The sequence below is a fragment of the Nematostella vectensis genome, chromosome 1 (assembly GCF_932526225.1).
Source record: "Nematostella vectensis chromosome 1, jaNemVect1.1, whole genome shotgun sequence".
In the NCBI taxonomy this organism is placed as follows: domain Eukaryota; kingdom Metazoa; phylum Cnidaria; class Anthozoa; order Actiniaria; family Edwardsiidae; genus Nematostella; species Nematostella vectensis.
In genome coordinates this window covers 15,524,567-15,668,745 of record NC_064034.1, presented here as the reverse complement: position 1 = coordinate 15,668,745, position 144,179 = coordinate 15,524,567, and the positions used below count along the sequence as shown (strand labels likewise).

The 144,179-nt window shown below is 42.4% G+C and overlaps 9 protein-coding genes and 2 long non-coding RNA genes across 14 annotated transcripts in view; 7 read left to right on the top strand and 4 right to left on the bottom strand.

The window, feature by feature from the left end:
• LOC125568394 overlaps positions 1-23,436 on the top strand; it is a 26,707-nt gene extending 3,271 nt beyond the window's left edge. The window contains exons 4-13 of the mRNA XM_048730632.1: positions 1-192; positions 475-602; positions 17,878-18,024; positions 18,551-18,695; positions 19,430-19,599; positions 20,671-20,829; positions 21,583-21,721; positions 22,142-22,293; positions 22,785-22,928; positions 23,251-23,436. The exon at positions 1-192 is cut by the window's left edge and continues 192 nt beyond it. Coding sequence (XP_048586589.1) covers positions 1-192; positions 475-602; positions 17,878-18,024; positions 18,551-18,695; positions 19,430-19,599; positions 20,671-20,829; positions 21,583-21,721; positions 22,142-22,293; positions 22,785-22,928; positions 23,251-23,421 — 1,547 coding nt within the window. The 3' untranslated portion in view covers positions 23,422-23,436. The remainder of the gene's footprint in view (positions 193-474; positions 603-17,877; positions 18,025-18,550; positions 18,696-19,429; positions 19,600-20,670; positions 20,830-21,582; positions 21,722-22,141; positions 22,294-22,784; positions 22,929-23,250) is intronic.
• A 650-nt stretch (positions 23,437-24,086) lies between these two features.
• Positions 24,087-45,750, top strand: LOC5521005. The gene is made up of 21 exons (XM_048730602.1): positions 24,087-24,195; positions 24,521-25,453; positions 26,004-26,183; positions 26,420-26,599; positions 27,158-27,337; positions 27,588-27,767; positions 27,921-28,091; positions 28,816-28,925; positions 28,999-29,057; positions 29,621-29,763; positions 30,493-30,795; positions 31,646-31,942; positions 32,953-33,255; positions 38,352-38,641; positions 39,598-39,777; positions 40,744-40,838; positions 41,179-41,335; positions 41,504-41,561; positions 41,866-42,137; positions 43,284-43,458; positions 44,190-45,750. The coding sequence occupies exons 2-21, from the start codon at positions 24,589-24,591 to the stop codon at positions 44,453-44,455; spliced, it is 4,464 nt and encodes a 1,487-aa protein (XP_048586559.1). The 5' UTR covers positions 24,087-24,195; positions 24,521-24,588; the 3' UTR covers positions 44,456-45,750.
• LOC5521086 (S-methylmethionine--homocysteine S-methyltransferase BHMT2) lies at positions 44,985-58,957 on the top strand. The gene is made up of 9 exons (XM_001640843.3): positions 44,985-45,209; positions 48,473-48,608; positions 51,047-51,153; positions 52,848-53,048; positions 53,860-54,007; positions 55,422-55,604; positions 56,253-56,383; positions 57,936-58,033; positions 58,274-58,957. Exons 1-9 carry the CDS (start codon positions 44,985-44,987, stop codon positions 58,377-58,379), a joined length of 1,335 nt encoding a protein of 444 aa, XP_001640893.3. The 3' UTR covers positions 58,380-58,957.
• Positions 58,958-72,547: 13,590 nt separating this feature from the next.
• Positions 72,548-84,659, top strand: LOC5521004 (S-methylmethionine--homocysteine S-methyltransferase BHMT2). Of its 2 annotated transcripts, XM_048730617.1 has the most exons (8): positions 72,548-72,667; positions 74,603-74,738; positions 75,733-75,839; positions 77,471-77,671; positions 78,056-78,203; positions 82,123-82,305; positions 84,254-84,351; positions 84,531-84,659. In XM_048730617.1, exons 1-7 carry the CDS (start codon positions 72,656-72,658, stop codon positions 84,262-84,264), a joined length of 798 nt encoding a protein of 265 aa, XP_048586574.1. In that variant the 5' UTR covers positions 72,548-72,655; the 3' UTR covers positions 84,265-84,351; positions 84,531-84,659. The 2 variants fall into 2 exon arrangements, with proteins under 2 accessions (XP_048586574.1, XP_048586579.1); XM_048730622.1 differs by lacking the exon at positions 72,548-72,667 and having other exon boundaries at positions 75,619-75,839.
• Positions 84,660-86,303: 1,644 nt separating this feature from the next.
• On the top strand, positions 86,304-87,408 carry LOC116604189. Its single transcript, XR_004290948.2, has 2 exons — positions 86,304-87,036; positions 87,156-87,408. It is a non-coding gene; the product is annotated as an uncharacterized LOC116604189 (long non-coding RNA).
• Positions 87,409-96,548: 9,140 nt separating this feature from the next.
• Positions 96,549-98,927, top strand: LOC116604190. The gene is made up of 2 exons (XR_004290949.2): positions 96,549-97,892; positions 98,442-98,927. It is a non-coding gene; the product is annotated as an uncharacterized LOC116604190 (long non-coding RNA).
• A 4,821-nt stretch (positions 98,928-103,748) lies between these two features.
• Positions 103,749-114,253, top strand: LOC5521003 (S-methylmethionine--homocysteine S-methyltransferase BHMT2). Of its 3 annotated transcripts, none has more exons than XM_001640841.3 (9): positions 103,749-103,868; positions 107,886-108,021; positions 108,741-108,847; positions 110,546-110,746; positions 111,170-111,317; positions 111,881-112,063; positions 112,282-112,412; positions 113,766-113,863; positions 114,087-114,253. In XM_001640841.3, exons 1-9 carry the CDS (start codon positions 103,857-103,859, stop codon positions 114,193-114,195), a joined length of 1,125 nt encoding a protein of 374 aa, XP_001640891.2. In that variant the 5' UTR covers positions 103,749-103,856; the 3' UTR covers positions 114,196-114,253. The 3 variants fall into 3 exon arrangements, with proteins under 3 accessions (XP_001640891.2, XP_032222114.2, XP_032222115.2); XM_032366223.2 differs by lacking the exon at positions 103,749-103,868 and adding an exon at positions 106,309-106,327; XM_032366224.2 differs by lacking the exon at positions 103,749-103,868 and having other exon boundaries at positions 108,627-108,847.
• A 3,147-nt stretch (positions 114,254-117,400) lies between these two features.
• On the bottom strand, positions 117,401-119,863 carry LOC5521002 (Krueppel-like factor 3). Its single transcript, XM_032366225.2, has 2 exons — positions 119,528-119,863; positions 117,401-118,980 (listed from the first exon to the last, which is right to left on the bottom strand). Exon 2 carries the CDS (start codon positions 118,711-118,713, stop codon positions 117,889-117,891), a length of 825 nt encoding a protein of 274 aa, XP_032222116.1. The 5' UTR covers positions 118,714-118,980; positions 119,528-119,863; the 3' UTR covers positions 117,401-117,888.
• A 2,008-nt stretch (positions 119,864-121,871) lies between these two features.
• Positions 121,872-125,340, bottom strand: LOC5521001 (E3 ubiquitin-protein ligase TRIM71). The gene has a single exon (XM_032366221.2). It carries the CDS (start codon positions 124,587-124,589, stop codon positions 122,979-122,981), a length of 1,611 nt encoding a protein of 536 aa, XP_032222112.1. The 5' UTR covers positions 124,590-125,340; the 3' UTR covers positions 121,872-122,978.
• Positions 125,341-125,608: 268 nt separating this feature from the next.
• LOC5521000 (ubiquitin-conjugating enzyme E2 H) lies at positions 125,609-131,075 on the bottom strand. Its single transcript, XM_001640760.3, has 7 exons — positions 130,916-131,075; positions 130,669-130,745; positions 129,425-129,499; positions 129,310-129,349; positions 128,684-128,736; positions 127,892-128,020; positions 125,609-127,164 (listed from the first exon to the last, which is right to left on the bottom strand). Exons 1-7 carry the CDS (start codon positions 130,966-130,968, stop codon positions 127,046-127,048), a joined length of 546 nt encoding a protein of 181 aa, XP_001640810.1. The 5' UTR covers positions 130,969-131,075; the 3' UTR covers positions 125,609-127,045.
• A 4,553-nt stretch (positions 131,076-135,628) lies between these two features.
• On the bottom strand, positions 135,629-136,432 carry LOC125563007. Its single transcript, XM_048727542.1, has one exon. The coding sequence runs from the start codon at positions 136,430-136,432 to the stop codon at positions 135,629-135,631; it is 804 nt and encodes a 267-aa protein (XP_048583499.1).
• Positions 136,433-144,179: the final 7,747 nt, after the last annotated feature.

The following is a 144,179-nucleotide window of genomic DNA, read 5'->3' as shown; positions in this document are numbered from 1 at the left end:
AGTATCTGCTACTAGGCATGGACAAAAACAGCACTGGTGACTACGTCTGGCGGGACGGTTCACCTCTGATTCACACAAATTGGAAATCAGGGCATCCAACCAAACAGGGACGCCCGAAACTGGAGGAGAATGGGGAATGGTCCGACGGCATCGTGCCAGAGTATTACTTTGTTTTTGTTTGCAAAAAGAAATGTAAGTGGTACTGCATATAAACCCCTTAGATAACGCCACGCAAACCAAGGAATTCAAACAAACAAAAGCACCACTGATAATCATGATGTACTTAGGTGATTCCCATGATTCACTATAAGTCCCAGCGTTCGTAGATACCATATCTCACCCCTAGCAGCAGTTGAAAATGGAGACAGAAATCACAGAGGTTACTTAACCTCTTGAATGAAAAAGAAAAACAGCATTATTGGTTATACCCCTGACTCGAGGATCTATCCTGACTCGTGGATCTTATTTTTCCAGTGAGTGGGCCGTCATTACCATGTAACGTCACTCAATTATCACGTGGCATCTTAAAGCTTGAAGCGTCACACGTAACTGGACATTCTCAATGGTCGGTCACGGTCAAAAATAACGAACATTGGCTGCAGGTAAGTTGACCGAGGGTACGATGAACTGATAACATGGGTTAGTATCATGACCGAGGGTGAGATGCCCTAATAACATGGGGATAGTATAATGACCGAGGGTGAGATGCCCTGATAACATGGGGTAGTATCATGACTGAGGGTAAGATGTCCTGATAACATGGGGTAGTATCATGACTAAGGGTAAGATGCCCTGATAACATGGGATAGTATCATGACCGAGGGTAAGATACCCTGATAACATGGGGTAGTACCATTACCGAGGGTAAGATGCCCTGATAACATGGGGTAGTATCATTACCGAGGGTAAGATGCCCTGATAACATGGGGTAGTATCATGACTGAGGGTAAGATGCCCTGATAACATGGGGGTAGTATCATGACCGAGGGTAAGATGCCCTGATAACATAGGGGAGTACTGTTACCGAGGGTAAGATACTCTGATAACATGGGATAGTACCATGACCGCGGGTAAGATGCCCTGATAACATGGGGATAGTCTTATGACCGAAGGTAATATACCCTGATAACATGGGGGTAGTATCATGACCGAGAGTAAGATGCCCTGATAACGTGGGGTAGTATTATGACCGAGGGTGAGATGCCCTGATAACATGGGGGTAGTATCATGACCGAGGGTAAGATGCCCTGATAACATGGGGGTAGTATCTTGACCGAGGGTAAGATGCCCTGATAACATGGGGTAGTACCATTACCGAGGGTGAGATGCCCTGATAACATGGGGTAGTATCATGACTGAGGGTAAGATGCCCTGATAACATGGGGGTAGTATCATGACCGAGGGTAAGATGCCCTGATAACATAGGGGAGTACTGTTACCGAGGGTAAGATACTCTGATAACATGGGATAGTACCATGACCGAGGGAAAGATGCCCTGATAACATGGGGATAGTCTTATGACCGAAGGTAATATACCCTGATAACATGGGGGTAGTATCATGACCGAGAGTAAGATGCCCTGATAACGTGGGGTAGTATTATGACCGAGGGTGAGATGCCCTGATAACATAGGGTAGTATCATGACCGAGGGTAAGATGCCCTGATAACATGGGGGTAGTATCATGACCGAGGGTAAGATGCCCTGATAACATGGGGTAGTACCATTACCGAGGGTAAGATGCCCTGATAACATGGGGTAGTATCATTACCGAGGGTGAGATGCCCTGATAACATGGGGTAGTATCATGACTGAGGGTAAGATGCCCTGATAACATGGGGGTAGTATCATGACCGAGGGTAAGATGCCCTGATAACATAGGGGAGTACTGTTACCGAGGGTAAGATACTCTGATAACATGGGATAGTACCATGACCGCGGGTAAGATGCCCTGATAACATGGGGATAGTCTTATGACCGAAGGTAATATACCCTGATAACATGGGGGTAGTATCATGACCGAGAGTAAGATGCCCTGATAACGTGGGGTAGTATTATGACCGAGGGTGAGATGCCCTGATAACATAGGGTAGTATCATGACCGAGGGTAAGATGCCCTGATAACATGGGGGTAGTATCATGACCGAGGGTAAGATGCCCTGATAACATGGGGTAGTACCATTACCGAGGGTGAGATGCCCTGATAACATGGGGTAGTATCATGACTGAGGGTAAGATGCCCTGATAACATGGGGGTAGTATCATGACCGAGGGTAAGATGCCCTGATAACATAGGGGAGTACTGTTACCGAGGGTAAGATACTCTGATAACATGGGATAGTACCATGACCGAGGGAAAGATGCCCTGATAACATGGGGATAGTCTTATGACCGAAGGTAATATACCCTGATAACATGGGGGTAGTATCATGACCGAGAGTAAGATGCCCTGATAACGTGGGGTAGTATTATGACCGAGGGTGAGATGCCCTGATAACATAGGGTAGTATCATGACCGAGGGTAAGATGCCCTGATAACATGGGGGTAGTATCATGACCGTGGGTAAGATGCCCTGATAACGTGGGGTAGTATTATGACCGAGGGTGAGATGCCCTGATAACATAGGGTAGTATCATGACCGAGGGTAAGATGCCCTGATAACATGGGGGTAGTATCATGACCGTGGGTAAGATGCCCTGATAACGTGGTTTAGTATCATGACCGAGGGAAAGATGCCCTGATAACGTGGGGTAGTATCATAACCGAGGGTGAGATGCCCTGATAACATGGTTTAGTATCATGACCGAGGGTAAGATGCCCTGATAACGTGGGTTAGTATCATGACCGAGGGTAAGATGCCCTGATAACGTGGGGTAGTATCATGACTGAGGGTGAGATGCACTGATAACATGGTTTAGTATCATGACCGAGGGTAAGATACCCTGAAAACGTGGTTTAGTATCATGACCGAGGGTAAGATGCCCTGATAACATGGGGGTAGTATCATGACAGAGGATAAGATATCCTGAGTTTTTTTTTTAGAGACGCAGCGTTTAAGAACTTTTGACAGGATACACAGAAGAGAGATAGGCCTGTAGTTTTCTGCCAAGATATCTCTAAAAAAAACAAAGACCAAACGCGTTGTGTTCAACTTCAAGCGTGCAGACTGGACGGGACTTAATGAGTCACTTAAGAACATCCCGTGGGACCTGTGTTTCTCTCAAAGCGATAACATCGATTCATCACTCGCTAATTGGACTGATCTATTTCTCGCCGCTGTTAACGAGCATATTCCGAAATCCAAACCAAGGAATGTGAGCGATTACCCGTGGATAGATCACCAACTGCGTTCTTTTCTCAAAAAGAAGGATGCGCAGCGTAAAAAAGCAAACAAAACCGGATCGCTGGCTGCTGAAAGAAAATACAATGAGCTTCGACGCGCTGCGAAACAAATGCTTTCCAAAAAGAAAAAAGAGCACGCCGAAAAACTAAAATCTGTTATGTCCGACAACCCAAAGCGTTTCTGGACATACGTAAAATCATGCACTTCCAACAAGCCTTCGCCGAATTTTTTTCGCGATGGCCACGCCTTTGTTACAGATACCAAGAACATGGCTAACCTGTTAAACATATATTTTCCCTACATATTCAGTCCATCCGCCAGCGAGGAATTTGTTGATAACATGGGGTAGTATCATAACTGAGGGTAAGATGCCCTGATAACATGGGTTAGAATCATGACCGTGGGTAAGATGCCCTGATAACATGGGGGTAGTATCATGACCGAGGGTAAGATGCCCTGATAACATGGGGGTAGTAACATGACCGAGGGTAAGATGCCCTGATAACATAGGGTAGTATCATGACCGAGGGTAAGATACCCTGATAACATGGGTTAGTATCATGACTGAGGGTAAGATGCCCTGATAACATGGGTTAGTATCATGACCGTGGGTAAGATGCCCTATTAAAATGGGGGTAGTATCATGACCGTTGGTAAGATGCCCTGATAACATGGGGTTAGTATCATGACTGAGGGTAAGATGCCCTGATAACATGGGTTAGTATCATGACTGAGGGTAAGATGCACCGATAACATTGGTTAGTATCATGAATGAGGGTAAGATGCACCGATAACATGGTTTAGTATCATGACCGAGGGTAAGATGCCCTGATAACATGGTTTAGTATCATGACCGAGGGTAAGATGCACCGATAACATGGTTTAGTATCATGACTGAGGGTAAGATGCCCTTTTAACATGGGGTAGTATCATGACCGAGGATAAGATGCCATGATAACATGGGTTAGTATCATGACTGAGGGTAAGATACCCTGATAACATGGGTTAGTATCATGACCGAGGGAAAGATACCCTGATAACGTGGTTTAGTATCATGACTGAGGGTAAGATGCCCTGATAACATGGGGTAGTATCATGACCGAGGGAAAGATGCCCTGATAACATGGGGATAGTATCATGACCGTGGGTAAGATGCCCTATTAAAATGGTGGTAGTATCATGACCGTTGGTAAGATGCCCTGATAACATGGGGTTAGTATCATGACTGAGGGTAAGATGCACCGATAACATGGGTTAGTATCATGACTGAGGGTAAGATGCCCTGATAACATGGGTTAATATCATGACCGTGGGTAAGATGCCCTATTAAAATGGGGGTAGTATCATGACCGTGGATAAGATGCCCTGATAACATGGGTTAGTATCATGACCGAGGGTAAGATGCCCTTTTAACATGGGGTAGTATCATGACCGAGGGTGAGATGCCCTGATAACATGGGGGTAGTATCATGACTGAGGGTAAGATGCCCTGATAACATGGGGGTAGTATCATGACTGAGGGTAAGATACCCTGATAACATGGGGGTAGTATCATGACTGAGGGTAAGATACCCTGATAACATGGGGGTAGTATCATGACTGCGGGTAAGATGCCCTGATAACATGGGGGTAGTATCATGACTGAGGGTAAGATACCCTGATAACGTGGGTTAGAATCATGACCGTGGGTAAAATACCCTGATAACATGGGGTAGTATCATGACCATTGGCAAGATACCCTGATAACATGGGGGTAGTATCATGACTGAGGGTAAGATGCTTTGATAACATGGGGTAGTATCATGACCGAGGGTAAGATGCCCTGATAACATGGGGGTAGTATCATGACCGAGGGTGAGATACACTGATAACATGGGGGTGGTATCATGACCATTGGTAAGATGCCCTGATAACATGGGGGTAGCATCATGACCGAGGGTGAGATGCCCTGATAACATGGGGGTAGTATCATGACTGAGGGTAAGATACCCTGATAACATGGGGGTAGTATCATGACTGAGGGTAAGATACCCTGATAACATGGGGTAGTATCATGACCATTGGCAAGATACCCTGATAACATGGGGGTAGTACCATTACCGAGGGTAAGATGCCCTGATAACATGGGGTAGTATCATGACTGAGGGTAAGATGCCCTGATAACATGGGGGTAGTATCATGACCGTGGGTAAGATGCCCTGATAACGTGGGATAGTATCATGACCGAGGGTAAGATGCCCTGATAACGTGGGTTAGTATCATGACCGAGGGTGAGATGCCCTGATAACATGGGGGTAGTATCATGACCGAGGGTAAGATGCCCTGATAACATGGGGTAGTATCATGACCGAGGGTAAGATACCCTGATAACATGGGGGTAGTATCATGACCTAGGGTAAGATGCCCTGATAACATGGGGGTAGTATCATGACCGAGGGTGAGATACACAGATAACATGGGGTAGCACCATGACCGAGGGTAAGATGCCCTGATAACATGGGGGTAGTATCATGACCGAGGGTAAGATACCCTGATAACATGGGGGTAGTATCATGACCGAGGGTAAGATGCCCTGATAACATGGGGTAGTATCATGACCGAGGATAAGATGCCCTGATAACATGGGGGTAGTATCATGACTGAGGGTAAGATGCCCTGATAACATGGGGTAGTATCATGACTGAGGGTAAGATGCCCTGATAACATGGGGGTAGTATCATGACCGAGGGTAAGATGCCCTGATAACATAGGGGAGTACTGTTACCGAGGGTAAGATACTCTGATAACATGGGATAGTACCATGACCGAGGGAAAGATGCCCTGATAACATGGGGATAGTCTTATGACCGAAGGTAATATACCCTGATAACATGGGGGTAGTATCATGACCGAGAGTAAGATGCCCTGATAACGTGGGGTAGTATCATGACTGAGGGTAAGATACCCTGATAACATGGGGTAGTATCATGACCATTGGTAAGATGCCCTGATAACATGGGGGTAGTACCATGACCGAGGGTGAGATGCCCTGATAACATGGGGGTAGCATCATGACCGAGGGTGAGATGCCCTGATAACATGGGGGTAGTATCATGACTGAGGGTAAGATGCCCTGATAACATGGGGGTAGTATCATGACTGAGGGTAAGATACCCTGATAACATGGGGGTAGTATCATGACTGAGGGTAAGATACCCTGATAACATGGGGGTAGTATCATGACTGCGGGTAAGATGCCCTGATAACATGGGGGTAGTATCATGACTGAGGGTAAGATACCCTGATAACGTGGGTTAGAATCATGACCGTGGGTAAGATACCCTGATAACATGGGGTAGTATCATGACCATTGGCAAGATACCCTGATAACATGGGGGTAGTATCATGACTGAGGGTAAGATGCTTTGATAACATGGGGTAGTATCATGACCGAGGGTAAGATGCCCTGATAACATGGGGGTAGTATCATGACCGAGGGTGAGATACACTGATAACATGGGGGTGGTATCATGACCATTGGTAAGATGCCCTGATAACATGGGGGTAGCATCATGACCGAGGGTGAGATGCCCTGATAACATGGGGGTAGTATCATGACTGAGGGTAAGATACCCTGATAACATGGGGGTAGTATCATGACTGAGGGTAAGATACCCTGATAACATGGGGTAGTATCATGACCATTGGCAAGATACCCTGATAACATGGGGGTAGTACCATTACCGAGGGTAAGATGCCCTGATAACATGGGGTAGTATCATGACTGAGGGTAAGATGCCCTGATAACATGGGGGTAGTATCATGACCGTGGGTAAGATGCCCTGATAACGTGGGATAGTATCATGACCGAGGGTAAGATGCCCTGATAACGTGGGTTAGTATCATGACCGAGGGTGAGATGCCCTGATAACATGGGGGTAGTATCATGACCGAGGGTAAGATGCCCTGATAACATGGGGTAGTATCATGACCGAGGGTAAGATACCCTGATAACATGGGGGTAGTATCATGACCTAGGGTAAGATGCCCTGATAACATGGGGGTAGTATCATGACCGAGGGTGAGATACACAGATAACATGGGGTAGCACCATGACCGAGGGTAAGATGCCCTGATAACATGGGGGTAGTATCATGACCGAGGGTAAGATACCCTGATAACATGGGGGTAGTATCATGACCGAGGGTAAGATGCCCTGATAACATGGGGTAGTATCATGACCGAGGATAAGATGCCCTGATAACATGGGGGTAGTATCATGACTGAGGGTAAGATGCCCTGATAACATGGGGTAGTATCATGACTGAGGGTAAGATGCCCTGATAACATGGGGGTAGTATCATGACCGAGGGTAAGATGCCCTGATAACATAGGGGAGTACTGTTACCGAGGGTAAGATACTCTGATAACATGGGATAGTACCATGACCGAGGGAAAGATGCCCTGATAACATGGGGATAGTCTTATGACCGAAGGTAATATACCCTGATAACATGGGGGTAGTATCATGACCGAGAGTAAGATGCCCTGATAACGTGGGGTAGTATCATGACTGAGGGTAAGATACCCTGATAACATGGGGTAGTATCATGACCATTGGTAAGATGCCCTGATAACATGGGGGTAGTACCATGACCGAGGGTGAGATGCCCTGATAACATGGGGGTAGCATCATGACCGAGGGTGAGATGCCCTGATAACAAGGGGGTAGTATCATGACTGAGGGTAAGATACCCTGATAACATGGGGTAGTATCATGACCGAGGATAAGATGCCCTGATAACATGGGGGTAGTATCATGACTAAGGGTAAGATACCCTGATAACATGGGGGTAGTATCATGACTGAGGGTAAGATACCCTGATAACATGGGGGTGGTATCATGACCGAGGGTAAGATACCCTGATAACATGGGGTAGTATCATGACCGAGGGTAAGATGCCCTGATAACATGGGGGTAGTATCATGACTGAGGGTAAGATGCCCTGATAACATGGGGTAGTATCATGACCATTGGTAAGATACCCTGATAACATGGGGGTAGTACCATTACCGAGGGTAAGATGCCCTGATAACATGGGGTAGTATCATGACTGAGGGTAAGATGCCCTGATAACATGGGGGTAGTATCATGACCGTGGGTAAGATGCCCTGATAACGTGGGATAGTATCATGACCGAGGGTAAGATGCCCTGATAACGTGGGTTAGTATCATGACCGAGGGTGAGATGCCCTGATAACATGGGGGTAGTATCATGACTGAGGGTAAGATACCCTGATAACATGGGTTAGTATCATGACCGTGGGTAAGATGCCCTGATAACATGGGGGTAGTATCATGACTGAGGGTAAGATGCCCTGATAACATGGGGTAGTATCATGACCGAGGGTAAGATGCCCTGATAACATGGGGGTAGTATCATGACCGTGGGTAAGATGCCCTGATAACATGGGATAGTATCATGACCGAGGGTAAGATGCCCTGATAACATGGGGTAGAATCATGACCGAGGGTAAGATACCCTGATAACATGGGGGTAGTATCATGACCGAGGGTAAGATGCCCTGATAACATGGGGGTAGTATCATGACCGAGGGTGAGATACACTGATAACATGGGGTAGCATCATGACCGAGGGTAAGATGCCCTGATACCATGGTTTAGTATCATGACAGAGGGTAAGATACCCTGATAACATGGGGGTAGTATCATGACCGAGGATAAGATGCCCTGATAACATGGGGGTAGTATCATGACTGAGGGTAAGATACCCTGATAACATGGGTTAGTATCATGACCGTGGGTAAGATGCCCTGATAACATGGGTGTAGTATCATGACTGAGGGTAAGATGCCCTGATAACATGGGGTAGTATCATGACCGAGGGTAAGATGCCCTGATAACATGGGGGTAGTATCATGACCGTGGGTAAGATGCCCTGATAACATGGGATAGTATCATGACCGAGGGTAAGATGCCCTGATAACATGGGGTAGTATCATGACCAAGGGTAAGATGCCCTGATAACATGGGGTAGTATCATGACCGAGGGTAAGATGCCCTGATAACATGGGCTAGTATCATGACCGAGGGTAAGATGCCCTGATAACATGGGGGTAGTATCATGACCGAGGGTAAGATGCCCTGATAACATGGGGGTAGTATCATGACCGAGGGTAAGATGCCCTGATAACATAGGGTAGTATCATGACTGAGGGTAAGATGCCCTGATAACATGGGGTAGTATCATGACTGAGGGTAAGATGCCCTGATAACATGGGGGTAGTATCATGACCGTGGGTAAGATGCCCTGATAACGTGGGATAGTATCATGACCGAGGGTAAGATGCCCTGATAACGTGGGTTAGTATCATGACCGAGGGTGAGATGCCCTGATAACATGGGGGTAGTATCATGACTGAGGGTAAGATACCCTGATAACATGGGTTAGTATCATGACCGTGGGTAAGATGCCCTGATAACATGGGGGTAGTATCATGACTGAGGGTAAGATGCCCTGATAACATGGGGTAGTATCATGACCGAGGGTAAGATGCCCTGATAACATGGGGGTAGTATCATGACCGTGGGTAAGATGCCCTGATAACATGGGATAGTATCATGACCGAGGGTAAGATGCCCTGATAACATGGGGTAGAATCATGACCGAGGGTAAGATACCCTGATAACATGGGGGTAGTATCATGACCGAGGGTAAGATGCCCTGATAACATGGGGGTAGTATCATGACCGAGGGTGAGATACACTGATAACATGGGGTAGCATCATGACCGAGGGTAAGATGCCCTGATACCATGGTTTAGTATCATGACAGAGGGTAAGATACCCTGATAACATGGGGGTAGTATCATGACCGAGGGTAAGATGCCCTGATAACATGGGGTAGTATCATGACCGAGGATAAGATGCCCTGATAACATGGGGGTAGTATCATGACTGAGGGTAAGATACCCTGATAACATGGGTTAGTATCATGACCGTGGGTAAGATGCCCTGATAACATGGGTGTAGTATCATGACTGAGGGTAAGATGCCCTGATAACATGGGGTAGTATCATGACCGAGGGTAAGATGCCCTGATAACATGGGGGTAGTATCATGACCGTGGGTAAGATGCCCTGATAACATGGGATAGTATCATGACCGAGGGTAAGATGCCCTGATAACATGGGGTAGTATCATGACCAAGGGTAAGATGCCCTGATAACATGGGGTAGTATCATGACCGAGGGTAAGATGCCCTGATAACATGGGCTAGTATCATGACCGAGGGTAAGATGCCCTGATAACATGGGGGTAGTATCATGACCGAGGGTAAGATGCCCTGATAACATGGGGGTAGTATCATGACCGAGGGTAAGATGCCCTGATAACATAGGGTAGTATCATGACTGAGGGTAAGATGCCCTGATAACATGGGGTAGTATCATGACCGAGGGTAAGATGCCCTGATAACATGGTATAGTATCATGACCGAGGGTAAGATGCACCGATAACATGGTTTAGTATCATGACCGAGGGTTAGATGCCCTGATAACGTGGGGTAGTATCATGACCGAGGGTAATATACCCTGATAACATGGTTTAGTATCATGACTGAGGGTAAGATGCACTGATAACGTGGGTTAGTATCATGACTGAGGGTAAGATGCCCTTTTAACATGGGGTAGTATCATGACCGTGGGTAAGATACCCTGATAACATGGGGTAGTATCATGACTGAGGGTAAGATGCCCTGATAACATGGGATAGTATCGTGACCGAGAGTAAGATGCCCTGATAACGTGGGGTAGTATCATGACCGAGGGTAAGATGCCCTGATAGCATGGGTTAGTATCATGACCGAGGGTAAGATGCCCTGATAGCATGGGGGTGGTATCATGACCGAGGATAAGATGCCCTATTAAAATGTGGGTAGTATCATGACCAAGGGTAAGATGCCCTGATAACATGGGGGTAGTATCATGACCGAGGGTAAGATGCCCTGATAACATAGGGTAGTATCATGACTGAGGGTAAGATGCCCTGATAACATGGGGTAGTATCATGACCGAGGGTAAGATGCACCGATAACATGGTTTAGTATCATGACCGAGGGTTAGATGCCCTGATAACGTGGGGTAGTATCATGACCGAGGGTAATATACCCTGATAACATGGTTTAGTATCATGACCGAGGGTAAGATGCACTGATAACGTTGGTTAGTATCATGACTGAGGGTAAGATGCCCTTTTAACATGGGGTAGTATCATGACCGTGGGTAAGATACCCTGATAACATGGGGTAGTATCATGACTGAGGGTAAGATGCCCTGATAACATGGGGTAGTATCATGACTGAGGGTAAGATGCCCTGATAACATGGGGGTAGTATCATGACCGTGGGTAAGATGCCCTGATAACGTGGGATAGTATCATGACCGAGGGTAAGATGCCCTGATAACGTGGGTTAGTATCATGACCGAGGGTGAGATGCCCTGATAACATGGGGGTAGTATCATGACCGAGGGTAAGATGCCCTGATAACATGGGGTAGAATCATGACCGAGGGTAAGATACCCTGATAACATGGGGGTAGTATCATGACCGAGGGTAAGATGCCCTGATAACATGGGGGTAGTATCATGACCGAGGGTGAGATACACTGATAACATGGGGTAGCATCATGACCGAGGGTAAGATGCCCTGATACCATGGTTTAGTATCATGACAGAGGGTAAGATACCCTGATAACATGGGGGTAGTATCATGACCGAGGGTAAGATGCCCTGATAACATGGGGTAGTATCATGACCGAGGATAAGATGCCCTGATAACATGGGGGTAGTATCATGACTGAGGGTAAGATACCCTGATAACATGGGTTAGTATCATGACCGTGGGTAAGATGCCCTGATAACATGGGGGTAGTATCATGACTGAGGGTAAGATGCCCTGATAACATGGGGTAGTATCATGACCGAGGGTAAGATGCCCTGATAACATGGGGGTAGTATCATGACCGTGGGTAAGATGCCCTGATAACATGGGATAGTATCATGACCGAGGGTAAGATGCCCTGATAACATGGGGTAGTATCATGACCAAGGGTAAGATGCCCTGATAACATGGGGTAGTATCATGACCGAGGGTAAGATGCCCTGATAACATGGGCTAGTATCATGACCGAGGGTAAGATGCCCTGATAACATGGGGGTAGTATCATGACCGAGGGTAAGATGCCCTGATAACATGGGGGTAGTATCATGACCGAGGGTAAGATGCCCTGATAACATAGGGTAGTATCATGACTGAGGGTAAGATGCCCTGATAACATGGGGTAGTATCATGACCGAGGGTAAGATGCCCTGATAACATGGTATAGTATCATGACCGAGGGTAAGATGCACCGATAACATGGTTTAGTATCATGACCGAGGGTTAGATGCCCTGATAACGTGGGGTAGTATCATGACCGAGGGTAATATACCCTGATAACATGGTTTAGTATCATGACTGAGGGTAAGATGCACTGATAACGTGGGTTAGTATCATGACTGAGGGTAAGATGCCCTTTTAACATGGGGTAGTATCATGACCGTGGGTAAGATACCCTGATAACATGGGGTAGTATCATGACTGAGGGTAAGATGCCCTGATAACATGGGATAGTATCGTGACCGAGAGTAAGATGCCCTGATAACGTGGGGTAGTATCATGACCGAGGGTAAGATGCCCTGATAGCATGGGTTAGTATCATGACCGAGGGTAAGATGCCCTGATAGCATGGGGGTGGTATCATGACCGAGGATAAGATGCCCTATTAAAATGGGGGTAGTATCATGACCAAGGGTAAGATGCCCTGATAACATGGGGGTAGTATCATGACCGAGGGTAAGATGCCCTGATAACATAGGGTAGTATCATGACTGAGGGTAAGATGCCCTGATAACATGGGGTAGTATCATGACCGAGGGTAAGATGCACCGATAACATGGTTTAGTATCATGACCGAGGGTTAGATGCCCTGATAACGTGGGGTAGTATCATGACCGAGGGTAATATACCCTGATAACATGGTTTAGTATCATGACCGAGGGTAAGATGCACTGATAACGTTGGTTAGTATCATGACTGAGGGTAAGATGCCCTTTTAACATGGGGTAGTATCATGACCGTGGGTAAGATACCCTGATAACATGGGGTAGTATCATGACTGAGGGTAAGATGCCCTGATAACATGGGATAGTATCATGACCGAGAGTAAGATGCCCTGATAACGTGGGGTAGTATCATGACTGAGGGTAAGATGCCCTGATAACGTGGGGTAGTATCATGACTGAGGGTAAGATGCCCTGATAACATGGGATAGTATCATGACCGAGAGTAAGATGCCCTGATAACATGGGGGTAGTATCATGACCGAGAGTAAGATGCCCTGATAACATGGGGTAGTATCATGACTGAGGGTAAGATACCCTGATAACATGGGGGTAGTATCATGACCGAGGGTAAGATGCCCTGATAGCATGGGGGTGGTATCATGACCGAGGATAAGATGCCATGATAACATGGGGTAGTATCATGATTAAGGGTAAGATGCCCTGATACCATGGTTTAGTATCATGACCGAGGATAAGATGCCCTGATAACATGGGGTAGTATCATGACCGAGGATAAGATGACCTGATAACATGGGGGTAGTATCATGACTGAGGGTAAGATGCCCTGATAACATGGGTTAGTATCATGACCGAGGGTAAGATGCCCTGATAACATGGGGGTAGTATCATGACCGAGGATAAGATGCCCTGATAACATGGGGTTAGTATCATGACCGTGGGTAAGATGCCCTGATAACATGGGGTAGTATCATGACCGAGGGTAAGATGCCCTGATAACATGGGATAGTATCATGACCGAAGGTAATATACCCTGATAACATGGGGGTAGTATCATGACCGAGGGTAATATGCCCTGATAACATGGGGTAGTATCATGACCGAAGGTAATATACCCTGATAACATGGGTTAGTATTATGACCGTGGGTAAGATGCCCTGATAACATGGGGGTAGTACCATTACCGAGGGTAAGATGCCCTGATAACATGGGGTAGTATCATGACCGAGGGTAAGATGCCCTGATAACATGGGGTAGTAGCATGACCGAGGGTAAGATGCCCTGATAACATGGTTGTAGTATCATGACCAAGGGTAAGATGCCCTGATAACATAGGGGTAGTACCATTACCGAGGGTAAGATGCCCTGATAACATGGGGTAGTATCATGACCGGGGGTAAGATGCCCTGATAACATGGGGTAGTATCATGACCGAGGGTTAGATGCCCTGATAACATAGGGTAGTATCATGACTGAGGGTAAGATGCCCATATAACATGGGGGTAGTATCATGACCGAGGGTAAGATACCCTGATAACATGGGGTAGTATCATGACTGAGGGTAAGATGCCCTGATAACATGGTTTAGTATCATGACCGAGGGTTAGATGCCCTGATAACATGAGGAGTACTGTTACCGAGGGTAAGATACTCTGATAACATGGTTAAGTATCATGACTGAGGGTAAGATACCCTGATAACATGGGGTAGTACCATTACCGAGGGTAACATGCCCTGATAACATGGGATAGTATCATGACCGAGGGTATGATGCCCTGATAACATGGGGTAGTATCATGACTGAGAGTAAGATGCCCTGATAACATGGGGGTAGTATCATGACCGAGGGTAAGATGCCCTGATAACATTGGGGTAGTACCATTACCGAGGCTAAGATGCCCTGATAACATGGGGGTACTACCATTACCGAGGGTAAGATGCCCTGATAACATGGGGGTAGTATCATGACCGTGGGTAAGATGCCCTGATAACGTGGGATAGTATCATGACCGAGGGTAAGATGCCCTGATAATATAGGGTAGTATCATGACTGAGGGTAAGATGCCCATATAACATGGGGGTAGTATCATGACCGAGGGTAAGATACCCTGATAACATGGGGTAGTATCATGACTGAGGGTAAGATGCCCTGATAACATGGTTTAGTATCATGACCGAGGGTTAGATGCCCTGATAACATGGGGTAGTATCATGACCGAGAGTAAGATGCCCTGATAACATGGGATAGTATCATGGCCGAGGGTAAGATACCTTGATAACATGGGGGTAGTATCATGACCGAGGGTAAGATGCCCTGATAACATGGGGGTAGTATCATGAATGAGGGTAAGATGCCCTGATAACATAGGGTAGTATCATGACTGAGGGTAAGATGCCCTGATAACATGGGGTAGTATCATGACCGAGAGTAAGATGCCCTGATAACATGGGAAAGTATCATGACCGAGGATAAGATGCCCTGATAACATGGGTTAGTATCATGACCGAGGGTAAGATGCCCTGATAACATGGGGTAGTATCATGACCGAGAGTAAGATGCCCTGATAACATGGGAAAGTATCATGACCGAGGGTAAGATGCCCTGATAACATGGGGTAGTATCATGACCGAGGGTAAGATACCCTGATAACATGGGGGTAGTACCATTACCGAGGGTAAGATGCCCTGATAACATGGGGGTAGTAACATGACCAAGGGTAAGATGCACTGATAACATGGGGTAGTATCATGACCGAGGGTAAGATGCTCTGATAACATGGGGGTAGTGCCATTACCGAGGGTAAGATGCCCTGATAACATGGGGGTAGTAACATGACCAAGGGTAAGATGCACTGATAACATGGGGTAGTATCATGACTGAGGGTAAGATGCCCTGATAACATGGGGTAGTATCATGACCGAGGGTAAGATACCCTGATAACATGGGGGTAGTATCATGACTGAGGGTAAGATGCCCTGATAACATGGGGGTAGTATCATGACTGAGGGTAAGATGCTCTGATAACATGGGGGTAGTACCATTACCGAGGGTAAGATGCCCTGATAACATGGGGTAGTATCATGACCATTGGTAAGATACCCTGATAACATGGGGGTAGTATCATGACCGTGGGTAAGATGCCCTGATAACATGGGGTAGTATCATGACTGAAGGTAAGATACCCTGATAACATGGGGTAGTATCATGACTGAGGGTAAGATGCCCTGATAACGTGGGGTAGTATCATGACCGAGGGTAAGATGCCCTGATAACATGGGGTAGTATCATGACCAAGGGTAAGATGCACTGATAACATGGGGTAGTATCATGACTGAGGGTAAGATGCCCTGATAACATGGGGTAGTATCATGACCGAGGGTAATAATAATAATAATAATAATAATAATAATAATAATAATAATAATAATAATAATAATAATAATAATAATAATAATAATAATAATAATAATAATAATGCTCGTTTATTTCAACCGTTTGCAGTTCTTTTACAACTGAATTACCGGTGGGGTCAGCAACTACAAAATACATTACACCATACATAATTCATAATAACATTAAATCCCCAGCATATTGCGCTGAGACGAATTTGGAAAAACGGTCCGTGCGACCCGGAACCACACTATGTGCGCGCTTAGATCTTAGGGAGTATGGCGAATTGGAGGATATAAGTCTGCTTGACACTAGGGGGTATAAGACGCTCCCCTGTTTGATATTGCTTATGAATTTTCTGCACACATTGTGACGCCGCGCCTCTAAAGAAGACAAGCATGCGCGTTCGAGGGCGTCCTCGTAGCTAAGGCCACTACCGAAAATTATTCCTAGAGATCTTTTTTGAATTCTTTCTAAGGCAGCACATAGGTATTGCGGAAGGTTGGAAAAGACAACGCAGGCATACTCAGGGTAAGATACCCTGATAACATGGGGGTAGTATCATGACTGAGGGTAAGATGCTCTGATAACATGGGGGTAGTACCATTACCGAGGGTAAGATGCCCTGATAACATGGGGTAGTATCATGACCATTGGTAAGATACTCTGATAACATGGGGTAGTATCATGACCGTGGGTAAGATGCCCTGATAACATGGGGTAGTATCATGACCGAGGGTAAGATACCCTGATAACGTGGGCTAGTATCATGACCGAGGGTAAGATGCCCTGATAACGTGGGGTAGTATCATGACCGAGGGTAAGATGCCCTGATAACATGGGGTAGTATCATGACCGAGGGTGAGATGCCCTGATAACGTGGTTTAGTATCATGACCGAGAGTAAGATGCCCTGGTAACATAGGGGAGTACTGTTACCGAGGGTTTTTCTAAAGCAAGGTGTATTAAAGTGAGATTTGATGAGTTTTCAGGGTTTTACAGTATATGGGGATTGTAGCAACTAGTAGCTTGTACCCTTCTTCACCTTTAGCTACTTTAGGCGCTCTAAGAAGGACTCTTCGTGGGGTGCCACTCAATTGTCGGGCACTTGGTAATGCCTCGCAGCAAGGAGTCTGGGTGGCTCCATATTCAAAGGTTTTCGGAGGGTTTTTCCGTCAGCTTCAGTAGTTGAGCGTTGTAAAAGAATAGTGATAAACATCAATTATGTTTTTGGTCCTTAGGTGGATTTTAACGAAGTGATGATTTCTGGTATCGCTATTACAAGCTATGACGCCATGAAGAGTAATTGGATAAGAAATCTAACGCTGGCATTTAGTCGCTATGGCAATGTATTCGTTCCATATACGAACCCTATGAAGCAGATAGTGGTAAGTACAATTCGCGTTTCCATCTAAAAAGAAGTAATATCAATGCTCTAACCGAATCTATTTCGTTCCGCCAGTTGTTCTTCCAGTTGATTGACTATCCCTGACAGATGTTATAGTTACAATTAGCAGCATTTTTGTACTTTTTGGAATTTTCTGTTGTTGATGTTGCTCAAACTTTCATTTGAACCTTCAGCATAAGCCTCAAAAAAGGGCATTTAGCTTCTTTCTATGACCTCCATTTCGATTCTCGCGCGTCCATCAGTCCGACGCATCATGATGCCCCCTAAGTGAACAGTACGAGAGAGAAGGTATTTCCCGTCCCCCTACCGGCCTCTACCCATTATGATGGCCATCTCTATGGCAGCATTAGGGAAAAGGTAGGTGCTCCTCGTCCCCATACAAGCCCCACCCCTAAAAGAACAGTATTAAAAGGAGGCAATTCTCGCCCCCTTATCAGCAGCTACCCCTTGCCCCTTTTACTGCCCAGTCCACCATCAGGCTAATGCCCTTTCGTCCCTTTTTCCAGGTCCTTCAAGCCAATCGGGATCCTCGTAATATTGTCATGAATAATTTGGCCAATCCATTTATCGCTCGTAATGTTCGCTTGTACCCGGATCAGTGGAACAATGGCATTAATGTGGACGTTCGTTTATATGGATGCGTCTTATCGCGTAAGTTGATAAATGTCGCCCCCTCCCTTTTTCATCATGATGTCCGCTAATACTTAGTTCTGTGGAACAGAAACACTGTTGTGGGTGTTCGTTTGTGTTTTGATGTCTCTTACCATGCCTTTATCATATCATCTTATCTATAAGACTATACATGACTATACATGAACGTAGACTTTATATAATGCATCAAGTAAACAGCACACGGCACAGAAGGGGGGTGACCATAGGAACGTACCCCAACTACCGGTATGCAGCGCGCGCTTCGTTTGATGTAAGTAAAAAAAAGCGCGCGTTGCATCATGGTAGTTGAGGTAGGTTTCTATGGTTATGCGCGCGCAAACTTATAGCTGAAACGGCCTATTGGATCAGTGACCTATTACCAGAGGAATTGATCCGTGGTCAGTGGGCTGCTACTCTGGACCCCACCCTGATCTTTTCTCTAGGCACGCCCCTGGAGCTGTTTATCAGCCATGCATTTCTTATTGCTTCCAATCAATATTAAAAGACAAATTAGGTATTAAAATCTGAAAAAAATATCATGTTTTATGTGTTATATGTTATATATTGCGATGGCTTTTCCAAATCTGTCGATGAAAAAAATGCAATTGACCTCAAAAAATTTATTTTGTATTTACCCTCCCTCTGGCCCTATCTACGGCCTGTCTACACCAGTAATAAAACGCACAGCTAATTTCTTATATGATTTTCCGCACTGACACTTTTTGTGTTTGTAGCACCCGCCGACAAGTGTGATCTTCCCCTGGGGGTGGGGAGTGGTGCGGTTTCCGACGCCATGATTACGTCATCAGATTCTAGTCCCTCGCGGTTTGATGCGCGACTTAACCTTGATCTAGGCCTTGCCACAGCCTGGTTACCAAGTAAACCGACAAACCAATGGATCCAGGTAAACAATACAATCTGGTGATTTGTATTGTACTTATGCAGCAAGGAGTGGAATGGTACACATGGAAGACGCGAGGCAGTAAAATAAATATCTGCAGAACGGGCGGCAACAGTAACATCCGACAGAAAAATGACAAAGATGATTGACGATGATGTAGATGGTGATGATGGCGCTGGGATGATGATGTGGATGGTGGTGATAGCGCTGTGTTGATGATGTGGATGGTGATGATGGCGCTCTGATGATGATGTGGATGGTGATGATGGCGCTCTGATGAGAATGATGATGTGGATGGTGGTGATGGCGCTGTGATAATGATATGGATGGTGGTGATGGAGCTGTGATGATGATGTGGATGGTGATGATGGCGCTGTGATGATGATGTGGATGGTGATGACGGCGCTGTGATGATGATGTGGATGGTGATGATGGCGCTGTGATGATGATGTGGATGGTGGTGATGGCGCTGTGATAATGATATGGATGGTGGTGATGGCGCTGTGATGATGATGTGGATGGTGATGATGGCGCTGTGATGATGATGTGGATGGTGATGATGGCGCTGTGATGATGATGTGGATGGTGGTGATGGCGCTGTGATGATGATGTGGATGGTGGTGATGGCGCTGTGATGATGATGTGGATGGTGGTGATGGCGCTGTGATGATGATGTGGATGGTGGTGATAGCGCTGTGATGATGATGTGGATGGTGGTGATGGCGCTGTGATGATGATGTGGATGGTGGTGATGGCGCTGTGATGATGATGTGGATGGTGGTGATGGCGCTGTGATGATGATATGGATGGTGGTAATGGCGCTGTGATGAGAATGATGATGTGGATGGTGGTGATTGCGCTGTGATGATGATGTGGATGGTGATGATTGCGCTGTGATGATGATGTGGATGGTGGTGATAATAGATGATGACGGTGATTACGCTTGTCGGGATAATGAGGATTATCACGATAAATCATCATGATCATGATATAACGATAGTTGGTTGTGGTGATGATGACGATGAGAATGACGACGGTGGCGGTGACACCATCTGATGGTATATTTTCCTTCAGTTTAAATTCGATGTCCGGATGACCATAAGCGGGATAGCTACTCAAGGGAACTCCAACGGTGCCTGGGTCACCAAGTACTATGTCCTGTACTCAGCAGAAAGTCCTTTCTCACACATGGTCTTGAGATTCGTAAAAGAATACGGCACCGACCAGCCAAAGGTATCATAAATCCATTTAAATACGCTGCACCAACCAGACAAAGTTATCATAAACCCATTCAAATATACGGCACCAACCAGCCAAAGGCATTATGAATTCCCTTAGTTATACGGCATCAACCAACAACAACAACAGCATTTATTTTGCATTTCCATTATGTACATGTAGTTCGGATTTTTTTTTAAATATAAGGTATTAAAAACTCCCCTCAACTGCTATCCCTAAGGGGATGTTTAAAGATTCTTTGATTCTTGTATCCCTTAGGGGGTCTCAAGCTAATGTTGTGAGGAAAAGCCCCAATTTTCCAGTTAATCTCCGAGCCCTTAAAATACTCCTCTTTATTTTTGGTTACTAACCAACGGTTCTTTTTTTGATGTTTTATTTCTTAGTCCCCCAAGGTCTGTTTCAGCTAACACTTCGGGGGGAAGGGTGTCCGATGAAGCCAGTATGTCATAACCTAAAAGATACCAATCATAAATATCCAACCCAGAATTTTATACCCAAAAAGACAATCCATCTCTCCAGAAAAAAATCCTAGCTTGAATTTTTTAACCCACAGTACTTGGGTTCGACACTCCTCCTCACCAAAAACCGAGCCTGAAGTTTATACCCCACGAATAATATAGAATGAATAAAATTCAATAACCAAAAGATGCGTTTGACACCCCCCCCCCCCCCCCCCATCCCTCCTGGACATAGAATTCCTACCCAATGATCGTAAATCCTGGTACGTATCTGTTTGCTCTTTTCTAGGTGTTTATAGGTAACACGAACCAGATGTCAGTTGCGCGTCAAACCTTTAAAATGCCCATTACAACGCACACTATCAGGGTTCTGCCAGTAGCATACCACGGGAGGGCCGCTATGAGGCTGGAGCTATACGGGTGTCAAAGTAAGTCTTAGATGATTCTACCACATTCTACTGCATTGTGTCAAAGAGCATCTTTTCTAGGGTACATTGTTAGATGATTTAAAACACCCTGTCAACAAAGGCCAATCACGCCGCCATGCTCCCGTACAATACCCTGTCAATTAAAGAATTTATTTCCATCGGCTAACTAAAAAAATGTCGATTAACCACTCCTTTGTTGTTGTTTAAAATTGAAAATACAACCGTTCATTCGCAAGAGAAATAACCATCCACAATTGAAGTCTGTTACAAAGTTCCTATCTTACTTGCTTGAATTAGCCCATGGAAATCGAAAGACCGTAAAGAAAACCGGAAACTCAGGATACTATAAACATATTTTGCTAGTAATAGGTTTTGAGCTCCTTGTGTCGTTCAAAATAAGAAAGAAGTGATCTTTTCTAGGTGCATTTACGCCACTCCCCCCTCATTGTGGTAAACCTGTTAGGATAGTAGACCTTCCCGTAAAGACTACAACAAAGTTTTCTTCCGGGACTCTTAACTTGGATGATGGCTGGTTCTGGGAAACAAGAAATACCACGAATCCTTGGATACAGGCAAGATGTCCAGCTTCTAGCTATCCATAGCCGAAGTTCGATATTCTTTGAAAAAACCGGAGAGAGTGTACCTTGGGTACCAGAGCCTCCAAACTTCTCTCGCCCAGTGACGATCGCTTTGTTATTGGACGAGAGAAGCTCTGGTACCCAGGGTAGAGAGAGTGAAGAGAAATGAGGCTCTCTTGTATACAAGTTGGCGTTTCAATTTTCAAATAAGTAAAAAGCTATAAACTTGTTGTGGGCCTCTGTAAAAACGTAAAATTGAGACCTCGATCTCTAAAAGCCTCGTCAAAAAAGCACTCGTCCCAGTTCTTTCATGATATATCAAAATTAGGCTGCTATTTTACTGGTATAAAGGAAAGGGAGAATTTTGGAATCTTACAATGCAGCGCTGAGCTCGCCTAAGCAGCGTTTATTCGGAGGTTCGCCTTGTTTTGATAATATTTTTGATAATACTCCTGACTGCTCACCTAATCAGCGTTCACCCTTAGGTTCGCCTTAAAATGCAAATGAACATCACAGCTTTGGAAACAAAAGGCAGTATCCAGTATGGATCATGGGTGACCAACTATACCCTCCAGTACAGCAGCAACGGCGGTCAGCTGCAGGACTTTAAATATAAAGGAGAAAGTGTGGTAGGGGAGTCCGGAAAAACATTAATAATGCGTGTGATCTTTTCACAAACAAAAATATGTTGGTAAGGCTCAGATTGCTCTGTCTGTGTAGGTTTGTTGGTAATGCTCCGATTGCTATATCTGTGTAGGTTTCTTGGTATCACTTAGATTGCTCTATCTGTATAGGTTTCTTGGTGAGGCTCAGATTGCTCTATCTATGTAAGTTTCTTGATAACGCTTGGTGAGGTTCAGATTGCTCAATATGTGTAGGTTTGTTGGTAACGTTAGATTACTCTATCCTTAAATGTTTGTTGGTAACGCTTACAGATTGCTCTATCTCCAGAATTTTGTTGGTAATGTAGACGGCAGCTCGATTATCCATCACGAACTCAGTACACCTTTCTTAGCGGATACCGTGCGCCTTTCGCCCACTGGGTGGTTCGGTGACAGAATCAGCCTCACCATGAAACTCTACGAATGCAGCGCACTTGACCATCAAGGTACGGACACGTGACCTGTACATTGAGTTCTAAGTGGCTAAAAATCGTGACACGTGACAATTACCATGAAGTCGTTTTGGTTCAACTTGACCTTTTATTGATCCAGTGTTACAACATGTGATCAAAGCCTTGAGCTCTCATTGGTCCAATATTACAGCATGTGACCATTTAACCTTGATCTCTGTTTGGTTTTTATGATATCTCTTGGGTGTCCTACCAACAAAATACCTTCTTTTGCTAAATTTTCGCGCGTACTTAAATTCGTAATTTCAATACTCCCGGAAAAATAAAGAACCTGATCTCGCGAATAATGGATATAGAGAAGTGATATATTTGTTCTTTCAAGGGTTCTATAACAAATTCTAAATGTACCAGCCTTGGTACAAGGAGCCATCATCTATCAAAACAGTTGAATCTTGAGAGTTAATCAGTGAGATTGGCCTTAAGTTCTTTTCTTCGACAATTAGTCATCTTCGCAAAGATCCTCCAACATGTCCTTTATAAAGTCGTCAAATCGACCATCCTGTCCCGGCTCCTTGTAGTATGTAGTTACGAGCGTCTTCTATCTCACTGTTCTTTGGTGCATCGTCTTTTTCACATTTCAACTTCAAATACGCAAAAACAAATTCCCTGCAAACAAATTTTTCTCTGGGTCGCAAAATTTAAATTTAAATTCAAATTTAATAACACACAACACTCTTCGTGTGTTCCCTATGGCAACGGATCATACTGGTGTAGTCTAACCCCCAACTTTCAAGTTGATGGAATCAGTGCAACATGTTCCCCAGGTAAACCCTTTACCATGTCACGTGATCACTTCCCAAATTAACCCCGTGTCGTGTCACGTGATCTAAGGTTCACTTCCTAAATTAACCCAGTGTCATGTCACGTGATCGAAGGCTCACCTCCCAAATTAACCCCGTATCATTTCACGTGATCTAAGGCTCACGTCCTAAATTAACCCAGTGTCATGTCACGTGATCTTAGGCTCACTTCCCAAATTAACCGAGTGTCATGTCACGTTATCACGTCCCAAATAACCCAGTGTCATGTCCCGTGATCTAAGACTCACTTCCCGCCATTTCTTATCACCTTATTAAATGGATTTATCAGTTGACGGTAACTACACGACCTGGGGAGAGTGGAGCGCGTGCTCGGTCACGTGTGGTACAGGTACAAGAATGCGCATGCGCAGTTGCAACAATCTCGCACCTTTATACGGCGGCAGTTGCCATGGCGACGACAAAGAGTCAGAGAGCTGTAGCGTGACGCCTAGCTGTAAGGGCAACTTCAGTGAGTGGTCTCGTTGGGGACCTTGTAACGCCACGTGTGGACCCGGCGTTAAAAGGCGCACAATGAACTTCACCAGCTTTGCGTCCCCGCACTGTCAAGGGTCCCTAACAGTCGTCCGAAAGTGTGATAACCTCTGCTGTCCCGATCACAATGATACAACGGGATATACTGTATGGTCGGCTTGGGGGCCGTGCAATAGGACATGTCTTGGGATAAGCGAGCGCACGCGGAACTTCACTAACTATTTGCTTCATGATAAGTGCAATGGAACCTTCTCAGAGTATCAGGCGTGTAATGTGACCTGCTGTCCAAGTTTGGATTACGACGAGATATTCACCTCGTGGAGTGTATGGGGAGAATGTAATGCCTCGTGTACTGGGTACAAGAACAGAACTCGCTCGCATTTGATGAATGTGTTAGCACCGTATTGTAAAGAGTCTCTTGTGCAGTTCGACCTCTGTAACGACACGTGTTGCCCACGAGATGATAACGTCAAGGCGTTTAATCCCTGGGGCCCATGGGGTCCTTGTAACCGCACCGGTTATAAGCTTCGCAATCGCACATACGTCAATCAGAACTTGATATGTGACAATGGATTGTCCGAACTGAGGCAATGTAACGCTACCTTGTGGGGGAATTGGAGTGAGTGTTCCCTAACATGTGGTACTGGCTTTCAGACTAGAATCCAAGTCAACTGCATCGCGGCAAACTGTCTGTCCGAAAACCGGACATGCAATAACTTCACTTGTCCAGGTTTGTTATCAGGCATTACGAAAAGGGCAAGAAAATCGATAGGGGGTCTCTTAGGGGGTCCGGAAAAGGTGTATGATTCTGAAAGCCAAAGTCAACAAATTTTCATATTTAAAGGTGGCGTACACGGGATAATATGCAACCAAAACGTTTCGCGATACCTTGTATCGTAAAAAGCTTTTTACAGTGTAACATATCGCGCAACACAATGTTCAGCGCATCATTTCACTCGGCAAAATGTTGCGTGTTTTTGAATTCGCTTCAAAAACATGCAACACAGAATGACGAATATCTGTTGTTTGGCAACATGTCAGAATGAATACGATACAATGTATCGCGAAAAGTTTTGGTTGCATATTATCCCGTGTAACACCACCTCTGCAAAATCTCCCATTTTTCAATATATTTAACAAATCAAAGATTGAGGAATGATCCTTGCCCCTGTCGCGCATTTGTGCCTTGCTGTTGGTTAAATGTCTATTCTAGATCAACAGGAACTTAATTAAGGCAATAGTCAAAGCATGGCGTGGTTATGTATATTCGTGTTTTCTAGTCGATCCCGTGGATGGAAACTTCACAGAGTGGACGAGTTGGTCCACATGTACACGGACGTGTGGAGCTGGGGCCCAATGGCGCATGCGCACTTGTACCAAACCACCAGCAGCCTATGGGGGCTTGAACTGCAGCGGGCCAGCCAATCAGACGCAAGAGTGTGAAACTCAACCGTGCCCTGGTAAGCATAAAATATCTCAGAAACGACAAAGGCCAAGTTTCGTTACGATGTTTTCCCGGTTTCTAGTAGTTTTTATAAAAGTGGGCACGAATGTGACACAGGCATTCTGTCTGTATAAGTCTTCATGTAAACGTAAAGGTTCGACTTTGGAACAGGCCAATTACAAACATTGTCAGACAATCATTTCCTATGTGAATGAAATCTTACTGATTTTTTTCTTTCTTGTTGTTTTCTAGTCGGTCCCGTGAACGGAAACTTCACGGAGTGGACAAAGTGGACCACGTGCACACGGACGTGTGGCACTGGAACCCAATGGCGCATGCGCACTTGTACCAATCCAGCACCAGCCAATGGGGGATTGAACTGCAGCGGGCCAGCCAATCAGACACAAGAGTGTGAAACCCAGTTGTGCCCTGGTTAGCATTAAATAGGGGCCTTAAGCAACGACGACGGCAGAAAACAATGGAATTTGATTCAGAATTCAATAGCAGCACGTGGAAATGCGTTCTGTCTGATACATCTCAGCCATTTTCCGTAAAACTACGAACGAAGACTCCAAGTTTTACGGTCAATTGAGGACGCGGACGTTTGCACTGTAAAATTCCACTAACTACGTTTGCTGCTGTAGAAATAATGTCCTTAGTTGATATTTTTATATCTCCCTGACTATAATGTTTTTCTTATTCCATTACAATTAAATCATTATTGGCGCAACGACCGAAAACATCTTTTTCGATCGCGTTTTCCTAGCCGTCGTCGTCGTCCTTGCCTAAGGTCCCTAATATCTCACAAACGACAGAGGCCTCCTTTTGTACAATGTCTTCCCAATTTCCTGTACTGTCAATTTTTGCCGACTTTACGGTAAAAGTGAGACACTATTGTAACACAAGCATTCTATCTCTTAAAGTCTTCATACTGTCAAGTCCCGGTAAAGGTTCAAAAAACATTTCCTAGATAAGATTTTTGTTTTCTAGACGGTCCCGTGGATGGAAACTTCACAGAGTGGACGAGTTGGTCCACATGTACACGGACGTGTGGAGCTGGGACCCAATGGCGCATGCGCACTTGTACCAAACCCCCACCAGCCAATGGGGGTTTGAACTGCAGCGGGCCAGCCAATCAGACGCAAGAGTGTGAAACTCAACCGTGCCCTGGTAAACATAAAATATCTCAGAAACGACAAAGGCCACGTTTCGTTACAATGTCTTCCCGGTTTCAAGTAATGTCAATTTTTGCGGAATTTACGGTAAAAGTGGGCACGAATGTGACACAGGCATTTTGTCTGTAAAAGTCTTCATGTAAACGTAAAGGTTCGACTTTGGAACAGGCCAATTACAAACATTGTCAGACAATCATTTCCTATGTAAAATCTTAGTGATTTTTTTTTTTCTTGTTGTTTTCTAGTCGGTCAGGTGAACGGAAACTTCACGGAGTGGACAAAGTGGACCACGTGTACACGGACGTGTGGAACTGGAACCCAATGGCGCATGCGCACTTGTACCAATCCAGCACCAGCCAATGGGGGATTGAACTGCAGCGGGCCAGCCAATCAGACTCAAGAGTGTAGCAAGCAGCCTTGCCCCGGTAAAAACAGGGTTCTTCTTTTGTTTTTAACCTCAGGGCACCAGAAAGATTCTATTAACTGTAACGCATGGACCCGGCCGTAAACATGCGGTGCAGTTGTTTGGTTATAAGTATTTCAGTTGCTTGGGTGATTTTAACCTTCCATTTTCATAGTTGACGGTAACTGGACGGAGTGGAGCACGTGGTCATACTGTAACAGACCGTGCGGAACTGGGTACGAAAACAGAAGTCGCTTTTGCTCCAACCCGCCCCCAATGTATGGTGGGAAGGATTGCAAAGGCGAGGATCACCAGGCGAAAACCTGCAATAAATCTATATGTCCAGGTAAAGTAGCCAGCAAGCGCAAACACACGATGGCTTGACTTTGCTGACCCGACAAATCCAATTCAGCGTGAAGTATGTTGAGATCTATGTAGTGACCTACAAAGAACCACTGGATCAGTTGTAAGCCGTCTATCCGGCCACCATACACCCCCCATTTTAAAATCCTGGATTCGCCTCTTAAGCCCCAATATTACCCGGCATGCATGGCGCAGCCTAGCCCCAATATTACCCGGCATGCATGGCGCATCCTAGCCTCAATATTATCCGGCATGGAAGGCGCAGCTTACTCGGTGTCAACGGCGCCAGTATCAGAAAATGCTGGCGAACTACTTCACAGCACCTCAATAGGAAATTTATCGATGTGTCCATTCTTGAAACGTCCTAATATAAACAGTGGTGGGTGTTTTTCTTATTTGGAAAGTTAGCATATATTGTCACTTCTAGAAACGCCAAAATAGTTGAAAAATCAAATCAAATCTTGTAAACTGTTTAAATAAACTATTAATATGCATGTCTGCCATAATTGCAAGGACTATGCAAAACGCATCAGACAAGCAAATATATATTTTCAGTATTTTTGCAGTTTTTCAGTTTTCGCGGGCTCCTCTTTTCGGTTTGATTAATTCGTTGTCTCTTTCCGCTAAAAGCACACGAAATGCTTGTGCACAGGGTTATAAAAGAATGGCGCTAAATGTTCATGGTACATGTCGCGTTTCTGTGATAGGAGCTGAGGCGACCTTTGAGATGCGTTTCACTGAGGAGAAATGTTCACAGGATCTTTCTAGCCTTAACAGTCCAGTCAGTCAAGCTCTTGTAAAGAAAATTATACTCAACGTAAGTCTCCTTTCTTTGTGTGGAACTGGATAAATGAATGCTTTTCTCAATGTGATGCACCTATCTCTTTCAGGTGGAGAGCATTTACCGTGACGATAGCACGTATATAAAAACTGTTGTGCACAATTTTAGGTGAGATAATTATAGCTTGTGATGGGTTAGAATGAACTATATCTATTTATATCATGGGATAGATGTCTTCTATTACTCGTGATCCCCAGTTAATACTACATAATTCATTAATTTATTTGATGTCCGCTATTGTGCGCAATCTTACCATTTCAGGGTTGCACTAGAGAACCCATGTGTTGTAACCCGCGGTGGTTCATGTGTAGCGTATAATCGGCTACATCCTGGTGGCCGAAAGCCACGTCAGAATGTTCATAAGTATGTAAACAAGAATTCTACAGCTTTTGACACCTGGATTTGTATTTTATTTACTTTTATTTGCTTATTTACTTGATAACCATGAAGCACTGCGGGTTACGATACACAGATTCTCCGAGTGCAACTGGAAGAAAGCGGGTTATACGCGCGCGATCGCATATTAGATCATAGTCTCGTTAAGGTAAGAATATATTTACACTATTAGATAGTCATCGTTTAGTTTAGTTAAGTTTATGAGCACATCTCCATGATTTACAACGCGTAGCTAAGGTAAAGAGTTACGGTTGTTATAATGGCGTTCTTTCCAGTTGCGGCAGTGTGGTAGCGTTTTTCACCGTGGCTTTCTCCAAGATAAACTCCTTGCAGCTCATCACAATGTACGAGCACATCGCTACAAGCGGCAAACTCACAGAGATGCCAGTTTTCCTTGCTAACACCTCCACCAAAAAAGGTACAAAAAATCTTCCCTAGTGGAATATTCACTTTTGGCATATTCACTTATCCACCCATGATTTTATTTTTTTAATTGATTTTTTTTAATGTCTTAAGTAATACCACTGTGTGAGACGCTTCAAATAAGCCCATTTCACATCGAATAAGGCGGAGAATTTCTCTGAGTACTTAGTAACTTAAAGCAAACAAAATATCAAGTGCGACTTTTTTTTAAATTGATGCGACTTATTGTAAAGTGTCATTGAAATGAGCTTTTGCACAGGGCAATGATGGTCAAGGAAAAATTATCTTAAAAAGCCTAAATCTGGTTATGTGTACTTCGGCCTCACGTTATTTGTGTTTTGAAAATCAGTCAGTAATACAAGAAACCTATAGCCATTGTAAGAAATTGTGTTTAATCTCTATCTGGAATTGCGCGTTTTCCATGTTTTTTCGTCATGTCCGTCCATAATAGTCGTATCGAGTATTTCTTTTGATAAAGATTCTCAAGAGTTCCAACTCTGGCACGAAGTCCTTTTTTTAGCCTCTATGTGCTAAATGCATATTCTATTTCCGAATAATAAAATGACTTCGAGCTTTAGGATTTACGCAACAAAGATGAACACAAAAGGTGTCTTTTTGCTGATAAGTTTTGCTTTATCATTTGGTTCAACGATATCCAATGCCAAAACCTTTTCTCATATCGATTGTAATCATCACATGATTCTTGCTCACATTGTTCTTCCAGTGCCAGGTTCCAGCCCTGTCTTCAGGTATGCGCAAAACACAAGCTCCACCAGTATCTACCTCGAGTGGCTCGCTGTGTATGCGTCTTCACTCCATGGCCAACCTCTCAGCGGCTACAGCATCTTCTATCGCGAGGATAGCACTCCGTTCACTCCAGACTCCTTGAAGTCCGTTCCTTCTGTCCATTCCACTACAATAAATGGGTTGAACAAATTCTCCTTGTATTCGTTTCGCGTTCTGGCGTTTACGAGTAACGGGAACGGGATTCCGAGTGCTTCCATCACTGCGAGGACTGATGAAGATGGTAAGTTTAAAGGGGAAGTGTTACTGTCGGTTATTATAGGATAATAATGTCTCCTTTTTTATGTTTGAAAAAAAAAACATCAATGAAGAATGTTCCACAAAGAAAATAATTTGGTCCTACAATGGAGGGATTAAATCTACAAGGGATGAAAACGGAGAATTTGTGTCCCGAGCTCGAACACATCACTTTAACACTTATATTTTATGCAACATAATAAATTTACCGCTATATATAGCAGCCCGAGACCCTTTAATGATAAAACCCGGGAAAATAAAAGCCATCTATCAGTACAATCCTAAAAGTTGTTTCGGTAATCTTCATCTTTTGCATCTTAATTCTAGGGTAGGATTGTTAGCATTAAATTATTAATTTTCGCGCTTTTTGCACAGAGGTTTTATACACAAGGCCGTAGCAGGGGGTGGGACACTGGGGGGCACGTGCCCCCCCCCCCCCCCGATATTTTAAAAAATTACAAGCAAATAACCAGTAAGGGCGTGGCTGTGCCCCTTGGCCTGCTACAGCTCTGATATATAAGGACACGATGCATCTCCGGGGCGTAGAGGTCAGCTTAAGACCAGGGGCGTAGCCAGGGGGGTGGCCAAGAGGGCCCGGGCCCCCCCTTTTAGCAGCCAAAAATACAGTAAATGTATGAGACATCTAAAATACAGGAGAAAATGCCTTGAAAGTTCCTTTTGGTCCCCCTCCTGTTAAAAATCCTGGCTACGCCGCATAAGACGGCGCTAGATCGATTACCTCGGCGCCCTAGCGTCCCAAGATTGGATAGCACGACACGATGTGTAACTTTTAACTCCTGTCTAAACTTCAGCGTCTCATAATTCGATTCTTGCAGTTCCTTCACAAGGTCCAACTGAGTTCAAGGGTTATGCATCAAGCTCTACGACTCTGACTTTCTCCTGGGGCGAGATTCCACCAAAATCTATCCATGGTATTCTGCGTGGGTACAACCTCTCTTACACGAGTCTTACAACGGGTGAGGCCGGCTACACACTAATGAGGCCTGACAGATCATGGAAAGTGGTCCAGAACCTTGGAAAGTTCACGGAATACAAAGTGACTATCTGTGGGTTCACAATAAAGGGATGTGGAGCGGAGAGCAACGAGCTGATCCTTCGTACATTCGAAGACGGTAGGCATTAATCTTTTATAATAGCTATAATCACGGCCATTGAAAATAAGTGGTTCTGTTACGGGTGAGCTTTGTGGAGAAACTAGCTTCGGTAGAGACGACCCGTGCGGGAGGTACTTTAGGATGCTGTCTCTCCCAAATACATGAAATCACTCCTTGTTACATTTTGGATATCCTTTAAGCCTTACAAAGTCACTCCTTATGTATGCTAGCTAATTGCAAGTTCTTTAGGAAAACCGACAATGACATACCGGAAAGCTGTTAGCTTCGTTTAGATAAGTGTTTAACCAATGGGTGTCTTAAAAGCGACCTAGTTTTCCACGTGAGTGTGCCAGTGAGTTACTCTTGGACTGCCGTGACTTACGTAATGTTTACATGGTTACTACTGACTACGGTGGTAACACACGTGACGGTTCTCCCGATATTAGAGCAAGCTGCGGTTGTTAACCATTTAATCGGAAATTCCTGGATGAGTTTCCATTTTTCCGGAATTCAATAATGGTAAGATAAAGTTTCCTATATTCCAGAATTTCCGGGGTGACTTATGTACCATTTGCTTCTGTACCCAAAAATTATACTTTTGAGTTCCTTGGGAATAAGGGCCGATGGGGGCCTCGGTCAAATATTCTATGGAAAACTGCTAATAGTACACGATCTTCCGGAATTTCTGGTATACCTGGTAAAAGTGGACTACCCTCAACCAATTCCGCATTTTCCTGAAATTTTCCAGTGGAAGGAATCTGTACCATTTGCAAAATAACGAGAAGTTTCCGATTAAATGGTCCGATTAAACAACCTGAATATCGCTAAATAAATCAGAACAAACAGAAACAGCATTCTTTCACGTGCCAGGTATTATCGACATCGCTGGTCTACATAAGAAAAAGAATGAAGAGTAAAGATTTTTCAGCGGGGCAAAAACAACTTGCTCGTTACATTGCAGACCGTTACAATCTGTTTGTTTCTAGATACTCAGGACCTTATTTAAATGTCTGATTACCTCTTGCTAGTTCCAAGTGTTGCGCCCGGTGATGTGGGCGCGTTGAATCTAACAAGTATGACAGATCTTCGGGTCTCATGGAGTGCCATCCCTCCTCAACATGCCAACGGCATCCTGCACAAGTACGAGGTCCGATACTCACGCATCAAAACGTCCAAGAAAGCCGAGAGGAAACCACGAGTCGAGACGATGTCAGTTGAGCCATCAGCGCTTGGTGTGACACTCAGGGACCTTGTTGGATTTTCCGTGTATGAGATAAGCGTGAGAGCCGTCACTTCTATCGGCCCTGGACCAGCTAGTTTCACCTACGGAGGTAATTAAGTATACACTATATTATCAACAGATGCGTAAGTATCATCATCTTCAGCAGCAGCATCAACTTCAATATCAACTCATTGTCATCAATGTCATCATCAATTCCACCTCACAGCACACCATTATTCATTATTAGCAGCAACATCATCATTGACTAGGAGCAACAACATTAATTATAATGTTTATTATCATCATAATCATCACTGTAGTGACCATAGTAAGGCTTTACTCAACATAAAACAGTGCTTACAATAAAGCGAGCGAAAACAAAATGGCCGCTAGTCTAAGTAACAAACTGCTGACTAAGCGCAGGCTCAGGCCACAGGAAGCCCAACAACAACAAATGTCATATCATTTTCCCCTCCTATAAAGTGTAACAATGATGGGGAAATATTCAAAGTTCACCATACAGGGTGTTAACAGTCAAAGCATCATACAGGGCGCTAACAGTCAAAGAGTCATACAGGACGCTAACAGTCAAATCGTGATGGCCGCCGGATCTCCCTGGTTGAGCGACGCAGTAGATTAGCAGGGCCTGACTCAACTTCTGGCACCAAATCAGGATCAGAAAGGATGGGGGCTGGTGTCTTCAAACCAGAATCAGTGGGTGGAGTCGTAGGAATAGGAGCTGCTTGCCATTGGAATGTACCCTCTTGACTCATCTGTGGGGCAGTGTTCTGGGGTGGGCATGGAGCGAGGTCCCTGAGAGAGACAGTTGATTCCCTTCCATCTGCATACTGGATGTGTGCATATGTAGGGTTCGCATCTTTCAGCTCAACCTGGTCGACAAGGGGGTCATTCTTGTTAGCACGCACAAATCGGCGAAGCAGTACTGGACCAGGTAACTGCAGCCAGGTAGGTAACGATGTGCCGTGCGTGGAGCGGCGTTGGAAGTTGAAGAACCTCTCATGTGGTGTTGTGTTGGTTGAAGTGCAAAGAAGAGAACGGATGGAGTGGAGAGCATCTGGAAGCATTTGTTCCCATTTAGTAACTGGTAGATTCGACGATTTGAGAGCAAGCTGTACTGCCTTCCAGATAATACCATTGTACCGCTCGACTTGACCATTTCCGATGGGGTGGTAGGGTGTGGTTATGCTCGATGCAATCCCTCGTGCTGATAGATACTCTTTTAACTCTTGTGAGATGAGTGAGGCACCCCGGTCCGAGTGGATATAGCTTGGTGTGCCGCAAAGAGTAAATATCTGTTCTAAGCACTTGATAACAGTGGAGGAGTGCATGTTCGGGCATGGGAACGCAAAAGGAAAGCGTGAGTACTCATCCACCACTGTGAGGATATATGGGTTATGAGTTGAAGTAGGAAGGGGCCCCTTGAAGTCGATGCTGAGCCTCTCCATGGGCTGTGTGGCCTTGATGAGGACGCTGGCCTCTGGTCGGTAGAACTGTGGCTTGAGCTCTGCACAGGTCCTACAGGCTGCACATGTTTTCTTCACCTCATCTGTAGAGTAGGGTAGGTTCTTGGACTTCACAAAGTGCAACATCCTGGTTACGCCTGGGTGGCATAGTGCTGCATGGATCTCAGCGAGGCTGCTTGTTGGCATCGAGGCAGTGAAAGCTCTTGTGAGTGAATCGGGAGCGACGTTATCCTTACCAGGCCTGTACTTCACTGTATAGCTGAATGAACTCTAGCCTCCAGTCTTGGATCTTATTGTTCTTTACTTTCGTGCGTTTCCTGTTGTCAAACATGAAGGCCACGGAACGCTGGTCAGTCTCCAGGGTGAAGTGACGACCTGCTAGAAAATTACGCCACTTGCGGACTGCCTCAATGATTGCCATGGCTTCCTTCTTGACTGGAGGGTAGTGTAATTCGCTTCCTTGCAGTGTTCTGGACATGAAGGCGACTTGTCGTCCGCCCTGGTTTAAGGTGGCTGAGATAGCAACCTCCGAGGCATCGCATTCCACTTCAAATGGTACACTCTCGTCGATAGAGTGAAGAGTGGCACTCTCCAATTCCTTCTTTAGTGCGTTGAAGGCATTTAAAGCTGCTGCATTCAGTGGGAACGTTGTGGCTTGTGATAGTGGCTGTATCTTGTCAGAAAAGTTTGGTATCCACTTGGCGTAGTAGGCTAGCATTCCTACAACCCTTTTGAGTGACTGTGAGCTCTGGGGAGGCGGAAACTCTTGCAGAGGGCGGAGTCTTTCTTGGTCTGGTGTGATTACTCCCCTGCCGACACAGTAGCCAAGTATATTGATAGATGATTTTGACTCTATGGTCTTGCTTTCGTTCAAGGTAAGGTCCCGGCGCTGCACCGCCTCTCGGAACTTTCGGACATTCTCATCATGCTCCTTCTGATTACGCCCTGCTACTGTTATGTTATCTAGGTATGGGAATGTGTCCTTGAGACCCTCCTTGTCTATGAACTTGTCCATAGACCTCTGGAAAACTGCAACACCATTAGTAACTCCGAATGGGATGCGACGAAACTGGTAAAGCCTGCCGTTGGCTTCAAAACCAGTGTACTTGCGGTCGGTTTCTTTGATGGGAACCTGGTGGTACGCGCTCTTTAGATCGAACGTAGAGAACATTTCATAATTGGCGAGGGTGTTGACCATGTCATCAATACGTGGTAGTGGGTGGCATCCAGTTCCGTATACAAGTTGATAGTCTGTGAGTAGTCGATGCAGAGGCGCTTCTTGTGACGCTGTAGTGGGTCTTTCAGGACGACAACCTGGGCCCTCCAGGGGGATGTGCTAGGCTCGATAATGCCCTCCGACAGCAAGCTGTTGACTTCCTGCTCTATGAATTCTTGATCTTCCTTCCCAAATTGCCTTGACTTGCTCGCTATGGGTTTGCAATCTGGGAGTAGGTTGGCAAATAGTGATGGTTCCTCCATCTCAGCTGCTGAGAGAGCACAGGCAGGCGCCTCATGGGTGATCTTCAGGTCGGGTTGTGTGCCGCCAAATTGGATTATTACGCTGTTGTGACTACGCTGGAAGTCTAGTCCAAGTATGACATCGCTGCATAGATTCTTCAAAACACCAAGGCGAACAGAGGGATACGTGTGTTCCTTGACGGTGAGGTCTACTAGACAATGGCCAGTGACTTGGGTTGTGATAGAGCTAAGAGCCATTGATACAATCTGTACTGTTGACTTGTTCACCTGTAGCCCGAGGCGTTGGACTACCTCTTCATTGATATAGCTCCCTGAGCTGCCAGTGTCCACAAGTGCTGTCAGTGAGTGGCCTGCAATACTGGCTTCCACAGAAGCCTGAGCTAGACTCTCAGGGCACGCGACAGAAATCGAGCAGATGGAGGCGGCTGTTCCTTTTGCAGCCCCTTTTGACTTGCAAACTTTAGCATAGTGGCCTCCCTTTCCACAGTTATTGCAAGAGCAGTTCTTGGCAGGGCAGTCTTTGCGGTTATGCAGCGGACCGCCACAAAAGTAGCATCTCTTGGACGGCCTATACGCAGCAGCGGTGACAGGAACTTCATGGTCAGGGTTCTGAGCTTCTATCTGTTCTGGGACCGCAGAGACAGACGCTGTTTGGAGTGGTACGCTGTATGAATCCGAGTTCTTCTGTGCCAGATCAAGAGCATTCGCCTGATCAAAAGCAGTCTTTAGATCAAGCTCTCGGTTTTCCAACAGCCTCTGCCGGATTAACGGGGAGTTTAGGCCGTTTATGAAAGAGTCACGTATAAGCTCCTCTCGGTACTGTTCAGCTGATACGGCTTTGACATTGCAATCCTTGCTTAGTCTTCTCAGCTCTTGGAGGAATTCGGTAAGTGTCTCTCCTGTCTTTTGCCGTCGTGTAGCAAGAAGGTGACGGGCGAATATTTCGTTAGGTGTCTTTATAAACAGCTGTTTGAGTATTTGGATGGCTGAGTCGTACGTTGAGCAGTCTTCGATGTACTCGTATACATTATGCGAAACATAATTGGTAAGGGTTCTGTAGCGATCCGGGGCCCTCGACCCACATTCAGCGATAAAGTTTTCAAACGTCTTCAGCCAGTGTTTCCATTCTTTTGCCGCTGTGGGCGAGTTTGGATCCAGGTCCAGACGGTGAGGCTTCAGAACAGTGTCCATGTGTTATTGTTAATATGTTGAGTAAATTGTAGTGACCATAGTAAGGCTTTACTCAACATAAAACAGTGCTTACAATAAAGCGAGCGAAAAAAAATGGCCGCTAGTCTAACTAACAAACTGCTGACTAAGCGCAGGCTCAGGCCACAGGAAGCCCAACAACAACAAATGTCATATCAATTACTATCGCTAAAACTATCATCTCCATAATCATAGTCACAGCATAATCTCAATCAGCAGCAACATCATTTTTGTTACAAACACCAAAACTCACTATTATAACTATTATCGCACTTATCGTGGCAATTATCATCATTTAAACTCTCTCATCATAATCACACATATTATCATCAACATCAGTAGTGGCATTAGCCACTAATTAATCATCTTTTTACTTGTGATGTTAACACGAAGACCAACTACAGTGGCATTAAGACAAGGTTTGCTCTCCCCTACAGACACACTTGTCTTTAACGTTGACTTGGCGTTTCTTTCTGAGCTATAATTCATTGACTGTTTTTCCATGATGTTTCCAAGTTTGTTATTAGTCATCAGTTAAAAATACCAAAGAGAATTTGTTCTATGTTAGCATTTTTTGAAACGGGGCTTGTGTGACAAAATAACAAGCTCCAACAATTAGTTTAACAAAAATGTATAGATATTTAATGTAATTATCCTTTTTTTCTTTCTGTCCTTTGTTGGCCAAGTTTTAGTTCGAGATCGATCGCTTTTGTTCGGCCGAAAGTAATCGTGGAGTGATTGTTTTAGATAGGATTGTCGCAATATTATTGGTTAACGGGTCTTTGTTTAGTTTAGTTGAAATAAGGGGGTGTGAAATAGCGCACTCGGCCAGCATAAAAGCCGACAGAAAATTATAAAAGCCAGTCTACTTCAGAGTACAATGAATCCAAGCTCAACATACCGCAGTCAAGAGCTGTTACACGACAGCAACCAGCTAAATTTGGAAACATCATGCGATATCTTGCACACTTCATGGTTAGTCCTTGTTCATCACCTAAGATTAGCATATAACAGTTGCATATTATTGTTTCAGAGACGTGTCGCTGCCCAAGCGTGATTTACACCAACTACTGGCTTCTTAGCCCATACACCAGACCCTTCAACAGCACGGTCAGCGGATTACTCCCGCAAATCATTCAAAACATGACAGCTTGGGTGTGCGAGAGCTGCTCTAACGGACACGGCCCCACCCGGCTGGACTTTAGGAATAAAGACGAGTATGGGGGACCTGCATTGAAAGCGTCCATGGCGCAGGTCGCTGAAGATATCACCGTAGGCACGAAGATCAGCTTTCCTCTAAATGGGAATAAGTACATGACTAAGGCACGCAATTTTTATTATTCTCACTATTCTAGATTGCATCATTGACGCACGAGATTGTCTGTTGTTATGGCGAAGAGCTGACTACCTGAGCTGACGTCTTATTGTCTGTTGTTATGGCGAAGAGCTGACTGTCTGAGCTGATGTCTTATTGTCTGTTGTTATGGCGAAGAGCTGACTATCTGAGCTGATGCCTTATTGTCTGTTGTTATGGCGAAGAGCTGACTATCTGTGCTGATGTCTTATTGTCTGTTGTTATGGCGAAGAGCTGACTATCTGAGCTGATGCCTTATTGTCTGTTGTTATGGCGAAGAGCTGACTACCTGAGCTGATGTCTTATTGTCTGTTGTTATGGCAAAGAGCTGACTACCTGAGCTGATGTCTTATTGTCTGTTGTTATGGCGAAGAGCTGACTATCTGTGCTGATGTCTTATTGTCTGTTGTTATGGCGAAGAGCTGACTATCTGAGCTGATGCCTTATTGTCTGTTGTTATGGCGAAGAGCTGACTATCTGTGCTGATGTCTTATTGTCTGTTGTTATGGCAAAGAGCTGACTATCTGAGCTGATGTCTTATTGTCTGTTGTTACGGCGAAGAGCTGACTATCTGAGCTGATGTCTTATTGTCTGTTGTTATGGCGAAGAGCTGACTATCTGAGCTGATGTCTTATTGTCTGTTGTTATGGCGAAGAGCTGACTATCTGAGCTGATGCCTTATTGTCTGTTGTTATGGCGAAGAGCTGACTATCTGTGCTGATGTCTTATTGCCTCTTGTTATGGCGAAGAGCTGACTATCTGAGCTGATTCTTATTGTCTGTTGTTATGGCGAAGAGCTGACTATCTGAGCTGATTCTTATTGTCTGTTGTTATGGCGAAGAGCTGACTATCTGAGCTGATTCTTATTGTCTGTTGTTATGGCGAAGAGCTGACTATCTGAGCTGATTCTTATTGTCGTTCCTAGTACCCTGGGGGCTTGCCGTTTTTCCCGCTCGTGATGTCTCCAGGTGTGGCGTTCCTAGCTCGAGAAGAAACCATCGAAAGCTCAGCGAAGTCCATGTTTTTCTCGGTGTTGAAGTGCTTTCCTATGATTGGCTTCTCTCTAATGCTGGTGTATATCGCGGGATTCATCATATGGCTATTGGTGAGTTAATAATACAACTCCTACCCTCCCTTCCCAACGCATCCCCTTTTTCCATGTCGCCCTTAAGCTTTTTCAAATTACGATATGCATTTACAAGGATAGAAGCAACAAAATAAAAGTTATAATTCATTTCATAAGGGATGGCATCCAGTGGGGCCTATAGCTGTGCTGTTATATCTGTCGCGCGTTTCACTACGATAGCACCACATACAACACAGAAATAATAATAATTAATAATTATTTATTTATAAAGCGCTAAAACTATGTTCATATATTCTAAAGCGCTCAACAGAAAACAAATTCTTACAAAAAAACATTTAAACTAAATCAACATAACAAATTGTAACACGGTCAGCTAAATTAACAAATTAACATAACATAATAATATACCCAAAAACATCTGTGTTCGCTAAATAAAACCATACCAGTAGCAGGCCGCAAATTATTAGGGGGGGCATGAAACAGAGAACAATGGGGGCACAGCCACGCCCCTACAGTAATTTTCCTTATAATTTTTGAAAATATTGGGGGGGAAGGTCACGTGCAGCCACAGGCCCGTAGCCAGGGGGGGGGGGGTGGGGGGGTTCGGCCGAAGGTCCGCTCAGAGCAAACAAAAATATATAACGTTTGGCTGGAGATATAGCGTGCACATTAATACGTCTTTAAAATAACTATAAAAATCTGTTTATAACAATTATCTTTATTATTATCGCTATATGTTAATAAGTAACCTATTAATAACATTCTAAGTACAATATCGATTGCCTAATGGTATAAATTTGGTCCTCTGAAATGGAAAAATCGAACCACCCCGCTTAAAATCCTGGCTACGGGCCTGCGCCAGTGCCCCACCCCTTGCTACGCCCTGAAAATACAGAGTTAGATGTACTGAGGAGAAGAAATCGGCGCCCTCTTAAAAAAAATTACCTGACGTGCGTATTCCTTACGTTTATTTTCTCGTGACAGGATTCTCGAGCAAATGACAGCTGTTTTCCAAGAGGGTTTGTTGCCGGGACTTACGAGGGGATGTGGTGGTCTTACATCTCTGTCACTACCGTCGGGTGGGTACCAATCTTTGCCCCGATCTTTGTGAGTACCATAGGGTACTTGGTGAAGACGTGTAGTTAAAGGCTGGGCCTTTTATTAAAAATCAACATTATTCTTAATTCCTCAGCAGATACCTTTAACAAGATCTGAAATTTACAGTTATTATGGTTTCTAGTTTTTTTTATCCTTCCCTAATAATCCCCTCATAATGTGTGTCCCATCACAAAGCCTAGGACAAGCCTTAAGAAAGGCTTTATAATCAGTTACGAAGACCTATTTCCAATTGATACGGAGAAACATTGATTCTCCTAGGTTGAATAAGTTGCGATATATTTAGACATGTTTGACTTGTAGCTATGGAGACCGCAGCCCAAAGACCGTGGGCGCCCGCTTATTCGCCATTATTTGGACATTGTACGGCTTGGTGTTGATCTCCTTTATCACAAGTGCTATTACCACATCTTTGACGAGCGTTACCATGGCAACAGAAATCATGCTGTATGGAACTGACGTAAGCATATACTTGGTACTCGGATTAAGTACGTCTGTCTATCTTTTATTTACTCTTTACCTTTTGTAAACAGATCTCACTCAATCTCTTTTGTATTCTCCCTAAATATCGAGCATGGCAAAAGGTGCATACCCCTTATTTAATTGCTGTGCTGTGCTAACATCGTAGGTAGCGGCAATCCAGAACTCTTCAGAGTACCGTCTAGGAATTCTTAAAAATGCCAAAGGTAAAAATATATCTGACATTAAGCCACTTAAGCCTCCGGCTTTGGCTCTTCCCATGTATGTTATCACCAAGTTTTACCAATAAAATTGATTGATTGATTGATTTATTTATTTATTTATGTTTACTTTGCGTCTGCTTTTGTTAGTATGGTAAGAAACCCCCTAGAAAAAAATATATATATATCATATTTACCTACAACAAATGATAATGGTGATAGTAGCTGAGGTTTACTGATTTACCTGACCGTTGGTACAAACTGGTACAAACATGCGTCGAAACAAACTGTCACGTTTTAACGTTTTCAGTTCACGGCTACGCAAATCTAGAAGAGATCCACCAAGCCTTACTAAGGGGGGAAGTGAAAGGAGCGCTTGTGGACACATACGTGGTCGGTTCTTACAAGGCCATGCTCTCAAGTGGCCAGATTCGCGTGGACAGGGTGTTGGAGAGATCGTTTGGCTATGGACTCGTGCTCTCTGGCCAGGCCGTCTTCCTACAAGACGAGTTCAAAAACTACATGCTTTACAACTCGGCGAAGATCTCGAGACTTGTGGAAACTAGCACTTCTAAAGTTAAGGTACGAAATCAGAAAAACGAAATCAGAAAAACGAAGTCCAGGGACGGTATCCAGGGGCGGGTCTGGTGTCCAGGGGCGTGTCTGGTGTCCAGGGGCGGGTCTGGTGTCCAGGGGCGGGTCTGGTGTCCAGGGGCGGGTCTGGTGTCAGGGGCGGGTCTGGTGTCAGGGGCGGGTCTGGTGTCCAGGGGCGGGTCTGGTGTCCAGGGGCGGGTCTGGTGTCCAGGGGCGTGTCTGGTGTCCAGGGACGTGTCCGGTGTCCAGGGGCGGGTCTGGTGTCCAGGGGCGGGTCCGGTGTCCAGGGGCGGGTCTGGTGTCCAGGGGCGGGTCTGGTGTCCAGGGGCGGGTCTGGTGTCCAGGGGCGGGTCTGGTGTCCAGGGGCGGGTCCGGTGTCCAGGGGCGGGTCTGGTGTCCAGGGGCGGGTCCGGTGTCCAGGGGCGGGTCCGGTGTCCAGGGGCGGGTCAGGTGTCCAGGGGCGGGTCTGGTGTCCAGGGGCGGGTCTGGTGTCCAGGGGCGGGTCTGGTGTCCAGGGGCGGGTCTGGTGTCCAGGGACGGGTCCAAGATGAAGAAGAAGGACCGGACATGAGTTAAGGGCTTTATTTGTTATATGATACAAAACAATGATAAAATCTTTTAGGCTAAAGGCATACGTCGAAGCGAATTTGAACATAATTCAGTCGAACCTGTTGTTTTAAAAATAGATACATACAACGTTTGCGGTGAATTGGTGTCGGGTGTGGTTCTTGTATTATACTTGAACCGAATAAGATTCATGTAAATGAAAAAATAGTTGGAAATAAGCTCGTCTTTGACACGCACCAGTTATTGCATTGATCCGGTTCAAGTTCGGTTCGACGGATTGGTTTGGGTCGACATATGCCTTTTAAGCCTTACAGATTGTATTCTAAAAGGGTGGATATCAGCCCGATCCAGCCCGCGATAGTTAAACTTTCTTCATAAGAACATAAATTCATAGAAACAAAACTAGAGTACCACAAAGTCAAGCTTAGAATGCCCTTACTCTGGAAGGAACGAAGTCTGTTGTATAAAAAAAACACCCTAGGTACAATGCATTTCCAAATAGTATTTTATTATAGATTCTAGCCCTTGCAAGGCTTGATAGAAATTATGGTCTCAAATCTGTTTTAGGTGCCATTCAAGAGCGTTGCTGAAACCAAGTCGACAGGCTTGTTTGACTCTGGGGCTTCAATGTTCAGGAATTCTCTGTTATCTTCAGGTAGTCTCCTCGCCTTTCTAACCTTTCTCGGCTTGGCGTGGCATTTCCTCTGGCATAAGAGACGAAGAAACATAATAACCAATAAAGGTAACACCCCATTGACCTCTACTATAGTTCAAACAGGGCAAACAATGCTCGGCTCCGCCACACTATTTTGGCATTTGACTGGTTACCTTGTATCCTCCGTCGTGTTACAGCGCTGGTCTTGTGAATATCATTGCACGTGTCTTTCAATTATTTATATTCAGGATGAAATTTGTTAAAGTCATCACGCTATGCTACAGTGTCTGCAGCGGCGTTGCTTTTCCAGTGTGCTATCGTTTGGTACATTGTTATCTTTTGGTGGTTTAATTTGCAGGTCCGTACCTAGGGGGTTCGCATCCCCCCCCCCCCCCCCTTCCCCCACACACACACACACACACACAACGCCCGATAGTCCACTTTCGGTTCGCGATACACTTGCTATTTGTAGAAAAAAATTATAAAGCATAAGCGAATTATAAAAAAAAAGACATTCTATATCACTCTGGTATCTCATAAATCTTTAAGTCAAACTTTTTTGTAGCCAAATTCGATAATAATCTCCCCAGGAGAAAATTGGTCCACTTTTTCGGATTTCGCACCCCCAAGAAAAATCCTGGGTACGGGCCTCATTTGGTATATTCTTATCATATACTGTATCGTTTGGTATATTGTAATCATTTGGTTTATTGTATGGTTTGGCATATTGTACATGGTACGTGATCTTGCGATCTAACATATAATACAGGTTATTTGGAGCATTACTGTATAACTGAAAACCTTTGTGTACTTTGCAGTGGAAAGCTGGGAAAATAACAGAGCCATCAAATTAAAGCGCGAAACACACGCCGAATTGCGAGAGGTTGTTGAGCAATTTTACTCAAATATCATGACAAACATTTCGCAGCTATCGCGATGGCATCGCCAGGAACAAAGGGACCTGTTGGCGGCAAGAAAAGCTCAACGAAGACAGCCAAGAGAAGTCAGTACTACCCATCTTAAAACGCTATCATTCGTAAACTTAGATGACTGCTCTGACGAGAAGCAATCGAGCGAATGCTAAAGAATGAAAAAACAAGTTTTGTTCTGCTACTATTACATGTTCTTGCTAGACTAACCTCTAGACCACCTGACACCTGATAGAGGACATCAAAGAATATAATAAATATAATGACCTCTTCCCTTGTCACAGGCCTTGCTTGTTGGTTTGTGGACAAATTTCAACAAATCAGCATCTATAATTGGCCTTAAGAAGTTCAGAACTAAATAAAAGTGTCAAAAGTGCATCCCTCCCATCACACCCCTATAGCTTCCGGGCTGCAACACCCCACCAAATAGCCTGATCCAGTGAAACGCCGTGACACTTATAGTTGATTGCCCATACTTATAATTATGGCCTACTCTTTCTTTTTTTAAATCTTATTTATATCTGTCGACGCAGACCACAAGGTCCGGCTCACACCAGCACACAGAGGCCGTCCGGTTTTCTCCTACATTTTTGTGAACAAAATAAAAGTCTAAAATAATAAGATACCGTAATTGAATAATTGAAGTTGAGATTGATTTTTAGATGCTCGGAGATCGTTACCTTGATGAGAAAAAGTGAGACGAACGATCTCCAAGCGTTTGAAAAATTAGGACTTTGTTGTTTTCCTATATCACTCCCAAAAGCGTGGGATACCTGTGTATTCTTACGCCTGGCCCGCAATCCCGTCCCCAGAGCCCACGTAGGTCACATAGGTAAGATCTTGACTGCTGGCCTCCAGGCAAATCACTCTCAACATCACTGCCGTCAAGTAACAGTTATGGCCGTAAAAGTAAGTCATACGCTATTTATCTTGTATCGATAATGCAAATCATTACCCGCGAACCGGACTGATAAATAGACCAGATAAGAGAGTTTTTTTTACTTTTCATGGTTATAGATCCGACTTAGCTTATTTGTCACCGCTGATAATTTTTAAAAGCTACTTTTATGATTATGATTGTTCACCTTTTTAGAATTTCGCAGTAATTAAGTATACCTATAACTCTATGTACGCTTTGTTTTCTTCTCTTTGTTTTCTTTTTTTTTCTTTTAGGCCGGTGCCATTTTTTGCGTACAAAATGTTCCAAAGATACTGAAAAATAACACATTCCAAAATTCTCCAAAATTCCCCTAGGGAAAGCGGTGAAATCCTGGTGGTAATATTTCGTGATTTCACCATGTTGGCGAGTACTCACGCTTCACTGAAACCACTTGAGATAATGTTGCATTAATTAAAAAGCACATTTATATAATATGTCTAATAAACTAGATTATAGCCGAATATATTGTTGCGCGACCTAACATGTAGTCAATAAACCGTTCTAAACCAATCGATTTCTTTCATGTTTTAATTGTCGTGTCACAAACCATTTTACTGCACTCAGCAAAGGAATTTATTGGTCACCGCTAAATAAACTTCTTGATATTAGCCGAGTGTGCCTTTGTTTTTACAGTATCTCTATGTTGTGTATACTTTGAGAATCTGTGTTTTGTAATTCGCAGTTCTTCGTGGGTATCAAGTATCCATATAACCTCTCAGAGTTGATAGACTTTGTCAATTCTTTATATTTTCATCTTCCAAATGATATGTGGTTCTTATGGACCATATAAAACACGCGTTTGTGCGAATAACTCAAATCTGTAATATTGAAGTATTTTGGTCAACCTTCTGTAAAAAGGCCGTGAAGTGAAAGGCCCGGGTCCAGTGATTTGTGACGTAGATTGAGATGTCAACCATGAGAAAACAGCTTTATTGTGGGTAGCATTGCTATAAAAAAACAATTCCCCAATATTTTGTGGTATTGCCGTCTCTGAATTTTAACGGATTTAAGGAAAATACGTTGTTTAAGATTTTCCCACCAAAACTTGGAATTATTCACTCGATTCAATCTTCTTTTGCGCGGCCAGGAAAATTTTCAAAGATCTATAGAAAATTCAAATTTTAATCAAATTCAGTTCCCTTTTCGGAATATGAAAGTTGATCTATGCTTTGTTTTAGCTAGATTGATTTAAATGAAAGGTTTTAAGAACTTTAAAAGCTGTGGAATTCTTGTTTACATTCTAATGAACATTCAAAGATCTTTCAGATACAAGGATTAAACAGCCATTTATACGCTACACATGAACCACCGCAGGTGGTTGAAATAGATTTATATGTTGTGTAAAACCATCATTTTGTTGAATCCAAATTAGGCTTTAAAACGTCTCAAAAACCTTAAATTTAACCACCTTTTCCAGGAAGGATTTTGGAAATGTTCTTTATATCTATGTAAAAAAAAGTGTGATGTCATTTTTTCACAGCCAAATCATAATTTTACCAACCTCCTTGGCTAGATATAGTTACATATCCTCACCACTCCCTATTGTCATGCCACAGGTATACTAAGTTATGGGAAGCACCCGCTCCTGGCTATGGCAAAAGGGTAGCGATGAGGGTAGTTACATATCCTCACCACTCCCTATTGTCATGCCACGGGTAAACTAAGTTATGGGAAGCACCCGCTCCTGGCTATGGCAAAAGGGTAGCGATGAGGGTAGTTACATATCCTCACCACTCCCTATTGTCATGCCACGGGTATACTAAGTTATGGGAAGCACCCGCTCCTGGCTATGGCAAAAGGGTAGCGATGAGGGTAGTTACATATCCTCACCACTCCCTATTGTCATGCCACGGGTAAACTAAGTTATGGGAAGCACCCGATCCTGGCTATGGCAAAAGGGTAGCGATGAGGGTAGTTACATATCCTCACCACTCCCTATTGTCATGCCACGGGTATACTAAGTTATGGGAAGCACCCGCTCCTGGCTATGGCAAAAGGGTAGCGATGAGGGTAGTTACATATCCTCACCACTCCCTATTGTCATGCCACGGGTAAACTAAGTTATGGGAAGCACCCGATCCTGGCTATGGCAAAAGGGTAGCGATGAGGGTAGTTACATATCCTCACCACTCCCTATTGTCACGCCACGGGTATACTAAGTTATGGGAAGCACCCACTCCTGGCTATGGCAAAAGGGTAGCGATGAATGTATGCTAGAGTGTGTGCACCGTCACCAGGGGAGGTGGTTGGGGCTCCTTTCTCCTACTGTCTGCAGTCTCAGCAAACTGACCCAGAATGAGTCAGGACATTATCATTATATATCCCAGGTTCACGTGGGTATCCACATCCCTAGGGACTATCTTATTGGATAACTCTAGATTACCCTGTGACATTCCAATTACGTAAGTAGTGAGAATAGCAATATTGTTTAGCATGAGAACCAACCCAGGCTTCTGTCATTCAAAATCATTGGGGCATTTTAATTTACAATACGATATATAGCTGTGTGTGCCTTTGTTTTTATCTCAATGTTGTGTATTGGTGCAACTTCCAACTGCTAAATTGCATTTAGGCTTCTGTCATTCAAAATCCTTGGGCCATTTTCATTGACCAGAAGTGAATTGGTTTCAAAGCACCAGATGTTATTCTACCCCCCTTTGGGCACCTAGCTTAAAGGGATTAATTGCTCAAGCCAGCATATTGTATTTCAGTTATCTCTAGTCTTGATTGCTAGCACACGTTCACAGCTTCACTCTATAATTCTTTGTTCTTTTCAACGTTTATATATCAAGCTCATATTTTTCCCGCCCTCCCACCCTGGGCTTTGTGTGAAGGGTGGCAGAGAGGTTTATTATTATTATTTTAGTTTTTCATTTATCAGTTTGTAGTGATTTTATAATAAACTTCTCTTATGCCAAACACAAAACAGTGTCAGTGGTTTATGTTGGGTTGAGGAATTCATTAGTTTTAATGACGCAAGTCCGAAAAGGGTTTAGCAGTTGGAAATTCTTTACATTAGTTTGAATGACGTGCATCAGAAAGGGGTTTAGCAGATGGAAATTTTTGTTCACAGAAGTATTGAAAATTGCAGCAAGGGGTGAAAAGCCCTGTGCAAAGGACCAATATCAGCCAACATTGCTGGCACCACTGTTTCTTTTTTTTTCTTTCGGGAAAAATCACATCTCTTTCACATGCTGTATTGGTATAAGTATTGATTTACTTTGTCCAATAGCGAGGAATTCTGGAAAGGCTCAATAATGAAGAGGTGATAATTGGTGATGGAGGAATGACATATGCACTTGAAAGGCGTGGCTATGTGAAGGCTGGGGTGTGGACTCCTGAGTGTGTAATGGAGAACCCAGAAGCAGGTAGATACCCTTTCTCCTTACACAACAGACTTAGATGATGGATCTTGTAGGTCAACAGCAATGGGGAGGTTGAGATAAACACCCCAACTCAACTGGGGGTTCTCTGAAATGAAAGACAAATTAAAAGAGAAATTAAAGATTTACTACAGCAGAAGGACAACAACAGCAATATTAGGTAGCTTGCACTGAAATCTTGTGTGTGCGTTGTCGTAGACTCCAAGGAGAAGCTACTAAATGAAAATGATCTACTACATGCAGTCGTTTGACAAAAGGTTGTCATCAACCGGCTTTGCGACAAGCCCGCATGTAAGCATGGGTAAAAACCACTGAAGCGCTTAGCTGCAAATATTACCGACTGCATAACTTTAGACTTAGATGGTGTAGTGGTGGCTTGTTGAGGCCACATTTGTAATAACCTGTCACATTTGTTATAACCGCAACATTTGTAATAAGTTAGGCCACATTTGTTATAACCTGTCACATTTGTTATAACCACCACATTTGTAATAAGTTAGGCCACATTTGTAATAAACTATCTGATATCTCAAAAAAGAAACATCGTACGACAGCCAAACTTGGTAGGTGTCATGTAGGTGTCAAGAGGGTGCAACCAGATGGTCACAAGATATGTGACATAATCAAATACATCACCAAACACAAAAATATGCATATCCCATGAAAGAAGCACATATGACAACCAAATTTGATAGGTGTCATGTAGGTATATCAAGGGGGGTGAACGAGATGGTCACGGATATGTGACATCATTGATGATGCAATAAAAAAAACAAATATATCCATATCTCATGAAGGAAACATTATGATGTTACCACTGCTAGTGTCAAGGCAGTGTCAACAAAATGATCACGTGATATGTGACATCATCAATGACGTCGTCAAAGAAAAAGAAATAATATCTCAAGAACTGAGCTTATCAAGGCAACCAAACTGAGAGTAATTTATGTTATTGATACAGTGGAACCCCGATATATACGCGCCCATCTTTTGGGCAAAAAAAATATTATTTTAAGATCCACCACACAGTAAGTCGAGCTCAAAGGCTTAGTTTTTTTTTCTAGAAGGAAGTGCATTGTGATGCCTTGCGTGTGTGTCTAAAAATAGCTTTTTGCCCGAGATAGATGGGCACGTATGTAATGACAGATGGACACTCATATCATTGTAATCACCTGCTATCATTCTTATAACATGATAAGGCGTGCGTTTTATAATTATTGAGTTAAAGTGATTGTTACTTTATTAAGAAATATTTGTAATTACTATTACTGTTGTGAGCACATTGATTGTGAGAATAATAGCTGATTATTATTAATTATCATAATTGCCCCTTGTTTTTACCATGATGTGAGTTAATATGCATTTTGTTGTCGAGAGCATATTAGTCTTTCTTTTACGGGATAAGATATGATCCTTGATGTTTGCCTTATCGATTTGAGTTTGAATAATCGATCATTTTGATTAATTCTGTCGCTACGTCTTCCTTGTCTCTTAGAAAAATCAAATTCTTCTTGTTTATCAGATAACTTAAGGTACTGCCTAAAAGCAGAGCTCCAAACCAGAACTTTGATTATTTTTTGCTGATATTTTTCAAAGATTTATGACTGCTTGTGACGCTAACAATGAAGTCGCACATTACGTGATCTATCTCTTTGATCTGCCTTAACACCTACCTAAGCTACATGATATCCTCTGAGTTTGGATATCTGGCGATGTTTCAACTTGAGATATCAATATTTCAATGTTGTCGTCGATGACGTCATACATCACATGGCCATTCTGTCTCACCTTATTGACTCTAGCGTGACATCTTGCTTGTTTGACAGCCTGACGATGTGTCTATCATGACATATTTTTTATGTTTATATTTCTATCGATTACGTCAAAAGTACATATCACATGACCATTTGGTTGCACCCCCCCCCCCCCCAGACACCTGTACATGACACCTACCAAGTTTGGTTGTCGTACGATGTTTCTTTCATGAGATATCGGATAGTGTATTACAAATGTGGCCTACCTTATTACACATGCGGCGGTTATAACAAATGTGGCAGGTTATTACAAATGTTGCCTCAACAAACCTTTTGTCAAATGACTGTATATAGGTAAACAGCCCCCTATACCCAAAATGCATCCTCAGAAACCCAGGGGTATTTTCCTCTAACGCTTAGGAAAATACCCCTGGGTTTCCGAGGATGCCCAAAATGCTGCTAAAGACACCTTGCTTTAGCTCTGCTTAAAAGGTAATTTAGACAACATAGACAAAAGAGTGAAAAGAGTGAATGAGAAAAGATTGAGTGAGCATTCCCATAGCAATAATTCTATCTGAATGGCTGCTAAAAGGGATACCATTAATTAGAATAGTCATAGCCATTTGCCTATATAGCCAAGTATGGCACTTGTTGAAAAGTGTGTTTTAGTCCAGCAGCTTCATCGTGAATTTCTGAGGGCCGGTGCAGATGTCATACAGGCTTTCACTTTTGCTATGCAAGATAAACCCCTTGTTTCAGCTGGTTACAGTTATAAGGTATTTTACTAATGGTGCAATTGGCAGAGAAATAGGTAAAACTTTCAAGGACATTGAAAATGTAAGCAATATGCAAGTTACCTCTTGCTGTAATGGACACCCTCGGGAAAAAAACATCTAGCATTCATGGTGGGAGTTTCTAAAGGGAGGAGCTAGCCCGGGGGATACCAGGATAATACAGAGCTTAATTGAGCATCAATATCATGTAGAATTCCTAATGATAAGCTTCTTAATGATAAGATTCTAGAATCAGACACTTAACAAATTACTTTTTTTCATACATGGCCATAAAATTAACACCACGAAACCATTTCATTTGACATGATGAATTAAAAGAGTTGGTCGCATAATTGCACATAACCTACATCACTATGTTTGTTGGTGCTTTCAACTTCAGTATTAGCATGACAAAAGGGTGTTCTTTTCCTGGGGGACTTATTGTTTAGTCATGGACTTGTTTTTCTGTTTGAGCAGGGATGCCCCTAATATGGGTGTTGTTAAGACAACTGTACTTGCAATTGCTCTCAAGATTTGAATGATAACTATTTAAGTATTTTAATTATCTGAAATTTAACTGATGTGAGGTACAAGAGGGGGGGGGGGCAGAGGTAAGGCTGTCCCATTAGAATTGGAATTTTACAAAAGGAAATATAAACATTTTTGGATGATAATCACAGACAGGTTTTTTTTACCCCACCCCCTCCCACAATGACAATTATCATATTTTATATCATATGGTTCAACACAAGGTTTGCTGCCACTAGCTATTATTGTTAGTTATTAGTCTAGTATTGCTTGTTGTTAATGTATTATAGTTATAGTATAGTGTAGTTATAGATATTATAGTGTAGTACTGTATAGTACAGTGTTGTGTAGTTATGGAATATAATGTAGTTTTAAAAGTGAGAAAAAAAATTTAGAATGCCTAATACTCAGTAAAAGGACGTAGAGGTATGAATATATGTTAACAATACTGAGCTGGAATGCGTTTCACAAGCTAAGATCTTAGGCGTAACCTTTTCGAGTGACCTAAAGTGGAACGCCCACGTAGATGAAGTTATCAAAAAGGTAAATAAGCGTCTTTACTTTCTACGCCAGCTTAAGCGCGCAAACGTAAAACCAAAGGAGCTCATTCTATTTTATCTAACTTGCATTAGACCATGTACAGAGTACGCATGCGCGCTATTTCATAATAGTTTGCCCAAGTACCTAGCAGCAGATTTGGAGTCATGTCAAAAGCGTGCGCTTAGAATAATATTTCCAGACGACTCTTATGCACAGGCATTACTTGCCTCTAATATCACAACACTACATGAAAGACGTGAGGTCGCAACAAACAAACTCTTTAGCGAAGTCATGGCCAGTCCAAACCACAAACTACATAGGCAGCTCCCTCAGCAGAACTCTAGAATTAATATTAGGAAGAGGAGGGTCTTTGCCATCAAAGCCAACACGCAACGTTTTGCAAAAAGTTTTTTAATGTTCAATGCCTCCACTAAATTTTACGACTAGATATTTAATCAACGCAGTATAGATTTGATCAAGCCTGTAATTTTAGATTCATATTTTAGATTTTTAGATTTTTAAAGTATTTGACTATTGTAACATAACGTAATTCAACCTTCGGGTTGCAAAGTTTTTGAATAAACCTATCTATCTATCTATCGAATATTTCTTTTTTTTTTTTCTTTAAGTGGAATGAGATAAGCCATGCTGGTAGTTTGCTTGCCAAAGGGGTTTCTGGTGAAGGAGAGTTTGCCCTTGCGTCAGGATCCCTGTGTGAGACAGGATCTCTCTTCAGAAAGGGCCTTGCCTCAAAAGAGGAAATACAGCAGAGATTCCGAGATCAGGTTCAAATCTTTGTGGACACAGGGATGGATCTTATCATTGCTGAGGTAATAGTGTCTGAAAATGATTACTATTCTAACTTTAGCAAGATCATTCTACCATTAAATCTTTTGTCATGATCAAAGCAGACTTGCAAAGTTATGTTCATTCGTCAGTTACCTGTGGGAACATTCACGTTAAACATAAGGTTAAGCAACCCATGTCATGGGGCTAATAAATTTATTTTTCACCATTTATATTAATAACCCCAACCTCCCTTTGAGAGTTGGAGGAAAAGAATGTGCCCCAAATACTTTCCTTCACTTTTTATTGTCCATATTGGGAGCCCTGTGTTGGGAGTGTTTAGCAGGGCTGATGCATGACTGCACTTGTTCTTGGGTTTTATTTTGCGAAATCACTTCTTCCCAATAAGGTTTTCGAAAACAAACTGTAGCCTCAACACCACTGTGTCCTTCGTAAGAAAACTGTAGTTTTGCGGTTATTATGGCCTTGGGCTGTGCAGAATAAAGTGTGTGTTTTAGCAAAAGGTGTGGGTTTCCATCACACATTTCAAAATGGATGATTCCGAGCCCTATCTCTCACTTAGAAAAAGCCCTTGAATGGGATCCTATATGAGAGTTCCATTCTGAATTTTGAAATACCCTATAACACATCAGATGCTGAACTCCCCTTCACCTGTGTGGATGAGGTGGCAGCATCCTTGGATTCGGAGGAGTTTGTTTCCCTTATCATAAATATATATAGATGTAAGTCAGGCATGTGTACAAACATTGTTTTGCAGAATCCAGCAATGGCAGCACAGAATTTGTTTATAAAAAAAATTCCATGAGCTAACAGCTATTTTCATACTTTCTAAAGTACATCTCACATGTCCAAGAGGCTGAATGGATGGTTGAGGTGATAAAGGAAAGTGGGATGCCCACGGCAGTTTCCCTGGCAATAAGTCGTGAGGGTGATCGTCATGGCGTGCTGCCAGGAGAGTGTGCTTTGAGATTGGTTCGTGCAGGTATGGTTGATTGGTGATAGCTCTAGTAATGGGATATTGCGAAAGTTAGTTGGTCCCGAAGGACCAAATGGCCCAGTAATAGTTGTGCAGTTATCCAAGATAAAATCATTGTGATGGCGAGATACGTTATGGAGATTGCTAGAAGAAAAGGCTGATCTGCCAGCAAAATGAGGATTGTCATCAATGGAAGACAGCTTAGGGCTTGAAAGACTTGTTTATTTTTTGTATGTAGTTTTCATGAATTAAACCACCTTTTTTAAACTCCTAGCCACTGAAAGGGAGGTTTGGCACTAAGTGGTAAGGTTTGTAATGGCTATGGTGGGATACCCCTAGGATACCCCTGATGGTGATATTTAGTAATGGCTATGACGGGATACCCCTGATGGCGATATTTGGTAATGGCTATGACGGGATACCCCTAGGATACCCCTGATGGCGATATTTGGTAATGGCTATGACAGGATACCCCTAGAATACCCCTGATGGTGATATTTAGTAATGGCTATGGCGGGATACCCCTAGGATACCCCTGATGGTGATATTTAGTAATGGCTATGGCGGATACCCCTAGGATACCCCTGATGGTGATATTTAGTAATGGCTATGACGGGATACCCCTAGGATACCCCTGATGGTGATATTTAGTAATGGCAATGGGGGGATACCCCTAGGATACCCCTGATGGTGATATTTGGTAATGGCTATGACGGGATACCCCTAGGATACCCCTGATGGTGATATTTAGTAATGGCTATGGGGGGATACCCCTAGGATACCCCTTATGGTGATATTTAGTAATGGCTATGACGGTATACCCCTAGGATACCCCTGATGGTGATATTTGGTAATGGCTATGGGGGGTTACCCCTAGGATACCCCTGATGGCGATATTTAGTAATGGCTATGGCGGATACCCCTAGGATACCCCTGATGGTGATATTTGGTAATGGCTATGGGGGGACACCCCTAGGATACCCCTGATGGTGATATTTAGTAATGGCTATGGCGGATACCCCTAGGATACCCCTGATGGTGATATTTGGTAATGGCTATGACGGGAAACCCCTAGAATACCCCTGATGGCGATATTTAGTAATGACTATGGCGGGATACCCCAGAATACCCCTGATGGCGATATTTAGTAATGGCTATGGCGGGATACCCCTAGGATACCCCTGATGGTGATATTTAGTAATGGCTATGGCAGGATACCCCTGATGGCGATATTTTGTAATGCCTATGGCGGGATACCCCCAGGATACCCCTAATGGTGATATTTTGAAAAAAGAGGTTTTTTGTTGAAAGGGAACAAGATAATAAGGATCGGGAAAGAATTAAATTGACATTCTTTTGTAATAAAAAAATAAAACACTCCAAATTATAAAATTAAGTCATGACTAAAATTTGTTTTCAGGTGCAGATATTATAGGAGTGAATTGCCGATTCGACCCAGAGCGGAGCCTGGATACTATTGCCCTGATGCAAGAGGCCATCCAAAGGGAAGGGCTGAAAACTCACTGGATGGTGCAGCCTGTTGGATATTGGGTCCCTGACGCTGGTCCATCGGGCTTCACTAGTATCCCAGAAAACCCACTAGGTACGCCTTTTTATAGCAGTCACAGTAACGAATCCTGCATTCTGATTGGCTAATAGAGCGTCAGATTAGATTCCTATATCTGCCCTAGGTCCAAGAATGGATCTCTGGGGCTAGAAAAAAAAATTATTTACCGGGTTAAGGTCGGTCCGTATCGTGAAATACCTTGACCAAAGTCTTGAAAATACTGACCGTGGCCAAAGGCCTGGCAAGTAACCCCTATTTATTTTGTCAACAATATAGTGAAAAATCAGTTGTTATCTTGTCGCCATTATCAGAGGGTGATTTTGGAATACAAGGGTTACAGAATATGCATGCTAGACATGCCCGTAGCAAGGATTTTAAGTGGTTTACCCAGTTTCTCTTAGCTAGCTCGCCCTAACTCGAAGTGGTACTCAATTTTCCTTCATTAGAATGGACCTTCTAGTCGAGTGGGGTGGTTCTTGCAAACACCCCCAGGCTATGGGTCTGCTAAAAGGCATTAGACGAATTATTTATAAATAACTTGGGATAAAGCTATCATAACATATTCCAGTAACAGTGATACAAAGTTGGCTGATTTTTAATATTCCTTGAGCCACAAACTGATCCTACCTTATCTTTTGATTTAACTTGGTTAGTAGGTGTTCTTTTTTCTGTTTATTTGTTCAGCACTTGAGCCAAGGCTAATGACAAGAATTGAAGCTCATAAATTTGCGCGAAAAGCATACAATATGGGTGTTCGATACATAGGAGGTTGCTGCGGATTTGAACCCTACCACATCAGGGCAGTAGCTGAAGAGGTAGGTATCCCTGTCACATTAGGGCACTAGCTGAGGAGGTGGGTATCCCTGTCACATCAGGGCACTACCTGAAGAGGTGGGTATCCCTGTCACATCAGGGCACTAGCTGAAGAGGTGGGTATCCCTGTCACATCAGGGCACTAGATGAAGAGGTGGGTATCCCTGTCACATCAGGCCACTAGCAGAAGACGTGGGTATCCCTGTCACATCAGGGCACTAACGGAAGAGGTGGGTATCCCTGTCACATCAGGGCACTAACTGAAGAGGTGGGTATCCCTGTCACATCAGGGCACTAGCTGAAGAGGTGGGTATCCCTGTCACATCAGGGCACTAACTGAAGAGGTAGGTATCCCTGTCACATCAGGCCACTAGCTAAAGAGGTGGGTATCCCTGTCACATCAGGGCACTAACTGAAGAGGTGGGTATCCCTGTCACATCAGGGCACTAGCTGAAGAGGTGGGTATTCCTGTCACATCAGGGCACTAGCTGAAGAGGTAGGTATCCCTGTCACATTAGGGCACTAGCTGAGGAGGTGGGTATCCCTGTCACATCAGGGCACTAGATGAAGAGGTGGGTATCCCTGTCACATCAGGCCACTAGCAGAAGACGTGGGTATCCCTGTCACATCAGGGCACTAGCTGAAGACGTGGGTATCCCTGTCACATCAGGGCTCTAGCTGAAGAGGTGGGTATCCCTGTCACATCAGGGCACTAGATGAAGAGGTGGGTATCCCTGTCACATCAGGGCACTAGCTGAAGAGGTGGGTATCCCTGTCACATCAGGGCACTAGCTGAAGAGGTGGGTATCCCTGTCACATCAGGGCACTAGCTGAGGAGGTGGGTATCCCTGTCACATCAGGGCACTAGCTGAGGAGGTGGGTATCCCTGTCACATCAGGGCACTAGCTGAAGAGGTGGGTATCCCTGTCACATCAGGGCACTAGATGAAGAGGTGGGTATCCCTGTCACATCAGGGCACTAGCTGAAGAGGTGGGTATCCCTGTCACATCAGGGCTCTAGCTGAAGAGGTGGGTATCCCTGTCACATCAGGGCACTAGATGAAGAGGTGGGTGTCCCTGTCACATCAGGGCACTAGCTGAAGAGGTGGGTATCCCTGTCACATCAGGGCACTACCTGAAGAGGTGGGTATCCCTGTCACATCAGGGCACTAGCTGAAGAAGTGGGTATCCCTGTCACATCAGGGCACTACCTGAGGAGGTGGTCATTATTGGTGTGTAACATTTTTTCAACAATGAGGCTCAAAACTCGTAAGATAAAATAGAAAGTCATCTTGTTCGTAAGGGCACTACGAAGCTATCTACTGAAAGTTAAGGGTTCATAGCATTGGGGACGAAAGCGCACTTGAGACGCGAAATATATATTTTATAGTCTCGTTTCTGTGGCGCTCTTGTCCTCACATTTTACAATAACACAAAGAAAATAGGCCTTTGCTAATAGGAAAACTTTTTACCCTGGAGCCCGAGGGTTTTCTTTTACTTGTCTGATCGGTTCTGCTTTCCTTTCGTTTGATATGCACATATCCTGATTTCACAGCTGGCGAAAGAACGAGGTCGATTTCCACCGGGCAGTGACAAGAGTTGTCTGTGGGGGAAGGCCCTAGTACATCACGCGGAGCCTCAAATTGCTCGAAGGTCAGATGGTGTGAAAACTTGCTGAGAAAGGTTGAATTTTATTAAAATAGCAGACTCAATTACCATCATTTACATTAATGTCCATAATATTCGTGTCGCCTTTCGATTATTATAGTGGTGGTGTGTTGGATCTAATTTGGACACTTTTTTAGACTGGTATCCTCGTCTTTATGAGGCCTCCATTTGTTTCCAAAATTTCTCATTGCTTGCTTTATTTAGTTTTTTTTTATGTTGTTTTAGGGCAAATCGCGAGTATTGGGAGAATCTCGAACCTGCCACTGGTCGGCCTTTCTCAGCAGCTTACGCCACCACTGAAGATACCTGGAAGACGTCACAAGACGACTAAGGGGTCGTCCACATTAACACAGATACAAAAGTATCCGGATTTGTTTCGCCGAAAACGCATCACTTGATTCGCGTCCACACTATCGTTTTCGCAGCGTGTTCGCCTGGATCCAGCCGTCCACACTAACACGGATTCAAACGTTTGAAAACGCTGAAAGCTACTGGGTGACGTCATTTATATGATATGCGCGTGCTCAAAGCAGCGCACGCCTGCGATATGACGCCATCGTTTTCATTTTGATACGGATTCTACCACACTACGGACCAAAGTATACGGATTTATTTTGATTCACTTTCGACGGCGTTTTCAAAAGTATCCGGATTCGTGTTTGTGTGGACGGAAGGCCTAAACGTATCAAAAAGCATACGGATCCAAACGAATCCGTGTTAGTGTGGACGGCCCATAAAAAATATGTAGAATTGAGGGGGAAATCTGAAAAATAAGGTAGCTAGAAGACAGAAATGTGACGACTCTGCTGGTGACGAATTTTTTTTTAGAATTACGCAGTATTAATTTAACTTTATAGCGGAGCTCCATACCTAAGAAAAAGTGGTATATAAAACAAATATGGTAACAAATATTGGTAACCCATCGACTCGAGTTTTCGTGACGCGATATCCGTCCGTCTGTCCCTTAATAACATCGTATGACAACCAAACTTGGCAGCTGTCATGTATGTGTCACGTGACAATATGATCACGTGTTGTGTGACTTCATAGATGACGTCACAAAACGCAAAAACACGTGATTAAAAGCAAAAACCTTCATATCTCTTGAAAGAAACATTGTTTCACAACCACACTTGGTAGGTGTCAAGGGGGGTGCTCCAATATGGTCACGTGATTGTGACGTCATCAATGACGTCACTAGAAGCAAAAATATGCTGAAGTTATCAAAATAAATAAATATTTATATTTCATTAAAGAAACATCGTGTGACAACAAAACTCGGTAGGTGTGATGTATGTTGCAGTGGGGTGCAATGAGATGGTCACGTGACGTCATCGATGACTTCGATAAATTAAAAATACCCTGACCCCGAAACATCGTATGACAACTAAACTTGTTATGTGTCATGTAAATGTGGGGGGAGTAGGTATAGGTCAAAATCAGGAATATACTATTTAATATTTCTTAAGTTATTTTAATATTTCTTAAATTATACCTGCCTGGGGTCAAGAAAAAGTTGCGTTCACATGCCTGGGATGCGAATGTGGGGCGTGGTGGCTAAGCACCTACGATAGAATGTAATAAACAAGATGGCGGATAGAAGACACGTGGCTGTATATGCGATTTTCCTTTCACTGACATCTTTAGCGGCGGTATTCCAGCTATGTGGTCTGATGTTGTGCTATTTAATCTCTGAAAGACGTAGGCTCTAGAGAATTTGCATAGAATTATCTAACCAATACGAAATTGCCGCAGCTCGACTGAGAACATGCGAAGAAGAAGACGGGTTTCGTAGACGAATGAGACGAAGGTTTCCGCTTTGATGTTGACGTTGTTGTTTTTGTCCTTACGCTTGCAAAAACCTCGCTATTAACGGAAGAACTTAACTATCGGTCGCTTTCAATAGAAGATTCTCAGCGGCGTAGCCAGGATTTTTAACAGGAGGGGGCCCAAAAGGTCCTTTCAAGACATTTTCTCCTGTATTTTAGATGTCTCATACATTTACTGTATTTTTGGCTGCTGGGCCCCCCTGGCTACGCCCCTGATTCTTCGTTTTCCTTATCTTATCTTTATCATGGCCATTGCTCATCTTTTCGAGCTGGTTACGCCTAAAAAGTTCAGGTCCATACTTTCTTGCAGCCATCTTGAACTTCGCGCGCTTTTAGCGGGCTTATGATTCCCGGATGAAGAGCTTTCACATATTGAAAACTTTCGAAAACCCACCCCACCAATGCGGGTTAGCCGGCCCGGCGTCCCGGGCAACCCACCTAGGTGGGGTCCCCCACCTGAAATCTGAACGCAAACACGTAAATAAGAGAGATTGTATGGAGAGGCGGGTTACCCCATTCAGCTTAGGAACCCCGACCCCCATGTGAACAGGCCCTTAGTGCCACCTCGCAAGTTTTACTAGAGGGGACGTTGGGTTTTGCGGTGTTGGCCCTTTTTCGTATTTCAAAACACTGCGAGATTTTGATTTTAAAACGGCAGTATTGCGGTAAACAATGTTGCGGTGTCAACGGGATGCCTCGTCCTTCTGAGCGGTATGCGACATATTCGAAAATTTTGTGCGGTTTTGCGGTAATAAGACCCCCCTATCGTCCCCCCTTTACTGTGTGCGGCTGCGTTCTACACAACGACTTCTTGAATGCAGGTATTATATTAACAGGTGAGTCAATGACTTTCTAAATTATTTCTTTGGAATACTACATATTCTCGCACGTGCGATATTCTGGAGCGTGGGTCTCCGCGCCTCGGCAAGTCTCGGATTTACCTTTCGCGCTACCCCTTATGAAGTCAGCATGAGCTCGCAATAATGCACTAGTCAATTGAAACCCCCTCTCCCATGGTCCCGGGAATGGTGGGGGATTAGACTTTGACAAAACAGAGAAAAAAACCCGACCCCTCGGCACAGAACTGCAGTCAAATGCCCCTTCCTTCGGGATGCAAACTATAGGCATTTACCCGAAAATAAGTCATCTGAAATAAGCCTTTATCTTTCAAACCAAGTACACTTCGGCGAGCGCATTTGTACGAATAACTATGAAGATAATAGTTACCAAAATAATATAATGGAAAAATCTAAATATTAAATATCTTCATCTGGCATTAGTAACCATTCGTATTCGTTTTTGTACATTCCACAATGCAGAAACTGACATGACTTTTGCAAATGCTTATTTTTTCACCTTAAACGACGAGTCTAAAAACTAAACGAACTGCAAAAGTAGTAAAGTAAGTCTATCTATAGGGTGGATTCCAGTCCCCCGGCCGCGCGGTCGTGTCGCGTTCTGATTGGTTGTTGAAAATGGTGCGCTGTGATTGGTCGGATTTGGAGGGGCGGAAGTGACGTCACGGGTGGACTTTGGACTTTAGGGGAGGGGTGGTGATTGGTGGGAATATGAGGGGTGGAAGTGACGTAAACAGTCCACACCATATTTAGAGTAAAATCTATTTTATTAAACAACATGGACACAAGGGTCCATAAAAAGAACGTTATCCATCAAGTCTTTATCGTAGTGTTCTTAGGGTTCCCATAGAATGTTCGAAAAGTCAATGGCAGGTACTTAGAGTTCGCGTCTGCCTTCTACTTGGATGATTAACCTTAGGTCATTATGACTTGGTGAAGGTGTTGGGTTACCTGTGGTAGCAGACTGTTCTTGGGGTAGTGCTGGGTTACCTGTGGTGGTGGTAGTAGTAGTAGTTTGATCTTGGGAGGGGGGGGTTTCGATGAGCTACTCGGCTTCAGCGGTTTGTACAAAAGTGTACAGTTCTTCCCTGTGCCGCAACATGTACCGGAAGTAGGCAAAGGATTGTGGGGCCAGAGAGGCTGTTTGCATACCGTTCAGTCGTCGTAGGTTCATTCTTCGAATGACGATGTTGACCGAGAGGGAGTTGCTATTTACCAGTGGGAGCGCTTGTTCTAGAGCTCTTATTAGGACTCGGTAGCAATCATCGAGAGACCGTTCTACCGGTTGAGCTGGAGGTTGGAGTTGGATGACTGGTAGAGGATGAGGGGTGGGAGGTGTGGGGGTGTCTCGATTGAGTTCTTCATCGCTTTCATCATCGAGGTCTGAGATCATGTTCGTATCGCTATTGTCAATCTCGTAGTCGTAGATGTTGTTGATGTTTCGGCGACCAGCATGATCAAAAGGAACCCAATCATCGCTTTCGTCACTCACGTAGTCGTTGTTGTTGTTGGTGTTTCGACGACGACGAGCATGATCAAAAGGATGCCAATCTAGATGGAATCGTTCGTAGATAGGCCGTAGTTCGTGTCCTACGGGAGGTGGTGGTGGGGGGTGGTTGGTATCGTACTGGTTATCGCTTTCCCAGTTCCACTCTCCCCACTCGTTGTAGGTCGAGGCTATGCATGCTCGTCGATAGGCCTGGATGTAGTCTAGTGGGGTTAGAGTGCTTCGGCGAGAGACCGATTCTCGAAGATTACGCATGTACTCGTCGTGCCCCAATTCGTAGACTTCTCGTTCAGCGTGACATTCAGGGGGAGGGGGTGGAATGACGTTTTCGATTGTCCAATGGTAATCGTTGTTGTTGTTGTCAACGTGTAGCCACAGCCAGAATCCATACTGGGCTATATTTTCGTTTTCATTTGGGGTCGTCAAGACGGGGCGTCGGGGGAGTAGGAGGGGGAGTTCCATGTCGTGTCTGTTCTCGCAGTTGGTCTTATGGGCAGCTTTGTGTCCGCATTGTTCGCACATCATCCCAGTGTGGAAGGGATGCTTGAGGTGAGCGGGGTAAATGTTCATGAATTGTTTGTACCTGTTTATGGCCGATTGAGCCTTTCGTTTTTCTTCGAGGACAATTTGGTCAGTGGTGTGATTTTTGTTCTTGGGGGTAAAATCACTGGGTATCCACAGGACTACTTCTTGGTTCCACGGGTGGTACCCCTTTCTACAGTGTGGACAGGTAGCTCGTGGTGTTAGGTGAGCGTGTATCCATTTCCACAAACAGATATAATGACAGGGTTGCTTACAGCAGGGGTGCAGTTCCATGAGTTCGTCATCTCCTTCACAACAGATTATACAGGTCATATGGTTAGCCATGTTGTTGTTCATGGTGACTTGTGAGAGTGTGTGAGCTGGCGTTCTCTATTTTATACTGTTCTAAAAGGATGACGTCATGGTAAGGAGCGCTTCTTATTGATAGAAATTCGTGGTGCTGTTCTCTGATTGTTTTAAAATGTTTTCGCGCCAAGATGGTGGTCTGTGATTGGTTCTTACCGTGTCTAGGTTTCTGATTGGCTCCTAGCAAGGTCCGAGAGTGTATAAATAGCGAGGTTTCGCTCTTGTTTTTCTATAGTGTCCATCCACCGATGTGGAAGGAAGCTTTTGTTTCTTTTACCCGAAGGTGTTCGTTCGGGTTTGGTTTTTTTGTGAGTGTTCGCATCTCCCTTTTCCTGTTATGTTGGGAAGTGTCGGAGTGGTTTAGGGAAATGAAACCGGAAAGGAAGGAAGTGGAGACGGAGTGAACCATGCCGCTGCAGCTGCTGGTGCTGATGGACCTACCCTACTTCCATGAAGGCATTCTTCACAATATCACGGGTATTCTTGATTTTGATGGCTTTAGAGTGAATAAGGAGTTTTGGTGCAAGGAAGCAGCGTTTTGCCACCACGGCGATGAAGTGGTGGGTAAACATTTCTTCTTCCCTATCGCATTTAATGAACTCTCGGACAGTGACAAGAGATGTGTTCGTTACACCAGTCAACGCATCATGAAAATGAACTTTAACCACCCAGGTCAAGCGTTCCGCATACGGAACTGAACCGTGTCGTCCAGGAGTGGTATGACCTGTATGGTCAAGGTGGAATCGTAGCGTACAAGGGAGGAGACTGTGAGCGCAAGGTGCTGCAAGAGCTTGGTATTCTCCACGTTAATTTGGAACTGTATGCTTGCCCCAAATAGGAGGCATTGAGGGCATAATATGATTCTATTACACATCATATGAACTTTTTATGGGACGTTAGTGCAATGACTTGTGGGTATCACTTTTACCAGCCCGACTTTACCCCCGTGCATTGCCCTAGAGCTGAAGTCTATGTGTTTGCCAAGTGGCTAAAGGAGAAACAAAGATTGTGTAGTAGACCTCCACACCACGTTATGGTTTTTGTAAAAACATTTTATTGTTATTAAAGAGAGAATGTTGCACATAACAGCACATTGTCTTTTTCGCTTTTTTAAAAAGGGTCCCATGGGAGTCGCCTTCCTGGGTGTTGGTCTTGGGGTGGAGAGTGAATAGGCGGAAGTGTCGTTGTTCTTGTGGGTGTCTGTAGTCGTCGTCGTTTAAGTCTTGGTATGCGTGATGGCCTTGGTGTGTTGGTGGGTGGTGATGGTAGGAGAGGGGTCTCGTCTACTTTTGCTTGTTGTGGTATTGAGCTTTGTGTTTTGCTTGGTGGTGAAGGAAGGTTAAGGGATGGTTTAGCTGGTATTCTTTAGATTTTGCTAATGAGTTTATTCAACACGGGTGTGGCTGCTGTGGCACCCAAGGACCCTAGTAAAAGGGGGATGACAAATCCACCACGTTGACTTGTGACGGAGCGTTTTCGGGAACCATTGGGTACTCTCTTGTTAGCCAGGGTGCGTAGGCGTTGTAGGTGGGGCTTTAGTTTTCTCCTCTGAGTCTGGGAAATGGGGAGGTTACCTTTCAATAGGTTCTTGACAATTTCCCCCAACATGTATTTTTTGTTCGGGTGTAGCATTGGCCAGAAGACGTTGTCGCGCTTTCCCTTTGGTATGCGAGAGCACTCCAAGGAAGCTCTCGTTCCTTCTCAGTCGGCTAGACATGGTGAAATGAGATTAGGAATGTAAAGTCTTTGCTATTTATAGGGTTCACATCCATAGTGATCTCCATGCTGCATTGGCGACTTGTTTTGACCCGGTAAAGATACTCATGGTGGTGGTAAAGAGAGAGAGAGAGAGCTCTTCTTCCTGGCAAGGATAACTGCTAACTCAGAATGCTCCGTGTTCGGTGAGGATTTTTATCTTTTTTCTAATCGAAAATATCAGGGCTGCGAGGACGATGAGGACGAGGGTACGATTGGGTAACTTTACGACGACGACGGCGGCGAGGAGGTGAAGGACGGGTACTCTTTCTACCACCACCACCACCTATTTGAATGGTTGTTCCTATAGGAACGGTTTTTGGCTGGAACTTCACAAGTTGAGGTGCTTGTTTCTTGGTGCTCGGCTTGATGCTTTTAAAGGATAAATGAATGATGGGGGTGCTTAGGGTGACTACTCCCCACGGCTCTGGTCACCTAATTCCTGTATAACTACCTTCACGTGGTGCACCTGTCTTAAAATGTTATACCAGGGACCGAACCAGGGACGGTATATTCCCATCTGGGCAGATGGAGCCTGTTAGCCTTGGTAGGCAATCCATCTAGGAATTTGCTCACCCGAATCACAGAAAAGACTGCTATGGCGGATCAGGCAGAAGATGCCCACTTTGGGTTAAATGGCTGGGAAGGCGTTGCAGCAAGGCACCGTGGAATGCTTAGGGCGTGACAGAGCACTAAAGACGTCACGGCCATCACACTGCGGCCAAGAAAGTCACCAGCCGTGACGACTCTTCGTACCACTGGATTCTGGCTTCTGCGGCAGAGAGAGTGGGATTGCCCCTGTGCAACGGCTTTTCCACTATAATATCTTTCTCGCACAGGTTTCGTTGTACTTTCATCTTATTATCTTTCTTCATCTTACTTCTTCAATAAGCCCTACGGCGATGGGTGATTGGCGAAAGCAACAGGTGGAGGTGAACACTGGGAGTTGTAGTCAAAAACCTGCACGTAGGCGGCCATGGACAGATGGTCGCTCTTTCTCTGTACCCAGGGCAGCCGACAAGTTCGGCAGCATCCATGGCGACTGAGCAGCCCTCTTCAGGACAGCACTGCTCACCCTAGTAAGGGAGGGACCTAGAAAAGGTGGTCTAAACATTGCCTGCCCTACTGCATCTGGCCAGCAAGCCGCGGCTGGCAGATCATCCATTTATGCGGTCGAAGCGATAGAAGAAAAAATAAACTACTCTTAGGAGCATGGAATGTCCGTACCCTTATGGACAGAGGAATCATAACAAGACCCCAAAGGAGAACAGCTCTAGTTGCCAAAGAACTAGCACGCTACAACATCGACATCGCAGCTTTGAGCGAGACCAGCCTCGCCGATGAAGGTGCAAAGTTTACAACCTTGACTAGGCTGTTCCACGACGACATGACGGGTGAAGTCCTGTCCGATGGTGAGCCCGTTGAGAGCTTCAGTATCTCCAACGGTGTGAAACAAGGCTGTGTGCTTGCTCCAGTGTTGTTCAATCTCTTCTTCACCCAGGTACTGCTTCACGCTGTGCGAGACCTTGACCTTGGTGTCTACATCAGGTACCGGCTGGACGGCTCACTGTTTGACCTGCGACGTCTTACGGCCAAGACAAAGACCATGGAAAGGCTTATACTTGATGCCCTGTTCGCCGACTACTGCGCGCTGATGGCTCACCAGGAGAATCATCTACAGACTATCGTGGACAAGTTCTCTGAAGCATCAAAGTTGTTCGGCCTGACAATCAGTCTCAGTAAGACGGAAGTTCTCTTTCAACCCGCACCAGACAGTATCCCCCAGCAGCCATGCATAACCATCGATGGCACACAGCTGAAGAATGTCGACTCATTCGTGTACCTGGGCAGCACCATCTCCAACGACAACACACTGGACAAAGAGATTGCGGCCAGGATCCAGAAAGCGAGCCATGCATTGGGCAAACTCTGTACCAAAGTCTTACAACATCAGGACATTCGCCTGTCAACAAAGCTGAAGGTTTATAATGCTATCGTCCTCCCGTCACTACTATACGGCTGCGAGACTTGGACCCTGTACCGTAGACATATCAAGAAGCTAGGACAATTCCACACACGCTCTCTGCGGGCAATCATGCGCATACGCTGGCAGGACCGCATTACAAACCTCGAAGTCCAAGACAGAGCTGACACCACAAGCATTGAAGCCAAGATACTCCAAGCCCAGCTTCGTTGGTCTGGCCACGTCATTCGCATGGAGGAGTCAAGAATTCCACGGCAGGTGTTTTACAGTGAGCTAGCGTCTGGTTACCGCAAGAAGGGTCGCCCAAAGAAGAGGTACAAAGACAACCTCAAATCTAACCTCAAATGGAAAAGTCTTCTGCCTCGACAGTTCGAGGCGGCGGCGTCCAATAGAACTTGCTGGCTAGCCCTCACAAGTAATGCGGTGCAGTCCTTTGAGGGTGACCGTCGTAGTCGCCTTACGGCTGCACGTGACCGGCGTCACCGAGCTGCTTCTGCCTCTGTCCCGACAACTGGCGTCCCATGCCCCATCTGCAACTGCATCTGTGCATCGGACTTTGGTCTGCGTAGCCACATGCGTGTCCACAAATAAGATGAGATTCAACGTATCGTCTTCCTTGGCTCGAGAGACAACCATGATGATGATGAATGATGGGGATACCATTAGGAATGTCAATTGGGGGGCCCATGGTCTGGTTAATACGCTGAACTCCCCCTACACCAGTAGGCTACAAGTCGTCCGTCTGTAATGCTGCACCTCCGATGCCACGCCCTGTTTGTAAGACAACTGGGTATCCGCTGAGCGCTTAATCTCGTCCATTTCCCGATCCTTGTTGATCAAGGGGGCTGCCTTCGAATGCACCATCTCCTAGACCACGCTGCTCCCAACGTACAATAAAAGGTGGAGGGGAACCAAGATACATGGGACCACTCCCCTTTTGGTCTTGACTCATAAACTCGCCAAGCTCAGTCCACATTTTAGTGCCAGAGGCAGCGGCGTTATCATAGAAACGTTTTTGAGCTGCTGGGTCTTTGCTAAAGAGCACACCTGCAGCATTTTCAATGGTTTTTAACATTTCTCCAAAGGGAATGCCTTGCCCCTACATGATGATGTACGCCGGAAATGAAGTGTCACCTTGATGCTTCCCGATGAAAATGGCACCGTTCTACCTGTATCCTCCTTTATATAGATGTGAATTTGCTCGATGAGCCGTAGGCGTACAGGGAAATAGAACGGACGTTCAAAATTCCGTTCTACAGCTCTTCATCCAGGTTCACCTTGGGCCACCATCACGCGCAATACATTGCGGGTGTTACTCCCCAAGATGAAGTTGTCTTCGGTGATGTTCGAGTACACGTACATGTATTGAAAGGATGGACGGAAAATGAAGGGTTTAGGGTGACTACTGGAGGGGAACATGCGAGTGTCAGTATTGCTTGGCCATTGAGTAACAGAACAATCAAATACAATCCAGTTGGGCAGCGGTCTTGCAAGGATCTCCGGTGGATTCGCTGACTGAGCTTTGTAGGTTTCGGGGTAATCCGGGGGGCCTCGAATCACGATGTTTTCCAGCAGTGTGGGATACAAGGTTCCCGGATCGGAGAGTCTTGCGTTGTCATATCCAAGCCCTGCTTTCAATCTTTTGCGCATTAACATTCGATTGCCTCTTCCCACACGTTGTATTCGTGTATTATCAAGTCTAGATCCAGATAATTTTGCTGTAATGCTTGTCTTGTATCGTATCTGGACGCGTTAAAGTCGTTTATGGTTAGTTGGACGTTTTTGGACAATTGAGCCCAGTCGTTCATCGTCGAAAGTGGTATGGTAAGCCGATGCCATTGAAAGTAGGGTACGGATGCTGAAGGACTTGTCATAGGGGGGCGACTTGGTGGTCTAGATGTTTGCACATGATCCAGATATCGTGTTCGTCTAGCGTAAAGATATCATAGATTGGTTGGTAGATGATCGAGGAAAGTCCCACTTCCCAGTTTCCGTAGCGTAAATCGATCCTTTGGGGTGGACGTACAACGAAATCACCAATCTAACTGGAAGCTGCTTTTTCTCTGTCTGAGCTAGATAAGGTGAGAATATACTCTCGTGAGGCGGTCATCGTCAGGCGAATCGAACGCGTCGAAAGTGTAATGTCCCCACGACGGCACCAGACTGAAATGAGATGGGTTCTCCCATATCGTCGGTTATATAGAAGTGAATCATGTTAACCATGTGAGTGCGTATCGGGAAATAATAAGGATTGATAAAATTTCGCTCCACAGCTTCACCATAGTTTCCTTCAGGCGATAGCACACGTAGATTATTATACTCGCTTCCCATGACGAGATTGCCCTCGGACATGTTCGAGTACACGTACATGTCTTGAAAGGGGTGTAGTTCTTCGATGGCCATATCAGTCTCCTTGGAGGCAAAGGGGCGAACTAGTGGTGGGTTGAAATCCTCGGAGCCTGGGAATTGGCTCAGGTCGTCGTAGCTCAAAAGTACCCAATTCTCCAGAGCTTTACGTATTTCAGCTTGACCAAACTGATAGTCGGGTGAGAGAATATTATCATCAGGGTGCAGTCGCATGGCCCACTCCCCCGAAATCCATTGCTTGAATCCTAAAGCCTTGGCTACTCGCGGACGTAGGAGGAGTTGAACGTCCTTCCCGATCATGATGGTGATCTTTTTCGATGTAGTGTTTATCGTAACGTCCACATCCTTTACCCCCCGACCGAGTTGCTGTATCACGGTTGCTCGATCCTTGTTGAATTGATCGATAGCCTTCTTGAGATTGAAGGAAACTTCGTGCCATTTCGGGACTTTGAAGTTATCCAGTTTGATATACGTCCATTTGTCATCAATTTTTTTCGATGGGGACGCGTGCTTGAGGGTTATCTTTGTTAGCCTGGAGCCAACTGGCTTCGGGCACTTCATGGTAGATCCAGATATCATGATCTCGTGGTAGGAACTTTGTCCACGTGTGAGGGTAAATCAACGACACCAAGGCCACTTCCCACTGCCCCTCGCACAAATCCAGTGTCTTTGGCGTACGTATGGAAAAATCGTTAATGGTATTGCCGGATAAGGCGTCTTAAATGGGTAACGTCACGTGGAAATGATGTTGGTCATGGTGCACGAAACAACTGGGTGCAGGCCACGTAGATCATAAGATTTTATGCACTTGTTGGGCAGACACTCAACTGTTGTACTTGTCAGGCCATCCACGCCATTGCACGAAATACTCTTCGTTCCGTCCCTTCCCTCGCGTCCTGATCACCCGTTCGATGCGGAACATATCCCGTTGCTCGTCGAGACTGACGTGGTGCAGTTCGGGTTCGTAAAACCGACCCTCTAACCACGTCCCACGTCTCCACGTCCTCGCGAAGTCGGTACGCGTAGTTTTTTTGATTCGTGTTGTTGGGAATTGGGAATGTATCCTTTGGCAAAGACGTGTTTGACTTTACTGATCCGTACCCTATCCCCCACGTTAAATTTGGGTGGAGCTCTTTTCTTCTTCTTTGGGTCCCCCGGTCTTTTTTTCCCATACAACATAGCCCACACCTCCTGAGCATCGTCGTACGTGACAGTGATTGTACAGTGATTGTAATTGTGCACCAATTGCGGTAACATGTCCACGTAACGGCGTGTCTCCTTGTGGGTAAATCATCGCCACATCCAGGTCTTGAGAGTGCGATTGAATCGTTCGACCACAGAAGCTTTCAATTCACTTCACGTGGAAAAATGTTGGATCCCTTTGGATTTGAGAAACGCCTGGAAGATTCGATTCTTGAACTCGGTGCCATCGACAGTTTGAAGTTTTTCTGGCTGGCGTCCACCCTTGAAAATCGACTCAAACTCCTCGACGAGCCGTTTGCCCGTCTTGTCCTTGAGAGGGACCACCCAAGCGTACTTGCTCAACACGTCAATCACGGTGAGTAAGTAGTTGTACCCGTCATTGTACGAGCGTAACGCCTGCATGTCACAAAGATCCGCTTGCCATTGTTCGTCCATACCATTCACCACCACCCGTTGGCGTGGGTAGCGACGACGATTTATGGAGCGTGTGGGTGGGCTTGCCCCGAAGCCACGAATTCACTTGGGCACGACGTACTCCTTGAGAACGTACCGCTCGGACTAATTTGTCCACTCCCCCCAAGGCTGCTGGATGATTCGGATCGTAATAAATTTGACGAAGAAGACGATCGATCGTCTTTTGAGTCATCGTCGTCTTCTTCATACTCTTCTTTTTTTCGCGCACGGATGATGGTGGGGTGGGAAGGGCTGGGGCTGGGGCGCCATCGAGTTGCGATGAATGAATTTCGATTCGGCCCCCGCAACACGCAAAGAGACACCGTAAACGTTCCCACACCGTACGACAATCGAAACGCGGTTGAATAGGATCCGCACCAAAGCAACCCATGCTACAAGTTATTCCTTTCCTACCAACCCTCACCTTATTTATATACAAAAAACAACAACCTACTACCACAAAAAAGAAGGCTTTTTTTTAATCTACATCTCTCTTTAATTTTTACAACTTAAAATAATCATAAGGGTACGTGTGCATGCCCCGTCGAACGCGTTTGTTGTACACGACACGAAATGTCTTGTGCGCCGGCACCGTGTGTAGAGTTCTGTCGTGCACATTGCGCTGAATGGTGTAAGGGAGAGTAACGTGACGCTCTTCCGCCACCGCGCCTTCAACGCACAAGAGTTCCAACATGGTGGTAGATTCACGATATCAGCCGTACGAAGGTTGATATGAAGTCCCTTCACTTTACACGTAGAATGACCCTGTTGCGTGGTATACCCGTAACTCTTGGGGCCCGTGGACGAATAACGATCGATAAAGTCTCCTGGCTCCAACTCGCTCGTCAGGTCTCCTAGATAGTCCCCGAGGGGCGGTTTCCACTCTCCAGGGCGATGTAAGAAAATGACGCTGTCTGTGTCATGATACAGACAGCGTTCCCCTAACCCGTCCAACACATCGTACAACTTGAGGCGCGCGTACGCCGTGGTGAAGGCTGCAATAACCACGTTGGTGTGGGGTTTCAACTTTTGAAACTTTTTCCCCAGCCTGTAGTGAACTTTAATGAGGTCGTCGTTCCCGGCAAGCCCAAGTCTTTCACTCAGGTTTTTCATCCCCTCCCATGTCAATTCCATCTCTCAGGGCATCTCTAACGTTATAAAAGGCCTTATTCCAACGCTCTTGGTCAGGGTGTACAAGGCGAGCCCACTCCCACATCAGGTCAAGGATCAGCCTCTCCACATAATAACTCACGACATGCATGATGTTATACGTATCAAACATATCGTAAGTTGCCTGAGGCTCATCAAGTTCGTTATAAGACTCCATGGACTCTTCCTCCTCATCATCCGCGGAATTTTCCTCATCGCTAGTGTCACTCTCGACGACAACTACTTTCTCGAGGGGGGGCTTTTTTGAAAAAAAATATCACCAATGCATCAATTGGTGGACAATTTAAAATATATATATACTGCATCAAAAGAGCATAAGATATCTTATGCTCTCTTGACTGCATTGGTAAAAAAAATTTCTCGCACGTTCATGGAAAATGCGTCTGAAAAAAAAAAATTCCCTGCGCACCCCCAAAAAGCACCCCCCCCCCCCCCCCCCCCCCCCCCCCGCTTCAAAGTAAAAAATGATCGGCCCCTAAACAGAACGGTCACGTGGTGTTGTGAACAAAACTATTGATCTTATGATCCGGCTCCGAAGTGTAAACCTCTCCGGCTTCTTCACGCTTCCTACGACCTTATCGACCTTACACAAATATGCCATTCAAAGTAAGCTGCGAATGTATCTATAAGTATAGATAGAAGAGTAATAAAAAAGAGGGAAAGGGACAAGATAGGGGGTATGGAGGTATTTGTGTATGCTTCTGTTGTAGAAGTGTGAATAACAAGAGGCCATTATATGGGATGAGTAGTTGAGACTGCGGGTAAATGTTTATGCAGGAAATAGAAATAATCTTGTCCCTTTTTGTCTTTCCAATTAATCTGTTTTCCGTCCCTGCTTGATGCCAGCGAAACTTTAGATCGGTATTGCCTGGCATTTAGACCACCGAGCGGCGGCAAAAATAATGTATCAACTTCAGAATACTCTGCCACAAAGAACCTCCCAGATCGAGGGATGATTAGTTGAAGTCCGGATAATACCATATGATCACCGAGAAAATAAACTCGCAACTACGAGTAGTATTAGGCTGGAAGAGCGAACACGGTTCAATGGATCATTGCATTCGCATTGTTCTTTTTAGCTCTCTAGAGACCACCACATTTTCACGAACAATTCTCACATCAAACATAATTGATTTACATAGTTGCTCTACCTATCTATAGTTTAGTTTTTTGACGTCATTAGCTCGCATGAGTAAAGCAATCAAAATCATCCCACATGGATCTAGTCTAACGTTGTTTAGGTATCACGAAATCAAATACTCTGGTCTCTTGGCACAGGGTCTTTTCCGGCCTTGATCAGGGAGCTGCCAGAGGCAGATTTATTTGCTCATAGTAGATATGGTATAGGATCATCAGCACCAACAATCACCTACAAACAATATTGGAATATACAAAACAATCAGTAAAAACCCTTAGTCTACTATATGCATGCATGAAACACATAGTGGCATTCCACTACAATGTATATCCTTAGTTGCAAGAGGTTGATGATGATTGATTAATCCCCCCTTCCAGAAAATTACTGTGACCACATAATCAATGTTTTTTTAGGAATGACTCCCTGGTGAGGGCCTCAGCAAGGGCCTCTTTTCCAGAAACATCTTCCTCCTTTTCAGTTACAGCCTTTTAGAATAAAAATTGTCATTGTCAAACTCAATAATCAATCAATTATATTTACATTTAGTATACACCATACACCATCAAGTGAAATACAAATATCTTAAAAATCCTCACCACCGATTAATTTTCCCCCAAAAGGTATGGTTTAGGATAAACACCACCTACACACAATATTGAAATATACAAAACAGTCTGTAACTTGCCTAGGCAATGCATGCATGAAACAGAGGCATTTCAAAATGCTGCACAATATATTCAATGTTGCAAGAGATTGAATATGCACTGTTGTTGGTTACTATTATTTTTTATAAATGAAGAATACACCATTTCTAGGGCTAGTTGATATGCATTTTGTATGTGTTTTTAGATATAACTCACGGGTGTTGATTTATCAGATCCAGGGCTGTACAGGCACCATCATCCAACAGACTTTTTTTTAAGAATGAAAGTTGTCAGTCATCATCAAAACAATCCATCAATCCTTTATTTTGACATCAGGTGAAATATAGATGTATTTTCAAAAAAAGGAACTCTGTTAGACATTCCAATATTCAATATATGCTTTGTTGAAATTGTACGAGACTGTATGCTTTTGCAAGACTACTACGAACCATCCTTGGGGACCCAGGGCGTCGTGGAGATCGGGCACACAGGGAGTTTCTCACGCACCCTGGGTCCCCGAGGATGAGTACAAACTTACAGTTTGCCCAAATATATTTTGTTTACTTATCAGCCTTTTATCTGTTAATTTAAATAATTTTAGATGGACAAAAAGGAAATCATCTGTCAAATCACTTTGCAGGTGACAAACTCTTCTTAACCACACTGTTATTAATAGCAAGTTTCGACTGTTACAATCATCGTCGTCATCACCATCGTCATTATTATTATTATTATTAATTTGTTTATTTTGTCAATCAGCTAGGAATCCTGGAAAGGCTCAACAATGGTGAGGTGATTATCGGTGATGGAGGAATGAGCCACGCCCTGGAAAAACGCTGTTACGTAAAGATTGGTGTGTGGACTCCTGAATGCGTGGTGGAGCACCCAGAAGCAGGTACAGCTCTATGTTTTGTACCTTTGGAATCAAAAAGCCCAAACTGTCGCGATCTCGTACCAGAACAAAGAATACAATACCCAAAAACTGGAAATGCCAAATTTTCGTCTTTAATAAGACTTCTGAAGAAGTTTTGTACCTTTGGCAGATAGCATTAGAAATTCAGCTTTGTGATAAAACAATAGTTTTCTTCTTGCCTGCTTTGTTACTGGACTGACTATTTTTGCCTGGTATTTTACCTACATTTCAAGCTAGAACACAGTACATTATGGACACTGTACAAGTACTACATAATTGTAAGAGCATTGTGGTAAAATAATTCCCAAATTCTAAAAATTTGGTTGTCTACCCATCAAGAACACATCAGTCATTATACACCACAGAATGTTTTGTCCTTAAAAGGTAGGGGGTTATGTAACAGTGTATGCACTGGAGTATACAGTCATTTGACAAAAGGTTGTCATTAACTTGCTTTGTGACTATGCGACAAGCTGGCATGTAAGCATGGGTAAAAACCACTGAATGGCCTAGCTGCATAGCCACCACTAACCGCATTTAGTCTGAAGTTATGCAGTGGCTAATACAGTATATATGCAGCTAGGTGCTTCAGTGTTTTTTACCCATGTTTACATGCAGGCTTGTTGCGTAGTTGCAAAACCGGTTGACAACAACCTTTTGTCAAACAACTGCATACCCAAGGATTATGTTCTGCTAGTTCATTTTTTATATCAATTTGCATCACCAGGAAAGGAGGTGTTTGCATGTGAGCTGTGATGAGGGAAGAGGACAATTTATGTGGACTCGGCTAACCCCCTAACACAGATTTAACTGATTTTGATTATCACCCCTGTTTCCTTTATTTTTCCCCCTTTTCTTACAGTGTATTAACACTACTAAGCAGTTTGAAATGGTGGGCAGTGCAAGAATGTGCAAAGAGTGTGGCCCCTTCATCCCACACCTGTGTGGATCTGTCTATGATCATATGATATGTTAGTCCGACAGCTTCATAGTGAATTTCTGAGGGCTGGTGCTGATGTTATACAGGCCTTTACATTTGCCATGCAAGACAAGCCTCTTGTGTCTGCTGGGTACAGTTATAAGGTATACCTTCCTCCTTCTTCTCTGTCTGATGTTATTTCTATTAAGGGCATTTTCCCAAGGTATTAGACTCAGGAAAAGGCGTGTGGGAGGATAGGTCATTAGGGATACATTATTAGTTGCATTATATGTGCATGATGTTGGCTATGCTAAAGTCTGGAACTGTATAAATAATTTGTCAATACACATATATCAATCTCTATTTACTATGCCCTTGGAAATTATTTTCGAACAAGTAATCATAGATTACCTTTTTACTTTCCTGTTATTTGATTGGTTCTTATTTTTTTAAGTGTTAAATAGCAAATCAGCTATACTTCACTGAATTGTTTTTTCTGTGTAACAGGGTCTACTAGACATATATTTTATTCTATATTTCACTCCATATTCTTCAGATTTGGTTGTAATAATTTTGTGTTTTTTAGTTGCCACTTACTAAACGTTTAGATGTATTTTCATGTTTTCAAACGGAAGTACGCAAGCGACACTTGCCTTTGATAACATGATTAGTGGGCACAGTATTTGATCAACTTCTTTTTGGTGAATAACTTTTGATTTTTCATGCAATTATCACAATAGATAAGCGATACAAGTACAGGGCATCCCTGCGGCCAACTGTGATAAGGAAAAGGCATATTTTGACAACAAGTTCTAGAATCTAAAGAATGTTTTCCCACACATGATCTTGTCGTACAAATAGGGGTTGCATTTAGCTAATTTTCAGTTGTGAATGAGTTGCCACATTGGAAGGGTTTTTTAACTAGGATTTGTTGGAGAAGACTAAAGAACGACTGCTCGAGGTATATAGAGTTAGCTCTACTTATTAGGAGTATTGATAGTAATTAGAATATTCATAAGTAGGCAACGTCACACTCACATTCTATATTTTTGGCAAACCACAGCTTTCCCATTTACAGTTGAACTTATTTTTGGAAAACAGATTTCTTTAATAATATTTACACATCAGAATATTGCACTATATTATTTAAAATGTTGTACTATTAATGATTTCTGTGTACTTTTAGTCATTCCTATTTATTTTACACTGGTATTTTGTGAGTGCTTGGAGACTTCTTATTCGTTCTTGCACCTTGTCGACCTGTCCTGTTACCGTACATCTGCACTAAATTACCTTTTTCCTGCACTGAGTCACCACAGGACGACTGAACTGCTTATCAAAATCGATCCTTTCATCTCAGACTCTCAAGAAACTAGTTATTGATAAAAGAGCCTGTGAAAACAATATTGTCATCAATTTATGAACAATGAAACCCTCTCAAAATATGGGGGGGGGGACGGCACAGAAAAAATCCTGAAAGTTGTGGGGGCACAGCCAGGCCCCAACTGGTCATTTCCTTATAATATTTGAAAATATCGGGGGGACCCACCCCCTGCTACGGGCCTTTCTATGAATGGAAAGTATAAAATCTCACAACATTTTTACTGTCATTACAGTCTAGTTTTCAGTCTAATTAAGTTTTGTTCTGAATTGATTCAGAAGCTGGTATTTTCTCTTAAAGCCCCAGCTGCTTGATTCACAATATTACAGTATATTACAGTACAGTATATGTTATATATTATATAAGAGATGCTGCATGTTATCGATGAGATATTGTCTTTCTATGTCCTTACAGTGGGATGAAATCAGCCGTGCTGGAAGTATCTTGGCAAAGGAAGTATCTGATAAGGGAGAATTTGCTCTTTCATCAGGATCCCTTTGTGAGACTGGCTCACTCTTTATTAAGGGCCTTGCCACAAAAGAGGAAATCAAGCAGAGGTTTAGAGATCAGGTCAAAATCTTTGTGGATACCGGAATGGATTTACTCATTGCTGAGGTGAATGGTCAAAGCATTGATGATTGAAGTGTTACATGTTGGAACATGTTTTTTTCTATTCCTAGCTATTCCTTTTCAGAGTTCTATTTCCTTCTTCAGAGTGACTGATATCTGTGAGAAAGTGCATAAATTTTGTGCAAACACAGTGTGTGCATGCAAGGAATAAGATCTAATTCCTTATTTATTGGAGGATAAATTTAAGGGGTAAACTACTCCTAACCCATAAAGTTTAATTTGCTGCTAGTCGCAAACTAACAGCTTTAACAAAAAAAAAGATAAGCTAGTAATGTAGGGCTAATTCTGCACTAAAAATGTGAGTGAAATAAAGTAGTAGGTAAGAATTACCCTGAAGCAAATTAACAGTTTTCCCAATTGTTCCTAAAGTACATCTCACATGTCCAAGAAGCTGAATGGATGGTTGAGGTGATGAAGGAAAGTGGGAAACCTGTGGCTGTTACCATGGCAATAAGTCGTGAGGGTGATCGTCATGGTGTGTTGCCAGGAGAATGTGCTGTTAGATTGGTTCGTGCAGGTAAGTTGGTGTTGTTGTTACTCAGGGTGTATGTCCCCCAAGATAAGATGGCAGTAGTGATGGTTTGTTGGGGCTTCTACCAAGTTGGGATGTGGGTACTATATGATAATGAGGGAAGAACTCATGCTAGTATCACAGTGAATGCCGGAATGCCATAATGGTAAGAGGAAGTTTCCTATATTCCAGAATTCCTGGAGTGACTTATGAACCATTTACTTCTGTACCTAGGAATTCTACTTTTTGGGTCCTGGGGAATAGTGGCCGATGGGGGCCTTGGTCAAATATTCTATTAGGACTGCAAATGGTATGTAATTTTCCGGAATTTCTGGTAACCCTTGTGGGATTTTCTTTTCCATTGGGAGGAATCTGTACCATTTACAAAACTAGACACTGCACCAGTGTTAGCTCGGGCTACAAAAGGAATCACCGAAAAATCCAGTCTGCATTTTGTACCTGTTTTCTCTACATCACTACTCAGTGTAAATTTACTGTGTTTAATCCTGTGATTGAGACTTTTGTAAACTGGGGTAAACCACAGTGAGCACAAATTGTTCTGCTAGAATTTACTGTAGAGGGTCCTGAATTTTTCTCCACATCTCTACTTAAAATAAACTTAAAATAACTAATTTTATGTTTGAGACTTTTTTAAGTATGATTTGTTAAAACTATGTATAATGGTATATAAAATTTTTGGATTTCTTAAATGCATCTGTACTATGTGTTGACTCTATTCCAGCACTATGTAACCTGTGTTTCTTTCTCGTTTGCTTTCTAAACCTCTTGGCCTTTATTTGTTTTAATTTACCATGTGTTGAGTGATTGAACCTGCATTTATTCCATCACAGAAGTAGCTAGACCGGGAATTGTATGTTTAACCAAAACTTGGTTGAACGATACGATTGCCGACTCTGCTTGTCATCTGCCTAACTATGTTTGCTTTCAAAGGGATCGAGTTGGTAGTCAATGTGGAGGTGTGTGTGCATATATTGACGAACACCTTCCTTGTAAGCGGCTAATTGAGTATGAAGACCCTGACATCGAATCCCTATGGATTTCAGTTAGACCAACTAGACTGCCAAGATCAATAACAAGTAAAGTCGTCGGTGTAGTTTAGCATCCCCCTCACTATGGCGCCGCTGAAAATAGTGCTCTTGTCGACCAAATAATGAAGATCAGTGATCAGTTTCTCGGCAGCCACCCTGAAGGCTTAATTTACTTCTCGGAGACTTCAATCCCATAAGTGCTGGTATCTCACCTCAATTGTGAAACGTTGCACAGGTTTATCGCAAATTGTTGAGACTCTTGTACGCTTGATTAGACCCTCACAAATAAGCCTGCATTGTTCCTCCCGCCTTCCCAGCTTCCAAAGATCGGACATAGTGACCATTATGCAGTTCTAGTAAAACCCAATAACCCACTCATGGAACAAAAAACTGAGAAGAAATGTACTACGAAACGCGACCTTCGTGAGAGCAGTCTGTCTTCCCTGGGGAGTTGGCTAACAACCTTTAACTGGGACTGTGTATTGAATCTCTCGTCTGTCAATGAAAAGGTTCATTCGTTTTATGAGATCTTCTGCAAAGCGATTGAAATATTTCTTCCTGCGAGGAGGGTGAGAGTATGCTCATCGGATAAGCCTTGGGTGTCGAGTAGATTGAAGTCGCTGGTGTCCATTAGACAATCGGCGTTCAAGGCTCTTGGCAAAGACTCAGCCATATTTAAAATGTTTCGTAACAAAGTGCAAAAAGAAGCCAGAAACTGTAAAAGGTCCTACTTCAACTCGAAGGTCTCTTCACTCAAGGACACAAATGTATCAAAGTGGTGGGCTGATGTTAAAGCCCTTGGCGGCCTCACTGATAGATCTGAATGGTGGCTCCAACTTATTGACAACACCAAACACCCACTACTGATGCATTATGTGAGAAATTTAACACATTCCTAGAAAATGTTACCTCTCACTCCGCCCCCCCTGGACTAAGATGCCTGTGCGACTACCCTCCCTGCCCCCCTCGGATTTCCTTGTGTCCGATCACCAGGCTTACAAGGCTCTTTGCTCAATCAAAGCAAAGAGGTCGTCGGGTCCTGACCCTATACCATCCCGCCTATTGGAGGAGTTTGCTTACGAACTTGCCCCCGTCGTGGCCAATATGTACAACAGCTCTCTAAACGAGGCCCAAGCGCCTGAAGTCCTCTTACATCACCCCCACACCCAAGGTTTCGCCTCCAAAGGTGATCGAGGAAGACCTGAGGCCGATCACGCTGACTTCACCCCTAGCGAAGATCTTGCGTCACAAGTAATTAAAACACTTGACCTTAAGAAGTTTTCCGTGAGTGGGAAGAGCACGACCCATGCATTAGTGTATATGCTTTATGTTATTCTAGATGCACTTGACAGAGGCAACAACTATGTTAGAATTTTCTCCCCTGACTTCAGCAAGGGGTTCGACTTAGTAGACCACCACTCCTTGCTGAACGAAATGCGTTCACTAGATGTCCATCCTGTTATAACTAGATGGGTTTTTTCTTTCCTAACGGATAGATCACAGCGCGTAAGAATAGGAAGCTCATTCTCTATGCCTGTGTCCCCTAATGAGGGAATCCCTCAGGGAATCAAGCTCGCACCATTGCTTTTCGCGATATTAGCAAACAAGCTAGTGGCACAATGGCCAGCACGTATAAAATATGTTGATGACACAACCGTATTTGAGGTAATCCCGCGTTGTAGTTCAAGCTCCCTACAAGTAGTCGTAAATGACATTGGTAACTTTGCGTCCAGTCGTGGCATTATCCGAAGAAATGCAGAGAACTAAGTGTCAACTTCTTACAATACCAACCATCCCTCCCTGGGGAGTTGTATATTTCTGGTAGTTACAAGATCCTTGGAGTCCACTTGAGTAGTGACCTCACGTGGAACGTACATGTAGAGTACGTCATTAAGAAGGCTAGCAAACGGTTATATGCCTTAAGATAACTAAAAAGATCCGGTGTTCAGTCTAATGACTTAGTCCGCATATACTGTGCGTTGATTAGATCGGTACTAGAATATGTAGCTGCTGTAGTCTCTCATACATTACAAGCAACACGATCGTGATAAGACTAATGATTACAAACATGCTAAATATAGTTGCATTTCTATCCAACAGAAGTACGAAAAAAATCCCTCCAATAGACTTAGTGACATTAAAACAAATAATAAACTAGTAAATAGCAAGGAATCGTTTATCGTTCTATTGTCTTCACGACAAAATATCGAAGGAACATATTGTTTTCCAATATGGCGGAATTCTTCAAGTTCACTTCGCAGGGTTCTTTGCTGTTTTCCTTACCTTGTTAGGACTTCATTTCAGTAGTTCGTTTTGTCACTGTCATTCGTATTGTTATTTGTGATAATTTTGCTACCATCATTATCGATCTGGTGTGAACTTGTGAGAACTCGTTTGATTTGGTTAGAGAACATGCTAGACAGTCCTTGAAACAACCCTGGCCAAAATGTGCGGTTATTCACATCTTTTAGTGTGGGTCTATCGCAGATGGCGTGTGCATTTGTATGATTAGTGAGCGTCCCCGGAGTAAAGGAATCAAACGAAAAAGGCCTTCGCGAACAAAAAGAGTCTTCCAAGCTGCCTTGCTTTCAGGCAGAGCATACCGCAGACCTCTGAGCATCGCAGGCTTACACGTTTTCGACAACGTCGATAGATAGACAGATAGATAGAAAACCGAAACCTAGACTCGTGCTATCACAGGTAGCCAGAAGTACCAGAATTTTCAATTAAATGGTAAACAACCTTAATAACCTCAATGCACTGAGTGATTCAATGGGACAACATAAGGTAGGAGGTTCCCCTAGTTAAGAGTGTGATTCTCATGTGGCTTTGTTGCAATAGCTAAATATGCTTGATTTTGTTGTTAAATTTTCTAGGTGCAGATATTATAGGAGTGAATTGCCGATTCGACCCAGAGCGGAGCCTGGATACTATCGCCCTGATGCAAGAGGCCATCCAAAGGGAAGGGCTGAAAACTCACTGGATGGTCCAGCCCCTGGGATATTGGTGTCCCGATGCTGGTCCATCAGGCATCACTAGTATTCCAGAATGTTCTTTAGGTGTGTTGAGTTATAGTTCCATTATTGGGCTAAATGGAAGAAAGACTCCTGACAAGCTAACTAGTGGAATAAGACTTGGGTCAAAAAATGGGTTTATAACAATAAAAAGCGTGGATAATTAAGAACAGTTAAAGTGCCCTGATGTGACAGTCCCTGTCACATCAGGGCACTAGCTGAAGAGGTGGGTATCCCTGTCACATCAGGGCACTAGCTGAAGAGGTGGATATCCCTGTCACCTCAGGGCACTAGCTGAGAAGGTGGGTATCCCTGTCACATCAGGGCACTAACTGAAGAGGTGGGTATCCCTGTCACATCAGGGCACTAGCTGAAGAGGTGGGTATCCCTGTCACATCAGGGCACTAGCTAAAGACGTGGGTATCCCTGTCACATCAGGGCACTAGCTGAAGACGTGGGTATTCCTGTTACATCAGGGCACTAGCTGAAGAGGTGGGTATCCCTGTCACATCAGGGCACTAGCTGAAGAGGTGGGTATCCCTGTCACATCAGGGCACTAGCTGAAGAGGTGGGTATCCCTGTCACATCAGGGCACTAGCTGAAGAGGTGGGTATCCCTGTCACATCAGGGCACTACCTGAGGAGGTGGGTATCCCTGTCACATCAGGGCACTACCTGAAGAGATGGGTATCCCTGTCACATCAGGGCTCTAGCTGAAGAGGTGGGTATCCCTGTCACATCAGGGCACTAGCTGAAGAGGTAGGTATCCCTGTCACATCAGGGCACTAGCTGAAGAGGTGGGTATCCCTGTCACATCAGGGCACTAGCTGAAGAGGTGGGTATCCCTGTCACATCAGGGCACTAGCTGAAGACGTGGGTATCCCTGTCACATCAGGGCACTAGCTGAAGAGGTGGGTATCCCTGTCACATCAGGGCACTAGCTGAGGAGGTGGGTATCCCTTTCACATCAGGGCACTAGCTGAAGAGGTGGGTATCCCTGTGACATCAGTTCACTAGCTGAGAAGGTGGGTATCCCTGTCACATCAGGGCACTAACTGAAGAGGTGGGTATTCCTGTCACATCAGGGCACTAACTGAAGAGGTGGGTATCCCTGTCACATCAGGGCACTAGCTGAAGAGGTGGGTATCCCTGTCACATCAGGGCACTAGCTAAAGACGTGGGTATCCCTGTCACATCAGGGCACTAGCTGAAGACGTGGGTATTCCTGTTACATCAGGGCACTAGCTGAAGACGTGGGTATCCCTGTCACATCAGGGCACTAGCTGAAGAGGTGGATATCCCTGTCACATCAGGGCACTAGCTGAAGAGGTGGGTATCCCTGTCACATCAGGGCACTAGCTGAAGAGGTGGATATCCCTGTCACCTCAGGGCACTAGCTGAGAAGGTGGGTATCCCTGTCACATCAGGGCACTAGCTGAGGAGGTGGGTATCCCTGTCACATCAGGGCACTAGCTGAAGAGGTGGATATCCCTGTCACCTCAGGGCACTAGCTGAAGAGGTGGGTATCCCTGTCACATCAGGGCTCTAGCTGAAGAGGTGGGTATCCCTGTCACAGGGCACTAGCTGAAGAGGTGGGTATCCCTGTGACATCAGGGCACTAGATGAAGAGGTGGGTATCGCTGTCACATAAGGGCACTAGCTGAGGAGGTTGGTATCCCTGTCACATCAGGGCACTAGCTGATGAAAAACTCAAAACTCGTAAGATAAAATAGAAAGTCATCTTGTACGTAAGCGCACTACAAAGCTATCTTCTGAAAGTTAAGGGCTCATAGCATTGGGGACGAAAGCGCACTTGAGACGCGAAAATTTTTTTTTAAAGTCTCGTTTTTGTGGCGCTCTTGTCCTCACATTTTACAATAACACAAAGAAAATAGGCCTTTGCTTTTACACTGAAGCCCCCGAGGGTTTTCTTTTACTTGTTTGATCGGTTCTGCTTTCCTTTCGTTTGATATGCACATATCCTGATTTCACAGCTGGCGAATGAACGAGGTCGATTTCCACCGGGCAGTGACAAGAGTTGTCTGTGGGGGAAGGCCCTAGTACATCACACGGAGCCTCAAATTGCTCGAAGGTGAGATGGTATGAAAACAATTCCCATCATTTACTTTAATGTCCATGATATTCGTGTCGCCCTAACTTGGACACTTTTTTAGACGGGTATCCTCGTCTTTATGAGGCCTCCAAGGCCTTCATTTGTTTCCAAAATTTCTCATTGCTTGCTTTATTTAGTTTTCTTTTATGTTGTTCTAGGGCAAATCGCGAGTATTGGGAGAATCTCGTACCTGCCACCGGTAGGCCTTTCTCAGCAGCTTACGCCACCACTGAAGATACCTGGAAGACTTTACAAGACGACTAAGGTGTCGTCCACATTAACACGGATAAAAAAGTATCCGGATTCGTTTCGCCGAAAACGCATCACTTGATTCGCGTCTACACTATCGTTTTCGCAGCGTGTTCGACTGGATCCAGCCGTCCATACTAACACGGATTCAAACGTTTGAAAACGCTGTAAGGTACGGGGGAACGTCATTTATATGATATGCGCGTGCTCAAAGCAGCGCACGCCTGCGATATGACGCCGTCGTTTTCATTTTGATACGTATTCGACCGTCCACACTACGGACCAAAGTATAGGGATTTATTTTGATTCACTTTCGACGGCGTTTTCAAAAGTATCCGGATTCGCTGGATCCAGCGCTCGTGTTAGTGTGGACGGAAGGCCTAAACGTATAAAAAAGTATACGGATCCAAACGAATCCGTGTTAGTGTGGACGGCCCCTAAAAAATATGTAGAATTGAGGGGGAAATCTAAAAAATGGAGTAGCTAGAAGGCAGAAATGTGACGACTCAGCTGGTGACGGATTTGTTTTTAGAATTTCGCAGTATTAATGTAACTTTATACAACTATTTCATATAAGGCTGCACTCGGAGAATCCGTGTATCGTCCCCCGCAGTGCTTCATGGGTATGAAGTAAAAACGCAAATAATTGCAAATAATATGCAAATCCAGGTTCCAAAAGCTGTAGAATTCTACTTTACATTTTGACATTCAGATATCTTTCAGTCACAAGGATTAAGCCGTTTATGCGCTACCCATGGACCACCGCTGGTTACGACACATGGGTTCTCAGATGCAAACTTGTTTAACACATTGACCCCTCAACCGGCCTGTACCGGCTTTGGAAAGTACCCACAACCCAAAAAATTCATAAATGCAAACTAAACACAACAAGATGAAGATACTCAGGCATCAGTCTAAGGGATAAATGGTCTTGAAGATATGCATCCAACCAAGGTGTTGGCAACTACTCTTAAGCCAAATAATAGCACAGGTTCTTTGACAAATTTCAAATCGAACAAGGAAAGAAAAGCAGAATCACACCTCTCAATAAAACGCTCAAAATACAACACAAGGGAGAGAGATCAGCAAACACAGCTCAAGACACAAATAGATACCTTTATTCTGATCCTCCAGGTTCATTTCCATGGCCTCAAAACACAATGTCCACTCCTTGAAGGCTTGTAAAACCACAAAGATGCCTTTACGGAATGAAAAGCATTCTGGGAGATCCAGGGAAAAATTCACGAGGGGAGGGCCAGTCAACACTCCTCTCCCCAAAGTCATTTTTATAAGTCTTTTCACCCCGAAGCCAAACGAATCAATTCCAGGTCATACGGACCCAGAATAGCAGTGTAAACACTTTTGGAATCAATTTGGTTTCAGAAAAGACATCATTTAGGAGAGCTGTGGTGATTCATTAGAAAATTATTTTCTCATCCAGGCAAAGCCAAACAAGAAAAAATCATCATGAATCCACCTTTGCTTGCAAATATCCATAAGCAAAGCACTCAATTATGCCCCAAAAGACTTCATGATGTCCTGAGACACTCTCCTAATATGCTCATAGCTGTATTTTTGATGAAAAATACAAGCAACCATTAACTTGTGCTGGCTTCAGCACAACGACGAGGGATTAAAAGTGGGGACCGCAAAGCACTGTTGGAAAGCTTGGATACCGCTGACTAGGTGCAGCTGTGTTTGACTTTGACGGGCTGTATAAAACTCAGAATAGGGGGGAGGTATCTGTTTTCAGTCTGTTTTTTGTAAATTCAGCTCAAAAATAGCCAGTAGTCAATGGGTTAAAAGTACGTGTATACGCTTTGTTTTATCGTCTTTGTTTTCTTTGCGGCCGGTGCAATTTTTTTGGCTAATGTTCCAAAGTAATGAAAAATAACACATTCCAAAATTATCCAAAATCCGGTTTAAACTTGGTGGTAATATTTCGTGATTTCATCATGTTGGCGTTGGTGAGGACTCAACGCTACACTAAAACCACTTAAGATAATGTTCCATTAATTAAAGACACATTTATCGACATTTATATAATACTAGTGGTTACCCGTGAAATATTCACGAAAAGCAATTCTTTGTTGTACAAAACTTTTTAAAGGTATATTTCAATCCTTTAATGTATTGGGCTTCCTGGTGCTTTAGGGGAATAGTATGCGTCGTCGTAAACATTAATTTAACAAATGCCTTCCTTTTGAGTCCCCAATACATTTATCTCATATTTAATTTACCTTATAAAAATGTGAAAAGGCGCTTTCTATAAAATACTGCACGCCCCGTCCACCTTTTCCTATATCCGTGTTGGGAACCCTGTGAATGATGTTTTTGGCGGGAATCGGACAACCAAATTCAAACCATGGCAGTTCGCACGTTCATAAATCCTCGCTTCGTTGGCTGTAATTTTAGGTGAAAAATTAGGCCAACCCAGAACAAATTGCAACCATGGCAGTTCGCACGTTCATATGTTGGGTTTTGTGAATAAGAGGGTGGATCGTTAATCCTCGCTTCGTTGGCTGTCATTTTAGGTGAAAAATTAGGCCAACCCAGAACAAATTGCAACCATGGCAGTTCGCACGTTCATATGTTGGGTTTTGTGAATAAGAGGATGGATCGTTAATCCTAGTTTCGTTGGCTGTCATTTTAGGTGAAAAATTAGGCCAACCCAGAACAAATTGCAACAGTACAAATCTCAACGGATTAAGACTATTTTTATCACTCTAAAGCCGCATTATCACCAGCTTTCCGGAGGTCCGACGCAAACCGTCTCAACCGTTAAAAGACAAAAAAAACCTATTAAAATCCGAAATATTAAACAGGCCATCCGCTCTAAATTATCAATCACATCCTAAAAGAAACTTTCAATAAACACAATGCTTTCAATATTTTGAAATATTTTTCGCGTTTCCATTAAAAATCATCGGAGATTGTTACGTAATCGACCGGAAGTAAACTGGTGACAATGCGGCTTTAAAACATATCAAAAGTCTCAAGAAAATGTCAGAAATCCCGATCCGGCAACATCTCAAAAAAGGGTTTTATTTCGAGGGATTGGAAACCGAATTATTCGCAGCACGGAAACGAGGTTAAAACATAGAATGTTATATTTATACTCAGATTCCGCCCTTTAGTATTCCTCCTTTTTGAGATTCCTCCTTTTAGTATTCCTTCTTTTTATGTTCCCTGATTCCCCGTTCCTGGTCTTAGTAATAGCCATATGGTTATCCAGTCAAAGTACTGAAACAAATATTCTACGACCGCGAGTTGAACGAAAAATTGATCTTTATGTTGGTGTAGCTTATAACGTCAAAAATATTCTCATGAATCTCATCAAGTGCAAAATATCCTATTTAGTTATGGAGTTTGTGGATATTTTTATTGAAAATTTATGAAAACAACATTAGTACTTGGCATTAAAATTGTAATTGACAATAACACTTGTCAAGATTGAATCTGTCAACTTTTGAAGTGTGAAGCGTGGAAGGCAAGTTTCCAGAAAATGTTGTCCTTTTTAGTTAGGACAAATACATTCGAAATAATTGTATGGAAAAAGAGTCTGTTTAAAAGAATAAAGCGACATTTTCTGAACAGCCAAACATTTATCGACTAACAGGTCAAAAATAAACACGACATGGAAGCCAATGGAGAGCTTGATAAAATGTCAACAAATGTCAACTGTCTGGCCGGCCAACGAAATGAATGAAATAAATCACACCACGGAGATCAAGCTAGGGCCTGTTCACATGGAGGTGGGGCGTGGTGGCTAAGCACCTACGATAGAATGTAATAAACAAGATGGCGGATAGAAGACACTTTGTGGCGGTAAATGCGATTTTCCTTTTACTGACATCTTTAGCGGCGGTATTCCAGCTATGTGGTCTGATGTTGTGCTATTTATTCTCTGAAAGACTCCAGAGAATTTGCATAGAATTATCTAACCAATACGATATTGCCGCAGCTCGACTAAGGGGGGGGGGGGGGGGGTGAATAGGTTCGCGGATCGGCGGATTCGGCCTCGAAATGCTCACGGATTACGGATTTTGATGATTATTTCAGCGGATTGGCGGATTTTGGAAATACGACAGATCACGGATCTGTTGGCATTTTGGGCGCGGATTTCGGGTTTTGACTGGCTTTGACGGTCCAATGTCTGATTTGAAATGAATTTAAATCGATGCTATTGTTTATCTGTCAAACCATGCGGATCTAAAAATATCTGCGGATCCACGGATTTGACCATGGTTTCTGAGAAAGTTCAATGTCCAACTATACAACACAGTGTTAGCGTTCAAGACTGCGAGGTATATGTGTCCGGTCAGCGTCCAGTGGCTGTAGCCAACTCGGCACTCAGTAGAGGCCTTGCGAATCTTCCCTTTTCTCAATGATGATTGCATTATCAACGGCCTAAAAGCTGAACTACCTGCTTACTTAGCTGCCACTGCAGATGTGGTAATCAACACAGAAGAGCGAAAGGTAAAATGGTGGCACGACCACAAGGAACAGCTCCCTCACTGGGCTTCTGCAGTGATGAAAGTGCTGTTGGTGCAGCCATCCTCGGCTGCAGCAGAAAGGGTATTCTCTGTTCTCAATTCCGCATTCAACGACCAACAGGAGCATGCCTTAGATGACTATCTGCAAGCAAGTGTGATAACCAAGTACAACAAGCGATGACTAACTTCTAAATGGGTAATGATGACCCAATAACAAGCGTGTGTTGGACTTAAATGGAAAAAACATTGATCGTTAAATTTTGATGTTAAAACATGTGAGCGAAAATCTGAAAATGTAATGTTCTATATGATTAAAAAAAGTCTGAAAAAATGAGCATTTTTTTAATCCACAAGCATTTTTTAAAATTATTTTAGCACTTTTTTGGCAAAAAACAAGCACTGCTTTTAGCATTTAATGCTTTTTTAACGAGCACTTTCGGTAAGAGCCTAGGTGGGGGGGACTTTGAGAAACGGGAGTTTGAGAGACGGGGGTGCTCGTCAGCATAATCAATTTTAACCCTAAGGGATAGCACTAAGGGCATGGTCAACAACAATTCTTCACCCTAAGAGATAGTACATTGGGTGTGGTCAGAGGAATTTTTAACCCTGAGAGATAGCATTAAAAAAAAAATTGCTGGTTTTTATTTGCTGACGGATCCTATATTGTTATGTTGCCGACAATAAAGTCGAAAGTATTAACTGATCAGTTGACTTGTGGCTTATTGTAAAATACATTTCAAGCAATTGGGCCACCACTTAGCGTGAGACACCCTAAAAGCTAGCAGAATTGGAAAAATCCTCCTCCCCGGGCGTGAAAACCCCTAAAAGATGGCGGAATCGGAAAAATCCTAAAACACACCCTAAGAGATAGAAGTTGGTAAGAATTTTATACCGTAAAAGATATTTGGAGCACACCCGTCTATTTTTCTGGAGAGTCCCCCCCCCCCCCCGGACCTTGCTTTAATAAAAAAACCCTTCCCTTGATAGAAGTTTCATTAATATACACTTGTATCAAAGCTACATTCTGACCAGCTTTGCCCTTGCAAAGAAACAAATGATGGATGCAACAGCATTCCAAAGATAGAATGATATATTTAGATACACCTCAGGTGACATATTGAAGATTAATATATCACTTATTACTGGTGATACTCCATCACCAAGGAAATTAAAATCCACAAATATACCTCCAGTCATGCATTAGACATTGGTGCACCCACCCTGTAGGATGGTGGCCTGATGTTTTTTTTATAGAAACCATGGATCCACATATGCTAATGCTACTCCAAAATTAAATGCAAGGAGGAGAACAAATTGATTGAAAATGTCTAATTTCAAACCTACCTATTTTAATTTATTTAGGGTGCAGAGAGGAAACAGCAAATAATATCAATAGGTTGAAATCATCCCTTTAGTTACCCAATTAGTAGGGGGAAATAACAAAATAGGGAGTAAAAATTGACTCCCATTTTGAGGGTGAATTGTACTCTTTTAATGGAGTAACTACAAGCAACCTAGTAAATTACTCCACTTAGCTACCCCCTAAAGTGGGTAAAATCTACTCCACTGAGAGAGTAGGAAAAAAAGGAGTAAAAAATAACTCCATTTTGAGGGTAAATTGTACTCCTTTAATGGAGTAATAGCAAGCAACCTAGTAAATCACTCCCTTTAGTTACTCCCCTACAGGGGTAAAATCTACTCCCTTGAGAGAGTAGAAAAAAGGGAGTAAAAAATTACTCCAAAAAGGGAGTCATTTTGTACCTCGTTTTTTTACTCCCCTTTTGGAGTTAAAACTACTCTCTGAAACTAACATTGCAAAAGAGAGAGAGGGAGGGAGAAAGAGAGAGAGAGAGAGAGAGAGAGAGAGAGAGAGAGAGAGAGAGAGAGAGAGAGAGAGAGAGAGAGAGAGAGAGAGAGAGAGAGAGAGAGAGAGAGAGAGAGAGATAAGGAAGAAATTGGACTATAGCTTTGATAAAAAAATAATCAGTAATGGAACAACTTGGTTGGAACTCTCCTAACATTTCCCCTTTCCTCATTATCTTTAGGTTGATAGAAAAAATGTTTTCAGATTTATCATTTAGGGCAAGTATTTGCTTTAAAAAAGCCTATTTCACATTTACTGCTGTATAAAAGTAAGATTTCCCCTACTTTATTATCTTTAAGACATTTGCCTATTCTCATTTTCCCAGCCTTCAGCATCAATCATGGCCCTCGGGTAGTCCTTGGTTCGTTTTACCTAAAAGTGAAAACAATTATAAATATGTTTTTCTTTCAAAACAACATTTTCATCATGCCATTTATAACCTTATTAACTTTCCACAACTATTTGAATAAAAAATAAATAAACACAATAGATAGTCTGCAAGATGCAGACTAATATATAGTATATATAAGTTATTTGTAGTTATGATAATGTTGAAAAAGTTGCGGTATCTTCGAGAAGACTAAATACACAGAATATAAAGACAAGAAAGGTCTTCTTTAGCAATAAACGACAGGATGATATTTGTCAGCCTTTATTAAATATCTCAACGCAGTCAACAAAGTATAGAGAGAACGAAGAATATCAAAGGATGTTGTTATGCTCAAATTGTTTGATTTAGACCACGAATTCTCAAAGCAAACTCTAAAAACAAATGTATAAATCGAACAAGCTAAGTGACATTGAAACAGTAACTAGACTACTACGTATTTCTGTCGTTAAATTCTTACCGTGAGGAACATATGGCTGAATTTATAGAACGTGTAAGTGTTTACGAATTTAACATTTTCATAGCGATTGCCAGTGGAATGAAAACAACTCAAGTGCACGCCAAAATTATAAGCCAATCGGAATTCAAGTAGATGGCATTTCAGCCAAACAAAAGAGGGATAGATGACTTTGATATGACGTCTTGACGTCAAACTGGTACGGTGTTTTAGCTTGAGCGATTGGTTTTGAAAAAAAAAACACGAAGAAAAGAGCATTATAAAAGCACAGCAATAAAAGAAAAATAACTAATATTCTCAATACAAACCGTCGTTCAAAACTCAACTTGGCAGTGTTTTTTTGTCGCTTTCTGTTTGTCGCTTGTGTGGTTGTGTTCGCTTTTTGTTGTAAACAGTGAACTTGTCGTCTTTCTGCTAGCAAGAAACTCGTCGACACAAGGGAATTATTTTTATAGCTGAAAACATACATCATCCCAAAGCCCTTTCTTCTCAGTATCTCCTTATAGATCTCCATAGATATAGACGTGAAGGAATATTATTAGAATGGTAGTGTAGAGCCTCTAAGTAGTCCTCTTTTTGCTGCTGCAACAGGCGGGATTCACGAACACTCGGGTAGATTTTACTATCGGCTCGTACTTCAGACAAAACGGTTCCTCAAAGATTTCAGCCCATTTGAATCCGCATATTTTCTCATTAAATTCTATTTTCAATCTGCCTTTTTTGCTGTGAACATACGAACTTTGATGGCGGTAAAAAAATAAAATACGTAAAAACGTAAGACCGAGGGGGCCTGGGAGTTGCACGATTGACTGGATAGATGGATTGTGACAGCACAGGATACCCGCGCGATGACCACAAAACCAAGTCGCATAGCTATACCATATTTCTATACCTATGGAGCTCCGCGCGCGGCCTGCGGCCGCGCTGACTCCGCTTCAAAGTTTTCCAGGTCCATACTTCCTGGCAGCCACCTTGAACTTCGCGCGCTTTTGGCGGGCTTATGATTAACGGATGAAGAGCTTTCACATATTGGAAACTCTCAAAGACCCACCCCACCAATGCGGGTTAGCCGGCCCGGCGTCCCGGGTAACCCACCCCGGTGGGGTCCCCATCTGAAATCTGAACGCAAACACGTAAATAAAAGAGATTGTACAGTTGTATGGAGAGGTGGGTTACCCCATTCACCTTGGGAACCCCAACCTCCATGTGAACAGGCCCTTAGTTCCACCTCGCAAGTTTTACTAGGGTTGGGTTTTGCGGTGTTGGCCCTTTTTCGTATTTCAAAACACTGCGAGATGCGAGATTTTGCTTTTAAAACGGCGGTATTGCGGTAAAAAATAAAATGTTGCGGTGTTAACGGGATGTCATGCTCTTTAAAACCTCGTCCTTCTGAGCAGTATGCAATAATATTTGAAAATTTTGTGCGGTATTGCGGTAATTAGCCCCCCCCCCCCAATGTCCCCCCTTTACTGTGTGCGGCTGCGTTCTACACAACGTCGTGTCCTACACAAGATACCAACAAACGACTTCTTGAATGCAAGTATTATATTAACAGGTGAGTCAATGACTTTTCTCAACTACTTCTTTGGAATACTAAATATTCTCGCACGTGCGATATTCTGGAACGTGGGTCTCTGCGCCTCGGCTTTACCTATCGCGCTACCCCTTGAAGTCAGCATGAACTTGCAATAATGCACTAGTCAATTGAAACCCCCTCCCCCATGGTCCCGGGGAAGGGTGGAGGATAAGACTTTGACCCTGTACAAAACAGAGAGAAACCCCCACCCCCTCGGCACAAGAATGCAGTCAAATGCCCCTTCCCTTCGGGATGCAAACTATAGGCAACTACCCGACAATAAGTCATCTGAAATAAGCCTTTATCTTTCAAAGCTAGTACACTTCCGCAAGTGCATTTGTACTAATAACTAGGGAGATAATAGTTAAAATTAATTATCTTCATCTGGCATAGTTAACATTCGTATTCGTTTTTGTACATTCCACAATGCAGCTTGCAACTCGCTGATACATGGAATTGCTTGCTACAGAAAGAGAGTCTCAAACCAGAAACTGATATGACTTTTGTAAATGCTATTTTTCCCCTTGAACGACGCGTCTAAAAACTAAACGAACTGCAAAATCGTTTATATGATATGGACTTCATCTAAACGTGCTTCAACGGAGTTCAACGGCAAACGGCAGTAAACGTTATTTCGTTAACTCGTTAAGGTACGTTTTCGCGTGCTGGGTCACATTTATGTTATTCATTTGTCCCCAAGCCCCCATGGTGGGGACAAGTCTAAGGGGTCAAAAACAGTCAATTCCCCCCATCCTCTAGGGACGGATTCTTGTTCAAAAGTGCTTTTAAGCCCCCACATTAACCCCACACTTCCCCGGGACCATGGGGGTGGGGATTCAAATGACGAGTGCATAGTATTCTTCGGCTCTTATTTGTCAGTCCTTACTGTTCGCGGGTTCGCTGATTTGCATTACGGAAACAAGATTATATAAAAGCGTATTACTTACTTTTACGGACATAGCTGTTGCTTGACGGCAGTACCGGGGTGTTAATAGTTATGGTGGTACAGAATTAAGGGCTACATCCAAACTTGTTTGCATTTTAATTGTATTTTTTGCTTCGTTCTATAGTTCTAAAGGTGTGTATTGTCACCCCTGGGCCAGTCGTTCATGAGAATCCCACGCTTCTGGGATAATTGGAAAGGATAAAAAAGGGCTATTTTATAGATTTGTGCTTCAAGGGAGATGACAACGCTAAAAGACGTTGCTAGTGGCTGGTAGCGCTAGAAAAATACGCACGACGTTTTTATTTGTCGCAACATACAATAAATCTAAAACGAACTTAAACGTTACTTGCAACAACAGATGTCCAGTTAATGTTCAATGTTTGTGGGCACCGTTTCCTTGTGTTAAAAAAAACAGAGTACAAGTTCCGGTGTAATTGGTGGCACTACAGACAAACTATTAAAACAGGGAATGATGGCATCGTTGTACTTGGATGCGAGCTTCATGAGTTAAATGCTGGTATTGCCTTATCAACAGTAAAAGTCTATAAACTTGTCATCGTTTTAAACAGCAACAACTGATTTGGCTGTTTAAATTTTAGGAATTATTCAACGTTTCCTGTAATCAGTGTTCAATGGGTGTTCAGTGCTATTTGCCATTGTCATAACAGTTTATAACTTTAAAACTCAACGATCCGTGTAAGTATCAAGGTTCATTACAATAAGTGCTTGTGGTGAGTCTACTTTTGTTGAACTTCAATAACTTGATATGTAAGGGTGTCATAGATAAATTTGAATGAGGTCTTGTAGTGCTCAAGAATAAGGGCAATGATTTCGCCTTCTATTAGTGGTTGAAGTTGGACGGCTGGATTCAGGAGCTGAAGGAAGGCTTTAGTTGTCAGACTATTGAGGCGTAGGTAGGGCTTTCGGGTAGAGCTTTCGGGCAGAGCTTTCTGTTTTCACTAGTAGGCGGAGCGTCCAGTGGACAGCACATGCTTTGGGTGGCTGGATTGGTCGCTTTGTTAGGTGTGACGACAGTTTGCCTCTGACAGGAAGTACAGCCTATTGATCGTGAAGCTTTCTGAACTCCTAAAACTGTTGCAGTGACCGTTGAAAATTTCGATATCTCCATCTCATTGTGCTGAACAGCAGGTACAGTGAATGGTGTTGCTTCTGTTGCGATGTAGTCATCATTCTTTGGAGTGTTTAGGAACTGCTCGTTCCTATTGGCCTTGACTTTGACGTTTTTAAGATCGTAGGTTTTGTTCATCTCAAGAGTGCCTGTGTGCTCACCCCATAGTACAAGTTTGGTCTGCCCTGTTGTGTCATCTACGATGACATCTTGCCTGTGTCTCCATATCGTGTTGATTGCTTGGTCACGGGAGACATAGACACATCTTTGCATTTTATGGGAATCAATTGTTCAGGTGCTAGTTTCGGTAGGTGTAAGTACACAGCTGCTTTGTCTCCTATTATCTTTGTTCTACAAAGGAGTTTTTTTGTCTCTATTCTTTTGTTCTTTGTGTCGAGGTGCGGATATTGTTCATTTGCCCAATCAAATTGCAGCTTGTAAGGGCTGCGTACTAACCCTTCGGTAATGATGGGATATTTACAGGCTTGCCAGATGTACTTTTGTGTAGCTCTTCTGAGAATGTGAAGCCTTGGTGTTCCTTGCTGATAGGCGTGATTTTTGTGAATTTGGTTATCTTCAAATCATCAGTATTACTAGGCCGCTTGAAGTGGTTAAGTTTCACTGGACTTTTTGTTGCAGCAACAGTATGCATTTGACCATGTTTCTCTGGTGAGTAGTAGATAGGTTTAATTTGCTTCTCCTTGGATTGAATTATGCAATTGAAATATTTGCAATTGGATTCTGGAGAATTTCTAACTTCTTAAACATCGTGAAGGTAGCAGTGTTAATAGCTTCTGCAATCAGAAAAAAAACATATTTTAATTGCGTTCCTCGCTAGCTTGCTACTTGCCTTAAACATATTTTTTTATGATTGGCAACTCTGTTAAGTCTATTTTCCTTTCCTAGACGATAACTTAAGCTTGAAGCTGACTTTAAAGAAGATGATATTGGCTGTAACTTAAGTATATTAAAGCCGCATTGTCACCAGTTTACTTCCGGTCGATTACGTAACAATATCCGATGATTTTTAACGGAAAACGAGAAAAACATTACAAAACATTGAAAGCAGTGTGTCTATTGGAAGTTTCTTTGAGGATATGATTGATAATTTAGAGCGGATGGCCTGTTAAATAACTTGGATTTTAATAGATTATTTTCTCTTTTAACGGTTGGGGTTTCCGGCCCAGCGCAACCCGGCCTTCGCGCGCGCACAGGGTTTCCAATATTCGAAAATAAAACATTTCCGAATAACTCCGATGAGAGCCGGCTAGCAGGCTATCTCGAAAATGAATTCGCTTGACGTCTGGCAGAACTCAGGAAATATCTTTCAAGTTTTTCAAATGTCTTGCAAGCAGCGTTTTTATGACCGTTTTTTTTTTACTTTTTTGCGCACAAGTCCAAGGGCCTACCTACACGCACTCGTTGTAAACCATTTAATTTTATTTTCGGTGGTTCCCTGTTCAATTAGACGATATTTTCGTTTCGTAAAACCCCATGACGGCGGACGACACTGGTGAGCTCGATACATCATTGCATGAAATGAATTTGGATGGTCTAAGTGTTCTGGCACTCATTTGAACTCATACTGCTCTGGTTGGATTGTATTTATCACAAATATACACTTTCAGATATATAATTCGAGCACATATTGTCTTTATGTTCCCTAGAAGAAGCTCAAAAGCGAGGAAGTCACTATTCGCACATGACCTTACGCCGAATTTCAAACTCCAGGAAAGTTTTTAGGCTATTTCTGCAGTTGTCATGTGCACATGGAATTTTACAGGCAAGAAATTCAGTATGGATAGGTCCTTTTTCGTCTGTGAAAATTCGTAACATTTTTGCTCGCCGATTTCGTCCGCCATCTTGGATCTGTAATCTGCCAGTCGTTATTTTTTTCCGTCCTCGCTTCAGGATTCCTGTGGATGTCCACGCAACAGCAGATAACGACTGGGTACGAGTCTGATACGGATATGCCCCCCAAAATCCACTCTCTATAATCATCTCGCGCATGCGTGGTATTTTCCGCTGAACGGCTGTCTCACCGGCGCGAGAATGACCTGCAAAATTAGACTTGCTCTTCGCTCGCGAGCAATAATACTTTATGAGCACTGCCTTAAACACGAAGGCGCGGTATAAAAAGGTGCTTCCATTGGAAGCATCGGCTCATTTGTCAATCAACCACCGTGGAGTGAGGATCAAAATTCAAGATGGCAGCACGAGTCAAGTACAAAATGTAGAGGGGAGACGTTTCAAAGCGCTTCCTGATGTATAAAAATGCCAATTCTACCTTCTAGTCCGATAGAATGTGTAAAAAAGGAAACTCAGTATAAATAAAGCTACGAAACCATCGTGATTTACGCTAAAGAACGAGCAAATGCAGGATCGGAAAACAAAGATTTCAAACCTCGAAAAAAGGTGAGTTTTTTATGCCTAAATTTTACTTTTCATAGCTTTAAAACTCAGAAAAAAGGTTTTAAATGAGTCAACATAAGCTTATAGGTACTTAAAAAGGCGGGAAAACTCTGTTTTGCTAGAAAATGCATCTTGACTTTGTGCTAACTGCCGATAGAAGTATTGCAGGCCCTCTATAGAAAAGATGGTGTTTGCAGATCAAATGTTGCTTTCCTCTTGTTTGTTTTTATTTTTGCATCGCCTCGAGCTCGGAAAAGATTGTTTTGTGGTGTGTAAAGTTTTAATTCTATTTACAATATTACAAGCTACTATAAGTTGGAATTTGGAATAAGTTGGGATAAATATGTAGTAAATGGTATTGTTTTTTTTTAATTGTTGGGATCTTTCTATCAATACACATAAAGTAAATCATCAGAGAAAGCAGTCCATTATTTGTATTCTAGTAATGTTAACTAAACAGTGTAGTAAATATATATCTGAATGAATTTGGGGCCAAACTTGTATGTTGAATCTATTATATAATGTCTAATGTGTTATATGATTTCATCCTAGCTATACCCAAGAAGTCATGGTGACATCTGAATAATCAACACGATATATTTCTCAAGAAAAAGCAGATACATAGGCATATACAGTATTACATTTCCCTGTGATTTTAAATCATAAACATTCCTTTATAAAGGAAACATGTTTTGTTGCTATCAAATTGATTTATGTATTACTGAAGCGTGTTTAACGATACCGTAGACCCAAATGGCTTCATTTCGGGTGAATATTTTTTACTATGCCATTCGAAAACAATAGGCAAAAACAATAGGCAAAAAACAATAGGCAAAAAAACACCAAAATCTTAAATACTCCGCCAGATATTCAAGAAAAAACGAATTCGAACGAGTGTCAGGGTTCGCACAAGTCCTCGAAAACCTTGAAAGTGCTTGAATTTTAAAATTTGAACTTCAAGGTCTGGAAAGTGCTGGAATTCTTATTATCAGTCCTTGAAAGTCCTTGAAAATATTTGATTAAAGAAACAAAAGCAAATCTTGTTTGAGTAGATAAATCGCAAATTGTAGCCAAATATATATGGTTTGCGAGCTATTGCTTAATATAATTTTGGCCGCAGTTCTGTAGTTTTGAAGCGGGAAAACAAGTGGCTAGCGTTAATATCGAGTAAATAGGTATTTGGCATTGGTAATGTCAAGCTCTGGTGAAAGCAGAAAGATAATGAGGCGAAATGTAGACCTTGCATAAAGAATTTCAGTATCCAGAGTATGGGGAATTCGGCATAGAAGATGAATATAAAGTCCAAGAAACATCGTACGGATGTACAAGATAAAGTATGTCCATGCCCAGAAACAGGATCAGCATGGATCATACGCAGATTGTACAGTGAAAGGAAGTGTGCTTTGCCATGTTCTAGCTCTTGCTGATGACGATGGTGGGCTACAAGCATGTGAAGATAGGAGATTGTGATCTCCTGGTGCTCCAGTACACAGAATTTGTGAAGAAAGCTGACCAAGCCCAGAAGACGATCTTCTTGAATTTTAACTACAAGAGAGGTGGTTCCTTGGATATATTGATTTTCTCTCCAAATTTTAAGGCATCTCGATTTCTTGAATTTTAGAGATTCGACTTCTCGTTCTGGTACTTAAGAAAAGCAAGATCTCGTTTTGATTTTCAAAAAAAAAAACTTATTGTCTTGTCGGAACTATTTCTTGGATTGACCATTTGCCACAAGCTAGGCAGGCTGGGTGTGTTCTTCTTCTTTTTCCATATAACCCCATCTCCTTCTATGTGAATGTTCTTATAAGGTATTATAATGTCATCAAAAAAGATAATTACAAAAATATGTTAAGTAAAGTTACATAAGTCAATGCAATAATAGTTTGCTTGCTTTCATAAAAGCGTTAAGACTGGCCGCCCTTGCGGTTAGCTCCGGCAGACATCCAATCCCTGATGGTCCGCGGGAAGAAAGATTTTTTTGATAGTCGGTTCTTGAAGATGGCACTTTGTAGCTTTGGATATTCATATGTCTGCTCATTCTATCCATCGGCGGGACTGTTGGCTGGCCATTTTTTTACAACAAGGCCACGATGTATCTAAGAACATCAGGAGCGATGCTTTCTTTTTTAGGATTTCTAGTGAGGATAAACCCAGATAATTGAGCATCTCACTCACACTTGCTGTTCTGTCGTAGCGATGAAGCGCAAACCTTGCTGCGCGACGTCGTACCATCTCTATTCTGTTAATGTTTGTCTTTGTGAATGGGTCCCATACAGTACATGGACCCTCGAGGGATGGACGCATAAAGAGCGAAGTAAGCCGACGTCATATTCTCAGGTTAAGCCGAAGAAAACCGAGGTGCTGTTTGCTTTGTTGCAAATGTTGTTTATATGCGTATACCACCTCAAGTCAGTTGTTAGGGTGACCCCAAGGTATTTTGCCGAGTCGACAGCACACAGGGTTTTGCCGTGAAAAGTATGATGTGAAGGTTTTTCTTTGCGTCCAACTCTTAAGATCTCACATTCAGCGGTGTGAAACTCGATGCTCCATTGTTTCTCCCACATGGCTAATTTGTCTAGGTCCTGTTGAAAAATTAAGGCATCCTCGGTGGACTTGTTAAGCATACGATGGTATCATCAGATTGTCTGGGAGATCGTTAATGTAATAGAGGAAGAGACATGGGACCAATACAGAGCTCTGGGGTACCCCAGAGAGAACGTCTACAACTTCAGATGATTCTCCGTCCAAACACTACCTTCTGCTTCCTTGCAGATAGAAAGGACTTTATCCACTGGTTGGTTTTAACCCAAACGCCATAGTGCTTTAACTTTTTTTTACAAGGAGCCGGTGATTTACCTTTTCAATTGCTTTACTGAAACCCATCACCAAAACGTCGGTCTGATTACCTTCATGCATATTGTCCACCAACGAGTGTATAAAACCAAGAATCTGTGTTTCACATGATCGTAGTGCTCTAATCCATACTGCAGTTTGTAGAGTATGTTGTTCGTAGCCGCATGACGCATAATTAAGCTGGTGATTATAGGTTCTAGAACCTTACAAGGAATGCATGTTAGTGAGATTGGCCTATAGTCACAAGGATCATGTTTCTTTTTTTACCACTTTTATAGACAGGTGTTATATTAGCGGACTTCCAGTCCTCTGGGAGCTCTCCAAGATGATAGTATTTCTTACATATGACAGTAAGCATACCAGATATAGGATCAGCTAGTTCTTTCAGGACTCCTGCTGTTACGCCATCAGGACCGGGTGCTTTATGAGGTTTAAGGTTGCTCAACAGTCGCCTGACGCCTTCCCTTGAGATAGTAATTTCTTCCATGGCTGGATAGCAGGGTGGTGATTCAGACATTGGTTGTAAGCATGCCTCGTCTTGCGAGAATAAAGATTGAAACTGTTCATTTAAAACATTTGCTTTAACCCTAGACTCAGGTATTATCGCTCCGTCTATTTTAATGGTAGGTACTCCCATGATATCTCTCTTACAGTGCTTTATAAAGGACCAGAAACGCTTCATCCCCGAGAATTCACCTTCTGAATTATGAGTTGGTGTTATGAGTGATTCAACGTGTGCCCAATGTTCTTTACTTGATTCGAACTGGGTTCTTCTTACAGCACCCAGCCTGGAAGAGTTGTATTTGTATCAGTTGACACTCTCTAGTGGTCAAGCAAGAGTCGAAAGAGACTGTAAATGTCAGTTGGAAACCTTGATAAAGAAACTTAAAAAATTGTTCACAATCGTGGGCTTGCTAAACTAGATATAAGTTAAGGCTCTGCTAGATGCGGCAAGTCAAGGGTGGAAACATTACAATGTCATGAAGACTAGAGAAGGGCCAAAGATTGCTGTAAGTGAAAATGCCAAGAAGAACTAGAGAACAACTAGGCCTCCTCACTAAGTCGATTGCACTGCTAATCTGTGCTAAGGAAAAGCAAAAGACTTTGAAAGAAGAAAGTTTTGAAAGTTTGAGAATCTCACAGTTGAAAATCTGTAGGCGAACGTTTGCTTGAAATGATGCTTGTGTATGTTTCAGAGTCCAATCGTCGTCTATTTTCGTATTGAAAATAGACCATGTAAAAATTTATAAAAGCTTTGGTAAAACTTGGAAAAGTATGTTTGCCCTATATTGTCTCTATGAATTTATCGTTTTACTTGTCCTTGAATTTCTACAAAAAGTCCTTAAAAGTCCTTGAATTTCATTTGTGGAAAAATTGTACGAACCCTGATTGTAGCGTTATTCTCGAAGCCGTCAATAATCCCATAATCCTGTTTACTTAGCTCAAAGTCCCGCGATCAACATCCGGGGAACTTAGTTTTGCGGCTTTTCCCTCTAATTAGCATACAAGCGCGTCAGTATCATTATCGACGTTTTATCCGAGATTTATCCGTATTTATATCAACTTTATAAGCGTTTACTCTAAATTTTGCACAGTTGTATACTACGAAAAAATTAAGTAAGAATCCTTGGCTTCCTTCGACGAAGGCTAAGCGAGGAAGAATGCCCAAAACATAGAGTTGTCTCCGTTTGTGGTCTTTTTAAGTTTTCCGCGCTCTTTTTTTCTTCGGTGCAAGCTCGCTTCGGTCTAGGCATCTTCCTTCACTTGCACGACTAGCGCTATGACATTTGAGCGCCTAAGAGTTTTCCCGCTGCGTGTAGAGCGTGCAATGTGATTGGTTGCCATACGCGGCTCTATTTGCTCTTCGTCTGTCATTACTGTCACGCTGCCTCTAATGTTTACACAACTTCAATCCCCGATATCTCGCAGTCAAATTTCACCCCATCTTACTCTAAATATGTGAATTAAAGGTACACTTCTAACCGCCCGATTCCTGCGCAACTTGGCAAGCGTCTAGTATAGATATTGTTCTGTCACACCGTGCCGCGGATAATCAATAGCTTTTTTTGCTACGGATTTAATTAGCGCGTTGTAACCAAAGAAGCAAAATTATTCCACGCCTAACTTTGACCCTTCATTATTAATCAACGAGGCTGTATGACGTCAAATGTAGACACGGTTCGTCAGTTCAGTACATGAAGAAATATATTAAGCAGATCCCGGGAGGTTACGCGCTTTTCGTGTGTATAAATAATTCACATGTTTAAACGTGGTCGATTTCGCACTTCGGACCAGGCAAAAGCACTCAAAATAAAGCGCGTATAAAAAATGATTATCTTAGGAGGAAAGTACAATCATTAAGCTTTAAATTGATATATAGTTTGTTGGAATTTGCTTTAATCCGACGCGAGCGCGAGCGATTTTGCCGGGACTATCGGGGTAATTACCGCTTGGGTCTACGGTATCCTAACGCCCTGTCACACTTGTCACACGTACGTTTTTTTCTCTTGCGACCTGTCACGCAAAAAAAACGCGCATTTTTTTTTTACGTGTGACACCCCCTTTGCAACTTGTTTTGCATTTCTCAAAGTCGCACGAATAGTAGAACGCTCTTCTACTTTCTGCAACAAATTGTTTCAAGTCGCAGGAAAAGCTTCACGTGTGACAGGGCGCGTGCGACCTGCAACAATTTTTTTGCGAGACAAGTCGCAAGAGAAGAAACGTACGTGTGACAGGGCCTTTGGGGGGGCATTTGATTTTGATAGTTGGGGCTTCTTTGAAAAAAAAATATCACCAATGCACCAATTGGTAGACAATTTAAAAAATATATATACTGCATCAAGAGAGCATAAGATATCTTATGCTCTCTTGACTGCATTGGTAAAAAAAAATTCTCGCACGTTCATGGAAAATGCGTCTGAAAAAAAAAACCCTGCGCACCCCCAAAAAGCCACCCCCCCCCCCCCCCCCCTTTTCAAAGTCAAATGCTCGGCCCCTAAACAGAACGGTCACGTGGTGTTGTGAACAAAACTATTGATCTTATGATCCGGCTCCGAAGTGTAAACCTCTCCGGCTTCTTCACGCTTCCTACGACCTTATCGACCTTATACAAATATGCCATTCAAAGTAAGCTGCGAATGTATTTATAAGAGTAGATAGAAGAGTAATGAAAAAGAGGAAAAGGGACAAGATAGGGGGTATGGAGTTATTTGTGTATGCTTCTGTTGTAGAAGTGTGAACAACAAGATGACGTTGTGTGAGATGAGTAGTTGAGACTGCGGGTGAATGTTTATGCAGGAAATAGAAATTATCTTGTCCCTTTTTGTCTTTCCAATTAATCTGCTTTCTGTCCCTGCTTGATGCCAGCGAAACTGTAGATTGGTATTGCCTGACGCCGAGCGGCGGCAAAAAATGTAGCAACTTCAGAATACTTTGCCACAAAGAACCTCCCAGATCGAACCCCAGTTCAAATAACTATTGAAATAGGATACAGTAACATCTCTTCTTGCAGTGTGCGAAAAAACTTCGGAAAAATATTGAAATGTCTCTAGAATTGAAAGTTTAGGTACTGGTGAATCGCGAAGCGGAGCAACTATAGAATACAACGGCCAATTGGACTTTGCACCTTGATTTCTATAGAACGGCGCAATAAATACAATGGAAATGCAAATAAGTTTGTTTGATGTGGCCTTGAATTCTATATTTTAGCCGATTTGGAAGGGTGGGGGATTAGACTTTGATGCTGTACAAAACAGAGAAAAACCCCCACCCCCTCGGGACAAAACTGCAGTCAAATGCCCCTACCACTCGGGATGCAAACTATAGGCAACTACCCAACAACAAGTCATCTGAAATAAGCATCTTTCAAAGCCCACACTTTAACCCCACACTTCACTTAGATTTTAGTGTATAAACAAAAGCTAGAGTAATCACAAAAACTATTATTGATCACTCATAATAATAATGTGTCGATTTGTAAAATTACCATAAAAAATGCTTGCACCCAAAATTATCGAGCTTCACATTAAAATGGCATTTTTGCTGAAAATTGATTAAGATTCATTGTCCTTTACAGAAAATCGGCTTCAAACTCTCTGTGTTTTGACGATTTCCTGATTTTGCAACGTGCACAACAAAAATTTGCTGATATTTTATTTGTGATAAACAAATACAGCACATCCTCACTTTATACGAAGAAAAACAACAAGTTACTCAAAGTTTAGGCCTGCATAATGTATCACAATCAAGAGAAGTATTTTAGGGAAAGTACCTTATCGTCTGTGTGGAGGATTCAAAGCAAAAGAAATAATTCCTACGATCAAATTCATGAAAACGACATGTCAAACGGGGCTAAATAATGTTGGTCAAAATTGGGATAGGGATTTAATTTCCTTGTTACATTTTACATTTACATACTTTCTTACTCCTGCAAAAAGAAAGATAACTGACATCTTATATTAAGATTAGGATATTGTTGTTGTTTTCCTCTAATAAGAATCTACTAATGTCTGTTCAGATACCCTCATCCCCTCTGTGGGACCCCTTGATTTTGTGATATTATCAGGGATTATCTTTTTTTAAGAATCTACTAGATGTCTTTTTACTAGGTGTACCCTCCTTGCCTCTGCTGCCCCACATAACCACCAGTACCAGTATGGGTGATTTCAAGAACTTGCTTAGACCTAATTTATATGAGCCCCACATAACCACCAGTACCAGTATGGGTGATTTCAAGAACTTGCTTAGACCTAATTTATATGAGCCCCACATAACCACGAGTACCAGTATGGGTGATTTCAAGAACTTGCTTAGACCTAATTTATATGAGCCCCACATAACCACGAGTACCAGTATGGGTGATTTCAAGAACTTGCTTAGACCTAATTTATATGAGCCCCACATAACCACCAGTACCAGTATGGGTGATTTCAAGAACTTGCTTAGACCTAATTTATATGAGCCCCACATAACCACCAGTACCAGTATGGGTGATTTCAAGAACTTGCTTAGACCTAATTTATATGAGCCCCACATAACCACCAGTACCAGTATGGGTGATTTCAAGAACTTGCTTAGACCTAATTTATATGAGCCCCACATAACCACCAGTACCAGTATGGGTGATTTCAAGAACTTGCTTAGACCTAATTTATATGAGCCCCACATAACCACCAGTACCAGTATGGGTGATTTCAAGAACTTGCTTAGACCTAATTTATATGAGCCCCACATAACCACCAGTACCAGTATGGGTGATTTCAAGAACTTGCTTAGACCTAATTTATATGAGCCCCACATAACCACCAGTACCAGTATGGGTGATTTCAAGAACTTGCTTAGACCTAATTTATATGAGCCCCACATAACCACCAGTACCAGTATGGGTGATTTCAAGAACTTGCTTAGACCTAATTTATATGAGCCCCACATAACCACCAGTACCAGTATGGGTGATTTCAAGAACTTGCTTAGACCTAATTTATATGATGCTATAACAACTTTTATAACACTACATATGGCCAAAGTTCCATATACAGATGAAGAAAAACAACCAACATGTAAGATGAATTAATAGAAGCTAAGAGGTAAGCAATACCCATATTATCATTTTACTCATTCTCAAAATAACAGCCCATAGTCTATTTTTTGTAAAAGAAAATGGTAAAATGTTTGTAGGAGGGTTACCAAGATACAGTCAACATTAGTCATAGTTTATTCTTTTGTAGCAAGGACTGAATTACAGGATAGGTGTGGTACATCTTACATTGATACCCCCCACAACAACACAAAACAAGACTCTAGTAACAAAAGTAACAATAGACTTACTGTATGTATGTACACTATTAGAGTAGAGTTATATCTAGATTTAGGGGTTGGGACTACTGTAAGTTCTTGATAAAGCTTCTGGGCTTGTATGATCGTTTAGGCAGTTTCAATTAAAGGATAAAAGTTGAGATAAATAAATTTACAATATTAGAAATAAAATTTATTAACATTTTATACAATTATAAGTTATAGCATGGCATGAGGGGAATAGTGATTAAATGTCCCCGCAGGCGGATAATACCATGATCACAGAGAAAATAAACTCGCAACTACGAGTAGTATTAGGCTGGATGAGCGAACACGGTTCAATGGATCAGGGCATTGCATTTGCATTGTTCTTTTTATCTCTCGAGAGACCACCAAATTTTCACAAACATTTCTCACATCAAACATAGTTGATTTACATAGTTGCTCTACCTATCTATAATTCATTTCTTTGACGTCATTAGCACGCACGAGTAGCAAGCCTTAGTCTATGCATGCATGAAACAGAGGCATTTCAAAATGCTGCACAATATATTCTATATTGCAAGAGATTGAATATGCAATGTTGTTGGTTACTATTATTTTTTATAAATGAAGAATACACCATTTCTAGGGCGAGTTGATATGCTTTTTGTATGTGTTTTTAGATATAACTCACGGGTGTTGATTTATCAGATCCAGAGCTGTACAGGCACCATTATCCAACAGACTTTTTTTTAAGAATGAAAGTTGTCAGTCATCATCAAAACAATCCATCAATCCTTTATTTTGACATCAGGTGAAATATAGATGTATTTTCAGAAAAGGAACTCTGTTAGACATTCCAATATTCAATATATGATTTGTTGAAATTTTACAAGACTGTATGCATTTGCAAGACTAGTACGAACTATCCTTGGGTACCCAGGGCGTCGTGGAGATCGGGCACACAGGGAGTTTCTCACGCACCCTGGGTCCCAGAGTATGAGAACAAACTTACAACTCGCCCAAACATATTTTGTTTCTTTATCAGTCTTTTGTCTGTTGATTCAAAAAATTTTAGATGGACAAAAAAGAGATGATCTGTCAAATCACTTCTTTGTTGATAAAGAGAATCAGTTATATCGTTGTATGGAGGTCCAAATTACTCTTAGGAGAACAGATTTGTATCATAAAATCGGGAATATTGTTGTACCCAATTTCTTAAACATTTAACTGTTTTTCCGCCGGGAGAGTCTGACACAGGTGATACGCTCTTCTTAACCGCATGGTTCTTAATGTGTTACAATCATCGTCATCGTTGTTGTTTTTATTATTATTATTATTAATTTATTTGTTTATTTTGTCAATCAGCAAGGAATCCTGGAAAGACTCAATGATGGTGAGGTGATTATTGGTGATGGAGGAATGACCCACGCCCTGGAAAAACGCTGTTATGTAAAGGCTGGTGTGTGGACTCCTGAATGCGTGGTGGAGCACCCAGAAGCAGGTACAGCTCTATGTTTTGTACCTTTGGCAGATAGCATTTAGTGATAAAACAATAGTTTTCTTCTTGCCTGCTTTGTGACTGGACTGACCATTTTTGCTTGGTATTTTACCTACATTTCAAGATAGGACACACATTATGGACACTGTACAACTACTACGTATAAGCATTGTGGTAAATAATTCCCAAATTCTAAAAAAAACTTGGTTGTATACCCAACAAGAACATATCGGTCATTATACACCACAGAATGTTTTGTCCTTAAAAGGTAGGGGGGTAGGTAACAGTGCATGCACTGGAGTATACAGTCATTTGACAAAAGGTTGTCGTCAACTTGCTTTGTGACTACGCGACAAGCCTGCATGTAAGCATGGGGAAAACCACTGAATGGCCTAACGTCAAACAACTGCATACCCAAGGATTATGTTCTGCTAGTTCATTTTTTATATCAATTTGCATAACCAGGAAAGGAGGTGTTTGTATGTGAGCTGTGATGAGGGCAGAGGTCAATTTATGTGGACTTTACCTATCAGCTTATCCCCTAACACAGATTTAACTGATTTTGATTATCACCCCTGTTTTCTTTATTTGTCTCTCTTTTCTTACAGTGTATTAACACTACTAAGCAGTTTGAAATGGTGGGCAGTGTAAGAATGTGCAAAGGGTGTAGCATCTTCATCCCACACCTGCGTGGATCTGTCTATGATCATATGATATGTTAGTCCGACAGCTTCATCGTGAATTTCTGAGGGCTGGTGCTGATGTTATACAGGCCTTTACATTTGCCATGCAAGACAAGCCTCTTGTGTCTGCTGGGTACAGTTATAAGGTATACCTTCCTCCTTCTTCTCTGTCTGATGTTATTTCTATTAAGGGCATTTTCCCAAGGTATTAGACTCAGGAAAAGGCGGGTGGGAGGATAGGTCATTAGGGATACATTATTAGTTGCATTATATGTGCATGATGTTGGCTATGCTGAAGTCTGGAACTGTATTAATAATTTGTCAATACAAGTATATCAATCTCTATTTACTATGCCCTTGGAAATTATTTTCAAACCAGTAATCATAGATTACCTTTTTACTTTCCTGTTATTTGATTGGTTCTTATTTTTTTAAGTGTTAAATAGCAAATCAGCTATACTTCACTGAATTGTTTTTTTTTCTGTGTAACAGGGTCTACTAGAAATATATTTTATTCTATATTTCACTCCATATTCTTCAGATTTGGTTGTAATAATTTTGTGTTTATTTAGTTGCCACTTACTAAACGTTTAGATGTATTTTCATGTTTTCAAACGGAAGTACTCAAGCGACACTTGCCTTTGATAACATGATTAGTGGGCACAGTATTTGATCAACTCAGTTTTCAGTGAATAACTTTTGATTTTTCATGCAACTATCACAATAGATAAGCGATACAAGTACAGGGCATCCCTGCGGCCAACTGTAATAAGGAAAAGGCATATGCTGACAACAAGTTCTAGAATCTAAAGAATGTTTTCCCACACATGATCTTGTCGTACAAATAGGGGTTGCATTTAGCTAATTTTCAGTTGTGAATGAGTTGCCACATTGGAAGGGTTTTTTAACTAGGATTTGTTGGAGAAGACTAAAGAACAACTACTCGAGGTATATACAGTTAGCTCTACTTATTAGGAGTATAAATAGTAATTAGAATATTCATAAGTAGGCAATGTCATGCTCACATTCTATATTTTGTAAACCACAGCTTTCCCATTTACAGTTAACTCTATTTTTTTATTTCTTTTATAATATTTCCAAATCAGAATATTGCAATGGCAATAACCTTATTTAGTTGATTTATCAATTATAATTTCAATTTGTTTATCTATTATATTTTTTACATATGATAAGGGGGGGGAGCTTCAGTTTCATATTTTCATTTGTCTGTAGGCATGAAACAATTTCTTTCGAATTTTCATAGCTTTCCTAGTTCATTCTATTAAACCTTGTTCGATTCAGGCACTACACTTCTGTACAGTTACTATATAATTTTTCTATTTTTGTTTATTAGTTTTCTTTCTCGGCCAGTTATAACCTAGCATTTCTTGTTAGTAGTATTCCTGACAAATGTTAAGTATGTTTGGTATCAATACTGTATGATAATATTGTAATATTAATCATTATAACTATCTGGATTCTATTTTTGTATGATTACAAGGGACTTTGTACTTTTAGTCATTCCTGTTTATTTTACACTGGCATTTTGTGAGTGGTTGGAGACTTCCAATTCTTTCTTTCACAGCCATGTTGACCTGTCCTGTTGCCATACATTGTACCGTGCCATGCACTAAATTAGCTTTTTCCTGCACTGAATCACCAGAGGACGACTACACTTTAGACTTTCTCCAATAAGCACCCCTCAAAGATCTGAAAAATCACATAAGCGCCCCAGCTGCTTGATTCACAATATTACAGTAATATTACAGTACAGTATATGTTATTTATTATATAAGAGATGTTGCATGTAATTGATGAGATTTTGTCTTCCCATGTCCTTACAGTGGGATGAAATCAGCCATGCTGGAAGTATCTTGGCAAAAGAAGTATCTGATGAGGGAGAATTTGCCCTTTCATCCGGATCCCTTTGTGAGACTGGCTCACTCTTTATTAAGGGCCTTGCCTCAAAAGAGGAAATCAAGCAGAGGTTTAGAGATCAGGTCAAAATCTTTGTGGATACCGGAATGGATTTACTCATTGCTGAGGTGAATAGTCAAAACTTTGATGATTGAAGTGTTACATGTTACATTTTTCTATCCCTTTTCAGCCTTCTATTTCAGTCCTTGATTGAAGTGTTACATGTTACATTTTTCTATCCCTTTTCAGCCTTCTATTTCAGTCCTTCAGAGTTACTGAAATATGTGACAAAGTGCATAAATTACTTCACACTTCCATGAAAGGAATAAGATCTAATTCTCTATTTATTGGAGGATAAATTTATAGGATAAACTACCCCTTACCCATAAAATAAGATTTGCTGCTAGTTGCAAACTAACAGCTTTAACAAAAAAAGATAACAAGCTAGTAATGCAGAGCTAATTCTGCACTAAAAATGTGAGTGAAAGTAAGGGAGTAGGTAAGAATTAAACTGAAGCATAAATTAACAGTTTTCCCAATTGTTCCTAAAGTACATCTCACATGTCCAAGAGGCTGAATGGATGGTTGAAGTGATGAAGGAAAGTGGGAAACCTGTGGCTGTTACCATGGCAATAAGTCGTGAGGGTGATCGTCATGGTGTGTTGCCAGGAGAATGTGCTGTTAGATTGGTTCGTGCAGGTGAGCTGTTGTTGTTACTCAGGGTGTATGTCCCCCCAGATAAGATGGCAGAAGTATTGTGTTTGTTGGGGCTTCAACCAAGTTGGGATGGGGGTACTATATGATAATGAGGGCAGAACTGCCCAACATGCTAGTATCACAGTAGAAAGGGTTTGGTATGGTTTTCTCTGTGTTGTGGTTGTCATAATGGTAAGAGGAAGTTTCCTATATTCCAGAATTTCCGGAGTGACTTATGTACCATTTACTTCTGTACCTAGGAATTCTACTTTTTGGGTCCTGGGGAATAGTGGCCGATGGGGGCCTTGGTCAAATATTTTATGAAAACTGCAAATGGTATGCAATTTTCTGAAATTAACCCTTGTGGGATTTTTTCCATTTACAAAAAAATCCAGAATTACCAGAATTTCCAATTAAATGGTAAACAACCTTAATAACATCAATGCACTAAGAGATACAATGGGATAACATAAGGTAGGAGGTTCCCCTAGTTAAGAGTGTGATTCTCATGTGGCTTTGTTGCTATAGCTACATAGGCTTGATTTTGTTGTTGTTAAATTTTCTAGGTGCAGATATTATAGGAGTGAATTGCCGATTCGACCCAGAGCGGAGCCTGGATACTATCGCCCTGATGCAAGAGGCCATCCAAAGGGAAGGGCTGAAAACTCACTGGATGGTCCAGCCCCTGGGATATTGGTGTCCAGACGCTGGTCCATCAGGCTTCACTAGTATTCCAGAATGTACTTTAGGTGTGTTGAGTTATAGTTCCATTATTGGGCTAAATGGATGAAAGACTCCTGGCAAGCTAACTAGTGGAGTAAGACTTCTAAAAAGATGGGTATTATAACAATAAAAAGGGTGGATAATTAAGAACAGTTACTAGAAATGGTAACAATCACCCAATCCCCCCCTTGATCCATACTTAAACCTGTAGAAAAACTAACTTTGTTATTCATTAATCTGCTAGCTCTTGAGCCTAGAGTACTGACGAGAATTGAGGCCCACAAGTTTGCACGTAAGGCTTACAATATGGGTGTTCGATACATAGGAGGTTGCTGCGGATTTGAACCCTACCACATCAGGGCACTAGCTGAAGAGGTGGGTATCCCTGTCACATCAGGGCACTAGCTGAAGAGGTGGGTATCCCTGTAACATCAGGACACTAGCTGAGGAGGTGGGTATCCCTACCACATCAGGGCACTAGCTGAAGAGGTGGGTATCCCTGTCACATCAGGGCACTAGCTGAAGAGGTGGGTATCCCTGTCACATCAGGGCACTAGCTGAGGAGGTGGGTATACCTGTCACATCAGGGCACTAGCTAAAGGGGTGGGTATCCCTGTGACATCAGGGCAATTGCTAAAGAGGTGGGTATCCCAGTCACATCAGGGCACTAGCTGAAAAGGTGAGTATCCCTGTCACATCAGGGCACTAGCTGAGGAGGTGGGTATCCCTGTCACATCAGGGCACTAGCTGAAGAGGTGAGTATCCCTGTCACATCAGGGCACTAGCTGAGGAGGTGGGTATCCCTGTCACATCAGGGCTCTAGCTGAAGAGGTGAGTATCCCTGTGACATCAGGGCTCTAGCTGAAGAGGTGAGTATCCCTGTCACATCAGGGCACTAGCTGAGGAGGTGGGTATCCCTGTCACATCAGGGCACTTGCTGAAGAGGTGGGTATCCCTGTGACATCAGGGCACTTGCTGAAGAGGTGGGTATCCCTGTCACATCAGGGCACTAGCTGAAGAGGTGGGTATCCCTGTGACATCAGGGCACTAGCTGAAGAGGTGGGTATCCCTGTCACATCAGGGCTCTAGCTGGAGAGGTGGGTATCCCTGTCACATCAGGGCTCTAGCTGGAGAGGTGGGTATCCCTGTCACATCAGGGCACTAGCTGAGGAGGTGGGTATCCCTGTCACATCAGGGCACTAGCTGAAGAGGTGGGTATCCCTGTCACATGTACCCTACATTAAAAAAAATCATAGTTGAATTTTGGAGTAATGTATTGTTTGATACAGATACAGTGAGTTTGTAGAAGACGTCAAAACGGGTATCTTAAAAGTTGTTCGGAAGTAAAGCTGTCCTCTTACGGGAGTGTCAGCAGTAGCTGATCCAAGGGAAGGGTTTACGAGGTTCACCCCCCCCCCCCCCTTTGGGCTACCGGATTTCCATATGTAACAAAAAAAATAACCCTCCCCCATTTGTCACTGAGCCAACCCCCCCCCACCCCCTACCTATAGCGAAAAGCTAGGTCCCGCCCCTGCCAGTTAGCGGACAGCAAACAGTATGATACTACTGATACTCTCTTGCGGAGAGTTTACTCCACTCGTTTTCCCCTAAAATTAGAGTTTTCTAAAAAAAAAACTAAGGCAAAAAGAGGAAATCAAATCTGAACCAGGCCCAGGGTGTTTAAGTACTTCTTATTTTGCTAAACATGCGAACATCCTATTGTTGCAGCTGTCAAAAGAGCGAGGACGATTACCACCGGGCAGTGACAAGAGTTGCCTATGGGGGGAGGCCTTGGTCCATCACGCCGAAGCTCAAGTCGCCCGGAGGTGAGAACATGTATTCCGATCTTCAGAACTTTTACCATAAATTATCGTATCTCCTGTATAAAGATAACTCTAGACAAGTCGTACTATGCACCTGCCCCCTGTGCTTTGCCCTTTTTTTTCTATCTTCCGTACCATGGCACTTTTGTGGCTTTCAGCGTTATTCGATTTGTGTTTTGGCCTCAGTGGCGAATTGGGTTATTTGAGCCAGTTTGTCATGTTTCAGGGCTACTCGAGAGTATTGGGAAAAACTCGTTCCTGCGACTGGTCGGCCATTCTCACCAGCATTCGCTGTTCACGAGGACACTTGGAAAACGGAGAAAAAACACGAATAGACAAGGCATACTTATTTATTAATGAACAATATTAATAAACAACACTTATGTCTCGCCATTGGACAGGCATGTTCATTGCTTTAGTAATACGCCCCAGCACACGACCCTGAAAAAGACACCTTAAAAACGAAGAAGAAACTTAAATCTTCTGCGTTAGAGACCTTTGGGAGTTGCCTGCTTGCAGGCGCTTACTTGGTGTTTTCCGCTATGTTCACCCGGTGTTTTCCGCTATGTTCACCCGGTGTTTTCCGCTATGTTCACCCGGTGTTTTCCGCTATGTTCACCCGGTATTTTCCGCTATGTTCACCCGGCGTTTTCTGCTATGTTCACCCGGTGTTTTCCGCTATGTTCACCCGGTGTTTTCCGCTATGTTTAGCCCGGGGTTTTCCGCTATGTTCACCTGGTATTTTCCGCTATGTTCCCCCGGCGTTTTCCGCTATGTTTCCCGGTGTTTTTCGCTATGTTCACCCGGTATTTTCCGCTATGTTCCCCCGACGTTTTCTGCTATGTTCACCCGGTGTTTTCCGCTATGTTCACCCGGTGTTTTCCGCTATGTTCAGCCGGTGTTTTCCGCTATATTCACCCGGTGTTTACGCTATGTTCACCCGGTGTTTACGCTATGTTCACCCGGTGTTTACGCTATGTTCACCCGGTATTTTCCGCTATGTTCACCCGGCGTTTTCTGCTATGTTCACCCGGTGTATTCCGCTATGTTCACCCGGTGTTTTCCGCTATGTTCACCCGGTGTTTTCCGCTATGATCCACCGGCGTTTTCTGCTATGTTCAGCCGGTGTTTTCCGCTATGTTCACCCGGTGTTTCCGCTGTTCACCCGGCGATTTCCGCTATGTTCACCCGGTGCTTTCCGCTATGTTCACCCGGTATTTTCCGCTATGTTCACCCGGCGTTTTCTGCTATGTTTATCCGGTGTTTTCCGCTATGTTCACCCGGTGTTTTCATCTATGTTCACCCGGCGTTTTCCGCTATGTTCACCCGGCGTTTTCCGCTATGTTCACCCGGTGTTTTCCGCTATGTTCACCCGGTGTTTTCCGCTATGTTCACCCGGCGTTTTCCGCTATGTTCACCCGGTGTTTTCCGCTATGTTCACCCGGTGTTTTCCGCTATGTTCACCCGGTGTTTTCCTCCATGTTCACACGGTGTTTCCGCTGTTCACCCGGTGTTTTCCGCTATGTTTACCCGGTGTTTTCCGCTATGTTTACCCTGTATTTTCCGCTATGTTCCCCCGGCGTTTTCTGCTATGTTTACCCGGTGTTTTTCGCTATATTTGCCTGGGCCGGGTTCCTAGAAAGTATGTTAGCGCTTATCCACGGATAAATATGGTTATCGAGACATTTGATTGGATAACAACCGTATTTAACTCTGGGTTAGCGTTAACCTGCTTTCAAGGAATCCGGCACTGGTGTTTTCGCTGTTAACCTGTTGTTTTTTGCTATGTTTACCATGTAATACCGTTTACAAGTTTGGTGGTCAAAGCGCTACATGCCTTGGAGATATAAGCGTTTCCCTTCCAGGTCACGTGATTGATGACGTTATGTATTTTGATTGACGGGTCATGTTTGTTGCATTTCAAATTTTATTGTTTACGAGTTTAGTGGTGAAAGCGCTAAATGCCTTGGAGATATTAAGGTTTTTCTCCCAGGTCACGTGATTGATGACTTCACGTATTTTGATTGACGGGTCATGTTTGTTGCATCCCAAATGTTATTGTTTACGAGTTTAGTGGTGAAAGCGCTAAATACCTTGGAGATATTAAGGTTTTCCTCCCAGGTCACGTGATTGATGACTTCACGTATTTTGATTGACGGGTCATGTGTGTTAGAGGTGGCCAGAGCGCTAAATCCTGGAATGTTATGTGCCCGAAACGAAAATCCTAGTGAAACAGTTCCGGCCGGAACGGATCTCCTGGCCTAAACAAATCGACTGTTACACCTGGTGTTTTTCGCTCTGTTTACCCGGTGTTTTTCGCTATGTTTACCCGGTGCTTTTCGCTATGTTCGCCCGGTGTTTTTAGCTATGTTTACCCCGGTGGTTTTCACTATTATTACCCGGTGCTTTTTGCTATAATTACCCGGTGTTATTCGCTACGTTTATTCGGTGTTTTTCGCTATGTTTACCTGGTGTTTTTCGCTATGTTCACCAGGTGTTTTTCGCTATGTTTACCCAGTGATTTTCGCTTTTTTTACCCAGTGTTTTTCTCTGTTTTTACCCGGTGGTTTTCTCTATGCTCGCCCGGTGTTTTTCGCTATGATTACCCGGTGTTATTCGCTACGTTCGCCCGGTATTATTCGCTACGTTTACCCGGTGTTTTTCGTTATGTTTAACCTGGTGTTTTTCGCTATGTTCACCAGTTGTTTTAAGCCATATACCAGCAGTGTTTCTCGCTATGTTTTTACCCGGTATTTTTAGCTATGTTCACACGGTGTTTCTCGCTATGTTCACCCGGTGTTTTCTCTATGTTTACCAGTGTTTTTCGCTATGTTTTTACCAGGTATTTATCGCAATGTTCACCCGGTGTTTCTCGCTATGTTTACCAGCAGTGTTTTTCGCTGTTTTTACCCGGTATTTTTCGCTGTTTACCAGTGTTATTCGCTATTCTTTTACCCGGTATTTATCGCTATGTTCACTCGGTATTTCTCGCTGTTTACCGAGAAAAAGTAAATAAGCTTATTCGAATAATTACGGTAACCGCCCTGTCAAGATGCAAGTCCATAGTGGGTCTCATTGGCACACGGAAAGTAAAATAAATCCCTGTTGATTATCACATAGCCTGCTCTTATTTTGAGTTATTCGGAAATGTCATGGTTTCGTACGCGCAACGGCCAATGCTGGTCGTCTCTTTGCGCGCCATGATTCCCAATGTTCTCAAACCAGCGGGGAACGGTCATAGTCCCACCCTGGCGGCAGTGGTCGCTTGTGCAGTGATCGCTTGATAGCGAGTGGTCGCAGAATGTGGTCGATTAATAGAGGGTGGTCTTGTGTACCTCCGTAATGAAACCTTGTTTTCTTTTTTCCTAACGTCTGTCGAAGCTAAGTAATTGTTGTTATCACGAGGTTTAGTGCTGAGAGGTTTGATGTATCTTTGCCTGGACAAGCCTGTGTGGCGTTTCGATAGTGGAGTAAAACTGACGAGCTTGTGACCTTTCAAACAACACAATTAAACAACACAACACAATTGAACCGGCAATGTTCACGGTAAAAAAGTATTTATTAAATGACATTTTACTACACCAGTAGCTTCGAGTTCTTTATCAACTTGAACAGATACAATTATTCAATAATTTAAATCGATTGAAATCGATCCATTGATGCGAATTGTATAGTCTATAACCAGTGACCTTTCGTTCCATGTTTAGCTATTTACACACAAATCACGGGTCTGACAGAAGATCAAGTGACGTGTGTTGTTTTAGGAAATCAACACAAAGACTATGTTTACACAAAGAAGTATAGTTAAAAACATTGAAAAATATACAGCTCCTAAATATATATATATATATATATGTATAATATAAAAACTCCTAGAACCTTAGGCCTTTCGAGATAGCTACATAGTTGTGTATAAAATAATATAAAACGGCCGAATTCAGTTCTCAAAAATACCATTACTACAATCCAAAACTTTATAAATCCTAAGTACATTGACGGGGATATTTTCTGAATATTGAGATTTTTCACTATAATATAAAGCTCGAGTTTTTACGCACACGATAGTGTGTTTTTCTGTGTTTGGCGAGATGATCCGAGCGAGAGAATCTCTTGTCGCAAACATCACAGACGAATGGCTTGACTCCGCTGTGCGATCGCTTGTGGCGCGCGAGTTCATCTGACCGGGAGAATCTCCAGTTACAGCCCTTCCACGTGCAAATAAACGGTTTCTCCCCAGTATGTCGGCGTATGTGCGCTTTGAGATGAGAGCTCTTCGTGTAGATCTTGTTGCATCCTTCATAATGGCACTTGTATTCCCTTGTAGATGGTCGGCGACGACCTTTATCCGCCTTCAGCGCTGCTGGTTTCCGCGCGCCGTTGCAAGTTGACATGGTACCAGCGAAACTGAGTCCAGGCTGCTTTCCCGGGTGCTTTAGGTTAGGTATGACATCGGTTGGGTCTACTTGCTTCTCGGTCATGTCGCTAACTGAACTGGACTCGCTACTACTATCCTCATTACCCGGCAGCACTAGCCCACTTGCGGTAAACACCAGGTTATCCTTATGGGGCCTCTCAAATTCCAGGGTTTGTTTGTAGTAAGAGTTGAACGCGCTAGATATCAGGTAGTCTCGTAGCTCATCGGCTTCGTCTTGTTCGGAGTCCACGGTTTTCGTATCTTCCATAGAATCAGCCAGTCCCTTGCTGAACAGGTAGTCGATATACACATCAAAGGGACATGAAGGGCCCATGGTGTCATAACTGAACTGATCTTCATCAAAAATTGAAGTTGGAGAGTCCAAAACAAAGTCTTCGTCCGAATCAATGACTCCACCGAATAGCACATCCATATCCATGCTGTGCCGCAAGCTATATAAACGAGAAAGCAGAGATTCCCCCTTGTGTTACTTTAGCTAGAAAAAGCTACAAGTGAAGTGTGTAGAGTGCAAACAAACAGCGCGACCCCTTGTTTTTCCGTAATACAATTTAAAGCCACGATTGGCTTATTTGTCAATTTGAGACAATCTTTCAGGAGATAATGATAACCGTCAACATCACAAATACACCCGACTGTCACAGCCACCTCGATCATGAGCAAGCACAGGCCCTGCGCAGCTTGCCTCCTACAAACAAATACAAACAATATGGCATGATACGACCAGTAGAGTACCGTCCTAGTGTAGTAACAGCTAGTTATGATGCGAATTTTTGCTTTGCTTTACTCCCCGATGTAGGTTTGACCTTCTGATCTTTAACGAGAGTGCACTTGTTATGCTTGGACCTGTCCAGTCGTGGAAGCCTAAAAACCTTTGGTGTTATTGATTATGTTGTTTCTCTCTTCTTGATTGACAAAGTCGAGCCAGCCCAAACCCCGGGGATCCCATCAAGGTAAATTAATTTGTTCATGAATCGCGTAATAAAGAGAAATTCTCAAAGTGTGAGAAAATTTGGAACGCTTTGCTGCTATCCGTGGGGACAAGCCATATGATGTTGTGGGTATTCGATAAGTATACACTTGAGGCTTTGGTAGCGTGTGATCCTACTTTGCTGCGTAATTTCTATTCGTTTTTGTATTCTGAGTGGTTTGCAAACATGCTCTTCCCCCGCTGTTTTCTCGCTGATAGGAAAAACAATTACGTGTCAGTTTGTTTTCTTTAAAAAGGCCCTTACCGGAAAAATAACACCGATTCTTCTTTGAGGCAATCAAGAAGACACGAACGGAGGTGCTGCAATCTCGAGTAATCCCACAATGACTTGGCATACATAGGCCAGTAGGAAACTAACTGTTAATTTTGTGCAAAGAATATAATCATCACAGATGACTTCCTGAACCCGGAAAACAGCGGCATACTAACGCTCATAAGATGCGCATATAATTCGCATACACGCATGACTCCATACTCTTGGATGGTAGTGCTCTAGGAAGAAGTTTATGCTATTGTAATATTTAGCGATTAAGTCAAATATGTGTCGTTCAAATAAACAAAGCAAGTGCTGAACCTGTAATAGAATCGTCAGCTAACTTTGCATAGATTAAGTGTTAGGTTTCAGCGCTGTGACAGTTTTCTTTCGGATTGTATTCCTGAGATAGTGCGGCACCGAAAGCGTGACCGCATGGCGCCTTAAAAAAAAAAAAAAAAAATGCCACATCGGACCACCGCGCTTAAGAGAACTAGCGAGAGTTAAAGCTCTCAGCTCTGTTCCCCATGGGGTATTTCCCTTTGAATGCTGTTGAGATCAATACCCCTGCAATAAATGGAAAATAAAATACACCACTTCCCGTGCAGAGAGGCCCTGGTTTTTTGGTCTTTTTTTTGTCCGTCAGGCTTTATCTCACAAAGAAAAGGCTGACAGCTTTTTAAATGTTTATGACAAATTGACTTTGCACTGGATCATAACAGTTTTTATAGTAAAAATATTTAAAATATTTACTTTAATTGTCAGTTGATATAAACAAATGTTAATCTCCCGGATGTAAGCACGTTATCTCAATAACGACACAAGGGTTTGGTGTGACAAGAAAAGACGAAAAAAACTGTGTTTGCAAAGGGAATTTGCTCTGATGAAACTTGCCATGGAAGTTCTGTCCTTCCTTTCGTCTATCCTCGCAAGTATCTTCTGAGTTGTAGAGAAGGATGACAAACACGAAAGACAGCCATTTCACTTTTGGAGTATTTCCTCCCAGACCGACAGAGCATACACCGTTTTTAAAAAAATGTGTGTCACTTATACTGCAGGCAGATAACATGAAGTGTAGTTCAAACATGATCACTGAAATCAGCAGCATAGGATCTTGCGTGCATGGTTTTAGTTTCACTTTTTTTCATCTTTGGGTAAACACACAAGCAAATTCAAACCACCTAGATTCGGTAATACCCTTCTAGTTTCTTTACGCCATCTACTCGAGCAAATAAAAATTACCACATAAATTTTGCTGACATGTCTACACAGCATACTATAGCTGTCAACTAAAAGTGTCAACTCAAAGTTGCTCGTGCAGATGAGGCTTTACTGAAGACGGCTGCAGGGCTATTCGGGCTTCCGACTGCATGCTTTTCAGGCACGTATTAAGGATTGACTGAGTGGGGGTGCGCAATCATAGGAATCATATGAAAAAAGCATAGTATTTGAAGACTTCATAAGAAATGACCCACTTTTTGGCCGCCAAGGGGGAGGGGGGGGGGGGCGCTGACGCGGGTACGCGGGTGATTTTCCTGTGGTCGGTATAAGACTGTAACGTCGGTATAAGACGTCACAGGAAAGTCCCAGTCCTCCTCTCCCAGCACAGGAGACCCTATAAGAATGCGAGGGACTGGACTAGGGAAGAGGTCAAAACATTGGTACTTCTTAGGGACCCATCCGTCACCACCCGACTATTGAGAGGGGAGGTACAATGTGCCACCACACACCTCTGGGGGAGGGTACTATGTGGCACCACACACCTCTGGGGGGGAGGGTACTGGCAACACACACCCTCTGGGGGGAGGGTACTATGTGGCAACACGCACCTCTGGGGGGAGGGTACTATGTGGCAACACACACCCTCTGGGGGGAGGGTACTATGTGGCAACACGCACCTCTGGGGGAGGGTACTATGTGGCAACACACACCTCTGGGGGGAGGGTACTATGTGGCAACACGCACCTCTGGGGGAGGGTACTATGTGGCAACACACACCTCTGGGGGGAGGGTACTATGTGGCAACACGCACCTCTGGGGGAGGGTACTATGTGGCAACACACACCTCTGGGGGGAGGGTACTATGTGGCACCATATCATCCTTTAGATAAGAGGGGGGATACCACCAGCCTCTGCAAGAGAAGATGGAGGGGTGCTATTTTCTATATACTCTGCAGTACATGCCTGGTACTCTCTGTCTGCAAGCTAGCAAACAACGAAAAAGCAGCCTACACACAACTTCTATTCAGTCTATTCTACTATAAAAAGTCGTAACCCCAGACTCGAGTGAGGGTTTAAATAGTCCAAGCTATTTTAACAACATTTACACATGGTAAACGGTCAACGGTATTTGTTTGACATATAAATCCTTGTTTCTGCTTATAACAAACAAAGCTATTTAACGTTTGGCTGAAGATATACCGTGCATATCAATATGTCTTTAAAATGACTATAAAAACCTTTTTATAATAATTATCTTTATAATTATCGCTATATGTTAAAAAGCTCCCTATTAATAAAATTTTAAAAACAAGATTGATTACCTAATTGAATAAGGCGAGGAGAGGGGTTTACCGGAAATTTGGTCCTCTGAAATGGAAAAACGAACCACACCGCTCAAAATCCTGGCTACGGGCCTGTTCTTTACTTTCCGATTCTATCGTTTCCGCGAGTAACCAAAACTGTGAATACAAGTAAAACACCTAGAAATGCTAAGAAAAAATGATTTATCGAAATTTAAGCTGTGTAACTCATTTTATTTGACCCTTTATAGTTAACTCCTTATTAAAATCTTCTTCTGTTCTTGTTCCCTTTCATTTAATCTGAAAGCTACTTATTTGCAATTATTCTGTAATAGTTGATTCTGTTTTTGAAAAGCGATTGCATGTTTTTCGCTATTATTATTATTATTATTATTATTATTATTATTATTGTTGTTGTCGTTGTCGTTGTCGTTGTCGTTGTTGTTGTTGTTGTTGTTTTTGTTGTTGTTATATCAGTCTGTATTGTGGGTTGCTTTTGGAATATTAGATAAGACTACCGTTCCTATCCTACGCCACACCTCTTTGTCAACACTCAGAAAAATGACAGCTTTAAAAGAATAAGTCTATACAATAAAAAGTTGCTTATATATATACGATATTCCGGCAAACAAATACCAAATTGGTCCATAGCCGTAGCAAGCCTTGAATTATTGATGGGGGGGGGGGGGGGGAAGAAACATTAAAAAAACAATGGCGGGCACAGCCGCGCCCCTACTGGTAATATGGGGGGGGGGGGGGGGCACGTGCATAATCAAACTGCTTAATGTTGCTTGCGCTACATCCCTTCCCCCCAGGAAAAATGGGAATGGGGGAGACCTATGCCCATAGAGTTCTTTTCGCTTTTAGATAGAAATTAGAAATAAGACTGCAGAAGTGGAGAAGTCACTGACTGAAAGAATTCATTCGATAACGAATATCCTCGCGGACCGTCTTTCTATGACCATTATCTGTCCATCCGGTAATGCGGCCACGTCTTGAGCCTTGAATCGCTTATCATTAAACCTGGCGACGATAAAGCCCTCTAACGTATACATTTGCACACAGCTTAAGCTATTAGAACAAACGACAAGATTTTTATTCCCATCGATCGCAATGCTATTCACAGTTGCATCATCCGGGCCACTCCGCGATCGACCAATCTCAAGCTTTGCCTGATCCTTCTTGTTAAAGAGGGTCACGCCAGGCATTCTCGAGTCGGCGACTACGACTAAGTCACTGTGCGTGACGGTGCGTGACGGAAGACAGTCAGGGACGACCTGGGCCAAGTCGATCACTTCTACTAACTCGGCTTTTGAATTAAACACTTGTATTCTGCCATTGTATGTATCGCTCACTACGATCTGGCCCTTGTCGTCAACGTGTACCCCCAAAGGACTCATGAATGCGCCCTTCTTCTTCCCCCTCTTGCCAAACTGGTTCAATACTTTCCCGGTCCTGGTGTCAAACACCTGCATGCGATGGTTATTTTTATCCGCCACGACAATGATGAACTCGTCCAAGAAGGCGATCCCATCAGGATCATTGAAGCATCCTCTCTTTCCGCCCTCATGGCCGATGATGTTAAGGAGGGCTCCATTCCTATCGAACACTGCGACACAGTGCTGTTTATCGTCCGTAATGGCGACTAAGGTAAATTTCTTGTTGACAGCAATACCACTGAGTGATCTGAGCGGGGGGGTGTTTCCCCATTTCATGATAAACTCAGAGACGACACGCATTTCTCGCGGAAGAACCTTGACTTTCATGGGGCTACCACTGACATGGAGACCGTGGACAAGAACGTCAACGTTAAATTCACCTGATATTAAGGGGAGGAACTCAACCTCGCTCAGACCCTCCGCCGGCCCCTCTTTTACTCGAACATCAGTCACTCTCGTGGAAGGCGTGACAAGCGTGTCAATTACGCTTCCAGGGGCAATGCTTGGTTCACCCGCAGCTGTATATGTAAACAAATTCAGCTTGGCTATGGCGCCTGCCTCGGTTTTGTACTCTTTATTCAACACAAGGCTGCATTTCCAGGGGTCTGTCGGTTTGATAATCTGTACCACTCCTATTTTCCCCTCTTTGAGTTTTGCGGCTTCTGTGCTTTCAATGAATCGTATGCTTGGGTCGTATTTAGATGGGCAGTTTTTGGCTGCGTTATTAATAAAATCATCGCATATTTTACGAACAATTTCTTCGTGTAACTTTGAGTCAGGACTGTTCATATATTTTGCAGCATCTTCTCGAACTTTTTTCGTCTCCTTTAAACGTTTCTCGAACTCTGCCTTCTCCTTATTCATATCTTTTGCCAATTCGTCTTTCAACGTTGTTATGCGTGATTGAAGCTCCTTCTTGCTTGCATTTATACACGAGATCAATTTGTCTGCTTCTTTGGCTACTTCTTTCTTGGCATTTTCCGCATTTTTACCCAATTGGTTCAGCGTAGATTTCAAGTCATTGATTATATTAGCAAGACTTTTCTCTCTTGCCTTTAAAGTTTCAAACTTGTCTAAAGCAGTCTGCGACATTTTTGTATTTCGTTTAGCCTGACAGAAGTAATGAGAAACTATCAGTTATGAATAGAATGTTGGCGGTTGAGTGCCTCTGGATGCTTCTCAGCAAGGAACAAATGAAGCGAGAAGTTTCCGTTGTGACATATGCCACTAAATATAATGTTTTTATCTTAGGCGGCATATGCAAACTTTCCCCATTTTGGGTTCTAGTAAAAGCAACGAACCATAAGCATTGCATTCTTGGACGGGAAAGCGGACCTCTTTATTCCATTACTTTATTTTATGCGTTCTGCGCACCCTTTAACTTAAACAAGATATATGTGCTGCCTCGTACCAAGGCGTTTCAAGTCACTAAAACAAAATATCACTGCCGCGGAAAGCAATTATGCGAGACAAGTGAGCACAATGAACCATGGGAAGGTTAGTGCTGATGGAGCATGGCTAGTAAGCGCCTGGGTACGAGGCAGATCTTGATAAGCAAACCTTTATATAGCTTCATAAAACGACACTCGCCCGGTCAAGGCTTCAGCATGCGCTCGTGTTCATTAAAACTAGATTGTAACGTAAGAAAACAAGATCGACTGCGTCTCGTTGCGTACTTTTTTGTCCATGACACGCTGTGACGTCATCTGTGCATCTATTAAAGGACAGAAGCACGCAAAAATGAGATCTATTCGTCAAATACAGGACAATCCTACCCATGATCTACGGCTGAGGGACGATTGCTTTTCCTAGGCAATATGTCCAAAAATGGAATAATCTACGGGGGCGTAGCTAGGATTTGCTGAGAGGGTGGGGTATCATATGGAAAACGTTTGATATTTAACTTTCCTCTAATAAGCAGAAATGGCCCACTTTTGGCGTGGCTACACAGTCTGACGTGGTAATCATATTTTTTTCTTATTCTACAATTGATACATGTGTCTAGGTCCTTATGGTCAGGTAATTCTACGGTGTTTGGTAGAATCTATAAGCAGTAAAAACAATGCACTGCAAAATAATATTATAGGGTGTGTTTCAAAATAAACAGTCGATTCATCAGGAAGGCTTTTCTTTATTAAAAGAGATTCCTTTTATAAACATTAATTTCAAGCAAATAGACATACCTATACGCAGATATTAAAATACGATGCAACTATTAAATTACTACACTCATTATATCAAGTCAATTCTAGCTGATACTATAGGTGTACAGTGTTCTATATACAGTGCTGTAGATAAGAGAATTAACACGCCAGAGGTAACTTACGCACAGGCGGAACCCAACTTTGTCTTACCTAAGCCACAAAACGATACCAAGCTAAAGGGGCACAGTGCGCTGTTTTACTCACCCACCACACCCTTTCACTGGACAAGTTGGCAAAAAGTCAGAGACTGTAGTAAACGCATAGTGTTAACAAGAGTCTATAGTAGGCTTATAACTTAAAGCGCCCTTGTCAGCCACACCTTTGTTATTGTTTTTATTTTATATTGGAAGGCACAAATGTGATGAATCTCGAAATACAGTAACCACCTAAAACCAAAGTTTAATACTTTATTTACCAAATCAATCGCATTGGCATTACCAAAGTGTCGCATTGGCTTCCCTAAATCAGCCAATGGAATGGATGCTTCTTCACACTTTGTACTTTGCTAGGATGACAAAATAGAGACTGACAGACGCTGTTTAAGCGGCTAATAAAATGCGTGGAAACTCTTTAATCGAATCAATAGGAGAGGAAATAGCCCAGTGTAATCATCGCCAACATAAGCTTGCAACGCTACGCTCGGCTGACCATGAGATAAGGGAATGCTGGCGAACTACTGCACTGCGCCTCCGAGCATGTTTCAAACAGCGAATCTTTACTTTTGGCTACGCTGTGGCGATGTTTGCAGGGGCTTTAAAGTTTACAAACGAGATAATGAACGCTATTATCATCGAATCCGTATTGTAGCTTACTTTTCACATAGGCCGTAATGTCTTGTATTCAAGGTTAAAATAGCAGTATACATTTACATACACAACGACCTGGATGATTTTGGAGAATTTCCAATTCTGAATACGCCCCTGTAACTATGACAACAAGACGCTTACCAGCGCGCACTCTCTGACGGTAAATAACCTCATGGCAATGAATTGAAATAAGGGAGTTAAGGCATCCAGTAAAATTTTCACCCAGCCAAACACACACCGAAATTTCTATCGTAAAATTAGCTAGAATAAAAACGAGATGGCTACAGTTAAGTACTTCCTATCCGCGTCTTTGACTCCACACAATTATCAAGTTCCCAGAAATATTTATAAATTAAAAACCTCTAAAACAATTGAGCCTCAACGAGGCTGCTGAAAATAAATATAATACATCTGCACATACGAATATTTGAAGAGATTTTGAGGGAGTAAGAGAGCTCTTATGTACACAGGGATGCCCAAACTCCCATCTAGGGGCTATAATAGCTATAATCTGGATATAAAAATATTGCAGCCTGGGTCATAGCTCCATATCCTGTGCTTCATCCTCTGAAAAGTCACTAATAATGCTCTCACTTGATGATGAGAGCTCTTCTTGTTCTTTGAGAGCTTCCTCAGTGGCATATCTCCTAATGTACTCTGTAGATTGAAAAATAAATAAATGTAAAAACCTTTTTCAATAAAATTGGACGGAAAATTTCGCCTCTCAATCTTCCAAGTTAAAGTGGCTACTATTGCTACTTATTTTATACCTTCCATCCTATGTAACCCCAAAACCGAGAGAATGGTCTTGCTCTAACTTAGTAATCAGGTGTAATCTAAGGATGGGGGCAATGGTGCATGTGCACCCCCCTGAACTACCACAACCCATTGTTTTTGTATTGAAGAATAAAAAAATCTTATACTTCCACAGTTTATTTACATCAGAATCAAATGTAAATAAGCTTGTAACGATTCACCTTCTTCAGTCTGCCCTGAAGAAGTCTTATTAAAGACGAAAATTTGGCAGAGTCGATTTCCAGTTTTTGGAGTATTATACTTTCACAGGATATCTATGGTCTAGGCACCCCTTCGCAAACCTCTGCTATATTTGCCTAAAACTTTTCTTTCTATTTTGATTAAGCACTTTTCCCACACACAAAAACAAGACATTTAAGGCAAAATGGGAGATGTTTTTTTATGGATGTTTGAATGCCTCTTTTCCTGGTTTGATGATATTTAGTTTAGAGAGTTTGTAGGTATGATAGAGTGTCTGTAAAATTGAGGTATACATACCATGCATTGAGGGATGTGACGTTTTATACATGTCAGCATGGGCTGCCCCCCCCCCCCCTTGGATATGGTATAAAGGGTTGTTCTAAAGTACCTGATATTTTCTCCTTGTATTGATCTGGCTTATGTAAGAATAATGCTGCTGCGTCTCCATTCAGGGGGTCAATAGGGTTTGGATATGATAGCAGTTGAGGCAAAAATGACTCAAATATGTTTGATAAATCTGCAATTCAACCATATGATTGATTAGCACAGTGCAACATGTCAAGCAATATTGAATATTGCAGTAATAATTCACACAACCAGGGCTGTCAAAATGTACTTAAGTAGGTAGTTACTTAAAAAAGTAGTCTGTTGTAAGGGGATCGATGCAAAATTAGCTCTATTACTCATTTTAAACATTGGGCAAAAAGTAACTGGCAATAAAATGTAACTGGCAGAGCCCCAGCAGTTGCCGGCTTGTTTTGACAGCCCTGTACAACTGGGGGATTTGATAAGAGGTTTGTGGTATTGCAGTTGTTAACTCAAATTATTTATTGATATTCAAGTGAATTCCAGATTATTGCAACTAAGTATATCATTCAGTCTGAAGGGTATCTATTATATATTAAAGCACCACCAAGGGGTTCATTAGGCCCTGGCAGATGGCAAAACCGCCAGCTATTTTCCACAGAGCAGCGGCTACTTTTGTTTTCATTAAAAAAGTTGATTTATGTTTGATTTATGTTTTGTTTATGGTTGTTGATTTTTATTTGAACTAATAAAATAAAATAACTTCCAACCCCTACTTATCAATCTCCACCACCTGCTCTGAAACTTGAAACCCCTGCCCTACTGTAACCCCCATGAGTGTGTAAATGATATTAAGTAGTCACCAAATGTATACCGTAAAGAGCTGTCCAGGCTTGGTTTATTACATCTAAACAGACTGTCCCAGACCTGAGAATAGTCAAACATAAACTATAAGAGGAGGGCATTTGCACACTATTAAACCACATCAAAGTTAGTATACTTTTAATAAAAAAAACTAAATTGAATCATTAATAAAAATTAAATTGTATGGGTAACTCAACTTATAGATCTAAGTCTGATTGTTAAGGCAGCCGCATTTGTTGTTGTTTACAATAAAAAATATGAATGTCTATTTGACAGTCCTCAAAATAACAATATACAAGTCTGATTCATTATGCAGATGTAGATCAGCAAATCAAATTTCATGTTACCTTCAATATTCAAATAAAATTCAAATAACTTGACTTCCTGCTATCTTGATCTTTTTTTCCCTTAGCCAAATTTGGATTTGTTTTTTCTATTACTCTTACTTTTGTCAAATGAATGAATTCTATCCAAGACACACAAAATGTGATACTTATTCATGACTCATATAAAAGTATAAGCAGCTAACATATATTTTTCAATTAACCACACTTACTCAAACACAGGTAACAAGAACTGATGTTTGTCTCACTTAAGAGTCGGAGTAAGTATGGCACTACTGTAGTTCATACTTACGCTTCATCTATGTTTGGGTGGTATATTTTATTCACAAAACCTATATAGGAAAGCAGAAACAAGAAATAAGTCATCACTATTGTGAACAAACGTTTAAAGATTTAAAGGAACTTACCAATAGATGGTGATTTAAATGGGTATTTCTCTGGTAAATCAACTCGAACTTTCCATACACCACCTTCATATGGGGCTGAGAAGAACAGAAAAGCAATATGTAGGGTTTTTTTCTCTCGAATTCAGCTAACAAAAATTTGGAAACAGTGATAAATTAATAAAGTTAATAAAATCTAATTGCTGCAAAAGTAGCAATGATCTATATTGTCTGCTAATAAAAATGTTATTTAGCTTTAAACTATGTTAGACTAAGCATCAATTTGAGTTGATGTTTTAATTTCTATGTTGTTCAATAATCAGAATATTAGTAGTGTTTTAAAATGCATTATGATCTTATGACCATTTTAAAAGTTTATTAAGAATATCATACATAGTCCTTTTAAATAAAGTAATTACATCTTAACTACCCAACAGCCAAAATTACCATATCCTGTAAATTTTAACGGAATACGTCATATTTTTATTATTAAGACACAAATGGGATACTGGGTATAAGTGACGTTATTCGTCATGACGTTGAAAAGTGATTTCCCTTCTTCATGACTTGATTTATTTAATATCTTTACAAATATCTTTAATATCTACAAATATTTACTAAAAGGTAAATCTGGCGACAACAGTTATGCACAAGAAACGAATTTGTGATGTGCTCCCCACAAGGCATATTGTATGGACAGAGGGACTGTTTCAAGACACATAATAACAATATCCTTTGAAGAGCAATGTCTCTGCGTAATGTTTAAATAATCTACAAAAGAATAACCTGCTTTGACAAGCCAAGTTCCATCGATAGTGAGGAATCCCAATAAAATAATTTTGTAAACAAAGGCTCTTACGAAAAAAAAAACACTTGAACGTCACAACACGAAAATGCAAACGTGAGGATGATGAAAACACACATTAAAAGTAGGCAAAACAGCCATTGTGAAGGATCAGGGATGAAATTAAAATCACGAGCAATTAAAATGAGAGATTTTATAGATTTTAAGGCATGTATTTCCAAACTCTTCGGGTTGATGATGTTTTATTAATCAAGATTGAGTTAAAACCTCGGATAGAAAAGTGAAAGCCAATATCACGGACGTATAAATGCGAAATATAGTAGTACTTGGAATCATGTAGGGCTTAGTAGCGTGCACATAAAAGTGTTGAACATGCTAAAATAAAACAGATAAGCATATATACAGTCTATGGACTGACGCGAAAACCAAAACCACAACAAAAACACAAGCGCCTTCGACTTACTTCCTACAGGCCCAAAAAACTTGACGATGAATTCGTTGAGGCCACCTAGAATTGTCACTTCGTGTTTGCTTTCAATTCTACCAAAGGAATCAGTTAAGAAAAAAGTATATACGAGTACAGTCACAACAACATCGATAATATAATAAGTACAGCAGTGATAGAGCAAGGCAAGCGCCATTTTGTCTTCACAACACAACTTTCATCAACAGAATTCCGGCTGCATAGAATAGCATCTAGGAAAGGATACAGCTTTATAACATCAGTATCTATCCGCCTCTTCCCTGGCGACGGAGATGACATTCTAAACAGCTAAATCCTAGAATATATGTGCCGTCCAAAGACCTTCTACTCCGTATTAAACAATGGAGGGCACTGAATTTTCTGGCTCATTTGTTGACGTAACATTATATTTTGGTCACGTGTGTCACAAGCTCCGCCTCCCAAATCTCGCGGCCGTGGAGATCATTTAAAGGATCAACAAAAATAATTGATCTGTTATAATCCTTATTTATAGAAATTATCTCAACTTACAAAGAGTTTACATAATCAATGTGAAGCCAAAAAATACATTTAAGCGACATTTACTCCATTCCTTGGCTCATACCGAACAAAAAAAAACAAAACAAAAACAAACAGCAAAAGAACAAACAAATTTTGTGTCACCCAGGACTTTGAGGATGTATGGCGGGTTCTGGCTCTCGTTGCTTAGCAAGCGGCTGTGTCGGACCGAGCAAAGCGCTTGAATTAGGCCCTACCACAGGCTTACCATCCTAATGTTGTTATTCGCACGCCCGGGTTATTTTAAAGAAGAACGGATCTCAGTTTTTTTTATCATAGAATAAAGGTCAAATAAACACTCATTGCCTTTATTTTTGTTTCATGTGTCTTGAGGTAGAACAGTCGCGAAAGGGGGGTTTTGAGGGGGGAGGGGGGGTAATCTGTGTCCGTTCCTCTGTGAACTAACCCCGGCGTGCGAATTACAACTTTAGGATGGTAAGCCCGTGAGACGGTCGAGGCTCTGGAACCAGGGTAGTAAGCCCGTGGCCCTAATCCATCTCAAGTTGCACTCGTCTGGCCTTGAGTAGTGAGTAGTGAAAAACGTGCTGGGACTTCCTTTTAAAAATACTCTTCTAGATTTTAAACAAAATAGGCTAAGGACGTCGAGAGGTGGCAAAGTTTCGGTAACCCTGTGTCTGTTGGTCTGGAAGGACCTGGTAAGAGTCACACATGTAGCGTGTACTGGAAAGTGCGAATTGAGGTGACCGGACGACGCATTTGAGCGGCTAAAACTGCAGTGTAAAAGACCTAGGATGTTAGCCAGAGGTGGGAAAAGACAACAACAACACAACAACAATATAACTTTATTTATACCACACACAGAAATTACAGTAAGAAAATAAATAATAATTACAGATTTTGGGTATTGGCTGCCTAGAAGTAACTAAAAAGCTAATCTGGCTAGGCAGCACAAAATAGTTCAATTAAATGGAGCGTATAGCAAGGACGTACAAGGCACGAATACAAAATACATGAAAGCAGCAGCAAAATAAAATGCAATAAAACAAAAAAACTAGATAGAAGCTAATAATTTTCAAGGATTGAGGTCTTTATTGCAGCCTTGAAGCTAGGCAAACGCATGGTTTTGGTAGGTTCTTTGATGTTATTCCAAATTGAGGCACCTTTAAAACGAATATTAAACTTTCCATAATTAGTTCGAGGTAAAGGGAGGCAGTACGATGATTTAGAAGCCAGTCTTGTATTATATTTGTGCCTTGAAGCAACCGTAGTAAAAAAAGAATCAAAAGGAGTTGGAAGTAGATTCAAATGAAATTTGTACATAAATATTGTGTTTAAGTAATAGATTAGATCAGGAGATTTCAAGATATTTAGTTTTCTAAAGATAGGAGAAGTATGTTCAATGTAAGATGAGAAAGTTATGATTCTAACAGCTTTCTTCTGTAAAATAAAAAGAGGCTTGATTGTTGATTCATATGTGTTGCCCCAAATAATAGCACCATAAGTAAGAAATGGATAAATTAGAGAATAATATAGCTGAGTGAGAATTGTTGGTGATACATAGTAACGCAGCTTTGCTATTATTCCGACCCCTCTGGAGATTTTCTTACTTAACTGGTTAATGTGCTCCTTCCAGTTAAGAAAGGAGTCAATAACTACACCAAGATATTTGATATTATTTTTTTGTTTAATGGTATTATTATTGATTGATAAAGAAATAGAACTAGCCAGCCTCTTTTGTGCTGGTCGAAAAATGACAAAATTAGTTTTACTGATGTTCAAAGCCAATTTATTTGCACAAAGCCAACGATTTATATTATACAGATCTGTGTTTACTTTGGTCTCTAAGGATGTCAATGAAGAATCGGCACAAAATAAATTGGCATCATCAGCAAATAAATGAAAGTCAAATAAGTTGGAGCAGTTATTAAAATCATTAATGTACAGAAGAAAGAGAAGGGGACCAAGTACTGAACCTTGAGGCACTCCACATGTTATTGGTAGTGGTGCAGATGACACATTACCAATAGAAACAAACTGTTGCCTGTTTGATAAGTAGGAAACAAACCATTCATAAGCTATGCCACGGATGCCGTATGAATAAAGTTTTGCTAATAATATTTTATGATCAACAGTATCAAAAGCTTTGCTAAAATCAAGAAATATGCCACAAGAGTATTGACCACCCTCAATTGATCTTTGGATTTTATCGGTAATAAGCAGAAGAGCATGTTCTGTAGAATGATTGGCTCGAAAGCCAAATTGATTTTTGTACAAAATATCGTATTTGTCTAGAAATTTTATGACTCTGTTATACATTAACCTTTCAAGTAACTGATTAAAAATAGATAATAATGATATTGGTCTAAAATTAGAAGTGTCAAAATGAGAGCCTGATTTGTAAATAGGTATGACACGTGCAATTTTGAAGGCATCAGGTACAATGCCAGAAGAAAAGGACAGATTGTATAATATCTCCAGAGGCCTTGAAATAATAGAGCTTAGTATTTTAAGAACTGTAATTGGAAGGCTAGAAGAACCACAAGCTTTACCTGATTTAATTCCTAAGATTATACTTCTAATTTCCTCTGTAGATGTGGGAGCTAGAAGAAAGCTGTTAGAATTAGCTGTTGGAAGAAATTCTGAAAATAAAGTGTTTACTTTTGGAATATTGTTGCTGATATTTCTGCCAACATTAGCAAAGAAGTAATTGAACTCATTTGCTATCTCATTTACATTGGTAAAAACCTTATTAGAAGATACAATTTTTGAAGGTGTGAAATGAGCCTTAGGCTTTAGCACGACAATTTCTTTTATCCCTTTCCAGATATTTTTTATGTTAGATTTGTTAAAATTAAAGTACTTTTCATAGTATTTTCTCTTACTTATTGCAATTAAATGGTTCAATTTATTTCTATAGATTTTGTATTTTTCAAAATGATATTGATTTCTAGATTTAATAAACTTCCTATAGAGCCTGTTCTTATAATTAATCGAAGTTCTGATGCCCTTGGATATCCAAGGTTTTGCTTTGAATTTAATTTCTTTTCTAGAAAGTTTTTTCATTGGAACATGGGAATTAATTATTTCATTAGACTTAGCAAGAAAACAGGAAAAAATATCGTTAACATTATCCATACCATAAAACTGTAAAGACCAATCAATTTGGCTAAAATCATTAATTAAAGCTTCCTGATCCAACCTAGAATAGTCCCTTTGGTAGAAGTCATTTTTTGAGACATTGATATTAATTGAATCTATTGTCAGAAAATTGGGAAGATGATCTGTTAAGGGATAAACAATATTGCCACTACAAGTTTTATGTTCGAGCGAGTTAAAAAATATATTGTCTATGAGCGTGGCCGAATGATCAGTTATTCTAGTAGGTTGCAAGATATGTGGCTGAAAAGAATATGAAAATAAAGTATTAAGAAATTCCCCTGTTTGTTGGTGGGAGTCTGAATTTAATAAATTCAAATTTATGTCACCTGAAAAAAGGCAGAGCTTTCCCTCCTTACTGATTTTGTCCATGGTTTTATAGAAATGTTCTAAAAAGGGGTCAAGAGAACTATTTGGATGGCGGTAAATAACTCCACATAATATGTTTTTGCTACCCTTATTATTTTGTATTTCAACCCATAAAGATTCTTGTTGATCATTTGAAATGGATAAGTCCTCCCTCAAAATGAAATTAAAAGAAACAGCTATAAATAAACCTACTCCCCCAACTGAAAATTTAGTCGGTTTCGATATATAAGTAAAACCTGGGAGAGAACAATTAGCAATATGCTCTCTACAGTCAGAATGCCAGGTTTCAGATAGAGCAATTAACTTAAAAGGATGATTTAAAGTAGAAAGCATATCTTGTAATTTATCAAAGTTTTTTGAAATACTTCTTATATTACAATGAAGAAGTGAGAGCGATTTGTCTGATAAATTTGAAAGCTCATAAGACGAGTGAAATTCATGGGGGGAGTAGTATTTTGAATTAATCTGACTAGGAATATTAATATCTAAATCAAAGTCACTTAAATTCGGAAAATTCAAACTAGAAACTATGTCTAGATGAGGAAGATTTTCAAGGCGAACGCGATCAATGAATGGGGAGCAGTGGCACAATGTATTGGAATTAAAGACTAGATCCAATAGATCATTGTTGTTTAAATTGTGAAAGGGAAAGACTTCAGAATAGCAGGGATGACAGAGCCATAAATCGTTGGTGAGCGATAAATGATTAAACTGTTTAAGCAACAATTTTGAGCATTTAAAGTGACACCACTGTAAACATGAATCGCATTCGACAGCACGACAGTTCTTTCTTATAATTTTAGAACAAATGTGACAGATAACTCTAGTCATTGTAAGTCAACATAAGAACTTATATGTGATCTAGTTAATTGTAAACTTCGATGGAAAGAATACATGTTAGCTATGTGACTTATTCTTAACTTGCTGTATTTGTACTTGCCGCACTGTCGCTCTTGGAGGAGATGTTGGTATCTGTCATCGCCGTCGCCCCTTCGACTTCGTGAACAAAGCTGGAGCTTCTTAGATTTATTAATACCGATTCATCGGTAACATGAATCGATGGACTGCGTTCATTCTTGCGCAAATAGATGTTTCCATTTGCAGTCCAAATGAAGTCATACTTCATTTGTTTTCTATCCTCCAACGCACTTTTGAATAATGCCTTGTTTCTTTGAGTGAGAGACTCACTGAGATAGATCGAGTTACTTTTAAATCTATCCAGGCCAGGCACGTTGTGTGTGGAGAGCTCACGCAACCTCCCCCTGGCTTTGTATGTTTCGTCTCGCTTGTCACGGCTTGTAAATTTGACTATGATGGAGGGCGGGAACTTTGCCGTCGAGTTTTTAGGCTTGATGCGGTGGCTGGTCGAGATATCCTGTCTCGAGAGCTTGACCCCAATTAGGTTGGCGACTTGACACGCTATTTGAGAAGTGTCTTCTCCTTTAACCTCAGGGATCCCACGGATCTCGAGGCATTCCCGGCGGCCATATTGCTCTAGATCGTTTAGCCATTTCCCTTGGTTTGATAATGTAGATCTGAGTAGCCCCACTTCCGAATGAAGACGAGAATTCTCTTTCGAGAGTTCTTTTACTTTAACCTCTTGATCTGAGACTTTCTTTAAGATGATGTCGTACTTTTCATTTAGAAAGTCAAGAGACGCCTGTAATGGCGCCAGTTTCTTGTCGAGTAGTTCTTCCAAAACCTCTCTTGTTAAAGCCATGGCCACAAAAAATAAAGAACAAATAGACACATACGACAACACTAAATATTTGAATTACATATATGAACTTAATGCACATGAAAGTGCAAACAACGACTTCAAAACGCGGAGCTAAAGCTAGGCACGTCCAACCACGCCGCTGTCATTATGCAATTCTCAAAGACCGGGAAAGGTTTGGGAATGGTGAGTTTTGCGAACAGTTGTTACATCTTGCATTGTCGTCCCGCCAAAATGTAAGAAGATAGATGGATTGACACTGACTTTGGATGTAAAAATTAAATGTCGTGCATTCTGCAGTTTAACCATCGTTTTTTTTTGTTTCTCTTTAGGTGTTAGTGCCACTTGTTTGCTACGCAGATCTTCAGTCGACGGGCACATGATGGAGGGATATAAGGAAGGATTTCCTTGGATTTAACCGACCCCTTTCACACACAACACGACATGTTTTAGGTCTGGAGAAAGCGAGCAACATCGGAATACACAGGTACCATTCATACGTCGCACTTCTGTTGTGCAAAATCTAATTTTCTATTTGTATCGACACAAATACATTGGGTGTAATGGTGATTTATACATTGCATTAAATGTGTCCGGTTCAATAGCTTGCAAATAGTAAAAGTTTACTTGATGTGGAGTTTCTGTTGCACAAAATGGGAAAAAAAATATGGGATTTGTGTTGTGCTTTTGCTATACAGAACGACTAATGCAGCCTGCTTACTGCCTTGTCAAACTTAATTCTGTCATGCCAAACTTAATTGATTCAGACGTTGAATTGTTCATGTGCTCGTATATTTTCCTGCACCTTGAAGTGCTTGTTGAGCTTCCATATCACTATCTAGAAATCCTCACCTGGGGCTGGCACTGGGTCCTGGAGATCTTCATATATATCCTGAACCTTCATTCCAGCCATTTTGTGGTGTTTTAGAGCCTGTTTATGTAAGCGCCATTTCCCACGCTAGCTACTGATCCCCAAGTCTCCCGAATGGCCCCTTCTGTTCCTGGATGTTAACAATGCAGCAGAATTAAGCTATACCGGAAGTTGTACGAACACTGCATCATGTATAGATGCGCAGGATTGGCCACCTCCCATCCTAGCATCATCAGGCCCGTCATGCCTGTAGTTTCATGAACAGCTGTGCAGTAAGCCATCATCAGTAGGGTTAATCCCAATCCTTCTGGTTGTCTGTGATGAACTTGGCCAGCATCTCCCCAAGTGTCTGGTTATATCGCTCGACCATCCAATCAGACTGCAGGTGCAGTGTTGTGGTTCTTTTCATTTCAATGCCTAAGAGGACCCCAATCTCTGTTGACTTAAATTCCCCCTCTTATCGGTGTACAGCTGCAGGGGTACTTCAAAACGGCCCATGAACTCCTGCACCATCTTGACAGCCACAGTAACTGCTTCCTGGTTTGGTTATGTGTAGGTCAGGCATTGGTGGTGGGGCAAAAAGTTTGATGGCAACTTTCTCGACTTCATGCATGGTTCCTGCTGGTCATTAAAAAATGTTAAAATGTCTTAAATTTTGGGAAAAAGGTATTAAATTTTGGGAAATTTTTGTCAATGGTCTTAAAAAGTCTTATCTTTCTAAAATTTCAGATAAATTTGTAGAATTTCTAGCAAAAAATATCTTTTAATTTATTTATTTGGTTTGTTGGGTGTTATATTTGTACATGTTTATATTAAATTTGGAAATTTTATGTCTTAAAAAGGTCTAAACTTTAATTTGGAACCTTGTCATAGCGCTGCAAGACTTCTTTTTAGGGGGCCTTCTCGCCTTGAACATGTCACACTTTCAACACCAGTCTGATTCCACATGATTCCCATCGTAGGTACTGTATAGGATGTTTTCATGGAGTTCAAGGCAGTCCCACTGCCTCCAGTTTGCCTTGGTGGCCAGACTCTCAGCAGACACTGCCACTCTGGGAGGCCCAACAATTCTCCTTCCAGGAGATAATCAGAGCCAGGAACTTTCCCTCCCTCTATTCACTCTTAAGGCGGCTGGTGACCAGCTCTCAATCCAGCCTTAGTGCTTTGCTGTCGGTTAAGTATTGCAACTTACCTGGAGGCTTTTACATAGTGGCAATAAAATCAGCACAAACCCAGGAAGCTACGCAGCTCTGTCGCATGTGTCCGTTAGTGGCTTGTCTTCCACCTGGTGTTGTCTGGGCCTGTAGAGATCCCCTAGCAGCCGACCATGTGACCAAGGGATGTTACAGACAGCTGGAACAGGTGGCCTGAGCTTGAGTCCTGCTTTCCTAATTCTAATGAGGACCTATTACCCTGAAGAACATCCTCTCCTTTTTGCGATAGCTTGAGAGGCTTCAGAACCCTCCATCTATACGAAGTTTAACCAAAAACTAACAAGCCAATTTTTTTTTCTAACATACACAGCAAAATCCTACAAAAAACCTTTTGAATACTTTTCAAAACATAGCTTTCTTTGGTCACTGGTGAAATAAACTTTTTTTGGGGGAGGGGGGGGGGGGAAATGGAAATATTGGTAAAAGAACTGACAGGCTAGTCGAAGAGGAGTCAGTGCAGGCGCAAAGCATCATGGAGCTCACAGCAAGGGAGTACAGTATAGCCTGGGGACAAGTCTACTATTTTGGTTTTTATAACATGGGGAACACTTCACTTGTTTTTATTTCTTTTTGCTTATAAGGCAATGTTTCACGATATACTGGAAACCGTCTTAGTGCTCTTAGTGTTATAGGCAATCTATACTATAATAATACGTTATGGAATGGACCGTGCGCCACCTTTCACGGAAAAACTGTGCTGGGTTTGAAAACTCTGAAACAATACCATTTCCACACATTACCGAGGAAGAGGTGTGCAAATTGTTTTTTTATTTCAATATTATACCAGGGAGCAAAGTTCTAACTCACACGTTTTTATAAGCGAGAGAGGATCACATTCGCAAAAGAGCCATTTTCAAGATTTCACAGAAGCACAAAGATAATTTATTTCACGCAGCAAAAAGGACTAATGACCTTCAGACCTCCGTGTCTCCCAAGAAAAACACACTAAAAGTATACAGCTGTGATGGAGTGGAATAGGTTGGTGCGGCGGATGGCTCGAAAGTTTACGAAGACAAAGAAATTTACAACTTCACGACGCGAGCGCTGGGACGGAACTAAAAAATACGCAGAAATCACACAACTGTAGACACTTTACAAATAAAGTCATGACATCTATATAAGGAAATTAAACAAAGGCTACCCAAAATAAGAGAAATAAAAACATGCACACTCTTTACAACATACACATGCACAAGATAAAGTCAAGTCTATTTCACACTGTCACACAGTAATAAGTCTATCTCCAAAAATATCATCGTAGAGGAGAAATCGTATTCTAGACAATTTCAGAAGATGTGTAAACAAACCTTCAAGGGCGCGGAAAATTAAATCTGAAAAAAATTCCAATACTTGCCATAGTTTCATTGAATACTGTAGATAGATTAATTGTAGCTAAAAATACTATTAGTGGATTATATCTAATTCAGGATGGAAAAGCAGGAAGTGAAACTGCCCTGTCATGAATTATGAATTTGCACTTCGCTTCAGAAATTCCCTGAGATTACCCTCTTGGAACACACTTTTTCGGTTTGGTTCTTGTTCCTCCGTCGCTGTCCTGTGTGTGCTTCATGAGTGCGAGCATGTGCTTAACTAATTAACATGAATTGCGGATGGGTTTTAGAAACACTACACGATTGAAAGATGAGCCTTTTGGAATTTAAAGTGAAAGCTCGGCCTTTTTGGATTAAATTGGAAACTTGGTCTTTGTTAGTTTAAAGTGTTGCTCAAGTATTTGTAGCCAAATCTCCTGCCTTTATTATGCTTAAAGGACTTATAATTATACCCTTTAAAATGAGTCCTGTCTTGGTTTTTTCTTATCTTCTTACGCACTTTAGTTGCCTCTACCAAGTCCTTAATTGTTTAGAGAGACCTGGATCTTTCCCAAATAAAGATTCAGCAAATGGGACAGTTGGTGAACATAAACGCTTGTTGTCAACATTGAGCTCCATGTTCTCTCTTTGTGGCGTTACTTGAGCCAAAAAATTTTGGCCTAAAAATGCACAGTCTGTAGCTGTTTTTATAATTCCTTTATTCCAAAATATGACTATGACTGCACGTCCCCTCCCAAACTAATGGGATTGCCTGTTATGGTTATCAGACCTTCAATTAAATAATTTCTTTTGTTAAAAAGAAATGCAACAAGGAATTTGTCTATGCCCTTTCTCTTATAAAACAAATAGAGAAACCCCGAAACAAAGGGTTAGTGATCAGCCAAGACAGTGGCTGCAAAGAAAAGCCAGCTGCCAACTGCCCCCAGACAAATCTATAAGAATAAAGGTTTTACCCTTGCAATTAAATGACCAGCCAATCTAAGCGTAAGCACTTTACTTCCCTGTGAAAACTTCTAGGTTTAATGATTCAATTTTTACTCAAAGTTTGCTAATTTTTTTAAATAAGTATTAATTTCATGAATTGAAAACGCATTGAGGCCCAAGCAAAATGCATATAAGAACTGTTGTTATTAACTCTACCACAGAGAGTCTCCCAGTCCAGAGCTTCCAAAACAAGGTTCTTTGTAAGCTTATCTTCCAACATGTTAATCAAGCTTGCGCGATTAACCAGTCAGAAGTGAGGTGACATAATGGCAGCCATGTTGATCCACAAAAGTCCCTGTTTCACAGAGACTGAATAAACGGCAAAAATATGGGTTTGTGGTGTTTTCCTGCGAATTTCGGAGACAAAGACTGGACGGACAGCTCAGATAATGCTAAACAAACACATTAAATTAATAAATTAATTACATATAGGTAAGGTATAACCTGTCACTCTCAGCATTAAATGCAGTTCATCAGAGACAACATGGTCAAGTGTTACATTCAGCAGTTGCTAGTGCTCACAGGACAACTTCTTTCTCTTGGCGCACTCTTTGACTTTGTCCAGGGTTCTTTCTCTCCCCAATAGTAGTCTTGAGGTTCGGTCGAATGTCGAATCTGAGAATGATCAGAAACTGTTGCTTTAAGTAATCAGATTTCATACTGATAATGTATTTTGTAAATTGTTTACCTGTCATTTTTGTGGATTTCACACCATACGCAGACAATCAGAAGTACTGTAGCTCCCTTCATGCCAAGCATATGAAGTAGAAACTTAGAAATTGTAAAAAAATAAAATAACCAGTTAAACCGTATAACTAAAATCACATCCATGTACTTTCCTACAAATCGTCAACCACATGACTCTTTCAATTCATGCACCATGACTGTACCTTAAAATCTCACCAAGGTGTAGCTTTATAGGAATATCCCTTCCATCTATGGAAACTTTCCCCTCTTTGATGATGTTATTTGCCTGCTTGAGTGTTGTTGCACAAGAGCTTTGCAAAATTTCATAGGATTCTTGTCCTTTGATAACTGCAACTGTTTTATTACCTGGTTTTAAGAATAGGTACCTAATGGGTACATGTCTACGGTGCTTTTTAGCTGGCTTGTTCTAGTGTACGATAATGTATGTGCTAAAAATTGAATAAAGCCATAGTTCTAAAAAACAATATTCAAGTCTTTTTCTGGTTTCTGCTTGTTTAGATGCTTTCATTTTAAGCGTGCTTTCCTTTCAATGCAATGTATTATCGGCATAGTGATTTGACTGAGCAAGATGGTAATTCTTGTTAACATTATCGCATTCCTTTTTTCCATTGAACATTCCGTAACAACGATACGGGTGATTGGTCATTTACTTGTGTACTTTATTTGAATTTCTTTGTCACTGTTTCCAGGTATAAATTTGTTAATTGTGCATTTATTATAAAGTACTTGAAAGAAACAATATTGTCTGCATTAATGTCTGTAACGTTGTCATAGGGGAGTTAACAAGGCAAGAAAGACACTAAAGGTTTGGGTTATTTGTAAGCTCCTTTTACTGTTTGAATCTGTGTACACACCCGAACTCCGGGTCCTATTACAATATGATTGTCTCAGCTTAATCACACAACTAATCAGGCAATCAATGGGAGTAGTATTACAAATAACGTCACATCTCCCTTTCCATAACAAAACTCAAATAAATGCTATATACAAATAAAAAACACGTTCAATGTTCTAAATGACAATTACCGGAATCAAACTGACGGCTTAACAACCCTTCCACTTCACGTGACGACAGGGGCACTTGCTGTCTCTTGCATTGCTGGCGGCTGCTCCTGTTGTACCTCCCTTGGGGTCTCGCTTCTTTCTGATTACGGTAGCCCTGGTGGTGGAGCCAACTTGTGCAAATGAGCCTTAATACTTCCTGAATCAACAATACTTTCAACTGCTTTGTTATCGGTAAACCATTTAAGGTAATTCCCTTGAATTGCACTGCGCACCCCTTCTGTGCATAGTGGCGCGCGCTGTTTGTTCGAATTTTCCGGTATTAAGTGCGCGTGCGCCCCACAGTTGTACAAGAAAACACAGCAAAAGGCGCGCGTTTTTTTTACTTAAAATCGCTTTGACAGAAAAACATAAAATGGGGTTACCCCCATTTTATATTTGCTCAAATAGTTAAATATATACGGAAAAATGATATACTGAGAGAAGAAAAAAAGTTGGGTTGTAGAAGTTTTGTTATTTCTTTTAAAAGCCGTAAAAATACTTCAAAATGGCGCTTTTTACCGTATGAATAGTGTCGAAAACAATGTCTTTTAGTGCGATCTCTTAAAATGTGATTTGTTTTGAACATTAGCTACTACAGGTTATCGTTTAGGAAATCGGATTTTGGCAGCTCGACAAACAGAACTTAATTTTCTAAAGACAAAAGGCACTCTTTTTGAAATCTAAGAGTTGGGATTTTTCCTTGCGCGATCAGTAAAAACGCGTCAACTCTACACCCCTCTGTTGTGAAAACGAGGTCGGTACCCCCATTTTTTTAACTTTAATATTGTTTATGCCAAGTTTTGAAAAATTCTGGGTTGTAGAACTATTTCAAGGGAATTACCTTAATGGCATTCCCGAAAAGCAAGTGCTTAAAGCTGTGAAGCGCAAAAAGCATGCACTTTAATTCTCTCTACGTGGAGCCAATTCCAATTCTTGTAACACACCGGTGTGTCATTCATGGTAACGTAAGCTGCGCAACCAGTGTTACTAGCGTCAGAATAAACAACTCTATTTGGGATCTTAACTTTCAACATAAGCGATTTGGAATTAAGTCGAATAGAGTTTTGACGCCAAAAAATGCAATTCGCTTTTGCATCCATCATCTAAGCAAAGCAAAGACGACCAGTTAATTTTAGTCTCTATTTTGCGATATAATGATTCAGACATCAATTTGCAAACATTGCCAAAGACAAGTATGTTGAAATGAATCAATCCAGTGATACGAGCTAGCTTTCTAGCTGATAACTTCCCTGAGGCCAGTGCCTCCTCAATTATCGAAAGCAGTCTCGATTTTTTCCTCTGGAACTGTAAGCAACTTCTTCTCAAGGTTCGAGTGAAAACCAAGCCACTTGGTAAACTGAGAAGGGTATCAATTACTCTTTAGAACATTAGGAACAAACCCACTATTTTCAAGATCTTGTTTAACAGAGAGAGAGAGCTTGGGTAAAACAGGAATCAAAAGAAGGGGACACCCCCAAACCGTCGTCTAAATAAACCATGTTAAATGCTTTACTGCGCCAATGCTTAACCAATGGTCTCATTAACTTGGTAAATATATGAGGCCCTGTCGACAAACCAAATGGCAAAACACAAAACTT

Coding starts and splice junctions, on each gene's coding strand:
- LOC5521004 (XM_048730617.1), top strand. Junction 74,739..75,732: donor GGTGGAGCACCCAGAAGCAG/GTACAGCTCTAT, acceptor ATGATATGTTAG/TCCGACAGCTTCATAGTGAA. Junction 77,672..78,055: donor TGGATTTACTCATTGCTGAG/GTGAATGGTCAA, acceptor TTGTTCCTAAAG/TACATCTCACATGTCCAAGA.
- LOC5521002 (XM_032366225.2), bottom strand. CDS start 118,713: ATGGATATGGATGTGCTATTCGGTGGAGTCATTGATTCGGACGAAGAC.
- LOC5521005 (XM_048730602.1), top strand. CDS start 24,589: ATGCGCATGCGCAGTTGCAACAATCTCGCACCTTTATACGGCGGCAGT. Junction 31,943..32,952: donor CCTTCGTACATTCGAAGACG/GTAGGCATTAAT, acceptor ACCTCTTGCTAG/TTCCAAGTGTTGCGCCCGGT. Junction 40,839..41,178: donor ATCTCTGTCACTACCGTCGG/GTGGGTACCAAT, acceptor TTTGACTTGTAG/CTATGGAGACCGCAGCCCAA.
- LOC5521000 (XM_001640760.3), bottom strand. CDS start 130,968: ATGTCATCTCCGTCGCCAGGGAAGAGGCGGATAGATACTGATGTTATA. Junction 129,500..130,668: donor GTTTTTTGGGCCTGTAGGAA/GTAAGTCGAAGG, acceptor TGTTCTTCTCAG/CCCCATATGAAGGTGGTGTA. Junction 128,737..129,309: donor CACCCAAACATAGATGAAGC/GTAAGTATGAAC, acceptor GACTATTCTCAG/GTCTGGGACAGTCTGTTTAG.
- LOC5521001 (XM_032366221.2), bottom strand. CDS start 124,589: ATGTCGCAGACTGCTTTAGACAAGTTTGAAACTTTAAAGGCAAGAGAG.
- LOC5521003 (XM_001640841.3), top strand. Junction 108,022..108,740: donor GGTGGAGCACCCAGAAGCAG/GTACAGCTCTAT, acceptor ATGATATGTTAG/TCCGACAGCTTCATCGTGAA. Junction 111,318..111,880: donor TGTTAGATTGGTTCGTGCAG/GTGAGCTGTTGT, acceptor TAAATTTTCTAG/GTGCAGATATTATAGGAGTG.
- LOC125563007 (XM_048727542.1), bottom strand. CDS start 136,432: ATGGCTTTAACAAGAGAGGTTTTGGAAGAACTACTCGACAAGAAACTG.
- LOC5521086 (XM_001640843.3), top strand. CDS start 44,985: ATGAGAAAAAGTGAGACGAACGATCTCCAAGCGTTTGAAAAATTAGGA. Junction 48,609..51,046: donor AATGGAGAACCCAGAAGCAG/GTAGATACCCTT, acceptor AGTGTGTTTTAG/TCCAGCAGCTTCATCGTGAA. Junction 56,384..57,935: donor TCAGGGCAGTAGCTGAAGAG/GTAGGTATCCCT, acceptor CTGATTTCACAG/CTGGCGAAAGAACGAGGTCG.